At 37.8% G+C, this 144179-nt stretch overlaps 10 protein-coding genes, 2 long non-coding RNA genes, 1 other non-coding gene and 1 pseudogene across 21 annotated transcripts in view; 5 read left to right on the top strand and 9 right to left on the bottom strand.

Moving 5' to 3' along the window:
* Positions 1-8436: 8436 nt before the first annotated feature.
* LOC147491287 (zinc-finger homeodomain protein 2-like) lies at positions 8437-8943 on the bottom strand. Its single transcript, XM_086567221.1, has one exon. It carries the CDS (start codon positions 8941-8943, stop codon positions 8437-8439), a length of 507 nt encoding a protein of 168 aa, XP_086423347.1.
* Positions 8944-27831: 18888 nt separating this feature from the next.
* LOC147491286 (uncharacterized) lies at positions 27832-29382 on the bottom strand. Its single transcript, XM_086567220.1, has 3 exons — positions 28496-29382; positions 28225-28390; positions 27832-28119 (listed from the first exon to the last, which is right to left on the bottom strand). Exons 1-3 carry the CDS (start codon positions 29380-29382, stop codon positions 27832-27834), a joined length of 1341 nt encoding a protein of 446 aa, XP_086423346.1.
* Positions 29383-48299: 18917 nt separating this feature from the next.
* Positions 48300-51310, bottom strand: LOC147491285 (uncharacterized). The gene is made up of 5 exons (XM_086569279.1): positions 51104-51310; positions 50215-50359; positions 49752-49822; positions 49430-49633; positions 48300-48699 (listed from the first exon to the last, which is right to left on the bottom strand). The coding sequence occupies exons 1-5, from the start codon at positions 51308-51310 to the stop codon at positions 48670-48672; spliced, it is 657 nt and encodes a 218-aa protein (XP_086425405.1). The 3' UTR covers positions 48300-48669.
* Positions 51311-51438: 128 nt separating this feature from the next.
* POK (Vps52 / Sac2 family) lies at positions 51439-65468 on the top strand. Its single transcript, XM_086569278.1, has 21 exons — positions 51439-51500; positions 51579-51651; positions 51727-51821; positions 51917-51974; positions 52102-52197; positions 52323-52424; positions 52924-53007; positions 54242-54322; positions 56185-56328; positions 57997-58088; positions 58238-58319; positions 59027-59209; positions 59643-59758; positions 59850-59908; positions 61095-61195; positions 62006-62056; positions 63374-63553; positions 63631-63765; positions 64084-64221; positions 64865-64922; positions 65013-65468. Exons 2-21 carry the CDS (start codon positions 51613-51615, stop codon positions 65315-65317), a joined length of 2199 nt encoding a protein of 732 aa, XP_086425404.1. The 5' UTR covers positions 51439-51500; positions 51579-51612; the 3' UTR covers positions 65318-65468.
* A 454-nt stretch (positions 65469-65922) lies between these two features.
* Positions 65923-65994, bottom strand: TRNAG-UCC (transfer RNA glycine (anticodon UCC)). The gene has a single exon. It is a non-coding gene; the product is annotated as a tRNA-Gly (tRNA).
* A 98-nt stretch (positions 65995-66092) lies between these two features.
* On the top strand, positions 66093-71129 carry LOC147491282 (Pentatricopeptide repeat (PPR) superfamily protein). 6 transcript variants are annotated; one of them, XM_086566494.1, is made up of 4 exons: positions 66106-66679; positions 67004-68608; positions 69289-69515; positions 70467-71129. In XM_086566494.1, exons 1-2 carry the CDS (start codon positions 66108-66110, stop codon positions 68502-68504), a joined length of 2073 nt encoding a protein of 690 aa, XP_086422620.1. In that variant the 5' UTR covers positions 66106-66107; the 3' UTR covers positions 68505-68608; positions 69289-69515; positions 70467-71129. The 6 variants fall into 6 exon arrangements, with proteins under 6 accessions (XP_086422615.1, XP_086422617.1, XP_086422616.1 ...); XM_086566495.1 differs by having other exon boundaries at positions 66533-66674; XM_086566489.1 differs by having other exon boundaries at positions 66093-68608.
* A 345-nt stretch (positions 71130-71474) lies between these two features.
* Positions 71475-72320, bottom strand: LOC147491281 (uncharacterized). The gene is made up of 3 exons (XR_015199194.1): positions 72266-72320; positions 72161-72193; positions 71475-71807 (listed from the first exon to the last, which is right to left on the bottom strand). It is a non-coding gene; the product is annotated as an uncharacterized LOC147491281 (long non-coding RNA).
* A 9391-nt stretch (positions 72321-81711) lies between these two features.
* LOC147491280 (chaperonin CPN60-1, mitochondrial pseudogene) lies at positions 81712-85665 on the bottom strand (annotated as a pseudogene). Its single transcript, XR_015198575.1, has 3 exons — positions 85560-85665; positions 85375-85485; positions 81712-81735 (listed from the first exon to the last, which is right to left on the bottom strand). The product of XR_015198575.1 is annotated as a chaperonin CPN60-1, mitochondrial pseudogene (transcript).
* Positions 85666-85985: 320 nt separating this feature from the next.
* Positions 85986-88485, bottom strand: LOC147491279 (uncharacterized). 2 transcript variants are annotated; one of them, XR_015200236.1, is made up of 3 exons: positions 88203-88485; positions 86115-86214; positions 85986-86026 (listed from the first exon to the last, which is right to left on the bottom strand). It is a non-coding gene; the product is annotated as an uncharacterized LOC147491279 (long non-coding RNA). The 2 variants fall into 2 exon arrangements; XR_015200235.1 differs by lacking the exon at positions 88203-88485 and adding an exon at positions 86547-86698.
* A 9245-nt stretch (positions 88486-97730) lies between these two features.
* LOC147491278 (uncharacterized) lies at positions 97731-98258 on the bottom strand. Its single transcript, XM_086567219.1, has one exon. The coding sequence runs from the start codon at positions 98256-98258 to the stop codon at positions 97731-97733; it is 528 nt and encodes a 175-aa protein (XP_086423345.1).
* A 6619-nt stretch (positions 98259-104877) lies between these two features.
* Positions 104878-112827, top strand: DG1 (Tetratricopeptide repeat (TPR)-like superfamily protein). The gene is made up of 9 exons (XM_086564187.1): positions 104878-105482; positions 105693-105884; positions 106195-106276; positions 106353-106544; positions 106697-106810; positions 108306-108399; positions 110733-110890; positions 111173-111610; positions 111838-112827. The coding sequence occupies exons 1-9, from the start codon at positions 104914-104916 to the stop codon at positions 112639-112641; spliced, it is 2643 nt and encodes an 880-aa protein (XP_086420313.1). The 5' UTR covers positions 104878-104913; the 3' UTR covers positions 112642-112827.
* Positions 112828-113385: 558 nt separating this feature from the next.
* LOC147491276 (uncharacterized) lies at positions 113386-114755 on the bottom strand. Of its 2 annotated transcripts, none has more exons than XM_086564190.1 (4): positions 114615-114755; positions 114087-114192; positions 113821-113850; positions 113386-113712 (listed from the first exon to the last, which is right to left on the bottom strand). In XM_086564190.1, exons 1-3 carry the CDS (start codon positions 114725-114727, stop codon positions 113836-113838), a joined length of 234 nt encoding a protein of 77 aa, XP_086420316.1. In that variant the 5' UTR covers positions 114728-114755; the 3' UTR covers positions 113386-113712; positions 113821-113835. The 2 variants fall into 2 exon arrangements, with proteins under 2 accessions (XP_086420316.1, XP_086420315.1); XM_086564189.1 differs by having other exon boundaries at positions 113386-113611.
* Positions 114756-114866: 111 nt separating this feature from the next.
* LOC147491275 (uncharacterized) lies at positions 114867-116234 on the top strand. The gene is made up of 3 exons (XM_086564188.1): positions 114867-115039; positions 115234-115583; positions 115684-116234. The coding sequence occupies exons 2-3, from the start codon at positions 115236-115238 to the stop codon at positions 116161-116163; spliced, it is 828 nt and encodes a 275-aa protein (XP_086420314.1). The 5' UTR covers positions 114867-115039; positions 115234-115235; the 3' UTR covers positions 116164-116234.
* Positions 116235-142111: 25877 nt separating this feature from the next.
* Positions 142112-144179, top strand: part of LOC147491274 (peroxidase 12-like) — a 2609-nt gene continuing 541 nt past the window's right edge. The window contains exons 1-3 of the mRNA XM_086565152.1: positions 142112-142693; positions 143623-143817; positions 143954-144179. The exon at positions 143954-144179 is cut by the window's right edge and continues 541 nt beyond it. Of these exons, the coding sequence (XP_086421278.1) occupies positions 142388-142693; positions 143623-143817; positions 143954-144179 (727 nt within the window). The 5' untranslated portion in view covers positions 142112-142387. The remainder of the gene's footprint in view (positions 142694-143622; positions 143818-143953) is intronic.

Here is a 144179-nt window from a genome sequence, read left to right as displayed (position 1 = left end):
CTCACAGTATGACTAAGTTAGACCTCATTCGTATCAACCCTTTTCCGGAGGATAATGTTCCTAGTTTGCCATCTGTTGTGTCATCTTCCCCCCATGTGAGTCATTCTCCTTTGCATATTCCTAATGATTTTCCTCTAGTTGATGTTGTTGAGGCTCCACCCCCAATGGATATTGATGCCTTACCCCCTCCTGCGGCCTACCAAGCACCTCCTGCAGATATGGAACCTCCTGCTCTTCGCAATTCAAATCATCCTCGTAAGTCTACACAACTACCTGATTTTATTTATTCTTGTTACTCTGATTCATTTGCTTATTTCTTAGCATCTATCCATAGTCGTTCCGAGCCCACTTCCTATAAGGAAGCAAGTCTTGACCCTCTTTGGCAGCAAGCCATGGCTAAAGAACTCTCGGCATTACAGCACACCGGTACTTGGGAATTGGTACAACTTCCTCCTGGTAAAAGCACAGTTGGTTGTCGTTGGGTTTACAAAATCAAGACTAAGTTTGATGGTTCCATCGAGAGATACAAGGCTCGATTGGTTGCAAAAGGGTTTGCTCAACAATATGGTATGGATTACGATGAAACTTTTGCTCCCGTTGCTAAGATGACTACAGTTCGCACTCTAATTGCAGTTGCTTCAGTTCATCAGTGGTATCTCTCTCAGATGGATGTCAAGAATGCATTTTTGAATGGGGAACTCAACGAAGTAGTTTACATGGCACCCCCTCCCAGTGTTTCCCATAACCCTGGTGAGGTTTGCAGGCTCAAAAAGGCATTATATGGTCTCAAACAGGCTCCTCGGGCCTGGTTTGAGAAATTCTCTAGCGTGGTTGGATCTCTTGGGTTTACCTCCAGTGATCATGACTCGGCATTATTTGTCCGCTCCACTTCTGCTGGTTGTATCTTTTTGCTTCTATATGTTGATGATATGATCATCACCGGTGATAATTTGCCTAGGATTGTAGAATTGAAGTCGCAACTCGCTCATCGATTTGAGATGAAGGATTTGGGCCCGTTGCGTTATTTTCTTGGAATAGAGGTAGCCTCTTCTCTTAAAGGCTATCTCCTCTCACAGTCTAAGTATATTGCTGACATCCTTGAGAGAGCTCGCCTTACAGATACTCGGACTGTTGACACTCCCCTTGAGCTTAATGCTCAGTACACTCCTTCAGATGGTGATTCCTTGCTAGACCTGACCTTGTATCTCACTATTGTCGGTTGCTTAGTCTACCTTACCATCACCCGCCCCGACATTGCATATGTTGTTCATATTGTTAGTCAGTTTGTGGCCTCCCCCACCACTGTACATTGGGCAGCAGTTCTGCGCATCCTTCGATACCCTTCGAGGCACTCTCCATCAAAGTCTTTTGTATCCTTCCACCTCACCTTTGGAGCTTCATGCCTACTCTGATGCTGATTGGGCGGGTGATCTCACTGATCGGAAGTCCACCACTGGTTTATGTGTCTTTTTGGGAGACTCTCTTATCTCGTGGAAGAGTAAAAAGCAAGATATTGTATCTAGGTCTTCGACAGAAGCTGGATATCGTGCTATGGCTTCTACTACCACTGAGATAATATGGATACGTTGGTTACTTGAAGATATGGGTGTATCTCCTATGGTTCCCACACCTATGTATTGTGACAATAAAAGTGCCATTCAAATTGCTCATAACTCCATCTTTCATGAGCAGACTAAACACATTGAGATAGACTGCCATATCACGCGCCATCACCTCCAAAGTGGCACGCTTACATTGCCTTTCCTCGCGTCTTTCTTGCAGCTCGCAGACTTCTTTATGAAGTCCCACACCATTTCGCGCTTCCGTTTTCTGCTTGGCAAACTCTCGATGCTTCTTGGTGCTGCATCATGAGTTTGAGGGGGGTATTAGCGTATGTAGCATGTTTGGCTAATACCATCTAAGGGTAGTCTAGGTATTTTACCTATAAGGCTATATAAGCCACATCTAAACTGTTCTCTGTTTAATTCTGGATTCTGAGAGAAGCCTTAGCTTTCTCCTTCGTAGGTTCACCTTGGTTTATATTGTAAGTTATCAAGTCTAAACCTCTAAATACTTGGGGAAAAAAAATCATTGCTCTAGCATGAGCACCTTGTTCCTAATGGAGAACACTGTGTTTAGGATGTACCAAGGTGGATTGACCCCTCAACACCCCTCACTATCTGAACTGCAAGTGTTGAGTCTTTCCTCTCTGCTGAATTTTTGTAGTTGTATGCGCACCCATGTCTTTTTTTATTTGTAAAGTACCAACATACCTAGTTCTAGTAGCAAACTGGATCTATATAGGTGTAATTCCTAGAAAACATGCATTGCAAAGAAAATCCGCAGACAGGCATAGTTGTAATGTACCTCCATATTGTACCAAGCACGATAGGTGTTTCACCTATTATTCCTTGCTTAATGGTATATCAATACTTGATTTTATTCATTAAGTTTGTCTCTGAAATTGAAGTTAAGACTCGTGCTCTGATTACATAATCATTCTCTTAAGACGCTATTGTGGTTTTGATTGGGTAGAAGTGTTGGAAGTTTACGTTTCATATCCATTTGTTGACATGATTTTAGTCTGACATTGTTGGACTCTATTTTGTGTGACATTGTTTGAATCGCGCTTTAGTATGACATTTTTGAAGTTTTAACTGCACTTCATGCCCACTCACATTAGTACATTACAGTGCACATTTTGCAATTTTCTGAATAATGGGTGTGTCCTGGAAACTTAGTTTCTCGCTTGTACATACACAACTGATTGATGCATTTAAAAACTAAAACTCGTTGTTCTAGACTATCACCATGATCTGGGGCGAGATAGTTTGCTTTTCTTATTGCTTTTTTGGTTGTTTTATACTTTGTTTAGTGTTTGGGTACTTCATCCATGTCATAGAAGAGTAAATGAACTCTTCTAGGTACCTTCCTCTAACAATCTCCAGGTGTTTTGCAAGAGGACACTGTTGTAGTAGTTTTTGAAGTTTCAAATGACCTTTGTCGGAGTATCTGTACTCTGTAGTAAGCTTATATTACGTGAGTAGTTTTCTTCCAAATGGGGACCATCTGTTTCAGGAATTAGGTCGGGTACGTCTCGAGCTGTCTTCATATTTTCTTCTATATGGGTTCTCAATGAGATGTGCATGGCGTATATAGAGTACATGGTGTGTATTGATTTATTTTGCTGTATTAAATGTTTGATTTCTTTTTACTTTTTAAATAGAAAATTTATCAGCATAAGATGGATTGAAATTATTTTGGGGGTGGTAAGTTGGTAATAGTTTATTGATCACATCATCATTGGGCATTGTCGCAGGCTGTTGCGGGTGCTATATTAGGATGTCTGGTAGCTTATCTGTTGGGTAATTCTAGTTACAAAACAGGGTTATCACAATAAATTCTTTGACCACACATTAAATAGTTAAAGAAGTAGGCATATACGTGGGAAGGATAACGGTAAAGAGACACATGTCCTGACTGATTTGGGTCTTATTATAAGCTTGTAAAGTAGTTTAGATTTAAATTTGTGAACATCTTCTTTGGCCTAAGGCTGAAGCATCCACTTAATTGTTCAAGTTTTCCCTATTTGCTTTAGTACAGTAATTTTTCATTGAAGTACACCATAAAAACCACCCCAATTTATTTATTTTTTATTTTATTTTATTTTTTTGTTTGTATGTGTTTGTGTGTGCGTGTTGGGGGTGGGGATTAGGCAGACCCTTGCTCGTATTAATTGAGAAAATCCTTACTTAATTTGCTCTTTTGACTGTTTAATTAATTTTCTTTTTTTTGTTGCAAATCATATTTTTCTTTTCGTATTTGCCAGTTCTTGGGTTGTGTCAGTATCAGATCAACTTAGATTAGTTGGGCTTGACATAGAATTATTGATACAGTAGCCTGGAGACTTTTGGCTAAATTTTCTCATTCTTAAAGGAAGGAGGGTTAGCTAGACCCTACTATATTATGCTAATAAAAGGACTGAAATACATTGTTCTGTTAGCCAGTCAACTAACCTATTGGATTCTATATAGGGTTAACTAGTATTACCCCCATACTAGATGAACCAATTAGGATTTCCCCCTTACTAGATGGGGAAATTAGGGTGGGGTTAATATTCGTTAACCCTTCTATATATGTACACATACGGTTTATCTTGGTTAAGTACTAAAGTTGAGATTTTCAGTGTTCTATTTATGAAGAAAATTAAGCATAGAATTAGTCATTTTTTTAAATGTGGATGGTGCAACCCTGGCCCCCAAGTTATGGTGCTTGTTTCAGTTTGTTTCCGAAATAAGAACTATGAGTTCCGAGCTATTGTGTGCAGACATGTAGGTCATGGGACTAACTTCATAGCTGAATGTCTAGCTATATTGGAAAGTGTGGAGTATACTCTGCATAAAAATTGGAAGAAGTTATGGGTGGGATCGGATTTTACCGTAGCAATTCATGTATGCATTTGGTGGTTCAAATGTGCCAAGGTGAACGAAGCAAAGATGGCATAGATGCACAGAAGGACTAAAGAACTGCAGCTTAACTCCAACATGGAGGGAGGCCAATTTCATTGCGGATCAGGTGGCAAAGCATTCATGCAGTCAATCTTCAAGGCAATGAAGTAGTTTTTTTTTTTTTTTTTATTTAATGTAAAACCACACATGGATCACCAAATGTGAGGTTCCTGGGCATACCTAATTTTAATGCTACTATTGTGCAATGGACTGTAAGTACCTCCTGTACTGCTTAGTTTGTACAACTTTCTTTTTTGTTTAGTACAAAGTTTTGGTAACTTAAATTATTTATGGTGATTATTAGAGGTAAGCTGTTGTTAGGTAAGTGATGTGGAATTGGTTGGAGAAAGAGTTACGTCTTCACAATACAATCAGCGCCCACCAATAATGTTAACATTCTTTTCATATGTTATGATTGAGATCAGTTCTATAAGTTAGGGGCTCTTCATTGGCCACATTTTCCGTTATCCACAACATTCTTTAATTCTCCGGTTGCTTTTCCAAACAATCATTTTCATAGTTTCTTAAAATGTATTGGTCTCTTAAAAGCATTAGAAAAGGAACTGTAAAGAAAGTGCACACTCATCCTTTGTATGGCAGTGACCAAGTCTAAACAGTACCAAGGTGGTTTCTCAAGTTTGTGTATGGCTTCAATTGCCCTCAATGAATCAATCATCTTTTCTACTTCCTTCTTCATCTTCACACCTTCGAAGACCAATTTCAATGGTTTTTAAGCTTTCTTTCACTATGCCCTTACTATTAAGAGCTTTGTCAGTGTTGAGCCTTACTCTATTGTCTTGTGGGCGTAGCTATGAATACTAAGTGCTGACAGGGATCTTGAAGCTAGACTTGAATTGTATTGTGATTGTCTTTTTTGCTGCTGTGGAATCTTGGACCTTGGGATTTAACACTTGCAGAAAAAATTCTCAGATCCCTGACCAACTTATTGTATGCCATTGTGAGGGTTTGGAAATCATCTAAAACCTATGGGCATCTCTCTTTCCATATTGCGTCCACTACTCCAGACCTTATGTACTTCTATGCACTTCTGAGTTTAGTTCCAAATGTACTCGAGTAGAGTTGAGTGATCACTACTTGAAATGAATAGGCCACTCTGATGAGGTGGTGAATCTGAGAAATTGAAGAAGTCTGTCCGTAGGCGTCAAAAGGCTGAAATCGACATTGGTTCTCACACCCTCAATATTCCATTGATGGAGGATAATGGTGGGGGCAGTGGGTTTTCATCTATAATAGGGAAAGGTCTAGCCTTGAGACCCAAGTCCAGCAGTCGAATTGCCCTAGCTTGCAGCAGATGCTGATGCAATCCCAATGGGACTTGGAGACTCTGTAATGACCAGTTTATTTGATGGAGTCAGGAAATTGTCTAGCACATCAAACTTGCAGGACCAAGACTCAATTCAAAAAAACAGAAATCATATATAACATAGTTGTTGCATTCATCAGACACGGTTATTGTTTGATTGTAAACTTGTAAGTACATGTGGGAAGTGTTTCAATTAAAGTAGGAAGGGTTCAATTAGAGATCCACATGGCGTAGCATACTCAAAAGTTTTGATAGTAGAGTGTCACCTAGGAGAGAGATTTCTAAATTTAAATTTAAACACACTCAAGATTTGTAAACACTCTTCTAAATTTAAATTTTCATAGATCAAGTTACTATGTAAATGTAAGTTTTCATAGCTTCAGTGACTTGTAAATATAGTTTTACATATATATGACTATGTAAAATTACATTTACATATATTCTGTCATGTGTAGGGAAATTTCCAATCCCAAAAGTTACTATGTAAATTTAAGTTTTCATAGCTCCAATGAAGCTAGGCTCTCTGACGGACGTCTATAGACTAACCAAGAGAGAAAAATAGAAAGTCACGTATTCTTCCAATATTGTAGAAAAGTGGGACCCCAACACTAGTTAATACTTAATAACTTCACATGTTTTCTCTCTCTCTCTCGTACTATCTCTCCTCTCTCTCTCAATCAAAAAATCAATCATTTATGTTGGATAGCCATAAGCTAATAACTATTGAATTACTTGTGAAGTTGTGATGATAGAATGGGTGAGACATAAAATCATTGGTAAGACGTAAACCCTGTTCTTTCTTTTCTATCTCGTCAATCTCTCTCCATATAAACACACACACAAAAATAGTGGAAAAAACAACTTCACCCATTATTTTATTTTTTCAGCTCAAGAAATCGGCACTTAACATAAAAGAATGGTGTTTGATAAGCTCATGATATTGCTTATACCCATCACCATTCATGTGCACCCAACCTCCTACGTTGCCCTTCCAAGAAACATAATGGTTTTCCATCTGGTCCTAGGGATTGTGAGTTCTTTGATTCTACCAAGTCCAGCACAGAGTTAACTGCCATTACTTTCTTGGTTATAGATTCAATACATATGATGAATGGGTGTTGGATATATGATAGACATGCACAAATATGGAGTAAGATGCAAATCTCCAAAATTCATTCACGAATTTAAGTAGAACATTGACTTCAAATCAGTGGAAATTAAAAAAGGAAAAAACATACGTGAATTTTGATTATTCAAAGAGAAGAGAAAGAGCCCAAGACAGTCCCAAAAAGTGGAAATATTAAAAGTTTTGCTCATCACTTTAATTTTTAATTTTTTTATGTTAGCAATTACTTTTAAAAAGCTTCTGCTTTGATTGTGATTTCGATTGTCATCTTCAAGAAATTCAGTTACGAATGGAGTTTCTTCTTCTGGATTAAGATAGGAGAGATGCATAAAGAGATAGAAAGATGCAGGAGAGAGAATAGGAGAGACCAAGAGAGAGAAAATAGGAGCGAGAATGGAGTTTCTTCTTCTGGATTAAGATGGAAGAGATGCATAAAGAGATAGAAAGATGCAGGAGAGAGAATAGGAGAGACCAAGAGAGAGAAAATAGGATAGGAGCTGGTTTAGTTTTTTTTTTTTTTTTTTCTCACATTAGATCTTTTTTTTTGTCTAAGTCCGCATATATATATATATATATGAAGTAGTCCGCTATAAGAGCTAATATATATATATATATATATATCTGTCATTTAGGTGACGAGAAATTTTCAATCTCAAAAGGGTAAAAAATGAAATAAGATAAAATGGGAAATAAAAGCAGACCAAATTTTATCTCTTTTTTGGAAAACAGAAAAGTTATTTAATGAGACTTAAATAATAGGAAAGTTATGTGGTATGGGCGATGGAAGGGAGTTTATACTCAACCGAGTTAGAACCAAGGGGTTGAGCCTCATTTCTTAGTCCTCTAATTTGTTATTATACTAGGTGTAATCACGGAGTAATATAGTCATTTGAAGTATATCAATTTCAATTGAATAATTTATACTAAATAAGTTAGTGGATATAGTTAATTGATTGTGAAATAGTTAAATTAGTCAAAATTAATTTGTCGTAATATTGTTAGAGACAAACTATACGTTGAAGTTAGTGGATATAAGAGCTTGTTACTTATAAGTTTGTGTAAGTAAAGCCTTGATACTTACTCTTGTCAAACTTATAAAGAGTAAACATATATATTAAAAAAGGGTCTACCACGTACTTATAAGTTGCTGGGGAAAAACACAGAAAAAGTTGTCAACCACTTACAATTAGAATAAGTAATCAGCACTAACAAAAACAAATAATCAAAGATGCCCTAATCTTGCATGACCTAACTTATAGTCTATCAAACTGGAGTTGTTATATTTGATATGAAGATGTTTTAGAACAAATTCAATAATAACTCATAATTTCATCAGCTTACACGGTGAGAAAAATGGGCCAACACAATAGTAACGTCTATTTTAACAATAACAGTAATGTAAGACGCAGGATCAGTTGTCACTTATTTTTCACCTTTTTTTTTTTTTGTTATACATTCACACTTTGAAAACATGTTTCTTAACTCCAATTTCCCAACAAAAAACGACTAAAGAGCAAGAGCATCGATTTATGTGTTCTCCAACCTAATATATCAGCAAACTGTGTCATTCTATTCTGCTGCACCTTGGTGAATTTTGTTCTAAACCGTTTGCTCTTCATGCTATTATAATCACCACCCCCACCGACTTCTTCTAACATTTGATCATCAGGTTCTTGTAATAGGGGTGCTTGATCACTTCCAGCTGGACCAGAGAGCTCTTGACGGTGGAAATTTCTATGGCACCCACATGCGGCACATTTAAGATAAAAATCTCTATTTTCAACAACACGACCACCATGACTTATAGGTATGTACTGACCACATCCATCTTTAGCATGCCCGCCAATTGAAGCAGCATGATTTCTCATGCACTCTTTATAACTCACAACCTTGGGTTCTGATGTAACGAATGATCCACTGTTGTTTGACGCGGTTGTTGTATTCGTGAATGGAACTATGATTAATTCTAAAACCTTTTCTTCCATGATCTTCAAAGATAAATGAAATTTTTTTGCTGGGGAAGAAAAATTTCTATGATAAAATGAAATTTCCTCAATTTATAGGCATAACGTGCTAGGGTTTTGGTAGTTGTTTCCACATTACTTTATTATCGTTTTATACCTAACAACAATTCGATTTTTCTGTATACAGCAACGATATTATTTTTTTAGACAGAAACTTCAATCTGTCAAACAAAAATATTTTATTTTCACGAGGCACATAAAGGGAAACTTGTGTCTATAGCCTTTAAGTGATATGTATCAGTCCCACTTTGTTAATTTGTTGAGAGAAAACCTTTAGTGAGTGCTTTACTTTTTGCCTTATATGGGCCCCATTGTAACTCGAGCTCAACGTAATCCTAACTCTAGTGGAGTGGAATGAAGTTGAAGTTTCTTTCATTGCGTCATCTAACATTGAAACCAAAATTTTAACTAATGAAATATGTATTATTGTTTAAGTAGATTACATTAATTAACTTAACGTTACATGAGAAAAGTAAATAATAATTTATAGTTAATAATGATTAAATAATAACAATATAAAATACCCTCTTCATTATTACATTTTTTTTTTTGGGTTGGGTTTAATGTATAATTTGGACGTAGAGAATTGAATGTGTGCATCCGTGAAAAAATGTAATGGGTCAGAGACTCATGGTTCATTTTTTTGTCAAATATTTTGGTCCCGCGGGGTGATATAGTAGTCATAGGTATTAAATGCACTTTGACGCCGCAACCTTCTTAAATTCCACCAAAGGCAATCAACATTCTGCTTACCTTTAAAACAACTCTTCTACTCTAGCAGCTGTCGAGTTCCATCTATTAGAACAATATTGTATTCTAACTAATCTACATAATTAAGTGTATTTTTTAAATTATTTTGATAAGTTAAAAATTCAGGTGTTACTATATTATGTTTTGAAAGTCTTAATGCAAGAGACGGGATGATACACTATTTTGAAATGCTATTGTGATGTTGGCTAAGTTCAGTCAAACATGGGATATATCAAATTATGGAGAAAATGATATAGATATTCTGAGTGAGCCGCACCAATATCTTGATTATCTTTCTTCACAAACTTTTTTGTGTTCTTGAAAATGTAATTTGGAAAATAGAATGTGATAATTTGTTAGTTAGTTGAAAAATGAATGACATTGACGTAGAAATATGACGTGGTTATATAGTAACTTACGCGTACGATTAAATGAGAGTTTAATTATTTTTGACATGCGTGGCACGAATGGTTGTTAACATGTAACTTTTAAAGATGGGTTTAACATTATTTGCAATAAATTAGTCAGCAAAATGTTTATATCAACAGAATAATATAAGAAAATTATCAATAACAAATAAAAAATTAACTAAATATATTAACATGATACAATAGATTTATTTTTAAAAAATTAAAACAAAACTCAGGTTCCTTGAATGTTCACATACATTTATTTAGGTCTAAACACCTATTGCTACCTTCCATAATAGTAAAACAACACAAATAAATATAGTTAATATGACGACCCTCTTTGCATCTTTGATCTCCTGAGCATAAATATCAACTTCGTAGCACATGGTTGATGTTAACTGTTTATTTAAACAAATAGTTATCAATATAAAATCATCAATGTGTCTATTTGTTCACATTAAAATTTAAAAAAAAAAAAAAAAAACACACACACACACACACACACACACACACACACACAGAGAACAACAAAGAAAGGGACAATACAGTAATCTTGTGTAATAAGCATCCAGGATTGTAATGAAATGAATTACTTTAAACAATTGGGGAAAAAAAATAAAACAACTTATAATTTTTTTTAAGCAACTATTTAGACCTACAATATCAAAATTTGGTATATATATATTGGAGGTCTCTAAAGAGCAATATATACCAGAAATATTGTTTTTTATTGGAAACATCCAAATTTATTGGTGACTAACGCATATATTTTTTTTACCTGACATTTATTAGAAGCTATTTTATATATTACAACATTATATTGTGACAGTCTAAAATTATCATTAAGACTAAAAAAATGAAATTGTGAAAAATAGTGCAAGTTAAAGAGTATATATTGAAAACTCAGTATATATAATAGATTCGAAATGATTTAATACTTGGCTCTGATTTAACTCATTTATTCATATTTGGTAGACGATTTTGCTATATATACTAAGTATATTAATAAGTAGTTAAAGAAATTACATTAAATATTTAGAACAACGTAAGACATACGACCCATTATTAATAATGTTGTTCATTTGTTTGTTTTGGTGTATGTTTTTTTTTTCAGAAATCGTTGTTGTAACTATAGAGGCTTACAATATCAAAGTTGAAATTGGGCCGAAATGGGAAATAAATAAATAAGACGAAAGAGCAAAATAATTATTCATACATTGAGGAAAAGTCAGATCTGGAAGGAGAAATGAACAGTAACCTGATGGGGTTGACGGCTGCTTGTAGTCGAGGAGATGAGATGAATTAACGTAGTTGTTCAGGAGCCTCTGAAGAAAACCCAGAATTGGCGAGAGCTTCTGACCAGAGATCGATGGGAGGGAGAGAACAGGTGTTGAAGACAAAGCAGATAATATACTTTTCTTTCGGTTTTTTTTGGGTCTTCTTATGTGCTTCCTATAATAAACTTAACTATTTTAGAATTAAATTTTGCAATTAGCTTAACCATTTGGAGAGTTTAAGGTAGCTTTTATTTTGAACCAAAATAACAACATTTGTAATTTTTCACTGCTAAATTCAATAAATTTATGAAATGTTAGCTGTGTTTCATTGCATTGAATTTTTATTAACATTAAGTTATTTATAACAACTAATGATATATGAAAATAAGCAAGGTTTATGAACTTGTCTTTATTGGTTTATATTTTGTTGGAGAATAAACTAACTTCTTGAGAGATGTAATGGTCAAATGCACATCAACCCGCCATTGTAATGAATGCTTTGTAGATACCTAATAAACACCATCATGTATTTTCCAATTGTGTAGAATTGAAACAGAGAAATAAACTGTATAAACCTCAACTTACCCTTTATTTAACGGATATAATCAATTGTTTTCAATAAGCTAACAAAATTAGAATTTTGGATAAGTAAAAAAAATGGTGGTGTAATTAAAAAGTGTAAAATAATAACATAATATACAATTTTGTCGATTAACTTATTACTATATTTTTTTTTTGTACATGGAAAAGAACATGCCAAAAAAGAAAAAGAAATTTAACTTATAAACTTAATAGGTTGCACAGGTGTTAATGGGGGGCAAGATTCTTTGAGCAATTACTGGTTAAAAGTGGGTTTTTCTTGAAGAAATGTTTTTCCAACTTTGATGTTCATTACCGTCTTAATGAACAAAGGAACAGAGTCCTTTGTCTGTTTAAAGCTGCTTTTCATGGTGGTCACATTTGAAAGTCCAAAGTCATGATTAAAAAAAATTATAGGTTTTAAAAGCCGAGTGTTCGATGAAGGGGTGGTGGGAATAATTATTGGATTTGGGGGAAGGAGCCAAGGAGACATGTGGGTTGCTGTTAATAGTATTTGATAACTATGCTTCGAAAATTGAGCGTGTAAGTACATATGCAGAAATTGTTTGACCCAAACACTATTTAGTTATATTGTATTTTTAAATAACAACAAAGTTGAGTATACTTTTCATTTGAAACGTTGGTTTACATATTATTTATATGTGTTATGCGTTGGGAAGATTGTTTTATTTCCCAGTTGCCTTGGTAGAGCAAAAATGGATCTTCCAGATGTAGTCAAGTCTGTTTCTCCTTACAACGATGAAATTATGGGTGACGTTGGTGCGTTGTCTAATTGTACTGTTATTGTTCAATCCGAGGCAGTAACATCTGCTATTACGAAGAAAGGTAAGTGTGAAGATATTAAAGAGTCTAAGAGGCGAAAGGTCGTGGAAGAGGTTTTAACACGATTTCAGCATCCATGTGTTGGTAGTAGGTGTGGTGGAAGTAGTGTATCTACTGTGGAATCAAACATCAATCAAGAGAGGATGTTACTTACCGATGGAGTTGTTTTAGGACGTGGAGCAAGCGCTGATAATGTAATTTTGAAATTTGTTGATGCTCTTAGTGGATTAAGCCTTGTAAGTTTAATTTAAATTCCTATTTTTTATAGCAATCTATTTTTTATGAGAAATGGTCTTACTTTCCTTTAATTATCAACTTTATTTAGGTGCAGCTGATTCTTCATGGTGTGGGACGCCTTTATAAAGAATCGGCAAATTTTCAGAGTGACTGCCTTGTTAGTTTGAAGACTGTAAACGAAATGGTGGGTGTGAAAACCAATATTTGTGGCACCATTATGAAAGAAACTGAAGAAACGGCAACGAAAGATACCGAAGAAGCCCCAACACTGAGAGTTGAAGATCTTCATTTGGAGAAGATGATTCGTCGCATGACTAAGTTAGAGGAAGCACTAACTCATTATCACATGCGTATGGAGATGGAAGAAGTTATAACCACTATGAAAGCTGAGACTGAGGCACATGAATATGATCTCAGATGGTATGATGGGTATCCCTCATGGGGTGAAGAGCAGATTCATAAATTGGAGTCTGAGATATCGCAGTTAGAGACTGAGGTAGTCAATCTTAAGGAACAGTATGACCTCTCAGTTGCTCGCCTGGGTAACAAAGATATCGAGGTTGTTAGAGGTCTGAATCAATTGGAAAAAATAAAGGTAAGCAGGAATCGTACCATTGTTACATACAACCAGCTGTTTGAGTTGTACAGGAAAAAATTGGGAATGGATCCAGAAGGTTTTGCCCCAATTATTGTTAAAGGTAAGAATGATTAATGATTATTTGTTGACAATTTACATTATGTTTTTGTACTAAGAGAAGAACTTAACTAATATATATATATATTATATGCTTATTGTTAAGGACATGTTTTTATTATGTTGTAATTTTGGAATTTTATTGTCTAAATCTTGGTTTCCATGTAGATTAAGTTATAACCAATGAAATTTTTATATATTAAGGACCACTTAATATGTCGAGATGTATGCCTTTGATCATTTTTTAGAGCATAATGGCCAAGGTTTGAAGTGGTTTTCGTTTGAAGACATATATTGCATAAGTATGTAACATAATAATGTGTGTTGTTGTTTTAAAGTTGGGTAGCGTAACAGTGTTGTCTTGAAACATAGCTAATAAGGAAGATGCCTACTATCCAAGGAGGAAATAGTTGTTAAACTATTTCATTTAAAAATATATTTTTAATCATTTGTATCACAATACAACTTTGACAACACACTATTCCTTTGGCTGCAAACTATTGTGACGTCGAGTTATGATGTGACATTTGTAATGCTTGTATTATTAAAACTAACATTTACTTTATAGAAAGTGTTTTTTTTATGTTATGAGGACTTTAGTTGTATTATAAATAGGTTGCTATTAAGATAATACTTAAGTATGGGCAGTTGTTTAGATTATAAACAAAATTACATTATGAAGTTTAACAAATTGGAGATAACTTTTATTTTTGAACAACTTATAATAGGACACAATACAATTTAACGGCAATGAAAATACAGTACATTGGAAAGATGATTTATTTTTGTGCAGCCAACAGCTGGCATAATATTATTTGACAGCTTAGAAACACGTTCTACTCGCGCGCAATAGTAGCATTATTGGTTGAGGCCTTGCTTCATTGGTAGATTCTTTTTCGATGCATCCATAATGTCTCGTTTCTGGTTATGGGAAAAATGGTATATTAGGAATTTTGTTACCGCCAAAAATGAAATATGTATTACACATACCAAGTGGCTCAATTGTGTCAGATTAATTTGATTTGCCATCATCAAATGCCGTTGTGCTTTTGGATTCATTTGAGGATGGCTGCACACTTGTCTGAAAGTTTTACATGTATAACTGTTAGGTTACATAAAAGTTTAGAGAATCAGGATTAATTTGGGGCTTACGTTTTCCACCTCGGGCAACACTTTTGAAAGAGTTAGGTATTTGTTTTTTTGTCTTTTGTTGAAGTCTGTGACTTTGATTTGAAATGTAGCTTTATATCCTGCTATTTTGTCAAAAACTTGCAACACTTTTTCTGTACCATTTTCCTGCACAATTATATATACATATATCTAGTTGTTTAATTCATGGGGGAGTATAAAACATGCATAGGGAGCATAAGATAACCTCCAAATCCATATTAATTAGATCTTGTGCGGGTAGTTGTAATAGTAAAGTTGCCTCACGATCCAGTGCAATAACGCGTGCAGAACATGTATCATCTTCTATTTCCATCATTAGTTGATACCTACACACATTATATAATTTGAAATCTGTAACTTAAGTTGTGAAGAAATAATTGGTTTATAACGGATTTAACCTTTTATTAGGGTCAACAGCGCCGTGTTTTGGACATTCGTAGTTGTTCTCCTTGGTTTTTTTTTTTGGCAATGTGGACATGCATCGTAGGACCACCCGTAGTCATGAAGCATGCTGGAAATTGTTGTTTTGCAAGTAAACATCATCACCTGTGAGTATACATAGGTGAAGGTTACATGTAGGGTGTTCTATAATTGAGATGGAAGAACTGGAATTTTTTTTAAAAAAAACATTGTACTTGCGACGAAATTTCGTTTGTTGCCGCAATAATTTCAGCCAAACTTTTCTTGTTTATGTATGAGAATTCTTCAATGCTTTGCAGGTTTATTTCTGTGGCATCTCGTAATCGAATTGCATTTCGAATTGGACTGTTGAAAACAAAATTGTTGTTAACAATGTTAGTTGTTGCACATACTTGGAAGTTTCTTTACAATTTTTTTTTAGTTGAGTGTTACCTGTTTAGAACATTCAACACTTCCGAATTTGAAGATTAACATAAATCCCGTAGCAAAATGTCCGATGAAATTGTGTATTCAACCGCAATTTGTTGTTTTTTTATTATTATATTCAAAATGGTTAAAAAATAAGGAATAATGTCAAATTTCTTTTCTTAAATAATCAGATACCATTAAAACTTTTAACAGTTGAAGCTGTCACTATGACTACTGTTTTGTTGACATGATTGTTGATCGTTTGGTCATCAAATGGGACCGCACAGTTTCCCCATAAGGTTACTTTCAGCACGTATCCCCTACAAAATTTCACAAATCAATTTGCGTATATCAAAAGTAAGGGCATATAAAAATAAATAGTATATTATGACTCACTCTTCATCTTGGAGCTCCATTTCTCTTATCCCAGTCTCTTTTCCGTTTTTCTTTATTACATTTTTGAGTTCACTACATGCGTAGAGGCGCCCGACGACATCTAAAAAACAATATTTACAAAAGACAAACAAACGTATGTATAAGGATTTGAAGTAAGAGTTAATGAATCTTTTGTAAACAATCGCATATGTTGCTACCTGTGAGGTACTTGTTATCTACTCTTGTTGACAATTGGCTGAAATTGGTAAATGAGAATCCAATTCTGGCAATTCTATGCATCCGGATTCAATCATTTTTAGCATTGTGCTCCATTTGAAGTAAATAATATAGGCATGAGATGTTAGGCCATATAATCCTTGAATTTGGATGGAGAAAACCGTTCAATTTGATAAATGTTCATCTCAACTAACTGCCGGTTGAATTTTGATATCAATTGTTTAGGCACTCTTCCATGTATTCGATGTCCCTGTTATACACAATGACCTTGGTAAGTAAAAAATTGTGATGAATTATCTAAAAATTGTAAAAGTATGGTGATATGCGATATATACTTACGTGTTGGTCGATGAGTAACATGTCTAAAGACTTTAATTCATCTGGAGTAATCGCCATTCCCCATATTCTACTAACCCTAACAATAATTTTCTAACTTCCGTCAAGCAAAGCGAATGTCGTTAATACAATGTCGTGGGACCGTTGCCATTTGTGAGATCACTTAAGATTTAGACCAGCTGTATAAGCGTGGGGGAAATATGCTGAAATTGCAGAAATGATAATATGTAATTGTTTGAACAGATAGTGATAGCCATTGGAAGTAGGGGTGGGAATTTGGCCCTAACGACCCTAACCCGGCCCTGACTGACCCGACCCTAAGCCCTATAAAGCCCTCACAACTAAAGCCCTCACAGAGTTTAGGGCAGGGCCGACCCGACCCTAAGGCCTTCTAGGGCAGGGCTAGGGCTAAGGTTCTGAAACATAGGCCCGACCCTAATTCAGCCCTAACCAAGCCCTAGTTATAGTTTCACATTTTCACTATAAATATACGTACCATAATTGTCCAACTCTTTGTTAAATATTTTAAATTAAAATAATATTGTCCTTTGTAATTTATCACTTACACCCAAGGGTACTTTCAATAACTTGTCTTATATAACAAAAACTTGTCAACCTATCTAGCAGCCATGAAGAACAATGAGCACTAGCCTAATAAAAAAAAATAAGACTTTATTCCTTTGATCATCAAATCAAAGTCTAGAACTTATTATTCTCAATTTATTTTCCCACTTACTTCTTATAAATTATATTTTTATTCACATCCAAGCCAAGTCTAGAACTAAAGGTTTCCGTCCACACCATTAAAGCGAAATACAGAGCAGAAATTTGTAACACAGAAACCAAAAAAACAATCTTTGTCTGAAAAATGGCATTTGTAAAACGAAGAAAATATATAGGTTTGGCCCTAAAACCCGACCCTAAAACCCAGCCCTAAAGCCTTTAAAGAGGGCTTAGGTAGGGTCAGGGCTTGAGATTTAGACTTGTGACCCAGCCCGACCCGACCCTATGCTGACTTTAGGGCCGGGCCGACCCGACCTTAATATCTAAAGGACTTTTAAATGTTTAGGGCCGAGCTAGCCCGACCCGGCCCATTGCCCACCCCTAATTGGAAAGCTGAATATTTTCCACAAAAGATTATTTTAAAATTTACCACTTTGACCCTCTTATTTTTTATTCAATATACAACATAAATCACAAATAGACTAAGTTAATTCAACTAAATAGTGGTAAGATAAAATAAAAAAATCTCGCAATTTACTTCTTTAACTATCCCCAGTCAAATATGCAAATAGGCATCTAAAAAACATTTTGTTTTCCAAAGTCAATTTCATTTTTAATTATAAAAAACCACTAACATCAAAGACACACTATTAAATTGTATTTAAGAAATGGATACATAGGTAACACGACTCAAGTGGGTGTCAACATAAAAAGGAGAAAAAGTTATCATCAAAATTTGATTTTTTTTATTATTATTAATATATGTGTGTTAAAAGTTAAAGAAATGAAAAGCAAGTGGACAAAAAATAAACACTTCCTTCAATGTTCTATAATTTTCTTGTTTCTCGAGCTTGTTGCTTCTCACTATGCTCTCAATAGCTACTTTATTTATCTCAGCATCTTTTGCGTTGGATGAAGTGATACTCCATAAATGAAATTTGTTTCAATAATTGCATAAGTGATTAAACCTTAAAAACAAAATTGGGAAGTTCTAAAATGGAGTTTTGCATACCTTAAGTTATTTATAGAATGATAGGAAAATCTTGCTTTTTGAATTATATAGGAAGTTTGGTGGGAGGGATAACACAGTATTTATAGCTAGGAAAAACTGCTGCGAGAAATAGAGTTGGAAAGCGTTGGGTCTATCATGGGAGATGTTCCAAATGACACAGGGCGAATTTTGTCTTCTTTACTGTCAACCACTCTGCAAGTGGGAACAAAGTACTTTAAAAGTATATTTGATCCATATAGAATGTAATATTAGGGAGGCTATGCAGCTTTCTTTTCACAACTGATTATGTTGGCCTACATTCTAGTATGGGCCATGTTCCAAATGAAGTAGAAACTCACTGTCTTATTTATTGTCAACCACTCTTAACTAATATTCAATTTGCTATTTATATAGTTAACCAAGTTTTGGCATACGAAGATTTGAATGATTTTCTTTGTAAATAGTGCATTTGCCTGAAAACGGGTTTTTCTGTAATAGTGTCAATTTTTTTTTCATGTGTATTGGTTTATACTGTTTTTCTTGTCGTATCAAAAGTAGGCTCAACTTTTTCATCAAGTTTGTTTGACTATTAGTGAGTCAATTTTTTTTTTGAATCATCTAAAAACTGTAAAAGTATGGTGATATGTGATATATACTTACGTGTTGGTCGGTGAGTAACATGTCTAAAGACTTTAATTCATATGTGGAGTAATTAGTTATTTCCCATATTCTACTAACCCTAATAATAATGTTCAAACTTTCATCAGTGGCAGTAATGTCGTTAATACAATGTCGTGGAACCGTTTCCTACATGTGCACTAAGTTGAGTAACTTTTGTGATTTGTATACACAATGCATAGTTCCAGGAAAAAAAATTAGTAGAAAAATTATTTGCATAGTCTGGTTGTTAGTGTTTATTGAAAGTTAGTAGCAGAACTATTTATTGTCGTGGGACCGTTACCTACATGTGCACTAAGTTGAGCTACTTTTGTGATTTGTATACACAATGCATAGTTCCAGGACAAAAAGTTAGTAGGAAACTATTTGCATAGTCCGGTTGTTAGTGTTTATTGAAAGTTAGTAGCAGAACTACTTATTTAAATTATGTGCATAGGTTAGTTGCATAGGTGGGTGGTTCACATTGAGGAACCAAAATAATTTTATTGAATCCACAAGGGTCAGTGTGTTGGGATAGCATAAGAAAAATGGGTTGGTGTTAGGCTTTCGGAAGTGTAGATTTGAAAATTGTGGACCTAAAAATAGTTTGGATATTGAAAAAAGCGAAAATGGCATTAGAAGACGTGCCCAGGAAAAATTAAGCATTGTAGTCCTTTCAGGGCATAGTGCAAGCATTGATTAATGCGACAACAACTAATATGTCATAGTTCTTACTTAAAAAACGGAGGTTTAATAAACAAAGTAGGCCTAAAATGACTTTGCAATAGGAAGTCATAATAATTTTAGATGTACAGATACTCATTTCAAAATAAAGCGTTAGCTTGAGGAAGACACATGTACGATCTACCTTATTTTCTTTGGGAGTTAGTACATTTTCTTAAAGCAGGTAGTTCTGTTTTTTCATTATTTTCTAAACAATAATTGCATGTCATAAGCCCACTTCAAAAATTATACGTAGCAGTCCGTACTGCAAGGAAAGCATTATTGATTTGAACATGACCGATCTTAAAATTGTTTGAAAATTGATTAAAGCGATATATGCAAAGCATTATTTTGGTTTCTCAATGTAAACTACCCACCTATGCAACCAACATGTGCAAATAATTTCATTAAATAGTTTTTCTACTAACTTTCAAAAAACACTAACAACCGAACTATGCAAATAGTTTTTCTGCTAACTTTCTTTGCTGGATCTATGTCTTTTTCTAGAACTATGCAATGGAAGACATCATAACAAAACAACGCTGTTCATTATTGAGGTAATCAAATTATTTTAGTTCGTCAATGTGAACCACCCACCTATGCAACTAACATATGCAAATAATTTAAATAAATAGTCATGCTACTAACTTGCACTAAACATTAGCAACCGGACTATGCAAATAGTTTTCTTACTAACTTTTTTTGCGGGAACTATACATTGTGTATAGAACGCACTAAAGTGGCTCAAAACAGAATTCGGTGTATTGAAGAGATATTATTTGTTGCACAGTGAGTAGATATCAACGATACAAAATAGGCCTACTTTGCAAGTAAAAATTAAGAATATTTTTAGATGAATAGATAGTTATTTGGAGAAACAGCGTTAGCTTGAGAAACAATCTGAGTACACATGTAGGAATTAACTTATTTTGTTTGGGAGATTGTACATTATCTTAAAGCAAGTCGTTATTTTTTTTTTTTTTTTGGTCCTTAACAATAATTGGATAGCATAAGGCCACTTGGAAAATTAGGCCTAGCATTCTGTACTGCAAGAAAACCATAATTGTTTAGTTGACTCGTGTAAAAAACAAGTACGGACAGATTAATTTCAACTTTGTAGGATGGAGAACAGTGTTAAAACTTTATCAAAGCTTTAGAAGGCATGCGAAGGAAACTCCAAGTACATTTATTTATGTTTTCAAATGTAAATGTATTTAATTAAGCATATTGATCTGTTTGATTTCTTATAGACGCAATTGTATTTAACAATTATATATGTTTCATCGGAAGATTAATCAGTTGAATCTATTTATGAACGAACAACAAAAGTATAACGCCCACCACATTTCAACGTATAATAGTTCCCAATAAACAAAGTAGGCCTACTTTGCAACAAGAAGTAATAATAATTTTAGATGTACAGGTACTCATTTCGAAATAAAGCATTAGCTTAATCAAGACACATGTAAGATTTGCCTTATTTTCTTTGGGAGTTGGTACATTTTCGTAAAGCAGGTTGTTATGTTTTTCATTTTTTTCTAAACAATAATTGGATGTCGTAAGTCCACTTCAAAAATTATACGTAGCAGTTCATACTGCAAGAAAAACATTATTGATTTGAACATGGTCCACCTTTAAACTGTTTAAAAATTGATTAAAGCGATATATGCAAAGCATTATTTTGGTTTCTCAATATAAACCACCCACCTATGCAACTAACATGTGCAAATAATTTCATTAAATAGTTTTTCTACTAACTTTCAATAAACACTAACAACCGGACTATGCAAATAGTTTTTCTGGTAGCTTTCTTTGCTGGATCTATGAATTTTTCTAGAAGTATGCAATGGAAGACATCATAACAAAACAACACTGATCATTGTTGAGATAATCAAATTATTTTGGTGCATCAATGTGAACCACCCACCTATGCAACTAACCTATGCAAATAATTTAAATAAATAGTTCCGCTACTAACTTGTAATAAACATTAACAAACGGACTATGCAAATAGTTATCCTACTAATTTTTTTTGCGGGAACTATGCATGGTGTATAGAATGCACAAAAGTTGCTCAAAACAGAATCCTATGCATTGAAGAGATATTATTTGTTGTAGAGTGACCAGATGTTGGAGATAGAAAACAGGCCTACTTTGCAAATAATAATTTTAGATGAGTGGATACTCATTTGGAAAAACAGCGTTAGCTTGAGAAACAATCTGAGTACACATGCAGGAATTAACTTATTTTGTTTGGGAGTTTGTATATTTTCTTAAAACAAGTTGCTATGTTTTTTTGTTTTGGTCCTCAACAATAATTGGATATCATAAAGCCACTTGGGAAATTAGGCCTAGCATTCTGTACTGCAAGAAAACCATAATTGTTTAGTTGACCGTTGTAAAAAAAAAGTACGGACATATTTATTTGAACGTTGTAAATTGGAGAACAGTGTAAAAACTTTAACAAAGCTTTAGAAAGCGTGCGAAGGAAACATCAAGTACATTTTTTTAATGTTTTTAAATGTAAATGTATTTAACAGTATGGTAAATTACAAAGACCTAAAGCATTTTAAAAAACATCACGATAAGAAATTAATTAAGCATCTCGAATTGTTTCATTTCTTATACACGCAATTGTATTTAACAATCATGTATGTTTCATTGGAAGATTAATCAGTTAAATCTATTCATGAACGAACAACAAAAGTATAACGCCCACCACATTTCAACGTACAATAGTTCTCTGAAACTGTTACATATACAATATAATTTTCATTTGTAATAAATATGCATGTTCATCCAACGGTTAAAAAATATTTACCGTTGGGGGTTGTAAAAAACAGGTATGGACAGATTAATTTCAACTTTGTAGGCTGGAGAACAGTGTTAAAACTTTATCAAAGCTTTAGAAGGCGTGTGAAGGAAACGCCAAGTACAATTATTTATGTTTTCAAATGTAAATGTATTTAACAGCATGGTATATTACAAAGACCTAAAGCATTTTAAAAAACATCACGATAAAAAATTAATTAAGCATATCGATCTGTTTGATTTCTTATAGACACAATTGTATTTAACAATTATGTATGTTTCATCGGGAAGATTAATCAGTTGAATCTATTCATGAACGAACAACAAAACTATAACGCCTACCACATTTCAACGTACAATAGTTCCCAATAAACAAAGTAGGCCTACTTTGCAACAAGAAGTAATAATAATTTTAGATGTACATGTACTTATTTCGAAATAAAGCGTTAGCTTGAGAAAGACACATGTAGGATTTGCCTTATTTTCTTTGGGAGTTGGTACATTTTCGTAAAGCAAGTTGTTACGTTTTTCATTTTTTTCTAAACAATAATTGGATGTCGTAAGTCCACTTCAAAAATTATACGTAGCAGTCCGTACTGCAAGAAAAGCATTATTGATTTGAACATGGTCCACCTTTAAACTATTTGAAAATTGATTAAAGTGATATATGCGAAGCATTATTTTGGTTTCTCAATGTAAACCACCCACCTATGCAACCAACTTGTGCAAATAATTTCATTAAATAGTTTTTCTACTAACTTTCAATAAACACTAATAACCGGACTATGCAAATAGTTTTTCTGGTAGCTTTCTTTGCTTGATCTATGATTTTTTCTAGAAGTATGCAATGGAAGACATCATAACAAAACAAAACTGATCATTGTTGAGGTAATCAAATTATTTTGATGCGTCAATGTGAACCACCCACCTATGCAACTAACCTATGCAAATAATTTAAATAAATAGTTTTGCTACTAACTTGTAATAAACATTAACAACCGGACTATGCAAATAGTTATCCTACTAATTTTTTTTGCGGGAACTATGCATTGTGTATAGAATGCACAAATGTTGCTCAAAACAGAATTCTATGCATTGAAGAGATATTATTTGTTGCACAGTGACCAGATGTTGGAGATAGAAAATAGGCCTACTTTGTAAGTAAAAACTAATAATACTTTTAGATGAGTAGATACTCATTTGGAAAAACAGCGTCATCTTGAGAAACAATCTGAGTACACATGTAGAAATTAACTTATTTTGTTTGGGAGTTTGTATATTTTCTTAAAGCAAGTTGTTATGTTTTTTTTGTTTTGCCCCTTAACAATAATTGGATATCATAAGGCCACTTGGAAAATTAGGTCTAGCATTCTGTACTGCAAGAAAACCATAATTGTTTAGTTTACCGGTGTAAAAAAAAGGTACGGACAGATTTATTTGAATGTTGTAAACTGGAGAAAAGTGTAAAAACTTTAACAAAGCTTTAGAAGGCGTGCGAAGGAAACGTCAAGTACATTTTTTTAATGTTTTCAAATGTAAATGTATTTAACAGCATGGTAAATTACAAAGACCTAAAGCATTTTAAAAAACATCACGATAAGAAATTAATTAAGCATCTCAAACTGTTCATTTGTTATACACGCAATTGTATTTAACAATCATGTATGTTTCATCGGAAGATTAATCAGTTGAATCTATTCATGAACGAACAACAAAAGTATAACTCCCACCACATTTCAACGCATAATAGTTCCCCAAAGGCTATTATATACAATATAATTTTCATTTGTAATAAATGTGCATGTTCATCCAACGGTCAAAAATGTTTACCGTTGGGGTTGTCTCAGATTGTTGTACTATAAGAGTTCAATCAAAAATTTATTCTTGAGTAATTGTCTTTGTTCATGTACCTACCAATCTTGTTTATTACTTAAGCAGAAATGGGTGGAGCTCCCCGCCGTAACATTTGTACCACCGAAGGTAATAGAAAAACTTAATTCCAAAATCGATCATTGGAAAAAAAAACTTAACCGAATGAAACCCAAATTGACCCATTTAAAGGAAAGGATTAATCCTTAATGATGATATTATGACTGATTTGTAACATTTTTTCAAGGGTTAGTTAGAATCGACCCCCATTAGTGATACCCCCGAAATATGACCGTTGGATCACTCAAATTTGGGGTATCACTAAAATTTTTGAAAATGGGGTAAGTCTAACTAACCCTTTTTTCAATGTTATTTTCTTTTACAGGTTTGTCAGCTTTGTGAGCAAGAAGGACACACATGTCCAACTTGTCCCTACCTTAATCGAAGATAATGTAAGGAGGAAAATTGCAGAGGCATTATGTATTTGGTCAAAGTTTGGGATCGTTCAGGCAAAGTAGTTGAAATGTGGTTGAAATGCGATTGGGTTGGATGTTTTGGTAAGGAAATACAATATACTGATTGCAACCAACCTATGCTTCCTAATGAAAAGAAAATTACACTTGTCTTTGATTGTTATCTGTGTGGTAATGAATGTTGTTGTGTTGTTAACTATCCTAACTGAAGTTTTATGCCTCTTAGGGTTGATGTAAGCGCTAAATGAACTGTTGTAAATGTGAGGGAGGTGCGAAATAAGAGATGTTGGTACTTACATGAAGACCACATAGAATAATTGAAAGTTTGAATTTATGTCATAAAAATATTACACAACTTCCAAATTGCATGACTAACAGTAACTTAACATTAAGAAGTTGTAAACTCTTAACTGGATGCAGAATCAGATGACGAAGGAGCTCGTGGGCATTGACGACGGGTTGTTTGAGGAATCAAAGTAGTCACAATAGCTTGAAGTTCATTGATACATTGTAGAACCTGCTGCTGAAGGTCTCCCTGGTTTTCAAAAATTTGTCTCTGGTTGCCCAAAATCTGTGCCTGGTTTTCTAAAAATTGTGCTTGATTATGCAAGAACTGTAACTGTTCTTCACCATACACCTCCACATGATCTTGCAAATTCATTAATTGTGCATGAATGAATCCCTGACGTTCGTACATTGCCCTCATGAGCTGGAAAAGAAAACGAATACCAACTGTAGGATTAACTATCTCCCTCAATGCATCTTCAGTAAAGTAATCTACTTGGGCTGCAGGTGACTCCTCCTGTTCATGTCGAGTAGTGCACATCTCAACAGGTGTCCAAAAACCCGCAGCGCAAAGTTCTCAGAGGCTGGCGGCGTTACGCCGTTGAAAAATTTTCAACCTAGCAAAACCAGTATAAAAACCCCAGCGTAACATGATTTTTGTGATTAAAGTTGGTAGGAGAGCAGAATTCTTTCGAGCCTGTGTAATTGTGTTCCAAAGAAACTGCACCATACAAAATTTGTCTTTTTTGTTCTGCAAAACCCATAGTAGGTGGAGGATCGTCTTCGTAATGTCACATGCTTTTGATGTACCGACTACATTGTGAGCCAACCACTGTGTCACTGCTAGTTGGTTGCGCCTTAGTGAGTTCTGGTAAACACAACGTGCCCCTCGGTTGTATTCGCTATTAATCACTGTGTCAATCATCAATGTTTTAATAGTATCGTAGGGTGACTTTTGGAGTGTGAGTACATTGTCATTCATTGCAATGTGTGTACTCTTGAAAACCAGTTGCAGAGTGAACTCAAACTCGCGTTCATTTAAACGAACGAAAAAACAGCCATTTTCGAATCTACCATTATTGTAAAACATTAAAACTAATTCCGGGGAATATGCAGCATCGGGGCGATGTAAAAGAGATAACCAACCTCTACGATGTAGTTAAATATCAAAAAAAGGTTGGAACATGCCTTTATTGTAAATCTGTATAAAATTCTGCTCGGGAACAATTCATCTGTTTTGGGCCATTGGTAAGTTAGGTTTCTGATGAGAAAGATAAATAAGCATGGATGTAGGAAAATAAATATTGTTTTAGGGCATAAAACTGCTGGGGATGGAGGGTGTGTGTATAGGTGAGCCGATTTTTTTTAGATGTGGAGAGATAAGAAGGTTGGGTGTTTTTTTATATTGTTAGACTTGTACGTGTGTCACAAGTTTTTTTGTATAAACATATCTGTGTCCCTTATTTTCTTTTTCTTTAACAACTTTTCCTTACAATTTAAGCATGAGGGATGTCGCATGAGGAATTTTAAAAAATTGTTACATTGTTTAGCACAGTTGGAGAATTATTTAACAAAAGATGTACGTAGATATGACTGTAAAAGAATTATTTAATAAAGAAAAATCAATTTGTCAAACAAACTTTTTTTTTTGGCGTTTAATATTAAGTATAATATAAAAAAAATTACTACAACGTCATTAACTTCATAAAATCAGTGCGAACGCATTTGTTTTAATTCTATCAGTGGTTTGATATAATGGAGTCAGTTTTAAATAATGTAAGATCAATTATTGCGAAGGGATAAATACCCACGCGCATGTGTGTCAATGCTATCAATGGTTTGATCTAATGGAGCCACTTTTAAATAATGTCAGATCAATTATGGTCAAGGGATAAAAACCCGCGTGCCACTTTATGACGCATGGTTGATTGCATAATGTAATTTAATATAAAGTTTGGCAAAATTGGAAAAAGTCAAAGGAAAAGGATCCTTATAGGGAGTAAAGCATTGGACTTATTTCTTTCAAATTGACAGCACGCAGTTCATTATTTGAATGATACTTGTGTAATTAGTATATTAACATAAATTGTTTTCCCTTGTACAATATGAAAGCAAAACTTCTGGGTACACTATATTGGTAGTACTGTTAGATGAATCAGGTGGTAAGAGAACACTAATCCTCTTCGAAGATGTGCATCTTGATAGTGCGACATATAGCTGCCTATGACTGAATGTGGGGGTTTGTAGGTCAATGCCAACGTACTTCACCGATTGTCCTTGGGACTTATTTATTGTCATAGCAAATGCAAGTCTTACTGGGAATTGACGTCTTGACATTTGAAATGACATCTCAAGAGCAGATGGGGACAGAGATATTCTAGGAATAAACACAGTTTCTCCAAATTTTGCCCCGCTTAAAATAATTGCTTGAATCACTTTTTTTTTCACAACGAAGCACGATTAGTCTTGTCCCGCCTCGAGTCCATCCCTTGGTGCAATATTCCTAAGCAACATTATAGGGCAGCCGACCTTCAATTGTAGATTAAAAGGTGGCAAGGGGGGATCTAGAGAGTTAAGAAATTCACTTGGATAACGGAGCCATTGTTTTCAAATTGTTAGCATCATCGATGATTTTATCTGCCGCTAAGTAAGAAAGCTTTTCTCCAGGAAACAAATTTAGAGTTGCTTCATTGATTAAACTGACGTCGTCGTTTCGTGCAGAGAGTATAGTTCGTTCATTTAGAAAAGCTGGTGATGTTGTGCCCGCCATATCCAAATTTGGATAAACTGAAGAAATGAGTTCTTCTTGATTTCCACACTGACATATGCCTGTAGGCAAATTAACCATTTCCACAGGAGTCGTTCCAAGCTAAAAGTCAAGAAAAAAACAAAATTAGCTGTCACTCAACTTTGACTAAACATATATCTATAGTATGTAAAGAACCATAACTAAAAGTTTAAATTAACAACTAACCTCAACCAAGTAATTGGCAAAGTTTGCATTATCAGGGTCTGACACATCAAGGCGCATGTTTTGGACCAAGTGCACAACATTAACATGCCGCCATAGCTGAGATCTCCTCAACGATGCACCTACAAATTGCTCCCGAACCCCTTTTGGTATAATAGGGAGGGTTTGTCTAAAATCACCTCCAAGAACAACAATTATTCCACCGAAAGGATTTGAATTATCCCTGATATCTCGAAGCGTCCTTTCAACAGCTTCAACACAGTGTCTATGTTACATCGGCACTTCATCCCAAATTATTAAGCTTGTCTCTTTGAAAAGTTCAGCATGTATTGAGGTTTTGGTAAAATTGCAGAATGTTTCATCCATCACATTTAAAGGAATTTTAAAAGTCGAATAGGCCGTTCTTCCGCCAGATAACAACAACGCTGCAATTCCAGATGAAGCAACCGTTATTACTATATGACCAAGACTGCGGCAAGTTGCAGCAATTGTGTTGTACACAAATGTTTTACCAGTCCCTACTACTCCATCCAAGAAAAAAACTTCTCCCCGGTTGTTTACCACTGAATCTATTACCTTGGTATGGGCGTCACGTTGTTCGTCATTCAGACGCAATACATTCGAAGTGGCCTCTGCGTGGAACCCATCATGTTGGAGCTGTCTTTGTTCCCAAATGAGTCTATTTTCTGTAACTTCATCCCAGTTTCTTCTGGGTTTAGGCATGTCTAGGAAATCAGATAATGTTCTTCCTGCTTTAAAAAGCAATTGGTTTAACAAATATAACCCATAATCAGCTACTTGTTCTTTGGTTGGGTAAGGAATTGTGAATGTGTTACGTATTTTCATTGCAAGGTCATCACAAATACTTGTTGCAAATTCATTCCACAATAGCACAGGACTTGTTGGGGAACATTCCAAAAGCATAATGCTGAACAATCTTCGCAGTTGGTAGCCAGTGTTGATTATGGACGCCTTTTGTAGACATTGCCTCCATTCATCGTCATCTTCTAAAAGACCACGTGCAACACATGCCGCTTTAAATGTACCATATTCAGATCCGTTGACAGTACGAAGATCTGTAAAGGATGTAGGACCTTTGACTACTGTCAAGAGTAAGCGGAGGTAGAAACGTTCTCCAGCATTTGGATTTACAAAGTACATTCTCCCAATAGCGCAACATTGGTCTCTCTTCTTCCAGAATTTTTTGTTTTTTTTCCAAACATAGTGCTGTGGGAATTCCTGATAAGTAAATGCACGGGCCTTTGCATCTCGAGAACACTGTTCAAAAAACCGCCGTGGTTGATTTACGCTTTTCCGCTTCTAGCAAGAACCGCAAAGATCGAGTCTTTTGCATTGAAAACAACATGATGCATTCCTTCAAGATGAACTGCTAATCTTTCAACTTTTGGGTACTCCTTGTGCAAAGGAAATTCAAGCAGACACCATGATGCCTCCGATGGTCCCACATACCTTGCATCAATATACTGTTGAATCTCGTCATCAGTGCCAAGTATCACCATAGTTGCCCTGTCGTGGCCTTTGTAGATGTATTTGTGAATGTATTTAACGGCACGAACTGATGAACATACTTCAACGTTTATATGGCAATTGAACATTTATGATAAGAATGGGTTGTAAGGCACTACATCCCTGTTATCAACTTGATAATCCCGAACTTCGTACTCCTTACCAATATTGCGCCTACGGTAAATAGGATACCCAACTTGATCCATTGTTGTTTCATCGGTGAATGCACGTGGATAATGTTTGGTACACTTTCCATTCTCCATGCATGGGGCCTGCGGATTCTTGGCGCCACAGGGTCCGTGAACCATACACCTCTTGACAATTTCAAAAAGTGTTGGTTGGGAGACAGGGTCAGGAAATTCTGCGCACACTATCTTATCAACCTATTTTGCGTTGCGTACCTTATTAGCCTGTTTGAGAAAGATGAGGGCATGCATGTGTGGGAGACCTCTTTCTGGAATTCTATTGTATATACATGTGCAACGGCTTTGCCGAACACACCATTTCTGAGTATTTCTTCCATGATGGCTTTCCTTTTCAACTCAAATACACGCGTCGCGACACTTACGACGGTCCAAAGCAGTTTGGTGTCTTTGCTTGAGTGCTCTTCTAATCTCCGCCGGTTTGGGTTTGTTGTAGCGAGTAAGAAACACATCCGGATGTTTATTGTAACGCGTTATGGCCATTGAGTCCCGTAAATTTCAGACATTTGTCTTAGGCTCCTCAGATGACTCGACGGAGAATGTAACGCGGCGATCTCTTCTAGAGGCAACCCTTCCATGGAAATGTCCGTCAAACACTTATACAAATCTGCACGAATGTGGTATTGGTTCATCCGAACATAACGCAAACGGTTATGTTCAGTTGCAGCCCAAGCATCCACTAACAACTGTTGAAATAGATAACCTCCCCTCAAAATAGATGAGTATTCTGTGGGGCGATCGAATAAACGATAAGCGTAATATTGCACTTGAGTCAAACGGGTTTCACCTGGACAATTGTTAGCAATATCCCATTGGCGCAGATCTGGTGCCCAACCAAGGTCTCCTCTAGGAAAAAGCAGCACATAATGTAGAGGTGAATATGCTGGGTGACACTCACTTATCCTTTGCAGTCCACCTTCTTTATAATGCAGAATGATGTCTCGTAACATGTCACATTTACTTTCATCCCCAGGCAACACAACGGCAATTTCATAAGTTGATGGAAGATTGTACCGACATCGATCAATACCAGGAGTGTATTGTATGTATGCAGGAATATTAGTTTACAATTGCATTTGACCTTAGAATGTCACTTGCATTTTTGAAAAACTTGGACCATGCATTCGCTTGAATAAGCACCCCCTGAATAATACTTAACACCTCTGTTAACAAATGTGGATTGCGTTGCCTTCTATATTCTAGAGCGGCACTTGCATCATAAATGTACAGTTGTGTGTATTTCGGGTCATTATCACTGTTTGGTAATAGGGAGCCAATTTTATGACACAATTCTCCATGAATAGTGAATGCTTTTGGCCCACGGCCTCTGAGGACACGATCATTTGCTTTGACACCCAGACTTGTAAAGGCATTGCATGCGTTGTACCCTCGAATATTTTACGAAAATCTTTTGCTAGCCAATCACCACCTTCGAATAGTGATTTGAGTGGTTGGGAGTAAAGGTTGAAGCGCAAGGACTTTATTTTTCCTTGTAGGCAACCGACCCAAATAAAGGCTTCTTCTTGGTAGACTCAATCAATTGCTTTCCGTAATGGAGGGCGTAACAAGATTGACATTGGGCGCTCATTTCACCAAGATCATGGCGCATTATCCGGAACAACGGTAAGGGCTCAAATGGAGGCCCAAACTCAAATACATCATAATCTTCTTCGCCGGATGTTTTACTCGTCGCGCCCGGAGGTTTGGTTAAAATCCACCTCCTTTTGAGAATGGGTTAAGTCTATATCGACGTACTCATAAGAGTAGTATCACCGGTCCGAAATTCAAAATAGAACTAATCAGATTTTATTGACTAGAAGACACCAAAAAATAGTTTCCAATAGTAATATATAATAGGCTTATCGGCTATTAGGCAACGACGGAGATCCAAGTTGGAAAGGAGAAGCCGATTACGCCAGAATGCGGAGAATAATAACACATATTGTTAATGGTGCCAAAATGTGATCTGCGGCATAATTGTCCGACAAATTTCCTATCATTTGGACGTTGTAAAATCGTGGCCTCGTCATCAATCGACATTTTTCCTTTGTCGCTCTGGCGAGATCGGTGGCAATATAGAATGTTGGGAATCTCTGGACACATTGTCAGTAGTGGATGAAGAAATAACATTTGCCACTTGTGAAACGCTCTGCAAGCGTGAAGTTCTTTCCCGCTCTCTACGCGCACGTTGAGCTAGTGCATACCGATTGGGTGGTTCAATTATGTTTGAACGATTAACTATCATGACTTGATGAATACTTGATGTTTTTCTTCACAATTCATATCTTTTTGAGAATGTAAATCTATCTCAGACGTACTCACAGGAGTTGTCACACCCCGAATTTCGACAGAATTCGGAAAAACATTATTTGTCCCCGACTCTTCGATCTCCCGGGTGTGGCGACTTCCACTCCCAAAACCCATAAACAGGTTTTAAAATATCGCGGATAATTAAAACCAATAAAAATTTCAATTATACATAAGTCCTCTTCATTACAAAAATTCCCAATTAAGATTAGGTTACAAAATCTCTTTTCAATAACTCTTTAATTAAAATATACAAATGAGAATACAAAACATTGTCTTTGGACCGAAAAGCTATATCACCTCGAGGAAAAACAAAACGTATCCTGAGATGTAACGCTTAATGCAAAACCACAAGCAGCCAACCTTCTTCAACACTAAACCATCAAAACTTATCAACTATGTTCATTTGGATGAACACACCCGATAAAGCAAACATGCAAATCGGTCAAGATTATAAAAATGCCGGTGTGAGTAATACTAAAATACAACATATAATATACATATACATACAAATCCATACACGCTTAGTTCCTCCATCGAGTTTTAACTTTCAACCACTAATACAACATCCTTAAGTTCAATAACTAAAAGTGTAGTTCCTCCAATCGAGGCCTTTAACTTCCCACTAACCACACAACAAACTATACTCATAATAAATAAGGCATGTAGTTCCTCCATCGAGGCCTTTAGGTTCTAACTAAACTATAACCAAATAACCATATACAAATCATCTATCTGTAGATATATCATTTACCAACATATTACCATAATTAGATTATTTCGGGCTTTTCATTTGTGTGTCCACTAAAATCACGTCAGATCTATGTCTTACCTAGTTTCCCCGGCTACCACAATCGCTACCCAACCAACATGTACATCCACATGCCTCCCTTACATAATGAACCACTCCGATGCGTAACTACCACTAAAAGCGGGATGCCGCACACCGTAAAATCCTCACACGAAAGCCAAATCTATGTAAGTAATGCCACTATTCGCATAAAATATTAAGCATCATCATCGCTTATTTTTCGCGAACGGAATAATCAAGCCACTATTCGGCTCGCCGGAGGCCATTCAAATTTTAACTGAACGCCCGGAAGGTCACCGGGGCCATTCGGATTAATCGAAACGCCGGAAGGCCAATCATACGAGTTATTGGTAGTTCTAGGATTTTCGTTACGTGAATTTATTCAAGTGTCATACATTAATGACTCATAATAAAATTCCACTATATCACGGTCAGGTCAATTACCTTATTGCACTCAAATATGATATTTATAAAGATCTCAATATATCTCATAACCACTTTCATTCTTTCACGTGCGAATATATTATTAAGACTACGCCACACTCCCGTGAATATTCACCAAATACTACTACCTCATAAGAAGATCTCACATATATAATAATGGAGTTTATATAAATTTCTCCAAGATATTACATTAATATATATATCCCAACATATGATATCATGTCATAATCTTTCAACGTATCGCATACATTTTATTATAACGTATTAGAATATAATGTCTCCTAACATCTCAATATCGTCGCGGTCAAAAATACACAACATCAATGTCAAATTTTTCTTGATAATGACAACCAAATTTATACTGAGCTTCCACAAAGATTTTATTACTATATGTCCCATATAATATACAACATAAAACGTAATACAATTAGATTAACGTCCCACAATCAAAGTTCCAATATAAATATCTTTCACACTACTCACGCCAAATCTAAATTAGATAATGACCAACCAAGTTATATAATATCGATAATATTTTATTACTATATTTATCCATATAATCAAATATGTGAAAAATTGAAAAGTCAACATTCCCACCAATCAATCGGCCAACATCAAAGTCAAGTCGGCGGTCCGGCCAAAGGTCACCACATCATGGTCAAGTCAAACTCAACATGTCATGGTCAAAGTCAAAGTCAACATCACCATAGTCAAAGGTCAAAGTCAACCGTCAAAGTCAATCGATGGTCAAAGTCAAAAAACGTCTCCGTCAAAGTCAACATGCCATGGTCAAAGTCAAACCTGGTCTAAAAGTCAAAGTATCGTTTTCGTATTCGACAGGTTCAAATGGCCAAATCGAAGGTCGTAGCTCATGGGCTCATGACCAAAGGTAATGGTTCGGACCCAACAAAGTGGAGCCCAAACCTTAACCCTAAGTCTAAAAAAATGAAAGACCCATGTAGATCTATTTTAAGTCCAATGGACTGGTCCCAAGCAATACTAGAAACGGGCCCAAAAACTTATACTGAACTGACCCAAAACATAATTGGAGAAGGCCCAAACAAAACTTAATTAAACTGATCCAAAAATACCAATGGGTTCGGCCCAAAATTAAAATGAAACCGGCCCAATCAAAACCAAAAGAAACTGGCCCAAACAAACACTTAAACATTTCGGCCCAACAACTTAAAATAGATTCCGGGCCCAAACAAAACAATCTAAACCGGCCCAAAACAATCTAAACTAACAAAGGCCCAATAAAAAGGCCCAACTAAGATGAACAGTGTCATCTTCTTCCTCCAGCAGCTCCACCACCAGCAGCTCACGCGCCGCCACCATCTCACCTCTCCATCAAGTCGGTTCGACTCCTTATGAAAAACCAAAGCACTTTCATAAAACCAAAAACTCGATTTACTCACATCACTCACTTCCCCCAACTGGATCTACAATTTCGGACCGCCATTAATGGCTTGTTTGAAGCTCCACTCGACAGCCCCATATACATCCCCACACTCACACTTTAACAAAACAATCAACACAACAATCAACAAAACAGTTCAACACGAAAACAAAAACAAAAATCAATCCTTCAGTAATGGACGTTTTTTCAAGGGGAGGAGGTTTGGGCTCGCGCCTCCCTTTACTGCCTTCCCCAAGCTCCCCACAGCACCACCCACGACCCAAATCACCCTTCCCCCAACCCATTATCACTCAACCAAAAGAAACCAACCCAAAAACAGCCCAACCGCCGGCGCCATTAACGCCTCCAAGCTTCACTGCCCCCACTCGACCCTCATCAGTCCACCACCAAACACCAACAACAAATACAGAAGTTCAACAAGCCAAAAAAGGATTTCGGTACTGGTTTGGGCGACGCCATTGATGCTCTGTCGAAGCTTCGACAGTTTACCCAATTAACAAAGTTTCGACAGTTTATATCAAATCCGAAATTAACAAAATTTAATAAACCAAATGGCACGAAGTCCAATACAACGGATAATTGACAGTATCAATACACAGAAAACCATAAGTTCGGTGAAATAGCAAAATAAAGCTACTCACCAGTATGAATAGCTCCTACAATTTCTCCGAACCGAGTCATTTCCGCCTCCAAAGAAAAAAACTTCAAGCTCTGCCTCCATTTTAATATATTTTATTATCTTCCAAACCCTATTCTCTAAAATGTGTTTATATACTTTGGTCCCAAAACCCAGTAACACCCACTCGGCCCAAAACCGTTTCCCACATATCCCGAAATCCAATCCGAATAATTTTTGAAAATAAATAATTAAATTAATTAATAAATAAATAAAAAATCGATTTAAAAAATCACGAAGCATTAGGAGTAGTATTAAATAATCTGGAAATTCAAAATAGAGGCACCAATGAGGTTTTAATCACAATAAAATTACAATATAAAAAGTTTATAGGAGTAATATTAGACTTCTGGGCTACTTTGCAAGGGAGATGATCCAAGTTGGGTCTTCGAAGGTAAAACTACGTCACCGATTTTGGAGAATCGTGGGACCGATCTTCATAAAGTAGAATGTAATGCTGACAATTGATTGCCAAATTGCATCTCATTTGGACACTATGATATAAGCATGGGATCATGTGTGGAACCTCCTCGAAATGTAGTTTGTAACCCGACGGAAGAATAGAAGTTCCAACCGAGAAGTTAGTTGCAATCGCAAAAGCTCGTTCCCTTTCGACGCCAAGACGCCGTTAGCTAGTTCATAACGATTTGGTCGTTCAATAACGGAAGAACGATTAACGGTGATGACCTCAACTGGTTGTGGATGTTCTGTTGTTAGGCATAATTTTGGAGTTACAATCTTATCTGCTCTTTAACGTCGTATTTGCAAGTGGGGTGTTTTACTATGACAAATTTGGTCGGAAATAGAACCATGACGAATTTGTAGTAGAAGTAACTTTAAAACCAGTCTGATTTTATTTCACATGAGTTAAAATTATAGAAAGGAAAACTAAGTTTTGATAGTGGGTCGACCTCAACTTATACTGCTGTTTGCGTTTGAATGTTCACTTGCATTATTTCTGGATTCACTAGAGCTGGTATTTCACAATCTATGTTTAACTTATGGAGTAAATTTGAATCAGTTTGTGTCCTTGTTTAAATCAGCATACTGAAAATAAATATAAGGTTATATTAGATATACATTGGAAGTACGTTAGACTATATGTTGCGATGAAAACAATCAGAATTAAATAGTGCATGGACATTGAGTCGGAGAATCTTACCACCACGCGACCGACCGTCCTTGTTACCTTATACCTGAAACTAAATAAAGTCGTTATCTTGAAACTTTAAAACCAATCAAGGGAAAACATCATTTACTAAATCCGTCAAAGCCATTCTGTCTGAACTGAAAACTTTTTTAAAAAAGATAAAAACTAACCTTGTATCTTCAATGGAAGACACCATTACCGAACAACACTGACGATCGTTGAGGTAATCAATTTTTCTTGGTGTCTCTATTAATTATTGCGCAAGGAGAAATGACCTGTTATGCTGGAAGTTGAGGCAAATCGTAAGAAAATATAGTTTGGTAAAGTAATGGATGTCAAACCCACTACGATAGAAGCAGTTATAGAAGAGCATCTGGACGCAAAAGTTGACATGTGACTGAGGTAGGGACTGTCAATTTGAATAGAAACACACAAAAAAAAGTCGACCCATACAAATAGTTTTTTCTAATAATTTTCATTCGTGGAACTATGCATTGTGTATAAAATGGATGAAATGTCACTAAAAACAGAATCACGTGCACTGAAGAGCTATTGTTTGTTTTTATTTTAGGTGACTTTATTGGGAGGAACATTGTGTCCGTCGAGTTCATACGGCCGTGAGTCATTTTATGCTTCGCACTGTAAAATAATTTCTTTACACATGACCAACTGTTAGATGATATGACATTTGTTGTATAGTTTTTTCTATATATATATATATATATATATATAAGTAACTGTATCATGATCTGACATTTGTTACACAGTGCAAATCATGCTGTGTTTTATTGTTTAGATATAAACTTCTCCTAGGGCCAGCCTAGGCGGCTAGGCCTATGTTGTCTAAGGCTTTGCATAGGGCCCAATATAAACAAAAAGAAAAGGCCTTGTGAAGCTCTTAAAAGCCCACTATAGTGTTAGAAATCCAGACAAATGCCCAATTTTTCAGATTTGCATTGGGCCTTTTGAAAGACAGGGCCGGCCCGCCTCTTCTCTGAGTAGAAATAGGATTCCTTTTTCTATACGAACTTGTATCGTTCTCTCGGTCTATAAATATGAACGTACAATCTATTAGTTTCTCATTAGGTTTCAAGAGTTACTATTTTAGTTGATGGCTGGTACTTTCGAAGGTGTATTGCGTGTGTTGGTTTAAAGAGGAGATATGTGAGAAAATGTGGAACCTTAAAGTCTGAATAACAAAACTTTATTTATTTGAGATGAAAGTCTAAGAGAAGGAAACTGATTCATACGAGACTCTCTTCTTTCTCTTGGAAGAGATGACCTAATATATAGGACTCAATACTAGTAGTGGGCATTCCCACTATGAACTTCTAAACTGAAATACAGAACTACATGCTCTAAAATAGCTAACAACTAAATACTAAGTCAAACATGACACATGGCAGAAACATCTACCTAGCAGACTAACAAATATACTTGCATCAATTCTCATCACTCTTCCTTGATGCAAATGCCGCAACACCTAGAGAAGATCTGAACTTAACAAACTTTGGATATGATAGTGCCTTGGTAAGTCCATCAGCTACCTGTTCATCCGTTGGAACATACTTCATAGTGATAATTCCTTTTTCAACCATGTCCCGAATAAAATGATGACATATCTCTATGTGTTTTGTCCTCCCATGGAAGACGGGGTTCTTTGTCATACAAATTGCAGACTTGTTGTCGCAATAGATCGTTGTTGCCTCTCTTTGAGTCTGGTGCAAATCTTCCAATATCCTTCTCATCCATTTTGCTTGACCCAACCGCGGATCTTTTTCTTTACATATTCAAATTTTCGATGGCCGATTACTGGCAAATGTGTCTTGCTTTTTTGAACTCCACGAGACAACTCCTGAACCAAGACTAAACACTAGACCACTAGTGCTTTTCCTATCATCTACAAAACCAGCCCAATCACTATCACTGAAACCAATCAAGTCAAACTTAGTAACTGGTTTGTACCAAATTCCATAGTTGCTAGTTGACCTGACATAATGGAGAATCCTCTTTGCTGCTCCAATATGATGTACGGAAGGACTATGCATAAATCTGGAAATTAAACTCACAGAGTACATAATATCTGGGCGAGAGTTTGTCAAGTACATGAGTCCACCAACCAAACTTCTAAAATAACTTTCATCAGCCTTCACAGTCCCATCATTAATAGACAACTTCTCATTGGTGTTCATCGGTGTAGAAGACGTCTTACAGTTCACCATATTGAATTTCTTAAGTAAATCCACTGCATATTTCTCTTGAGAAATAAAAATGTCGTCAGGAGTCTGCTGAATTTGAAGACCCAGAAAATAATGCAACAAACCCAAGTCGGACATATCAAACTCATGCATCATATTATCCTTGAACTCTTTGATAAGACTGCTAGAACTGCTAGTGTATATAATGTCGTCCACATAAACACAAACAATAAGAGTTTCAGCACCTTTGACCTTCACGTATAAGGTTGGCTCACTTTTACTTCGGTTGAAACCATGGCTTTCAAAATAAGAATCGAGTCTGCTGTACCACGCTCTTGGCGCTTGCTTAAGCCCATAAAGTGCCTTTGTAAGTTTGTACACTTTCTCTTCCTTTCCTTTGACAATGAACCCTTGTGGCTGTTGAACATATACCTCTTCATTCAAATAACCATTGAGAAAAGCTGATTTGACATCAAATTGATATACACGCCATGTCATTTGAGCTGCTACTGCGAGAACAAATCTAACAGTTTCAAACCGAGCAACCGGAGAGTAAGTGTCGAAGAAATCTACTCCGTGTTGTTGCACATACCCTTTAGCCACGAGCCTTGCTTTGAATTTTTGCATTGTCCCATCAGCATTGTACTTAACTTTGTAGACCCATTTCACCCCAATTGCATTTTTTTCAGGTGGCAGATCCACAAGAACCCATGTCTTATTTTTTTCAATGGCTGCCATTTCGTCTTGCATAGACTGCTCCCACTCTTCTATTCCTTCCGCTTCTTCATAGCGCGTGGGTTTTGCAGCTATAAGGGCAAAAGTTGTATCATAAATATCCTTGATGCATTTAAACTTACGCGGAGGTGTGTCAGTATCAAGTGTAGGATCATATAGATTGCTGTCTTTTCTACTTGAATTCGTTGAACTCGAGTTAGTTGACAGAGATGAACTTGAAGAAGGAGGACTCATATGCACAGGAGAAGAATGCTGAGGTGAATTCAAAGGAGAAACTCGAAGAGGTGTACTGGAACCACTCGTCTCCTTTAACTGATCCGGCTCGACTTGGTCTTCAACAAATGGAACATTCGGTTTGTCCTTTGCTTCCCAATCCCAGAAACTTTTCTCATCAAATATAACATCTCGACGAATAATAAGTTTCTTAGATTCGGGATTATAAAGTCTATAGCCCTTCGTATTAGCACAATACCCCACAAAAATGCACTTCTCACTTTTCTTGTCAAGTTTGCTACGAGAACTTGAATCAATCAAAGAATAAGCTATACATCCGAATACTTTTAAATAACTCACATTTGGTTTACGATCCCACCATGCTTCATAAGGAGTCATGTCGCGCACTGCCTTTGTCGGAGAAATATTCAAAAGAAACACGGAGGAGGACACGCGCGCCCAAAAATATTAGGCAAAATTTTTTCGGTAACATACTTCGAGCCATCTCTACCACAGTCCTATTCTTCCTTTCCGCGACCCCATTCTGTTATGGAGTTCTCCGTACTGTGAGTTGTCGTCGTATACCATGTTGCTTGCAGAAATTCTCAAACTCATCGGATAGAAATTCTCCTCCTCTGTCGGTTCTAAGAGCTTTGATCACGTGGCCACTTTCTTTCTCCACCAAAGCTTTAAACTCCTTAAACTTGTCAAATGCTTCTGACTTATAAGAAAGAAAATACACCCAGCTCATACGAGTAAAATCATCCGTAAAGAGCAGAAAATATCGACTTTTGCTGAGGGAATGAGTACGTGTCGAGCCACAAATATCTGCATGGAGTAGTTCTAACGGCATGTTTGCTCGCCAAGCTTTACCTACTGGAAATGGAAGACGGTGCTGTTTCCCGTATATACAACCTTCACATACATCGTCAACACAAGTAATAGATGGCAAACCAAACACGAACTTCTTCTGACTTAATAATTTCAGCCCATTAAAATGGAGGTGTCCATACCGTAAGTGCCACAATCTGGAATCATCATTAGCATGAGCAACAAGTGCAAAATCATCAATACAAGATAGCTCAAGAGGAAACATCTTGTTCTTCGTCATGGGGATCGTAAACATAGGTTTTTCAGACTGCTTCTTTCTGATTTCGCATGTATCATCATGAAATAAGACTAAAAAACCTCTTTGAATTAATTGACCAACACTTAGCAAGTTATTAGCTAAACCAGGTATATAATAAACATCGTGAATAAGTTTATCAATACCTGACTTAGTCTTAACTTCTATACTCCCCTTACCTTCAATTTGAACTTGTTTATCATCACCAAGGCAGACCTGTAACTTCACAGATTCATCTATGCTTCTGAAAAAGGTCTTTTCACCTGTCATGTGATTGCTATAGCCACTATCCAAAAACCACACATCGTTCTTACTATCTTTCGGAAGTAAATAAGTAAGAAATAGGTTACCTTCTTGCTTTTCTTCAGTGAAATTGGCTTCTTGTTGTCTAGCCTTTGCAAAGCAATACGGTTCTGTGTGCCCGACCTTGTTGCAAAAATTGCACTGCTTTCCCCTATAGTCCTTATAGTTACTTATAGCCTTCTATCACCATTTTCTGACCTTCCACGACCAAAATTAGACCTGCCTCGGCCTCTTCCACGACCACGATACCCACTATTTCCTCTTCCACGGCTTGAATACTTATGTCCAGAACCAACTTCCCCATTTTTATCTTTATTACTAATCTCTACTTTGGACTGAAATGCCTGCTCAATATTCTTTTCTGCCGACCTATTCATCCGTTCTTCATGTGCTAAAAGGGAACCCATCAATTCATTAAGGGTGTACACCGACAAATCCTTAGGCTGTGTTTGATAGCCCCATTTGTCATGGCAAATGCAAATAAATGGCACTATTCACTTGTTTGGCACTGTTTGATGTGTTTTTTGTGTCATGACAAATTTTTTTTGGATTTGCCACAACTTGTCATTTGCCATGATTTTGGTGGCAAAATTTACTCTGGGGGGAGCTGAGTAAATTTTACCACGACAAATTTGTACACAAATTTGCCACCAAAATAAGTGGATTTGCCACCAAAAAAAAGAGCCCGACCCCAAAAAAAAAAACTCTCACCGGAGCTCAACCGTTTAAGCCTTCTTCCCATTTTCTCTCAATCCCTCTTTCTACTCTCATTAGTTTCTCTCCTATTTGCCATTAACTTCTTCTTCTCTCACACTCTCATTAATTTCTCTCCTCATACAGTTGTGTATTGATTTGGAGAGTTGTGTATTGATTTGGAGACAAGCAACATAATCATCGACTTGCACAACTTGACGGAGGAGGTTTGTTCATCTCTTTCTCTCTCTCAATCTCTCTCATGTGTGTGCATGTTAATTTTCATTCTCTCATTCTTTTATGTTAGGGTTAGGGTTCAAGTATATATAATGATTTCAATTTTTTTTTTTGTTTATTTAGATTGTTAATTCAGTGCATGATTGTTGAGTATTTGGCTCTGTTTTTATTTATTCCGAAAAGGAAATGAAAAATAGATCGTAAAATATGCTGGATTTATTTTGTATACAATGTTACTGTGAACTACTGAACACTATAAATTGTGATTTCTGAAATAAGATGAAGGGTTGCGAACTATGGGAATTAATAACTTTGATAATTAATTCATGTACAAAGTCAAATATTGAATGCCCAAATAATATTTTCTGCCTTTTTGTTCAATTTAATAAGTAATTGGATAATTCATCAGATTTGGATTCATTGTAGTTGCATTTGGTATAAATCTATTTTTTTGTTGCTTGTGTTAGTAATCTAGTTGACATGCTTTTGATTGAGTTATGAATTTGGTTTCTTTACTGGTAAATTAAATTGTTGTCATTCTTTGCTCATTCTATGTTTTTGCTTTGTCTTATTTCGTCTCATGCATGATTGTCCATTTAATTAGGTAGAATGCCAACCGAAAGAGAACGTAAATTAGCTGCGGTTACCATGATGCTAACAATCATGCAGGCTATGATGTGGTACCAATGGTATAGGAGAAATAAGCGAAGGGTTATAGTTCCTAGGGCCCTCATTAGAAATTGGGATGCTCAGAGAAACATTGTTTTCACGCGAATGTTCAGGTGTAGTGACCGTATATGCTACGAACAGTTGAGAATGAGGATATTTACATTTGAACGTCTATGCACTCGATTGCGGGGTTATGGGTTAGTTGATAGTCGGTCCGTTAAGGTTGAAGAACAAGTAGCCATTTTCTTACACACAGTTGGGCACGATTTAAGGAATCGGACTTTTGAGCTTCAATTTTTTAGATCAACAGAAACAATTAACCGGTACTTCCACCGAGTCTTAAATGCACTGCTTAGGCTACATAGAGACGAAGTACGACCTGCCACCATAGAAAACTCTCCAGCCGACTGTGGTGGAACACCTAAATCTTGGCACCATTTTTTCCAGGTTTGTTAGCTATATATCTAATGTACATAATGTTAATTAGTAATTCTTTTACTGATGATGCTATATTAATTAGGATGCTGTGGGTGCAATTGATGGCACCCACTTTGAAGCTTACGTACCACCTCAAGATCAAGTTAGGTATCGTAATCGAAAGGGCCAGGTTACTCAGAATGTCTTAGTGGCATGTACATTTGGTATGAGATTCACCTACGTACTTTCATCGGTTGGGAGGGTTCCTCCCATAATGGTCGATTTCTTTGAGATGTGCGATTGAGTCGGCCAGGGCACAAACTAACTGTACCACATGGTACGTATCCTTAAAACATTTCAAATCCCAACTGTTTTGGAGTATTATTAAAATTCATCAATCATTCTAATTAATTTTTTTCACATAGGTAAGTATTATCTCGCCGATGCTGGGTTCCCGCTAGTTCCACACTTCCTTACACCATATCGTCTGTTGTAAGATATCATCTTAGTGACCAACAACGTAACTCTAGATACAACGGTGCCTTAATGCAAAAGAAATGTGTAACTTCCGTCATTCATCTTTCGAATGTTGTTGAAAGGACAATTGGTGTGTTGAAGAAAAGATTTGCGTATCTTAGGCACGCTCCACACCATGATGTTGAGACACAAGCAAAGATAATTTGTGCATGTTGTGGGTTGCATAACTTTTGCTTTCGATAATAATGATGATATATGGGAAGAAGAAAGAGCTGCTATTGAAGAGGAAGGAAATGGAGAAGTAGGCGATGATGTGGGGATAACCATGACTCAGTGATGGTTGGACAGCGATGGAGAGATGGGTTGATGGCGGACATGTGGGGCCGTCGAGATGAACGAAATGGAGAAGAATAACTAGTGTGTTGTTGGCAATAGTGGTTTAATTTTATGTTTTTTGTTGTCACTGTTTTGGCAATGTTGAATGATGTGTTTTGCCTCTGGGATACTTGTATTATTATGGCTTATGACTTTTGTTAATCTATATGACAATATGGTTTCTTATAGCCTTCCTTATATTAGTAACTCTTTGTTTAGATTTGTGTATGAATATCTAAACCTTGTTTTGGTTTCAAGTCCTACCACTACGAAGTTCACTATCACATTTTGGTTTCGTGTCGATATAGAACACTAATTATTATATTATTCTCTTTTGGTTTATTATATTCAGAACAATGTCACATAACAATGTTAGAAGCCAAGCACCACGTCCTCCACCCCCGCCTCCGCCAATTCCAGAAGTTGTTCAGGGGAAGCGTCAAATACGTTGGAACGATGGAATGGACAAGATCCTTGTCGGAACTTTGTTTGACATCATTACTGTAGTTTCATACGTTCATGACAGATGGCCCAAATAACTGTATTTGTTTGCACAGGAAATGTTCGACTATCCGCGGTGTCTGACAAAGATTCATTGCGCTCAACTTGCCCAAATACATCACTAGCGTCCACTTGTCTCTCTCTCTTTCGCTTAGAGGAATCTTGATTTTGTGCTTATGTGACTTCATATAAATAAAATAAATTTACAAATAAGAGTAGCTATAATTTTTAAATCTTAAATATTTTAAAAACATAAAAAATGAAAAAATGAAATATTTGCCGTGGCAAATTTGGACAATCAAACAGCAGCAAATGGTTGCAAATCAGGACAAATGATATTTACCATAGTATCATCAAACAGTGTCAAATTTAAATTTGCCACGAGTTATTTGCAATTGTCACATAGCAAATTTGCCAGTGGCAAATGGTGACAAAATTTGCATTTGCCACAGCTCCTATCAAACATAGCCTTAGAAGCCTTAGACTCTTCAATAGCTGTGACTACATGATCAAACTTGGAAGGCAGGCTTCTTAGCACCTTCTCTACAACCTTCTGGTCAACAATTTTCTCACCAAAAGTTTTCATTTGATTCACAATCACTGAAAGTCTACAAAGAAAATCTTGTACCGACTCACTAGCTTTCATTAGAAGTGTTTCGAATTCTCTACGAAGAGTCTGCAGTTTTATAGTGGTTACCTTGTCGTCACCATGAAATTCCTGCTTCAGAATTTTCCAAGCTTCTTTCGATTTGGTTGCACTTGCTAGTCGAGGGAAGATGGAATCCGACACAGCCTGCTGTAATACAAGTAAAGCCTTCGCATCCTTCTTGCGAAGCTCCTTCAGGTCAGTTGTTTCCTTCGCATCTACGTAACCACACTCAACAAGATCCCAAAGGTCTTGTGAAATAAAAAAAGTCCTCATCTTTATACTCCAAAACTCATAATTTTCACCATTAAAAATGGGCACAAGGGATTGGGAGAGGTTTAGGGTAGTCGAATTAGACGACGTCATGAATTACCCAAAAACAAATAAAGAAATACCTCTCTGTGAAGATTTTGCTACAGCAATTCAATTCTCCACAAAACACTAGAAAACGCCCAATTGAAAGAACCAAAAGCTCCTTGGTTGCATTGTTGATTATTTTGAAGTAATCAACTATGCGATCAACATGGCTGCCCACAGTCACCCAGACGAGTTAAGGAAGCAAAGAGCAGCCATAGTTGCATTGTTGTATTCAAATGGGACGAGTGGGTGTGATGTGGTTGAGTTCTGTGAAAATCTCTTTGGTGATGAAGATGTTGAGGAGGTCGACAAAAAGAGTCTTCTGAAAAATTTAGATGAGAAGATTATTAACTTGGTCGAGAATGAGTATCACTCTAAAGAAAAGAGGATAAAAAAGAAGAATGGTTCGATGGTTCAAAAGCCAAAGTTTTTGGATACAGAGGAAGCAATGAAATTGAAAGTTGAATCGTCCAAAAGAAAGCTTAGAGAGGGATATGAACAGGAAGCAGCGAAAAAAGTTAAGAGGACTACGATGCTTGTGGTACCAAAGTACGTACCTCGTGAGGAAAAACTTAATCGAAACCACATGCGACGTATTGGACTTGGTTATACGGTGCCTCAGCGAAGTATAAACGTATAATCACTGGTGCTGAGGGTTCAAAGAATCAAGAATTCATTGTTAAGTATTCTTCTATTACAATCACAGTTGTCAAGAAGCTTTCTAAGGCAGGTATTGAAGACACTTCATCGATCAGGAGAAGAAAAGAAGCAGGAGAAGAATGAGATACTAACAATGCAAACACATCACTGCATGCATGCAGGCTCTTGGCCAAGATTTTGGTCGTGATGATGAAGATTATGTGATGTATAACTCTCAATTGAATATGTTTCTTCTTCCTTCGAAGCAAAAAGGAAGAGACGTAGCACGTACATTTCACTGTAAAGTTTGATGATAATAAAGCAGCTGAATTTTTGGCCTTTGTTGTTTAATTATTATTTTCCGTTTTTTCTTTTTCTATGCTAGTGTTGGGCCATTTGTTTCAGTTCTCCTAGAATATGAATCCTTACTGAATTCACTACTATTCCAAACTATGGCTATCCCTATGAACTTAGATCTTTTGACCCTCTCTTGTACTTGGATGATCAGTAACTGTGTCAAATTCTTTAAGCGGCAGTACCTAGGCTGTGATCCCTTTAACGTATGATCATAAAGAGTTCAAGCTAGAATTTCTGTAAATCTTTCAATTGATGCATAGCCACATATTTGTGAGCTCAGGTGCTCTGCACCAGCAGAAATATACTCTTCTTGCTTGACTTGGTGGTAGATTAACTTTGTTTTATAATTTTTTATTGTGAGATTGTTGTTTTGTCAACTGGTTTTCTAATATCGGACATTTTATGATTGAAGGTTCTTTCTCATGATGCTGCTCGGATAGAAACCTCAGCTTTGCGATTTGTCAATCTGAGGTGTATGAAACTCCAAACCTGGCTTTATGGAGATTGCATTCATGCAATAACATGCCTGCTCAACAATTCTCCTAATCTGGAAACTCTTGGTGTTGAAGTATTGTGTGTAAATGACCTATCATTCAGCACAAAATCTTGCCAACAGCTTTGGTTGGCTTCTTCTATATTTACACTAATTTTGCTTTTGTTGTTGACTTGAAGCGCGAGGATTTCGTAAATTGCAGAGAGTACTATGATGTATCCACCTTTCTATTTATGAGCATAAACACCTTGGGAGTCTTCAAAAATGTAGGCTATCATTGTAAATTGTTTCAACTTGTATTTTATATATACACAGGATTGGGTCAGTCCACCAAATGAGTACAAGGATACAGGGCTTCCGTTGCAATGCATGTACCACCTGAAATCCTTTGAGTTTCAAGGTTTCCTAGGGCACACAAATGGACTTAAATTTGTGGAAATTTTGCTGAAGAATGCCTTGGTCTTGGAGAAAATGGTTACCTTCAGTAGCGAATATGAAATGGATTCTCTGGAGAAATTTAAAGAGAAGCTACAACATATTCCGCGAGCATCGTCCAATATTGAAACATGCTTCATCCAATATCCTCGGCAGTACTATTAAACTGGACCTGTCGAGTTTCTGGCAGATATCTATGGTTGGCTATTTTTATCCCTTTTACATAGGCACGCTTGGGTTTCTGTTCATATTTATAGCTTTACATCACAACAGATAACTACAAATCAATGATAAGAAATCTTAACAAATGTTGTCAATGTTGTCTAATATCTAGACTCTATCATGTGATACTTGCAGTTCTGTTCTACAACTTTTAGGAACCTGACTTCTACGTCTTCATCTGAGTTTTCATGAATAGTTTCAAGAAATCTTAGTCAGACACACCATACAATATGTATGTAACTGTCTTATTTCTGAAACACCAGGAGCCTAAAAGTGAAACACCTTGCGTATCCAAGGGTTTTTTTAAACCTGAGTTGTGGCGACTGATGAATGGGAAAGATGTAACCCGGATGAATGCCATAATCAATCTGATACCTGTATACATCATCAACACCCTGTCTTGCTATATCACGTATATATGGTAATCCACTAACCTTAAACCAGCCAGGTAATCCACTAACCTTAAACCAGCCGAGCTTGAAAACAAGGGCATTTCATGTCTTCCTTTATGCCAGATATATAAGTAAAATAATAAGTCGCTTACAACAAGCTTAACACGCTTTAAGCAAAAGACAATATACTGTTTATAATCTCTGTGACGGAGAATAGTTTGAGGTCATATCTTCCCTTGGCTTCAAGTGCAGGCCACTATACTCTTTTTCAAAGAAAACCCGTAAAAATGCTTGCTAAAGAGTACACCAGTCCCCTGAGAATCTCAGGGCCTTGAGTGATAGTCAGGTGACCAATCATCCGTAGCTGCTCAAACTGATCAGATGGTTTCTACCCTTTTGAAACAACATCGTAGTGCATGTTCTGATTAACGGACAGAAGACATTTGTTTCTTTTTCTGTTAAACAAAGACATTTTCAATATCAGAGTGTGCTGCAATAAAGACCCACCATCTACTTCAATCTCCGTAGTACCTACTCTGGTGTGTGCGGAGGTACCCCGGGTTATATTCACATATTGCAGATGCAGATGATCTAATCTGTGTTAAAGCCTATATCTTAGCCAAACAATAAGTATATAGTAGTACTCAAATCAAACAGTTTACTTATCTAAACTATGCCTCATCATTCGTCTAGAAATAAAGAAGTAATCCGATGGCCAGTATAGCTGAACAGATGCAAATCCGTGGGTTGTGTGCAGTACAAGGAAGTAGTCCATCAAATGATGATCTGAGTGAGTGACAAACGGAGATGCACAAAAAATTCTTAGAGGCCCTTGAGGTGCAAAAGCGGATGAGCCAAAACTCCCCAAAGGCTTCAGTCAAAGCATATCAACACTCCACAGGTATACATTTCAGACCTCAAGTCGTATATGATTTTGCATGAGGTGTATGCCTTAGATTGTACTCATACCCTTGCTTCTTTTGGTTGAAAGAAAATTGGTTATTGTCAAATTGAAACTGTACTTAAAATTTTCTTTGCTGATCTGGCGTTGAATAGGAATTGCATTTAGACTTTTGGAATCTGAGATTATCATAATTTCTCTCTCCTTCGAGCACAATCAATTGACTACTCAGCACGTAAACAGAACAAAGATACAAAATTTTACTGAAAGGTTCGCTGAATTACCTGCATTTCTTTAGCAATAGAAGGTAGCCACTTCTCCCCCCTAATCTTTTTCAGCTCTGCCACTCTTTCTTCCTCTTTTTTGGTTGCTGCTTTGGCTGCAGCATCTTTGGCTTGAAATCTAGCCAATGATTTTTGACAAGCGTCTCTTGCTGAAGCCATTATATCCATTCCATCAACAACAATAGACTGGAGCTGACGTCTAAACTGATTTCATTCACCATTACAACCAATAGAATGATATCACGTCATTAATTCTTTTCACTGATAGTGATGATAAATTTTATTTCATGAAAAAATAAAAATTGTGAAATAGAAAGAAAACCTTTTTTGACTTCTCATCAGCCACTTCTCCAGGAAGAATCTTTGGCCTCTTTCTTGGCTGCAGAAGTTCATCTGATAAAAGAAGAATTGTTTCAACAACATGTTTATAGCCAACTACAGTAAACAACAAAATCAATACTGTGGCATGTAGCAAGTAAAATGTAGGCTGGTAAGTGTGAACAGCTATACTGGTTCAGTGGCTAAGCAATGTAGATCCTTCCTCAGTTCATGAGTTCTCTGATGCCAAAAAAAACATCATAGAACTGAATTTTTAAACATTGCTGAATTTTTTTTCAACATTGCTGAAATTCATGTCATGTCGGTTCAGTTCATGTCGGTCTGGTTAGAAATTTTTAAACATTGCTGAAATTCTTTTCAACTGAATTGGAAGACAAATCGATGAGAAGGTATGCATGTTACATGTGTGTCAGTCAGTATCCTTGAACTTGATGAGATGTATTTACCAATAGGATCTACTATCCCTGGGGGTGCTCGTCTAAACAACCGTATTCCATCTTCCTCTACCACCGGCTTATCATTTGATGCTGGAACAGGATCATTAGCAACCACCAAGCTCTTTTCTAAGATTTCGTCCAGCATCTTTTGTGCCTGTCATGAAGTCCAGTAATAATTGTATTAGTTACATTAAAATGGTGTTAAGCATAAAACTGTCAGGCTAGTGAATTAGTGACGTGGGCTCCTTAAACTACAGAACTTTTCAGACAAAAGATGAAAAGGATTTCTGCATCTTACAAATTTATCCTTGTGTGCATAGTTATTTTCCCATCACTGAATAGCAAACCTTCATTGCCTATATAATCTTCAGAATCCCCAGGAAAACATCTTGTCGAATTTATAGAAAGGCTAACTTAAGATAAGTTTGTTTTTATGCACAAACGAAGTTTCATATTATTCAACTCTCAGCGAAAGAAATTCACAAGTTCATCTTTCAAAAACTGAATAGACCATTCTTTTTTCAATTAAAACTCAACATATTCCAGAACATTTGACCCTTGAAATGAGAATTAAGACCTTCACTAAGCAATGTCACTCTTCCCCTCCCACCCCTACACCAACTTCCATTGAAACCATAATTTTCTTCAACCTTAAGTTGTAGATTTCTAAACAATACTACAACAAATCAAAATTAGAAATTCAGTTCCACAATCACGGTTCCAATACTGCTATATACTATATATTTTCAGACAATGCCCACTACCCGAATCATATCACTACCTTAAAGTCTACAAAAAAATCCCAAGTGACCATAGGGGAGCAAACCCAAGGCCGGACCGGCCGTGCCATCCGACTGGTTTTAAATGAAAGAATGTATATTAAATAGATAAAAAGAACCTTTATTTGGTAGTGTTTGAGAGGTCGAGGTTTGTGACTGTTCTCTTCATCTTCTCCATTGGTATGAATTAAAACACCGTTTGATTTCGATAATTTTTCACTTGTACTAGTATTGTAACTATTAGCAGCAACAGAATCAATTGCCGCTTTCCATTCTGCATCTCCATCTTCCTCTCCACTACTACTGCTTCGTTTACTCGCTCCCATTTTTTCACTCTTCCAGTGTTCCCGTGTTGAGTAACACGCGTAGGGTACCCATAGCCCAAGTCCACGTTATTTCCCGGCCCGAACTAAACATTTGACGTGGGCTTTACCATCTACGACATAATAGCCCACTTTAGTTTCCAACTTGTCACATTCAGATCTATATATATATATTGCCATAATTACTCACCAGGTTAGATTTTCACAATTTCTTTTCTCCAATCATTTATTCATAGCACGAAACATGATTTCGTTCGTTTTTTTTTTATAGATTTGTACAAACTAGTGTTCCGTGACTTGTTCTAATGCTAGACATGATGGCTAGTCCACTGACTAACAAATTGGTAATGTCTCATTATCTCGACTAGTAATCTTGTTAAATAAATAAATTTATATAGTGTAATGTTTGTTGGGCGTAGGGAGGATCTTATGGTGAAACAAACGATTCTTCAAAAAATGGATTTGATTTAGGAATGTTTGTTGGGGACTTAGCTTTCGAGGACGATGCCAGCAGGTAACACTATTATTTTGTTAATATTGGACTGCACCATAAATTAGCAATACTTTAAATATGCTTAATACTCAATGTCGTCTCATCTTTTTGTATAGTGATGTTGTATCGTTGGAAGGATTACAACAAGAGTTGGAGGAATGTCAAAACGATGATGTAAGTAATTTCATTTTTTTACTTTCTAGATTTTATTTGTTGATTCTGAATCCATCCTGAAGAGTGGAGTTGACTTAAAATCCACAAACTACTGCTTGTGCTATTTTTAATTATATTTGCTTATTAGGTAGTAGCAAACATACTGTCCAAAGGTACAAAGTTGCGGGAATATACAAAAGGCGTCGAGAATGATGTTCGGCAAGTTGAACTGGACTCGATTCAGGTTGGTGAATATGATTTTTGTAATTTCCTAGTCTTTTCCCAATGCTGTTGTTCTATTTGTCTCCTGCAGAATTTTGATTCAACTTCTCAGATCTCACCTAGTGTTTCTCCTGCTTAAATATGCAGGACTACATAAAAGAAAGTGATAATTTGGTCTCTCTTCATGATCAAATCCGTGATTGCGACAGCATTTTATCGCAAATGGAAAACCTTCTCAGTGGATTTCAGGTATCATAATACTTGATAGTTGATAGACATTTCGATGTATCTTTTACCCGACTCCACCAAATATTTATAATATTTGTTGTTTCAGTTATTGTTTGTATCATTCTACAATAGGCTGTCAGCACAGCTATGTGTTAGTGTTGTATGTTCGTGAAACTTAGTATTGCCACTGTAGTGGACTAGTGGATATAACAGTCCCGATTCTCAGTTCATACTTTTGACATCATGTTAGGGATAACTCCATGTCATTGTAGATTCCTTTAGGTTACTGCATCCCCAAGTTCAAGTACGAGTTTCATATACTCTTGCACCGCCGGACTGTGAATCCTGGTTCCATCTATGTTACCTGTCTCATGTTTTTCATTGGAGTTAAAGCTTTGTTTCTGCATAACTGTTGTTCCTATTCTCTAGGTTTCAACCATATAGATTTGTGGTAAACCCCCCATTACTTTCTTCTTTTTGTAATTGAGCTTAATCAGTATTTGACAAAAATTTGTTTTAGGCTGAGATTGGTTCCATAAGCTCTGAAATCAAGAGTCTTCAAGAGAAGTCAATGGATATGGGTTTGAAGCTGAAGAATCGCAAGGTACGAAACTTCTAGTAATCATTTATCGCTGGTTAGCACATTGTAATGTGGAAATTGGCATTTTAATAATTGTGGCAGAGATAATATAGCTTATATCGTAGAATGCCCAACCATCTTATAAACAGAATAAATATGACGGGAAACGGTTTGCCTTGCTCGATCATATGTGCACTGCACCGTTACTTTCTTCCGCCATTTTCCATTATGGGCAAGACCTCTAGGAAACTGAATCACAGCGTTTTCGGGATTTTGGAAAAAGAGCAAGGGATAAACTTTTGATAGCCACTTTGGGCAAACACAATAAGAACCAGTCACAGCGTTTTGGGGACTTCGGAAAAAGAGTGCTTTTTATATGGAGCCAGTAGATGTTCAATGTTCATGTTCTTTAAGATTAGGGTTGAGCGACCTTTTGGGTGTTTCAGATTGAGATGGGGTTATATTGTTTATTGGGAGGAGCTGTTCCAATATTCTGTTATTGGCATTCTATTTGTTCTTTTCCTTTCTGGTGTCTCTTGACAAATGCATTGACCGCTTTGGTATCTACTTTATACTAGTGTAGGCTTTCACTGTGTTCTAGCTAAAATGCTATATGCACTTAATCTATCTATTCACTGCATTCTTAATTCTTATGTTACATGGGCATGCCATATTTTAAAAAATAATACGTGTTAGATACATATCCACATGTCCCTGTCTGACACACACGGACGCATATTGTGTGTGCTATACCTTACTTTTTTATATTTTCCCGTGTCAGACACTTAGTATCCGTGTCGGATACGGATACATGTATCTGTGAATGTCACTTAGCCTCATTCTAATATTGTGTGTAGCTAAATGCACATATTTTTATTCTCTCTTCATTAAAAGGAGTGGCTTAAACCAAGCATTAGAGAATGCATTTCCATACATTGTCTCATGTATCCTTTATGAATTAGGATTACCCGAGTAAAATTTTCTTAGGTAGAACAATTGAAGAGCAATTCTATCCATGATGATCAGGATACTTTGGACCATTATTCTTGGGACTTGAATTGAGTTTGCATGATAAGTAGAATGCAATTTGATTGGTTTTTAATAAACATCTTCTCCTAGATGCCTATGCTTGCTCCAGCAAGGTTTGTTGACAAGAGATCGGTAGATTTCAGATGGTGCAATTTATAATATGTTTTATGGATCTTCCCTGGTTACCATTTAATGTATATATTTTGTGTATGTTTATGCTCTTATACAGGTAGCAGAGTTGAATTTGGCAACATTTGTTGAAGATATTATTGTTCCTCCGAGGATGGTTGACATAATAGTTGATAGAGAGGTATGTCTATGAATTTTAACTTTAGAATTGGTGTCAATAGTGTTTCCTTGTTGTTCCTCAGTCTTTGGACTGAAGTCAACTGAAACAGTATCTTTGTGCCAATGTTTGATTTATGTGTGTACAGGAATATCAGTAGTATGAGTCCCAGTTTAGAAAATACTTTTTATTTCTTAGGACACACCAACATACAGGAGCTCTATTTGAATTCCATGTACTTGAAAAGCCGTGCCAGCTATATTAGTCTGTGGGAAATTTTACCTCACCATCGACCTGGGATTTAAATCACCAGCATGTTTTCGAAACATTGCATATTGTACGTGTTTAGGACTAACATTCTAAGTTACATGGACACGGATACAGATTATTGAACAGAACGACATATATGAGAACGACATGGGAACTTGTCTAGGAATATATTATCGTCACTATTTTATTTTAATTAGGTGTTTTTGGAAGCCATGAATTATATGTCTACTGAGGAATGCTCTGTTCCGCGGGTATGTCAATTTTGTGCCGTGTCTTGTGGCGGCGTGTCCAGCACAGACACATGACTCAGATACGACACCGACACCTCTAGATAAAGAGGTGGAGGATAAGGTACTTCAAATAAAATATGACCCAAAGAAACATAAAAATATTAGAATTGAAATCCTGTAACTACAAAATTTTATTTATCTTTTCTATAACTTTCTTGTCAAATAGTTTTTGTAATAAACAAATTAAAATTAAAGTAAATATTAGCCGTGCCCATGAATCTGATTTTTTAGACCATGCCGTGTCTGCAGCTTGGTACCGGTGTCTAAATTGAACATTCGTACCCATACCCATGCAACACAGGAGGAATGTTATGCGTTCAAAACTTCAAATTATAAAAGAGAAAGTAATGAGCATTAATAATTATAAAACACTTTAGAGAAAGGGCATAACAGTAATACACATGAGTCTGTGCTTTTAAAATAGATACAATGAGAGATGTAATGGTGCACTTTTAATTTGTTTATTTCCATATGTACATCTGATTTTGGATTTTTTCATGTAGTTCCGATTTTATTGGAATTGTAATATGTTTTTCTTAAAAATTTGCTATTATAGTGGAGACAAATTGTTTTGATTTTATTGGACAGAAAATCATTTCAAGACTCTGTTTCCTATTTTACTGGCTACAAAGTCTCTTTTTCTCTAATCTCTTGAGTCCTTTGTGGTAATAAATCTCTTTAAGAACAATTTTACTGGCGAAGGGGTTTTATTATTCTCTGCTGTGTCCGTGTCGACACAGTGTTGACACATTTTTTCCCCAACATGCTGTGTGCATGTAACTTGGCTAAACATTTGTCAACACAGAGAGCTAAACTAAGTTCTAACAAGCCGAATGAATACAACCTGAGTCTAACCATTTATAAAATGAGGAATATTGCTCTATGGTTTCAGAAAAATGACTCTTTATTTTGTTGCTTTTTGACATTTCAATTCTGAATGACTGATATCATTTCCCTTTTCCATCTTCCTTAAAGTCCAAAATCTTCCATTTCTCTTCACTTTTTTCCAAATATCCCAGTCTAAACCATGAACAACGAGTTTGAGCCTCATTTCTGCTCCTCTACTGGTAGACAGATCTCAGAATGATATCTGTCGGTAATTTCATGCAAGGAAGCTGAGAGGCCCTGCAGCAGGTCCCTTGTTTTCGTCCATTGGATCCCATTGCGGTGGCCAAAGTAGTGCTATCCTTAATTGAAACATTAAATAGTAAGGGAACTGTTTTCGATGTTTGCATTTAGCTATTGTCAAAATGTAAATTGAATGTAATTTAGTTGGTATATTACCTTCTGACCACATAAGACTTGACAATATGATTTCTTATGTAGGTCAATGATGAATATATGAGAACTCTGGAGATGTTAAGTAAAAAGCTGAAGTTTGTTGAGGTGGACGCTATGGTCAGATCATCGAAAGCTCTGAAAGATGTTCAGCCTGAACTGGAAAGACTACGACAGAAGGCTGTCTCAAAGGTTTTCAAGCAAATTAAGAGATGCATGTTTGGATAGTTCTTAGTTACTTGTAGTGCTGAGTATTTGATGTGATTTACTGATTTTAGGATTTTAAAGCCTTAATTTGAGTCACACCTAGTTATGTATGTCTAGGGCTTTATAGAATTAAGTTCAGTTGCTTTTTTAAGATTATCTAGCATAGGATTCTCTTAGGTTTATTTTCATGCATGAGTGTTAGGGGTTATTTTAGTTTCCTTTTCAAATTAGAACTAGTTTCTAAATTGTAAGCCTTCTAAGGCTATAAATAATCGTGTGGGATTTTTGGCATGGTAGAGTTGATTGAATTGAATTTTAATTAGAGAATTCATGGAACCAGTTGAATATAATATATAATCTAATTGGGACCGGAATTAAGGTCTTAGAACCCTAAATCCATGAAATATTATTGAATATATGCTACTTACTCATGCAGTAGATAAATGCTTGAAGTAATCTTTTGCTAAATTGAGGCAGTGAGCTAAGTTGAAGCGCAAAGTAGTTAAACCGATCTTGATATTACCAACACTCTTTGATATAATTAATAGACTTGATCCGAAATATACCTAGATTTTCATGATAATATGCCTTGTTAAACCCGCAATCATGTTGAAGTAGATTGTTATGCCTCGTAACAACTCACTTTGGAGTACGGTGGTGATTAATAGGTAAAAACAATAAAAGATGCTAAGGAAGAAAGGCAAAATCTTTAAAATACTTACCCTACCTAGTCACAAACTCACAATATATCTGTTCTGGTGTGTCTATAGCTGGATTTACATTGTTTGGGATAATAAGGATTTTCAAACGTTACACAAAATGGAGCTAACCTGGCTGAAGATATTATGAATACAGTCAAACTATATTCTTTTGCCTTTCCTTGTGTCTCTGATGGGGTCCCAGTTTTTAACAAAGTCAATTGATTAACTATGAGTGGAAAGGGAAACTTTCTAAGTACTGAGAAGTAACAAGGGCCTTTGAGGAGGGGAATAATAAAGCTTCGAGGAAAAGGCGTGTTACCAATGTACCATCCTTGTTCTTTAAATCTAAAACTTCTTCGTTGAGTGGTACTGATTTTCTGGGGACTGCAGGGGTTTATTATTCGATGAACTTCTATGTCAAGTCTTATTTTGTTCGGTAGGTAGTGGCTTAATCTGTTTCCATGGTAGGTGTTCTATCTTCCACACTTTTGTGTCTTCTCTTTCAACTGAAATTGATACTTACTAAAAGGTGGAAAATTTCCTTCTATTTCTAGAAATTAAATGATCTGTTGTGTATTGGTTGTAAATCATTTAGAAATAGATATTTTGTTATTTTTGATAATTTTAGGCAAGCATGATGCCTACTTTCTAGTTTTAGGGGCCATTAATCAGAAGAGTATACGCCTGTTACATATTTGTTACATATAGCTTTTAGAGCTTCTTCAATTATCTTAAACCCTAGGCCTCAGCCATAGTCAAGTTCGTATCTGGGCCAAGTTTTAAACAGTCTTTTTGGTTTATGGGTTAATCTCTTTTTGTCTATTGAGTTTTCACCTAATTCCGTGTATTTGTATTTTAACGTGCTTTAGTCCATTCACTGTTTTTTACTCATGAACAGCTGTATTTATTGCATATGTAATTCTATTTTACTAACTTGTTTAAGGTTGTGCAGATTTTTGAGTTCATTGTCCAAAAGCTTTATGCTTTGAGGAAGCCCAAGACTAACATACAAATCCTCCAACAAAGTGTTCTCTTAAAATATAAGTGAGTTTCTATGTTAATGTAGTATTCATTTATTTGACTTGATCGCGACGAACATTTTTTTTTCCTGTTTTTTTTTTTTTTTTTTCTTGATCATTTGAAATCTATCATATATCCTACTGTGAAGTCTTGTGTTTGATGTGAAAATGTAGATACGCAATTTTGTTTCTCAAGGAACATGGTAAGGAAGTGTACGTCGAGGTTCGTGGAGCATACATTGACACAATGAACAAGGTGAGTGTTGTTAATTGTACTCCTTTAGTGTTGAATGCAGTATTACATAGAACTGTACATCACTAAACCATCAGGAGTTGTGGAATAGTGCTCACATGTTGCATGTAAATGATTACCAAATAACCTGCTTATTGGAAAACCAAGATCTGTAGCTCAGAAATGATTTTTTCCCCCTTTTTTTAAGGATAGCTCAGAAATGATGACCATGTAGGTACAATGGTATATTACTTGTGATCTATTGAAGAGAGTGTCTTGGTGTCTTAGATGTGTATAAAGTGCCAGATACCCATTGGTGTGTCTCAACGTGTATCACAGTCTGGACTTTGTAATTGCCATTTATCAATATAATCCCAAAAAAATGTGTATCGGAGTTGTGGCCTTGCGGGAGTAATAGAATGTCTAACATGGAAATAACTTGAGGAGAATTTTGTTTCAAATACACTATATCGTTGGTAGATCACCTTGTTATACTCCATAAAGCGTATGTAGACTATGCCATGCTCTTTATGTTACAGTGAAGATGTGCTAGCATGATATGGTAATCTCTAATGTTTTGCTAAGAAACAGAATCATTGTTTGGCTAGAGGAAGTATGGTCAACTTGTGTATGAGAATAGGCATGTTAAGAAACCACAGAAGTAATGACTTTTATATCACTTTTTAAAACACTTACAACAGGTTCCAATAGTTCAGCCATTGTTTTCGCAGGTGCTGAGTGCACATTTTCGTGCTTACATACAAGCACTGGAAAAGTTACAATTGGATATAGCAACATCAAGTGATCTGATTGGAGTTGAGGCCAGGAGTAGTGGCCTTTTCGCCAGAGGAAGAGAACCTTTGAAGAACCGATCAGCTGTTTTTGCTTTGGGGGAGAGGATAAACATTATTGAGGTATTTTGCTTCCACCAATTAGATTGGGATGATCACAATAGCAGATGTTGCATTGTTTTTCAACACATGTTTTGAATGGAAGTATGTATTCGATATATTTAGATTTGTTAAACCTATGAGGTATTGGCCCTTGTATTTGAAGGAGAAGTCTTTGTGGTGAAGAAGAAACCATGTTTCTCTTTTTCAGGAATTATGTTTTATTTTAATTTAGTGGTTCTTTTTAAATGTTTTCAGTGTCTCTTCAAAAGAGAAGTCTTTGAAAATTCGCTTAACGTGATTTGAGAAATTAAAAAATATATTAGGCTACAACCTATCAAATAAAAAGTTATACGTCAACTCTTCCATTTCTATTTATGGAAGTATTAGAATTTGAAAGGAACAATGCCCTATGGAAGATTGAATCAGTTAATCTTTCAGTCTTGCTCTGTTTCAGGAAATCGATCAGCCTGCTTTGATTCCGCATATAGCTGAAGCTAGCTCTCTCAAATATCCTTATGAAGTTCTTTTCAGGAGCTTGCACAAACTACTGATGGATACAGCTACTTCAGAGTATGAAAAAAGAATTTTAAATCTCTTAGCGTCTTATATCAAATGCAATAGTTTCTGAATAGTGCCTTGTAATTTTTTTCTCATTCTGTAGGTATGTGTTCTGTAATGATTTCTTTGGGGAAGAGTCCATATTCTATGACATATTTGCAGGTAATAACAGTACATGTGCATTCATTTCTCCATTGAATTTTTTCCTTAATTCCTTCTCTGTTGAACTTTGCAGTGATAGAAAGGATAATCATGTTGTTTTCCAATCTAAATTAAATTTGGCCTTTTTCCTTTTGGATATTGATATTTATGTTTATTACAGCCTTCTTATAGGGTGGTGATATATAGACCCACTATATTTCTAAGTTCTAACTAAACCCACTTTTAAAATTTTTGACTAAAGTTCCATAAATTGAGATCTACACCCACTTTATTTATTTAATTTTCTTTTATTTGCTATTTTTTGTTCTCATTTGTTTTCCCCCCATCCCAAGTTACCAACATGCTAAATTGGATGACATGATTTCATAGAACTGTAGTGTTGGCAGTGATCAATATGGGTTTTGGTTGTGAGAATCAATATTCTTTGTTTTGTCAATTTGTAGATTTTACTTTGTGAAAGAGTTACTTGTGTGTGTTGATTGACTTTTGAGTATTGTTATGACAAATATGAATTAATGAGGTTCAACCGTATGAACATAAATCGAGTAATTTGTTATTGGAACTAGTGATAATTCTTATATCCTTAAGCTATAACATTCCATTAAGATTAACATTGAAACTTTTTTTTTCTCCGAAAGCTAGATTGAATTAGAAATACAGTACTAGTTAGATTAGTGGTGGTGGGTTTAAATGATGGCGAAAAACTTGGTTGTGGTAATATGTAGGTGGCCCGTGAGATGGGTGAACGAGGGGAATGAAAACATGGAAAAAGAAGATTTGAGAATGAATAAAATGTGGGTGTAGAGTTCAATCTATAGGCATTGCAGTCAAAATATTTTAAAATGGGTTTAGTTATAAATATGGTGGGTTTATATATCACCACCCCTTCTTATATTACTTTGTTTCTTTCAAGAAGGCACACATATCTTATTATTATCTTAGAAGTTTGTACAAAGGAGGTTGTGGGTTGTGAGGGTTTTTTTTTAGTACTGGGTGGGAACCTCTACTGCATGTCTGCATGGACACTTCAAACTGGAGGAGAAGTACCCTTGTTGCACCCCATTTTTAACTGAAAATGCTCATGAGGTCTGGGTCAGGTCCCAGCCGTGTCCTTTGGCTTGGAACATATTAGAAAATAGTAAATTACCCATTTTGGTGATTTTTTAACTTGATGTCATTATTTCAGGTCCCTTTTCAGTTATTGATGAGCACTTCAGTTCTATACTTCCTAATTTTTTTGATGCTATTGGCCTAATGCTTATGATTCGTATCATACACGAACACCAGGTAAGATTGTTTGTAACGTAATTGTTAACCATCATAATTGGTGCATTATTTGTAGTCCCCTTATGTGAAATGTCAGTCAGGATTTTCAAGGATTACATCTGGTGAACGGTTTTGTTTCCTGTGACAATATGTTTCAATTTTTAATTGAATATTTGATTCTCTTTATTGTTGTACAAACAACCTAGTGTACTGAATTACTTTAGTTTATTCACAGATCGTGACAATTTATAATTGAATGATTAAAATCTGGTCATATCTTGTTTGTGTCAAACTTTGTTGTTAATGCTCATCATCACCTAGTTTTGAAGTGCACTATTGTTCAAATACATTATCTGGATACAGGATTGTGTTGCAATCATGCTTTGTCTTTTCCTACATTAATCACGATGGTAAAGAAATCTTGTTTAATTGAGGATGTGAAACTTTCAGCCTTTAGGTGGCCACAAAATTTCAAGAGTGTGTAAATGTGATGCATTGTTTGTCATTTACTACGAAATTTTGACGTAATGTCCAAGTAGTTTGTCATGGCCTTTTGGGTTGAATTGCTTCCCATAGTGCCTTGCTAAGGAAGCGAGAGTGTTGTCTATATAGTCTTTCTATTGGTTGGTTTGTGCTATGCTTTCATCAATGGAATTTAATTTCACCGATGCAAGATCCAAAACAAGAAAAGAAAAACAAAGTTTAACAATATATAAATATGTACTTTTAGGAAATGGACAATTTTGTGAACTTTTCTTGAGTCAGTATTGTTTTTGTGTCGGCATATACATTTTCTAATAGGAAATGGACATTTTCTTTTTGGCATATCAGCTCAGTATGTTTCGGAGGCGGATCCCATGCTTGGATTCATACTTGGATAAGGTATGCATTTTACTTGACCGTGTCTATCTTCCACCATCTGTTGTCTGCATATATGCAATAGTGTTCATATAGACAGGGCTGGTCATCAAGCTTGGTGCTCGTGAGCAACTTGTTTTGGGCTCGGGTCGAACTTGCTCATTTAATGATATGAGTCAAGTTTGAGCACATTTTAAAGCTCGAGCTTGAAGTCACGCGAGCTACTTGAAAGTACTTGTATTTTACATAATTTTGTTAAAACTTAGGATAATGTTTTTTATAGTGTGTTGAATTGTAATAGCATATCACATATTGATTGTAATCATAGTGTGTTTACCTTATAATACTTGCTAGATAGTGGTTCATAGTGAACTGTAATCACTTTTGTATATCATGAGATTGTCTATGCATGTTATTTCCGTTTTTGGTAGGAATTTTATATCTATTTAAAGTTCACTTATCTCTAGATTGTGTTCGAATTCAAACTTATACACAAAATCAGTTGAATCAAGGTTGGAAACCTGTGATCGAGTTCAAACATATAGCTCAAAACAATCTGGTCCAGGCTCGATGAGCTACTCGATGACCTGACTCGACGAACTCGAGAGAATTTGAGCTTGACTTGAACTCGCTAAACCTCGACTCGACTCACTCAACGACCAGCCCTCCATATAGTTTTGTAGTTAGCAGGACAGTTTGTACATTACACCAAGATATATGATCACACAACACATTACAAACCAATTAAAATATCACATAAGTTTGTTTTTTTAACAAGAGTAACTCTAAATTTTTATTGGGAAGGCTTGAAAAGGATTGAAAACACTCGTACGGGAAACACATTATTTGAGTCTGTGCTTAGTAAGTTATCACTGCCTAGTATATATCGGTGCACATATATGACTTACCTGAATCTTTGATATATATCGTCGTATTGGGATATTTTAAACCATGCTTGGTGAACAGAAGCACTGCATAAGGAACTTAGAAACTTAATAAAAAATCACTTGTGAATGAACTAAGGGTATCCTGGTGATCAGTGTGATGGAAAGGTTGAGTTTTATGATTAGTCCATGGCAGTGAAGACAATCAGAAGTACTGGCATGAAGTGGTGAATTGTCCGTATAGCATGTCTTCATACTCTCGAGTCTTGACAGAGAAGCCAAGAAAATTTATGCCCTACTCGTAGTTACTCGAATCTTCTACCGGCTTGCAGCAACAAACTGAATTTTAAAAAAAATATTCCAGTCTTTTCTTTTGTTCCCTTTTAATTGGGTATTATCATTAGAATTGATGCTCATTTCTTTTCAACTGATATTAATCTTCATGTTTGAGTTGCAGATAAATATTTCTTTATGGCCACGTTTCAAGATGGTGTTTGACATGCATCTCAATAGCGTGCGCACTGCTAATGTGAAAACACTATGGGAAGACGATGTTCATCCTCACTATGTTATGAGGCGTTATGCTGAGTTTGCAGCCTCTTTTATTCTCCTAAATGTTCAATATGGTGATGGTCAGGTTAGCTAGAACTGAAAATCCAAACTGCTATAGATGTCAGTTTGTGCGGTGAGACTAACACTTTGGGTCCTTTCCAGCTTGAACTGAACTTGGAACGTTTGCGAATGGCAGTTGATGATTTGCTTAATAGGCTCGCCAAAATGTTCAAAAAGCCAAAGTTGCAGACAGTGTTTCTTATTAACAACTACGATATGACTATTTCTGTTTTGAAGGTAAGGTTTCAGCTGTCACTGGACCAAAGCTGATCTTACTTGTTTTTGGACATTATATACCAACTTGAAGGAGATCAGATTAATTTACTAAAATGGATCTGACTTTCATCTGTTTAGAGATTTATACTGCATAAGGCATTGATTATAAAATTTCAAGGTAGCTCAAAGCACTTAATTTGTCAACTCGTACATTTATGTTTATTTCGTTATTGGAAAAATAAATTCATCATTATAAGTCAGAAGTATATGTTACTTGCTCAGAGTGGAATACATAGTTTTTAGATTTCCTTTATAAACTTCCTACTGTCCGTTCTTCAGGAAGCTGTTAAGGAAGCTGTTAAGGAAGGTCAAGAAAAGGAAGATCAAGAAAAGGAAGCTGTCAAGGAAGGTGGTAAGGCACAACTGACACAACGGCATTTTGAAGAGCTGCTTAAGATTGGCATGAATACTTTCGTGGTAAGTAGGAAATGTTATTTAGTTGAGCAGATATTCTGCATGATCAGATTCTGAGTTATACTCTAGTCATCAGATCACTAGTCAATTGCTTGCAGCGGATGAACTGAACTGAAGCACACCAGTTAGGCTTTCGTGGGTGATTTTATCAAATAACCTTACTGAAATGGGTTGCTATATATGATAAATTTATCTGAGATATGCACAGAAGTTGATAAAATCTGGATTTTGGAGATTCTCTTGCTTTTTTTTTTTTTTTTTTGGTATTATAACCCGAGTCAACAAATTTTATTTGGGGAGTGAGGTAGAAGTGGGGTTGGGGGAACCTTACAACTCTAGATGTATTTTTTTGTTTCTTAGGCTTTGTGTCACTCACGTTTTCTACAATTTGTACTGTGATGCTTTGCATAAACACAGAGCACTCATGCTGGTTATTTTCATATTCAGTGGAAGGAAGCAAATATCGTGAATGTTTTACCGTGTCCTTTTTGAATGATGAAGGATTTGTTTAATTGGTTTGTTTATGTTTGTGGATGTGTTGTTTTTGATATCCAAGTCATATATCACTGCTTTTGTGTTGTTGGTGGTGGTGGTGGTGGTGGTGAAAATGTGGACTATTTTAAGATGGCTACCCTTTTCCCTGCAGGAAGAACTATTGCTAGAGCATTTCAGTGGTATGATCACATTTGTTAAGACTCAAGCTTGTAAGTATTGGAAACAGCTTCATCCTGACATCCATAATGATTAGAAATGTCGGGGAGAAATACTAAATTACCAATTTATGTTTGATTCAGCTGAGGACCCTAGTTCTGGCTCAGAAAAGCTTTTAAGTGCTACTGAGGTGGAGAAGCTTGTCAAGGACTTTGCAAGTAGCTGGAAGAATGCTATTGAGTCAATGCACAAAGATGTCATGACATCTTTTAGTAACTTTCTCATTGGTATGGATATCTTAAGAACTGCATTGACCCAGTTACTGCTTTATTACACTAGGCTTTCAGATTGCATCAGGCGGGTATCTGGTGGATCTGCACTAAACAGAGATTTAGTCTCAATACCTTCGATAATGTTTGAAATCAGGAAGTATTCGAGGATAGTTTGATCTTGTAACCCAACACAGAGAGGACATCCTGTGCAGTTCCGATCAAAGTTATAACTTTCCATGGTGTCCAAAACTCACAAAGCTTGTGTACCAATCATTTGTAAATCAGTCACAGTTGATTTTTAATGAAATAGCATATATAGTTTGTCCATACTCGATAGTAATCTCCAATTGGATTATATAACTTAAATACTTTATATAGCAAGTGTACTAGTTGCAGTCTGCGTTTCCAATAGGTTTAGTACCTGCCCCTGCTGCAATGCACTTCCCCCTTCTACTCTTGAGAATGTTTGAACTGTGGTCTTGACAAGTTAGTTGCAGAACTGGCGTTCAAATGCTTCTGCTTATACGTACTAGTTGTACAATATAAAATTTAAACTGAGACTGTATAAAGACTGTAAAAGGCATGTACGCACAGTCGTCTGGCATTTCCTGAGTAAAAATCTCAATGTGACGTGTGAAAAGAAGGACGATGTGGGAAACTCCATTCTGGATTTAAGTTGGTACATAGAAATGTCCACTGTTCTTATATGAATGAAAAAATAAAAATAGATTTATCCAACGCAGACAAATAATAATTTATTGCAGAAAAATTGCAAAATACCTGCGTCTGCCGGGAGTCGAACCCGGGTCTATTGCTTGGAAGGCAATTATCCTAACCGTTGGACTACAGACGCTTTTGCTTGTTTTAGTAAGATAGATTTATACATTTCCAAACGTTCTTCGGTAGCACCGATATATATCAGCAACACAGTATTTCAGTCCCCTTAATCATCAGCGGCAACAACAAATGCAAAACTGCCACTCTCTAAAAAAAAAATTCTCCGAGAAGTTTCTTCAAACAAAAATGCAAAACCAGAGCAAAATCATAGAAACAATCATCACAATCCTCACAAAATCATCAGCACCACTTCATTTACTAACCCAACACATTCCCACTCTAAACCCATCCTTAATTCCATCCATAATAGATTCCCCATTACTCCAAACCCAACCAACAACACTCCTCTCATTTTTCAAATGGTGTCAATTACATCTTCCTAATTTCACCCACCCTAAAACTACTCTCCCTTCTCTTCTCCACCTCCTCCCTTCACTCATTCATTACAAAAAACATGAAGACATTAAGTCTATACTCATTTGTTACATTTTACAAGATAGTAATAACTGTTTACTTGATTATTTACTTCACCCGCCTCGGCATTTACCTGCCCCGAGTATATCATTACTTGATACTTGTATTACTTGTTATGTTCATGCTAAGAAACCATTACTTGCTGTGCAGATTTTTAAGAAAATGAAGAGGGAAAGTAAGAGAATGAATTTTTTGACTTGTGTTACACTTTTGAATGCTTTGGTAAGGTACCCTTTTTCTAGTTCGGTTTCTTTGTCCAAAGAGATTTTTGAGGATAGTGTTATACTTGGGATAATGCCGAAAACTAATACATTTAATATTATGATATATGGTTGTTGTTTAAAGTATAAGTTTAAGGATGCTATGGAGTTTTTGAATAAGATGAGTGAGTTTGGATGTAGCCCTGATAATATTACTTATAATACGATATTAGACGCGTTTTCTAAAAGGGGTATGTTAAATGAGGCTAGAGATTTACTTGTTGATATGAAGGATAAAGGGTTGAGACCGAATAAGAAAACTTTTAATACATTAGTGTCTGGGTATTGTAGGATAGGGTGGCTGAAGGAAGCGGCACAAACTGTTGATTTGATGACTCAGGCGAATTTGTGTCCGGATATTTGGACTTATAACATGTTGCTAAGTGGATTTTGTAAGGTAGATAGGATGGAAGAGGCATTTAGGTTTCGTGGTGAGATGGAGAGTATGAAGGTTTTACCTGATGTGGTTACGTATAACACATTGATTAACGGATGTTTTTCGCGGAATGATTCTTCTGGCGCATTCATGCTGTTTGAGGAGATGGGTAAAAAGGGTGTTAATCCGAATGCAGTTACTTATAATGTAATGGTAAAGGGATTGTGTAAAGAAGGAAAGATTGAAGAAGCAAGTCAGTCGATCCGAAAGATGGAAGAAAATGGGATTTCTCCAGATTGTGTTACTTATAATACTTTGATGCATGGGTATTGTAAAGAAGGGAACATGGCGGCAGCCTACGAGACAATGCACGAGATGCTTCGAAAAGGCTTGAAGATGGATACTTTTTCCCTCAACACTTTTCTTCATGTTCTTTGTAAAGAGAAAAAGCTTGATGATGCTTATGAGTTGCTTCATAATGCAAAGGGTTATGACCCTGATGAGGTTAGCTACGGTACCTTGATCATGGGATACTTCAAGGATGAGGATGTCGATAGGGCCTTGAAGCTTTGGGGTGAGATGAAGAAGAAGGGGATTCTGCCAAGTGTCGTGACTTACAATTCGGTCATTGGAGGGCTCTGCAAGTCGGGCAAAACTGAGCAAGCCATTGCCAAGTTGAAGGAGCTTTCGGAGAGTGGATTAGTGCCTGACAAAACTACATACAGCACACTGGTTCATGGATACTGCTGGCATGGAGATATGAATAAGGCTCTTGAATTCTACAATGAAATGGTTGCGAACTCATTCAAACCAGATATCATAACTTGCAACATACTTCTTCATGGACTGTGCAGTGGGAAAATGGTTGACAAGGCTCTTAAGCTATACAACATGTGGCTGTCCAAAGGCAAATCTGTTGATGCCACCACTTACAATACACTGATAATGGGTCTGTGCATAGAAGGGAGAATAGAAGCTGCATTGGAGCTTCTAACAGAAATGCAAGAGAAGAAATTAAAGCCTGACTATTTTACTTACAATGCTCTTTTTTGTGGGTTTACAGAAGCTGGTAGGATAGAAGAAGCTCAGCTATTTGTAACAAAGATGGCTGAAATGGGAAAAACACCTGATATGTGTTGCATTGCTGCACTAGAGAAAGACATTTCTGAAGGCATACAAACAGAAAAAAATGTTGAGATGCTAGCTAGGGAATCTCCACAGCAGGACTCTGATTCAAGTTCTATAGCTTATTCAAAGCGCATTGATGAGTTGTGTAATGCAGGGAAGTTCAGAGAAGCAAGTGCCACTTTAGAGGAAATGGTGCAGAAAGGGATTAAGGTTAATAGCTCCACCTATATTTCTTTAATGCACGGACTCATCAAGAGGCGGAAAAGCATATCAAAGATGTTGCGATAGAATCTCCTATTTGTTGGCTGTCTCTCTATCCACCATGTTAATGTGGACAATCTCACTGAAATACTGCAGTACTTTGGTTTTCCCCAAACCAGGAAAGACTTCAGGTAAGGCAAAGATAAGGTAAACTCGATTAATGTCAGTCTCTTTGTGGGTTAGGTTGACTGCTTAGGGATTATCTGAATTTCTGAAAAAAAAACACTTTAAGAAGCATTTTGCCTTAAAAGTTAAAAGTTAAAACATGTTAATATTGCCACACTCCTATTTTAGGATGCATGTTCCTCTGAAATTAGCATACCCTTTTCTTAGATTTCTCAACTTACTTGCTAACGGGAAGGACATGGTCTAGTTTTTAGCACTCCCTACAGAAATTAGATGTAGTAGAAGAATGTACAGTCAAGAAAGAAAGATAAAAGTGGAGAAAGTATAAGTCCTGTCTCATATGACGTGAGAACCACTTCCAGATCAGTTAAGGACTGAATCTGGATGATGATCCTCACAGAATCATTTTATGTCAATGTTAATATGGGCAATACAGCAACAATAATAGTTAAACAATTTAGTCCTTAAGCACAGAATTGGAGAACCGCTTAAACATGGAGGCTTGAACTGTCTGATAATAGAGGGTGGGCATATGGGATTTGAAAGTTGAATAATTTGCTATCCAATTTCTTTTGACGGTATACTAGGTTTTCATAATTAGTCCCAGCAAATGTTTTGTTATATTTTCTAATTATTGAAAGTTAACTTCATCTAGCTTAAGTTATAACTTTTATATATCGGGCAGGCTATGTAGACAGCAGATTTCAAAACAGCATCTAAACAGCAAAATTCAAGCCGTTGGATCATAGCTGATCAGATCAAGATTAAAAAACAAAATTTCGGAATTGAACCCATAAAATACGAAATTTCAGTTCTCACAAAATACGAAATTTTGAAATTTCCCACCAGCAAACAACAAACTCACGATCACGAGGGTTTTGAATTCTCCAAATTCATACAAACTCAACAAAGGTGGGCTTCCTGTTCATTTTGTGATTCTGCTTGGGTTTGTTGTTTTCATTTACTTGCCCTAGATAATCTTCAAATGTTGTTTGTACTTCTAGCTTAATTCAATGAAGATTTTTTTAAAAAAATCTGTTAGCTTCCTTGACTACCTACAAATTAGTTTCTTTGTGGTGAATGGTGCAAAGTTTGCTGATGAATTACATTAAGTAACATACTGCCCCTAGAATTTTTTCTATGGCCAACTCTATTACTGCAACTAATGTATCTCAGTTTTTTTTATCTGTATTAGTAAGAGACTTTGGCTGGTTAGGAAACATGTTGTGTTTGGGGAAGTTGTTTATAATATGGATGTTGTTATGGCAATTAAAAAGGTTGGTTCTCCATCCGGTAGATATGCTAAGCCTGTTGGTTTTACTGATTGTGGCCAGCTTTCTTAAAGTGGTTTTTCAGTAGCAAAAGTAAAAAAAAAAAGGTTTCATGAGATATATGTTCATTGAGTTGGAATGAATTTGGTTGATCTGGTTTTTAGTGATCTAGGTTATCGTTGTCTCCTGTGGTTTTAGTCCTTAACTTTGTGGATTTGGTGGTGTTGTCTTGGTTCTGGTGTGATAAACATGAGATTCTACTACTAAATAAGGTAGGGAAATAGTTTGCAATTGCCTTTATAATTATCTGAATCTTTGTTTTAGTGAACTGAATGCTTACAGTAAACTGAATATTGTTGATATTTTGGTCCTTTTGCAAATACAGAGAAGTTCATATCCTCGAGATTTTAGGAGGTAAAAGAAACTCAAAAACAGAAAAAAGTAGAATTGGGAAAAAGCGTGAACTTGGAACTCATACCTGAACCTGCTCTTGGTCCTCTATGATTAATCAGTGTTAGATAGAATTTATTTTGCATTTAACTTGTCCTAAAATGATGCTTGCTTTGAACATTGAATTCTTTATTTCTTGTAGAAGTTCAATACTGCAGCAGATACATTCTAAGTATGGTGGCTTGCCAGGAGAGATTGAGGCAGTAAGAGTATATAGTGAACTTTGTTAAAGGGAATTCTGACCACTTTGAAGATTTGAAGATACATTCTGACAGCTTTGTTAAAGTGTTTCTGACAATTTCTAGAAGCAAATACATTCTGACAGCTTTGAAGATTTTCGTTTGGCAATCAGCAGGCCTGCAGCAGTTCAGCAAAAGCTGAGGCAAAATCCCGCAGAGAGAAGATCAGCACCAAGAGGCAACCTTGTTTTATGGTCGAGGGAGCCACCCTTGAAACTATTAAAGGTGGTTACTGAAGCATCCCCTATGATGTGGTCAATGACCTTAAAGGTGGTTACTGAAGCATCTTTGTTTGGTAACGTGAAAACATTTTTGGACAAGTTCGGTGTCGCACGCGTCTAACAAAGTACTATTTTTTCACGTTTTCACTGTAAAGATCTTGTTTCTGTTAGTTTTGTGATAGTTTATGTGTAGTTGCTACATTGCATTGTGAAGCCAGTGAACTTGATTTTACATTAGAGAGAAATAGGATAGTGAAATTTGGTTTATATTTCGTAGTTCAGACTTGTCAGAAATGAGACTAGCTTTTCTCGACTATTTATAAACTTAAAGTTGATTGGGTTGTAGACTTGTCAGAAATTAGTTCTTCTTAGGTTGATTGGGTTGTGGACAATAATGAAATATCTGGATACAAATATATAGTTGTTGTTTTAGTAGTTGACAGTTTACCTGTGACAGTTACGGAAATTTTAGCCCTTGTTAATGATTGAAGGTCTAGTCATTTACAGTGAAAAATGAAGTTTGGTAGTTTACAGTTACTTCTTCGTCATATTACAAGTAGGCATTAACAGGCAAAACCAAATGTCTATATATCTAACAGTTGTTAGTTTGGGACTGGATTGGACTTGCTTATTCAAATTCGGGCATGGATAAGATGAGCTAATTTTAATAAGAGGAAAATTCTCAAGAGCTACGACTAAGGTACAGTATATACGAATTTCAGTTCAGAATCTCTACATCTTGGTTTTTAACATATTCAAAACTGAGGACTACCAAAAATGCTAAAAGTGTCATTACATGCAAAATCTATTACAGCTTCTGCTCTACTAGTTTTACAAGCAATAACATTTTGATAACTGCTGCAAGTTCAGCAGTTCAGCTCCCTTAACTGTGTAGACTGCTCTAGACTCCCTTACGTACATTCTCAGCTGCAACAGCACTTCCCTTACATTCTCAGCTGCAACAACACTTCTCAGCTGACAAACTCCCAGTTTGATCAATGTTTCTTGAAAATTCCCAATGAACTGCAAAAGATAGGCCAAGTGAGATCAAAATCTCATAATCCACAAGCTATTTGTACTATTACAGTATCACATTAAAACACTTTTCTTGCAATGCTGAAGTCATAGCAAGTATAGTTTATATTACAACAATACTTCCAAGTTAGGTGAAAGAAGACAGATATCAAGATAGATTGCAATAATTATGTGTATGAGCATATTTAATATCCCAAGGAGGTGTATCAGAAAGTCTCCTAGCTCATGAGAAATGATTGTAGCACCATGGTTTAGTCCCAAATCAGTTAAGAAACTATTATATGTTCATTAATTGAATTATCATTAAAATCCATAAATCAAATTATCATTAAAATCCTCACCAATTCCAAACAGACTCTGGACGCATCGTACACCTGGAAAAAAAAACATAACTCAATCAATCAATATATACAAATAAAACTTAAATATGTTAAAACTTGACCGACCTTTACGTCGGGGGAAAGCTGGTGATCAAGTTTAGCTTTAGTATTCTCGTAGTAAAGCGTAACCACCACCAATTCTTGATTTCGCGTAAATGAAGTAAATAATTATACCGATCATCTGGAAATCCAAATTCTAAGATGAACTCAGAACGACTGCCATACAATGAAGGCAAGCCAGTGCAACAACATTCAAACCAGAAGCTACATCCAAAGCAACTGAAGTCGAGCACTCTTCCACAATTTGCATAATGTCCCATCATTCTGGTAAAGTTCCATCGTTCTTTGCTCTGCAAAGAAGGAAGCAACAGTTCGAATACTACCCACGGCAACATTTGCAACTTGACAGGAAGAGCACAAGCCAGTAGACCACTTCGAGCGTCCAAACACTTTCATGTTGAACTGCAGCTTGTAACAGACTACTACTACTACTACAATCTTGACAAGTTGTCAATGAGAACAACACCATCTGCCTATGGAATCTGTCGAATAGGGAAAACGAAATTGTTGCGAATACCTGTCTTGAGATTGCATGACATTTCCAAGAAGCCAAGTGGTTGCAATGGTTCCAAATCTATTTTGGTGCATTGAAAAATACCAAGCAGGAGGGGTCATGTATCCCAGCCTTGGAAAGATGTGTTCACCACCCAAAACTATCCCCATAACTCCAACTTCAAACACAGGTACGGCCTTGCTAAGTATGCGTTTCGGAAGGGCAGGTGGATAGTTTGCAAGAATAACATCAGCCCCTGGAAAAGCAGTTTTCAACCTCTTCTTTATAGTTTCCGCACCTCCCCTGCCAAACAAAAAAAAACCGCCAATCAATTTTCCAATTCCAAAATGAAATTTCAAGAAAAAGGTTCCTGCTACCAATCTCGTGGTGGCTCACGGTTCCTTCTGTTAGTCCTGGAACGAACCCTCACGACATGTGAGTGAATTGCACAAGAAACACAGTACTGCATCCTAGCATACAGCTTAGGTAGAGTATACCCTTCATTCAAAATTACCCATCATAAAAAATGATACTTAAAAAAAAATCAAAAACATTGAAAATGATAGAGGCTACCTTCATTGACACAAGCTTCTTGAACATCTCTAACAGCGGCTTGTTCAACTATGTTCCTCACCAAAAACCTCTTAATAGCCTTGTCCTATTATTATTACTAGTGAATGCCCGTGTCAGTCTGCACTCTAGACACATTGCTTTTGAACAACACCCCAAGAGAGACCATCTCTATGGTAGCATTGTATCGATGATATAACCATTTCCAACAGTTTTATACTTTATAATCATTTCATACGCATACTCAAGTGAGTTTAATTATTGCAATTCTATGCATTTCATTTCTCACAAACCAACTCATTACACATACTCTTATACATTCATTAATTTAATACATATCAGAATGAGAATGATGAAAATAAAGGGAGAGAGTCTTCAATTAAGAGCATCATCATTTTTTTTTTAAAAAAAAAAAATCAAAGAGAGTCCTTTTGTATTTTCAACATTTCAAAAACCTAAATCCTGTCATAACCTGAAAATCAAACAATACAATTCTCATAGATCAACCATACCAAAATATATAACTTCATATTTATACATAACACAAATTACTTCTAAAACTAAAAGACAACTCATTAAACATTAAAGAAGACTTTGCATAATTTTTCACCTGGGGCTAATTCTAGTAATGAAAGGGAAAAATAAAATAAAATAAATACTCCACGCCCACTTATCGAGTTCCTCATTTCTCTCATTCTCCTCTCTATGCATACTGTTCACACCATTCTGCTACCATATGGATAAATCCGCCATGGAGCAAAGACTACAATCATGTCATTTGAAAAATTATGGCAATTTAACTTGGTACCGCAAAACAAACCACATACACATGATTTTTTAGACTCGATACATTTAGCATATTGTTTACAAAAGAGATGGTTTTCAAAATAAAATAATCTCTATTCTTATTTTTAAGTATCCACGCTTATCATCAACAAAAAAACTATCATAAAACTTACATAGCATATATATGGATACAATATATTATTTATTTTCTAAATCAATAAAAGTAACATTATTTAATTTCTCACTTGCCTTTTCTCATTGGTATCGATGTCCTTAGAGAAGAACTTCGGTATAATGACATTTGTAGTACAATTTCTTGCATTAGGTGGAAGAAAAACGGATATTCTTTTGAAGAAGTACATCCGACATGGCCACATAGAGTTGCCCATGACTGAAAACCGGTGTCCTCAAATCAATGCCAACATATTTCAATCGACCGACCTTTGCGACTTATTAATTGTCATGGCATAAGCTAGTCGAACAGGGAATTGTCGCCTTGATAGTTTGAAAGGCAACTCTGCATTTGAGGGAGCCGAGATATTCTTGGGAGTACCGGATTTCCAGCTTTCTCCCGGTCAAAATTTTGGCTTGAAGGACTTTACTCGCATTACTGAAGCACCATAAGTCGTGGTCCCATTGCAAAGCCCATATTTAGGTGCTATGTTCCCGAAAGCAACATTATAAGGCATCCGTGTTTTAACTTGAGATTGAAAGGTGGTAAGCTAGAAGGGGTCGAGGGAGTTCGAAAACTTCGGTGGGATAGTGAGCCCCACTTGATTATCAATATCATCTTCGATGATTTTATCTGCCGCCAAATACTCAAGCTTTCACCAGAAACAAATTCAGTGCAACCTCATTAATTGCACTCACATCATCATTACGGGCAGCAAGAATAGTGCGATCAGTTAAGAAATTTGGAGACGGTGTGTCCATAACATCCAATTGGGGATAGACAGAGAAGATGAGTTCTTGGATATTGGTACACTTATGCGTTCCATTCGCAATTGTAATGATTCTTTGGGATTCGAACCAATCTAAATGAATCAAAGCAAAAATGAATTCATTAGTTTCTAAAATAGTTCGTTTATATATGGAACTAATGGAGAAAAAAAATATTCTAATTAGAAGGCATTAGTAGCACACCTCCAACAAAAAATCGGCGAATTCGACATTCTCGGACTCTGCCATTTCAAGCCGCATGTTCTGTACCAAGTGCAAAACTTCTAAATAACTCCAAAGGAAAGAGCGCCGTAGTGATGCACCAACAAATTGCTCTCTCTGGCCTAACGGTATAACAGCAAAGGTGTTTGTCGAAAATCACCACCAAGAACTGTAGATCCACCAAATATCTTCTTGTTTCCACAAATATCTTGAAGTGTTCTATCCACGTTGCTATGTTGCATGGGCACCTCGTCCCAAACAATTAGTTTTGTTTCTTTAAATAGGTCAGCAAGGTCAGAATGTTTAGTGAAGCCGCAAAAAGTGGTATCCATCACATCAATTGGAATTTTAAATGTAGAATGAGCAAAGGGGCCCACCGCATAATAACAGATGCAATTCCCCGATGATGCCACCATGATGACAATAAGACCCGTCTTTGCAGGCCTTTTTACAATTGTATTATACAAAAAGTTTTCCCCCTGCACCACCGCTCCATTCAAAAGAAAAAGTTTGCCCTTGTCACCATATAATCAATCGGTCCACAAAGAAGATAAGCATGAAGTTGTTCAAAGATTAAGACGACTCACATCAACTGCAAACTCTTCTCCTATGCCTTCATGAAGTTGGCGTTGCTCCCAAATGAGCCTATTGCCAACAATTTTGCTCCAATCCTCCTTTTGCTTTGGCATGGGCGGAAATCTTCCAATGTCTTCCCGTGATTCTAAAAGGATTTGTTCCACCGGATATAAGCCGTAACTGTTATTTGCTCATCACTTGATCCGATGTCGTGGCTTTGTTCGGCCGTGTCCAAGATCATCACATATACTCGATGCAAATTTGCTCCAAAGTAGATCCGGGTCGTAACGGATGACACTCTAAAAGAATTACACAAAAACAACCTCCGTAGTTGATATCCGCCTTCATTATCGCCGCCTCTTCTAGGCATTGTATCCACTCATCATCAGCTTCCAACAGCCCACGGGCAATACATGCTTCTTTGTATGTGCTGTACATGGTATCACCGACTTTATAAAGATATGCAAAGGAGGTAGGCCCTTTTACAACAGTAAGTAGCAAACGTAGATAAAACCTCTCCCCGACATTGGGGCTTGCAAAATACATCCTACCAATGGAAGGTCCCTGAGTCCTACGAGTCCACTCTTGAGAGTCTGTGGAAAACATAGTGTCGTGGAAACTCTTGATAGGTATATGCACGTGCATCTGGATCTTCAGCACAACGCTTAAAGAAAGCTGTCAGTGTTGAAGTTTGGTCTCTTGCTCGGGCAAGAATTGCATCCATGGGCTCTTTGCTATTGAAAACAACCCTATGCATACCTTCCAAATGAAGCGCCAATCGTTGGACACTTGGAAACTCTTTATGCATTGGATTTTGAAATAGATGTCATGCAGCTTCTGTTGGTCTAATGTACCTTGCATCGATATATTGTCAATCTCATCATTTGTTCCCGCCGCCACCAATCGCTGTTTTGTCATAGCCTTTGTAGATGTACTTGTTAATATATTTAACAGCTTTGACACGATGCACAAACTTCAACATTGATATGGCAAATAAACATTTCGCATGATATGCATTGTAGGGAACAACATCTCCATTATCAACTTTAACCATTTTATTTTTCCTCTTCACAAAATATTTCTTGCCAGTGTCGCGCCTTCGGTAAATGGAGTACCCTTTTTTATCCATAATTGTTTCCTCCACAAACTCTTTTGGATAGATTTTAGTGCATCGACCATTTTCCATACATGAAGCACTCGGATCTCGATCACCACAGGGGCCATGAACCATGCACTTCTTCACTGTTTCAAACAATGCAGGGTGGGGGTGTCGGTCGGGAATTCAAAGACATACAAATTTATCAACTTGCTCACTGTTTCGGATCTTGTCATCATGCGCAAGAAATAAAAGGCAATGCATGTGTGGAAGACCGCGCTCTGAAATTCAATGGTATAGACATATGCAACCACCTGACCGAAGATATCATTCTTCAAGATTTCTTTTATAATTGCTTTTCGCTTCAGCGAATATCCGCAACTATTTTTCAGGCGGGTGTCGGTCCGGGTGTTCCTTGAGCGATCTTTAATTTCCCCGCCAATTAGGGTTTGCAGTCACCGTAAGAAAAATATCCGGGTGCTTATAGTGCGGGTGATAGCCATTGAATCCTGAAAAATCTCGTGACATGTGCCTTGGACTTCCAACATGCGAGGAAGGCAAAATGAACCGCTGGCCAATTTGATCGGGACTTAATCCCTCAAGTGCAACATCTCATCAAGCACTTGTACACATCCGAACGGATGGTGTCTTGATTTAGTCTAATGTATCGCAGACGGTTCTCGTTCATATGCAGCCCAAGCATCAACCAAAAATTCATGCAACAATTTACACCCCAAAGAAGATGGATGAGTACTCGTGGATCGCTCAAACAAACGGTAGGCGTAATACAATAATTGGGTGAGTCTTGCATTGCTTGGAGCATTTCTCTTGACGCCCCACAACTTCAAATCAGGTGACCAACCCAAATCCCCATAAGGAAACAGAAGAACATAATGCAAAGGCAAATAAGCGGGATGACATTCGCTTATTCGTTCCAACTCATGCCCTCCTCTCAAGTGAAGTACAATATCACGCATGGCATCAACCTTACTCCCATCTCCAGGCAATATCACTGCAATCTCATCAGTTGTCGGAAGGTTGTACCTTCGTCTATCCGAACGCGGATCATAGTGTAGATGGACCGGAACATTGTTATTCTCATAAGCATTTTCAGTTAAAACCTCAAATGCTTGCTTATAGATATCACAAAACTTGTGGGTCTGCAGAAGAGTTTCTTGTACAGTTTTCAACACTTCCCTTGACAAATTCGGATTACGATTGTGGCGGTGATCCAAAGCAGCTAGGGGATCATAAATATAAAGTTGTGAAAACTTAGGTTCCATCCCTGGATCAGGCAACAATGAACCGATTTGATGCCGCAACTCTCCATGAACAGTGAATGAGGTAGGACCACGTCCATGTAACACACGATCGTTAAATTTACAACCAAGACTGGTAAAGGCATTACACACATTGTATTGCCGAATCTGCTCACGGAATAATCTTGCACGCTTATTAGATCCTTCAATAAAGATTTAAGTGCCGAGGCAAAAGGGAGAAAGAAGTGGTAGCTTAACTTTTCCTTGTAAACGAAGAAGTTCCAAATAAAGGTCGGTTCATGCCTTTGATTTCGATAATCGCTCATCTTTCCAATGAAGGGCGTAACAAAATGGACAAAGAACATCCATCTTTCCCAAAACGTGATTTGGAACTGGAAGCGCATGGCCTCTATGAGGATTAAGAATTTCTTCTTCACTTTCGTCAAATCCAGTCATATCATGATCACTGCAAAAATAGACCTATGATATATCACGCTTTACGGTATGTTGAAATTTAACATAAGAGTGAGAATTTAAGTACTTGACTTACATAGTGTTATCCTCACAACTTTGCATTGTTACATCTTTTGTGAATGGAGGCTGGTTTTCTCTGTGAGAGATATCATACATTGATGAAGAGGACCCAACTTCGTACGTTGACCTCGTCTTCTTAAAGGAATCTGGCGGTAATCGACATAACATCTTTTTCTCTCTCTCTCGATTTTGTTGTGCTATAGTCATTTGATCGCGGATCTAAAGGCACTTGCATTTCCCTTTCTCTTCAAGACGCCAGTGCAACAGATCTCCGATTAGGAGGTGCAATAGATCTTTGACTGGGAGGCACAACAGATAACATATTGGGAACCGCAATAGAACTTCGATTAGGAGGTATAACAGATAGCCTAGTGGGAACTGCAGTGGATCTTTGATTAGGAAGCACAACAGATAGCCTATTGTGAGCTGCAGTAAATTTTCGATTATGAGGCACAACAAATAGCCTATTAGGAGCTGCATTACATCTTCGATTAGGAGGCACAACAGATGGAGAAGGAGTAGATCTTCGATTATGAGGCACAACAGATGGAGAAGGAGTAGACCTTCGATTATGAAGCACATCAGATGGAGGAGTAGATCTTCGATTAGGAGGCACATATACCAGATTCGGGGGCGTAGCATATCTTCGATGGGGAGGCACATATATCGGATTGGGAGGCGTAATAGGATATCGTGCTATGGAATTGATTGTGTGAATTAACGACTCCTTTCCCCTCTCTTTCATTTCTCCAGTTTGTGGTAATGAAGTCGCGACCTAAGATACTCCCGTTAATATGTTGATATAGTTGTACTCGTAAATAACAAACAATCAATATAATAATAGATATGAAACTGGACAAATATATGTGTGTAGGTGTGTGTAAATCTATGTAAAAAAAAAAACAAATTTCGTTACTCGGGACTATGTTCAAGTGATATTTAAAAGTGGTTATGACACAAAGTGAAATCACATAATAGTATTTCATACTGTTGCAATTTGCTCTTGCACAACCTGAATTCGCTCTTTCACCATGATTGCCTAGAAAAGAAATTATACAGAAAGTTAAATGGTATCATAACTGAAATGATGGTTTAATAAGGAGAGTTTTAAGAACAAAAGCGGGTGAAATATTATACCTGGAATATTGGTTTAGGGGAGCTCTGACCAACTTCTGTGAAACTCAAGAGAAGCTCATGAATATCCTCATGAACAAAAAATGGGATTTGAAATACTACAGTCCTTATTGTAAGCTATTGACTCCAATCCTCTCACTTGGAAGTAAAAAATAAATTTCAAATACTACCTAAAATAACATGAAGTAAAACAGTTTGCCAAATATCTAACGAAAGCAGCACCAATATCATACAATACATCATACAAAATAAAGCAAATAAAATAGGAAAATGGTATATGGAGATTGCAAAGCTGTCGTGAGAAGAAAAGTGATGGAAGGAGTACTCGGTTAAAGCTTTCCTGTTTCGCGCAAGTCTACAGGAATCACATACGTAACTTCCCACCATTCACTTAACTCAAGTCTACCAGAGTTTACATAAAGTAGCATAAATTACTAAAATTCTCGCCTAAAGACATCAAAACTGAACCTAGACAAAAAGTATAAAACCTTCTCCCAATTCAGAATTGTAAACCATGGGAGCGAAGTTATCGATGTTCACCAAGAAATGGTCTACCAGAGACAAAAGTCTACCAGAGTTTACATAAAGTAGCATAAATTACTAAAATTATTCATCAAAAGGTAGCAATACTCTGAAACATAAGTTTAGTATTAGAAGTGACCGATGGAAAAAACTATTACTGCTAAGGCTTTGACTGTTACCAAAAGTGACCGATGAATGTGTATAAACAAATAAAATAGAGGCCAGCCCACATGATACTTGAAGTACATTAACTAAACATAGAGCGATATAACCAAAATTGCATTATACACACCATCTATGATGTATACACTAAGGAAAGAAAAAAGGCATGCACCAAAGGATCATACTGCCTTACTGTTTATGGCTTTCAATCATCAAAGTATAAAAACCAAAATGTATAAGGAGAAAACAGTTTGAAGCAGTCTCGAGACTAATAAAGTCAGTGAAGTTCTTAACTCTAGCCAAAAAATGTTAGTTCTTGACTATGAAAGCTCAATATGTTTCCATCAAAGTATAAAAACCAAAATGTATAAGGAGAAAACAGTCTGAAGCAGTCTCGAGACTATGAAAACTCAATGTTTCCAAAACTAAACTATTTAAACTCCAACCAATAAATTCAAATCAAACAACAGGAGCCATTACACCATTAAATATAACTCTACAATAAAAAACAACAGGCCAATTGATAAAAAACAACTTTACGCCATTATACAATCAAAAGTCAAAACTCTACAACTCTAAATCAAACCAATGGCACTTCGTAGATGGCACTTCGTATACAAAAGTCAAAACTCTACAACTCTAAATCAATGTTAGATATGTAACTCTAAATCAAACCAATGGCACTTCGTATAAATCATAGGACAGAGAATTACCTGTATACTGAGATAATCAAGACAACTCAAACATTCTTTGCTGCCTTCTTTGCTGTTAGGATTTGGGGATTTTGGAGTTCGAGTGCTCGACGTTGAGGTGAGAAGATGGGTAAACCCAGCGACAACGAGGTGAGAAGTTCCCCAGCGATGAGGTGAGAAGTTTTTTTTAGGTAAGAAAAATCGAAACTAATGTTTCTTGGGTTCAAACTCAACAGCCGTTAGATTTTCTCAAAATAGATCTGGACCGTCCTTTGTTTGTAATTTTATCTTTTAGTGCTAAAAAAAACCTTAGCTTATTATATAGATTATTATCCAATTAATAAATAAACACAGATCTCTAATATTACAATAAATAAAAATTGAGGGGATCTAATAACCTTAGGGCAGTATTTTCCTCAGTTGGAACAACGGATGAACTTGACGCGACCACCTACCGCGTTTGTTACGCCACCATTCCTACGCTTGAACGTCTGCAAATATAAAAAAAACGTAATATTAGCAATTGAATTAGTAAATAGTGTTTCATTTGGAAAGTAGGGGAATAGAAAAGAGAATGGCAAATCTAGCTATCGGAGGTGTTTCGGTTTTGATTGCTTAGCCCATGAACTTCGAATTATTTGGGTTTTCAATTTTGGGTTTTTGGGTTTTTGGGTTTGATTTTGTTGTTGATGATTTCGGTGGTTTGATTTCGTAAAAGAAGAATTTCAAAACCCAAACCTTCCGTGAGTTTGTTGTCTGCTGGTGGGAAATTTCAAAATTTCGTATTTTGTGAAAACTGAAATTTCGTATTTTATGGGTTCAATTTCGAAATTTCGTTTTTTAATCTTGATCTGATCAGCTATGATCCAACGGCTTGAATTTTGCTGTTTAGATGCTGTTTTGAAATCTGCCGCTACCTAGCCTTATATATATATATATATATATATATATATATATATATATATATGAAAGTTAGTAAAGTATGTGAATTTGGGTGATGTAAGTATTATTTAGTGAACATGTATGAAATGATAAATAGTTAAATACAATTAAAACCGGATCACTGACGATTGTGAAAGATTATCGTTTTGTGTAGTCGACACGTTTCCTGCTAAATGGGGAAAGATAAAGGGCCACTATTGCCAGGACCATCTAAAATCAAGTTATAAATTTATAACATTGACTTCAGTCCCAAAAGAGTTATGCATTCTATAGAATATACTTTTATTTAGTGGCACTGAAATACTTAATATAGTCCTAATACTCGACTATATAATGGAAGAGTTACGCTAAGGAATGATAGTTAGTTAAACATATTAAAAAAGAGTGAAACTCATCATCTGCGTTATTTAATCCATTTGGCTCTTTAATTGCTCGACCGACAAAGTAGGGAATCCACTCACCTGCAAAAGTCTCATAGTCGGCGTAAATGCATCACACATTTATCACGTATGAAAAAGCAGACATTAGCAAATGCCTGAAAATGTTAGTTGATCAAATCACTCAAAAGACACCATTGCGTAGTTTCCTTTCGGTGCACATTTCTTTCTTATAGAAAATAAAAAACACAGTTATGCTATAGTTCAATGTTGTAGCTGACATGTACACATCATTCATGTGTAAAGTATGTATTCATGTCATCGCTACATGCATGTGATGTTGTACACTCCAAAAATATCATCACTCAAGCCAAGTTACTAAAACTCCAGTCAGTGCCCCAATATACACCCCCAAAGTTTGGGGCTCTCACCGCCCCCATGAGATGTGTGTCATCAAGTGCTAGTAGATATGACAGTCATGCAATAACCAAGTGTTTGGAAATAACAGTTTTAACTGAAATAATTTGATTTACTTACTTGAGGATTCTACAAGGAGAAGTTTGTTTCCATCTCTATTGGGTGGATGACGATGCTAAATCCCCTATATGCCATTAGATGATCCTCAGGCAGCCACTGACACAGCTAATCCTACAGACTCAGAACTATGTATAATGTCCTAGGCCACTATTTTATTTTGTTATTGTGATGTCCAAAGACCACAGTCAAACCAGAAGAAAGAAAATACATATCCAGATACACACAATAAAGAGACCTAACAGATCGAATATATTATACTCAACATGCTTTCATGCACAATCTACAGAGACGTACTTTGACCCCTCAGGCAGCATAGTGGTAGATGACCCCTCAGATTTGACGATAACTTTATTTATGTAGGATGTGCAATAAAAATTGAGGAAAATGAGACCAAAAGAACATAGCAATAAAAATGTTAAGCAAAAGAAATCATAAAAGCGGATTTTTTTTTTTGAAAATAAAAAAGAAAAGAAGAAGTTTTTCAAGCAATAATCTTCAAAGACGTATTGGTGATCCCTCAAGAAGTACAAGGATAGATGATCCTCAGACTCAATAAAAATGTTTTCCAAGTCAATGTATAATGCCCAAAAGAACAAAGTGGAAACAAAATAAAAAGGAATTTGGAAAGAACCCGACATAAATAAAGTAAAAAAAACTTACATACATAAATTCATAAATCCAGCGCAAACTACTTTTGGTACACGCTTTCAAAAATAATCTACAAAGACATGAGATCAACCCTCGGGCAGCATACTTGTAGGTGATACCCCAAGCACAATGATGACTTGCATGTCTAAGTATGATGTGCATGAAAACACACTAAAAAAATTGAGGTATAAAATAAAAAAAACAGCTTACAGAAACGAAATCAGGAGATCTACACAAAGAGGATGTATTCAAGCAGTCTACAAATCCATGATATTATAATCCCTCAAGCCGCACAACTTAGATGATCACTTGGGACTCATTAGCAATGACTTCCAACCAGACAACGATTGAATTTCATCGACTACGTATGATGTGCAAGAAAACACCCTCAAATAAACAAACAAAAACGGGACATGAAAGCAAGTAAAAACTCACATAAACGAATTCATAAAATCCATAGAATGAAAGTATACTTTTTATAACATGGTCTTGAGGACAATCTTAAAAGGCGCAGCACAGTCTAAGTATGAAAATAGCAAAAACAAAACAAAAAAATTGGGACAATAAATCCAGTTAAAACTTAAAACAAACTAAAAGGAATCTATAGAAATCAAAAGAAAATACTTTTACAATAAGCTTTCACGCAAAATTTACAAGGACGTCAGATGAACCCCCAGGCAATCCGATTATTGGTGATCGATCCCAATAGTCATGACTATCATTGTCCCCATAGATGTGCAACAAAACGCGTTCTTAAAAAAAAGACAATTTGCATGAATAATTTCAAATTAAGATTTCTCCTTCGAATACTTCGGGCACAATCTAGAAAAACATGATATGATCCCTCAGACAGGCACATCTGTAAGAGGAACCCTCAACGTCAATAGTAATGACTTTCATCGTCATTATATGAGACACAGACACAAAATTTATGAGACACAAGATCAAGTCATTACTATCATAGAACAATTATGGGCTGTCGAGGAACCACGCTTCCCGATATAACATGGAAGTCCCCCTATACATTATCCCCATCTAATAAAATAACCAAAAGCTGGATGTATTAGGTATACACTCATCCAGGCAATTTAAATATAGAAGATTACTTAAGTATATGTAAACAGGATGCAATTTATTAATTTTATTATTATTATAATCATTATAATTATGAATAATAAAATGTCAAGTGTGAACAATAAAAGGCAATGCCTATCTTTTCAAAGACAAAGATACCTATATATTAAAACCATTTATGATTGATGAACACAACCCTATCCACCGCGATTGGAACACATACAGAGAAGAAACCCCATAATTGCAGCTGAAAGTTAAGCTCGACAGCGAACCTCTACAAAGTGAGGACAAAAATCTACTTCAAAGTTGAAAATCATATTGACCAACAGAAATATTGATGATTACACTCTCATTACATGCAATGAACCTCTAAGTCTCATATAGAAAACATCCTCACCAACGACACATTTATCTTAATAGAATAACGCCAAAGGTTACAAACTTCGTAACACAACCAGATTCTATAAACATAACCCTAGATTCCACTTCAAAGCCTATAAAGGAGCACACAATTTAGTTGGATTTGCAGAGAAAAAGGGGATTACCACTTACCAGCTTGGATGTCAAGACCCTCAACTTTGTCAACTGAAACATCAACCAACGCAGTTCTAATCACTTTCAGTGGGTCAATAATTCCAGTTATCACCATGTCTACATATTCACCTGGTTATACAAATTAAGCAAAGATTAGAGAAACCTATATTAATTTAGTGAATAACATTGTTGTAGCTTCATACCTTTAGCTGCATCATATCCAAGGTCATAGTCATCCTGCTCCAATAGCTTGCCAACAATCACAGCACCATCAACTCTAGCATTAGCAGCAATTATGTGAATTGGCATCTGAAGTTGAAAGAGGGCCCAAAGGCCAAAACAAAATATTAGATTAGTAAATTAGGTATCAAAAGGTCTAAAAAAACAGGATGCAAATGTTGAATTGAACTCCACTTATAAGTACCCACTTGTATACTTAAATAGTGTCAAAAGGAAAAATCATGCGAACAATTTCAATGAGACTTCTATAGAGAATATCATGTTTGTTGAATGTTTGCAATAAATACGTGTTCTAATAATAAACCAGTTGGCAATGAAATATTAACCTTCGTGAGCATTCTAAATAATCTGACTCCAACTTTCTCGGGTCAAAATTTGCGGTTGCAATTTGTCCAACTCCTTTGATGCATAAATAGGGCAACACCACCACCTGCAGAAGAAAGGCTCTTATAAATCACATTTTCAATCCCCTAACAAACCTAAAGAAAGAGTGACAATTTATCAAATATTGAATTTACCTGGTACAATTCCCTCTTCAATAGCCGCTCTGGTTGCATTTAGTGCATCAGTAACTCTATCCTTTTTCTCCCCGACTTCAGTTTCGCTAGCACCTCCAATCTGCAAGAAAACCAACCACTCAATTGAAATATTATAGAAATTTAACCCTAAACATTTAACTTTAATATAAATAAACTACAGAAGGAAAATCATGTCATGCTCTTATTTGTTGTCTTCTTCCCACCGTATCATTTTCGTCATCTGCTGCTTTTCTAATTTTGACTGAGTAGTAAACCACCTTATTATTCACCCTAAGCAGCCCGATCGGGCTAAGTGTCCAACAAAAACTTAATATATTCTTGTAGTACTATTTCCTTCAAAATATATTTCTTGTACCCATCAAAGAAACGTAAGTACTAAATTAGATTCTTTCCCCAGTGACTGTAACACACCTGCCAAGTTAATGCATGTGAACAAAGAATTTGAGCATATACAAGACGATGGAGCTCCTCCATGCTGATTCCTCCCAGGTTATAACGCTCTTCATGTAGGAGAGTTTCAGCTTGAGTGCTCCCTATTGTAAACAACTCAATGGCATGAGCAACCATCCTGCAAAAAAATGTACAACATCTGGTTACCCTTAAGGCATCATAGACGGGGAAAAAACAGAAGCCACATAATAACTTAATAATCAAGATCAAGAATGTAGCTTTTCCACGATTTACAAATCAAGTAAAATAATTGCATGCATGAGAAGTAGAGTAGCTCACCAAAATAAAAGCTCTTGAACATTCAAATTAAAACGACTGAATCATACAGTAAAATAAGCAATTTCGTAAGCAAAAGAGAAAATTAAGTACATGCGTAAAACAAAATAATTCATCATTACCTCAATGTTTTCTCTTAGAATTCCAAGGATAAGCCCCATCAAACTATGCGGGGTTGGATAGTGGTTTTAAATGCATGCATTTCGAGCTAAAGTCAGACATTCCTTCTAAGCCCTGATCCAGATTAAAGCTTATAAGCCGCTGATAAAGACACAAAAACACCAAAAAGAATAAATTCATACCGTATAATATAAACATGACAACACTCACCATTGTAAATGGTCCGACATAAAGAAAGTTTGATATATACAGCTCCATCCAAAGGACATGTCACACTACTAAGAATGTTAGTGTTTCCCAAAGATGACTGTAACAAGTTCTTCAAGCCCTCCCCGGTCCGGGCGATGATCGCACCGAACCCGTAAAGCAATCTGCAGCCTAGCTTAGCTATATGTCCTCAAGACCAACCCAAAAACACTGCAGTCTAGCCTAGCTATCTGTCCTCACCATCTTTCCCATGCCCGGGCATAAACTCAAAATGGTAAGGCAAAGTCAGACGAACTAATAAGAAATACTTTTATCATGGAAAATCCAATTAGTACCTTCATAAACTCAGACTTGGTTTTGAAGCATTCACCTAATTTTGTGTCATCTAACTTAGAACGCATAAGTGGCATTTTCAACACAAGAACAACTACTGCTTCCACGAGTCCATTCTCAGTCTGCTCAATCAAATGCACAACCAAAATTTGCATAAAAAGACCATATCAATTACATGGACATCCAGATCGAAAGGTATCTGACAACTCGGATTTTAGTTTGCCAAATGGATTTATTCGATCATTAGTTTCATTAGTTTCATATAATAAATAACGATACTAAAAAGTGATAGAGCCAGGTTAAATGTGGTCTTTACTTATTTTAAAAGCAAAAAAGGGTTGGTTTAGATAGTATCACGAGTTTATTTATTATTTTGAAATGACTTAATCTGATCAAGTGCTTTTCAAGTTGCTGCAAACTATATGTATGAAATATCTTCAATATTTCACTTCATTATATGAAGTCTCATTGGATTCTGAACTACTTACTGACCCAAATATACATTAGATCGAAATTTAAAACCTCAGAAAGAATTTTGAAAAAATTTCATGCAATTGCTAGTCAAGAAAGCTAGATTGTAGTCATCTGGCTATTTTGGAAATTATTTGCAAATACAAAAAAATCGACACCATTATCACCATTAAGAAAAGAGAAGCAGTTCATTGAAAATTAGGACCAGACCTTTAAAACAGCAACACCACCAAAAGCTTTGCAAGTCTCTCTTGCAACTTCTCCTTTTCATAATCAAAAGTGCTTGATTCCACAACAGACCTTAGCTGTTACAAGAATGAAACATGTTACTATTCCTTAATAATTCACACTATTCAATAGATTCAAGCAATCACTTGTCCCATAAATTGACTAAAGTTGTAAGATGTTTGATTAGAGTGTTGGAACAGAAAAGATTTCATTGTAATGAGGAAAAAAAAAAATGAGAAACAGAAGAGAGGGCAGAGAAGGGAAAAGAATCGCTTCATATTCCTAGAGTTTTCCTTTTCTTAAAGTATTATTAAATAACCCAATTATTAAGGGTGGAATTTGAGCCGAGGGCTCGGAGCTCGCTCGTTTACTATATGAGCCGAGCTCGAGCTCAAATAAAAGCTCGTGTAACAAATGAGCTTGATGAAGCTCGGCTCGTTTAGTTCAAATAGCATATTTATAGTGTAAAATAACCGAGGGCTCGGAACTCAGCTTGGGCTTGGCTCGTTTAAGCTCGGCTCGAGCTCGCTCGTTTACTATATGAGCCGAGCTCGAGCTCAATTTAAAGCTCGTGTAATTAGCGAGCCGAGCTTGAGCATGGTAAAGCTCGGCTTGTTTAGCTCGAATTCCCAATTATTGCTAACTAAATGCTATTTATAGTAATTTATAGTAATGCGTACAATTCAAAATGGCGTGGAATTGGTTTTTTAATATACTACCAAAGGAAAAGACTGATTGCTCTTATAGTCCTATTCAAAGATATCAAACAATATTTTTATTTAAGGACAATATTGGTACTGAAAATTTATAAAAACATAAAAAGACAAAATAGTCATCATTAATAAATATCTAGACATCTGATTTTATTATTCATCCAAGAGTATTATGCGTAAGAAAAAGACCCGGATGAATTTAAGAGACCACGATCATTATAGGATATACTACTAGTAAAAATATTGAAATTATCTTTAGAATGACTTCCCATTAGGACTTTTTAGGTTTGACATCTTTCAGCAGTCTTAGCACAACTAGATCATTTGCGGATGACAGTCATGACACAATGGGTGGGCATGGTGAAAATATGAGGAGGCGGAATTGTGGCTGGAAACCCTAGCTCTAAGAACAATTTTGACCTTTTTGAATATGATGTTTTTACTGTATACCAAACCAATTTGTAACTGATTAATGATGATGGATGCTCAATTGGAAGGGAATGCCATATCATCTATGCAGTATGAGTACTTATTCATTCCGTTTGATTACTGTGCCTCCAGAATCTCAATATTTCAAAATGTCAAATTATATTTTAAAATTCACTAGCATTAAACACATTTTCGTTTTTTATATTTCCTAAAATTATAATAGTAAAAAAAGTAATAATTGGAGGGATAAGTTGTGAAGTATTAAAAAGTACAAATGAGAATGAAGAACTGAGGGTAATCAGCTTTTGAACAACCATTCTAGACTTAAAATTGAATGAGCTTTGCTGATTCCACCAACAAGTCAAGAGTCATGTCATTTAGAGGAAACCAACCGTAATAATGCATGGCCACTAGTAACAAGTTGAGAGAGGGTTGTTTAATAAGTAACACATATTCTCGTCTCATTCCCCATACTCAAACAGGCTCACTTCAATTTCCTCCAATACTTCACCATTCATACATTTTAGTTCACTAATATTCACCATTCAATCATTTCCTAATTATAATGAGACTATGGATTGATTGATTTGAAATGGATTGAACTTGCGTGGGGAATTATAACATTTTCAAGTAAAGTTATATCCATGAAAAACATACAATTTCCATGATAATTGGGATTGAAAATGCAAATGCATGTTACATCATTTAGTTTACATGACGATGCAAAGCTTGTGAGTCTTTAAATCATGCGCTGTCCATTAGTCGAAGTAACTTGCACTTTTCAGTGCTACCGAAATCTCACAAAATTTCAAAAAATCATATGCCTAGAAATGAATCTGTTTATCCACTTCACTTCTTCCTTTTCTTTGTATTAGTTCTCTGATAGTGCTCTTCTCCTTATGTATTAGTTCTCGATTCATTGGTTCTGTTTGTAGTCTCTGTTGTATGTCTTCTAGTTCTTTCTTTGTTTCTAGTAATCTTTCATTTACATTGCCCACCTTTTCTTTGTTCCACTGCATGATTTCTGCCTTGACATGTTTTAACTTCTTCATGAATATGTACATAGGGTTCCCAACAACTGATGTGCGCCACACATTACTTACCACTTCCATGCATGAACCCATCTTCGTATATCCAGAAATTAAAGAATCTGAAGGACTTTTTCCCTTGTCCTTTCTGATGATACGAGTGTACCACCATTGATGAATGATCAGATGTTGCCCCTGGACTTTTAAACTCTACTTCAGATTCTGGGTATTTGTTCAGCCACTCTAAGTTCACCATTACCCTATCAAGCTTCCTCCACTTCCTATTAACTTATTTATTATTCCATGTCAGCACGTCTCCTTTGAATTTTAGATCAACTAATCCAGCTGTGTTAGTACACATGAGTAACTCTTGAAAATGTTGCGGTCTTGTAGGCTCTCCTCCTACTCTCTCTTGTGAGTTCAGAATCGAGTTATAATCCCCTAGTACTATCCAAGGTTCTTGTATAGTACAAGACAAGCCCATGATTTGAGTTCACAATTCCCTTCTAATCCATCCCTCTGTGCTGCCATACACCATAGTTACTATAAACGAATCCCCACTCAGTAGAGTTACATTCATAGTTATACATTGCATCTAAGCCTTTATATTACTCACTGCACATTCCCTACTGTTCCAACACACCCATATCCTTCCTAGATCACTGTGTTCATAGTTATGCACTACTTCCCATCCCGGACATACTCTATTAATCACATAATGCACATTCTTCTTCTTCACTTTCGTTTCTACTAGCCCTACAAGACTTAAGTTATTCTTCCTGATTAGTTCCTTCACTTCAACCTGCTTGAACTTTTGATTCAAACCCCTAATATTCCAACATCCAAGGTTTATCATCATTTGGATCTTCTTTTAGGATTAGAGTGATCGTACTTGGCAACCACTGTGTTAGTTTCCCCATAAATTGGTATCTTAGTACTTATCAGTCTCACCTCTGTACTTTGCTTTTCTTTCCCTTTTGTACTTGTTGCACCTGGTACCTTACTCTGCCCAGTTCTGCTTGTTGCACCTGGTACCTTACTCTGCCCAGTTCTGCTTGTTGCACCTGGTACCTTACTCTGCCCAGTTCTGCTTGTCTCAGTTCTATTATTTTCTTTATCCTGACATTCCTTCTCTCCCTCTTCTTCCTCATCTCTGACTTGTTCCACTTCAACAAGACTTGTCAGATCTTCTACTGTTTTTGGTCTACATGTATGCTTCTTCTTCGGAGTCTGCCATTCTTCCTCTTTGTTGTTGTCATTCACCCCCACTTGTGGTTCTTGTGTACCCTCTTTCCGTTCTGATCCTCCTCCTTGCTGTGTATTTCCTCTTGCTCCTTCTCTTCATTTTTTTTCATCTTTACTCTCTTGTTTCTTTTTTATCCATACCGTAGCATGAGGATCATTCTTCTGTGGTTTCTTTGGGCAAAGGCTGTCATTATGCCCAAACACTTCACAATGTTTACATTTCGGTGGCTTCCAATTGTATTCCACCTTCACCTTGTAAGCTTTCTTCCGATCCAATACACATGTAATGTCTCTCAAATATTCACATTGGGTATCCACTTCCACACACACTCTTGCATACCTAGTTCTAATCATCTCTTCTGTCGGTTTATCAGTGAACAATGGCAGCCCAATAGCACTTGAGACTTTGCTAAACCCCTTCTTATTCCATAATTCCATCAGAAACTTCTTCAATATTACCCATATAGGGATAGTTTTGATCTCATCTGCTTCCACAAACAACTTCCATGGCCTTACCACAAACAGTTGGCTCACTATATGAAACGATCCGATATCTAACACCATGTTTCTGTCTTCCTCAGTTCTGAATTCAAATGAATACATGTTCTCTCCATATCTTCTCATCTCAAATCCATTCTTCACATTCCAAGTTCTTGTCACTATATCCTTCACAAAAGAAAAACCCAGTTTTCGTCCAACAAATGTTCCCACAGTCAAATGCTCAAACTTCTTGTGTACATCTCCATATTCCTTAGAATCGAAAATCTTTGTTCCAGCGAATGATTCAAGCTCCATCCTGTGTTTCTATGTTGGTATTCCTATGATTTACATGTGATTCTGCAGTTGTGCATTTTCAGAGAATACTGTTTACATGGAAGATATCAAGGAAAATATTGTTTTATGTTGATATCCCCTCGCAAAGGACGTTTGATGAACTTCGGTTCTACCACAGGATCAACTAAATATACATTGACAATGTTTGTCACCTTTTCTCAACTGAATGCTGTGTTAAGATATATGAATAGTAGTACATGCTGTACATGGATATTATTTGTTCCTAAATTCTTCTGTACAAATGGAACACACCCACGGAGTCTTATAGACGTTGTAAATTGACTTGGTATTATACTTGCGTATAATTCTCTACACTTCAAAACACACAATGGTCTCAGGTGGTCAGTTGATAATAATAATTGAACGGTGTCGATAGTATACAGACAACCACGCAAGGTACCAATGCCTATACAAGACTATCGTGCGTAAGCTCTGCACGTAATTGAGTACTTAAACTGAAACTCCTCGTTCTCAAAATCAATAGAATTGATCCCAACATTTGTTTTCACCGTATTTAAAAAGAAAACCGAGGGGGCCAATGCATAACAAAAGGTTTTTTTTTTTAAAAAAAATTCTGGTCTTTTTCTGGTGGTAAAAAGCCAGCATTGCCTATGTGACTAACGAGTATGTTTAACTGTCTAAGCTTACCCATGCAAGAAAGTAAGAAACCAAATCCCAATTCACTCGAAGAATTAAGCAATTTAGCACAATTACACAAGTCATTAGATACATGGGGCGTGACACTATTTATCTTTCGTTGAACGGTTATATCAATTATCAATATCGTGATTGTGTTATCAAATAAAATGTCTTCTCTAATTCAATGTCTTCTCTCTAATAAAATGTGTTCTCTCTTTTCTCAAACCTTTTTCCTCCTTTCTCTTCTTCTCCCTCTTTTTTATCCTTCCACCCCTGCTCCCCTCTTCTCATGTCCGTCCTCATGTCCATCCCGTGGATTCTGCTCCCCTCTCATCCTCCATCATGTCCCACTTCTCATCTCTCCTCCATCCAAATTCGCTCTCTTCTCAACTACCTCTTATCCTTCCGTTGATCCCTCCTTGATCCTTGCGTCATTCTCGCTCCCAACTACCTCTTATTTCTTCGTTGATCCCTCCTTGATCCTCGCATCCTCCTCCCATCCATACTTAATACGCCCACTTACCCCTATAACCTTTCTATGTCAAGCAGTTCCCAGATGCCCTCTGCTGTTCGCTTTGCCATCGGTGAACCACCGAACGGTGATCAAAGGACTCCCTCCATCTTAACCTACTTACGCCCACTTACCACCTATAACCTTCTATGTCAAGAATATGACCTCTATTCCCCCCCATTCCTCTTTTGCCATCGGGTCCATCATTGTGTCGGTCCACCCGATTTTGCTCTCCTCAATCCATTTCGAGGCCCCACGGTCCTCTTCCCTTGGTCCCCGCGTCTTCATTACCCTCCATTTCCTTCCTCATTGGCCCTGTGGTCCATCATTGCATCCAAATCCGTCCCCACATGCACGCCAAGATTTGCTCGACCTTTACCATTTTCGAGGCTTCTTCCTTCCCATGGTCCCTGTTTTACCTCTTTTACCCCCACCGCTTTTAGATCTTACTCCAAATCCATCACTTCAACCTTTCTTCTTTCCAAATTCTCTCCAACTTCTTTCTCGTTTTTTTTTGTTTTTCTCACTTTCGTGAGATCTTCTAAGTCCGTCGGGTTTCTTTTGTCTCGCTCCCCATGGTTGTGCTACCTTGCAATTGGTTTGTTTAGGTTTGTCTCCTCTCTTTTCCATTCCCTTCTTGTTATTTTCTTTTCGTGCATTCACTTGCCTCGTCGTTTCACTCTCTACCCTTTTATCACTGCTCCCACCACCATTGTTCCTTCCCCTTCCTTCTTTATTTTAGTCCGACATGTCGGCATCCGAAATCGGCGGATACCTCGGCCACTTCGATCCGAATCGGTTCGATTCCGATCTAGCGGACATCTTGCGAACCAATCTGAATCCTCGAACCCCGATTCTTCTAATTTCGCCATGGCCCTCTACCTCGGGAAAGGAAGACTACTCTTCCACCCCCACCGCCATATACCATCAGACCTAACCTCGATGCCATCAAGGCCGCTTATGGCATTCCGGGTGACTTGGTCCTAGAGCATGTGCCCGGCGTCACCCATTTTCCACATCTAGTAAAACCTCGGCCTGGTTGTCTCATCGCTACTGTAGGTCAGATAACGGCAGGCTTGCGCTTTCCTTTAACCCTTCTAGATGTCGAGGTGTGCAACCAGTTCAATATTCCGCCCTGCCAAGGCATAGGCAATTTTTGGCGTGTCATGTATGCCGCGAACCATTATAATGGAACTCAATCCCCTAAAATCCAACTCCGCGATATCATTACTCATTTTTATATCAAGAAGAGCACCAAGTTTGGTAGTGTAGGGTATCAATCCTTCTGTACTCGTCCACAGAAGAAGCCCTTTATTCTCCACCTTACCACCTCTGACAAAGTATGGCTTTACTATCCGCTATATGTGTCTGGGAATTTTATCTCCGCAGATCTCCCCTCCGACGTTTCTCTAAGGCACCTCAGTTTTCTTTCAAGTGGTACGTACCGCCTTTTACTTCGCCGTGCTCCTTTCTAACTATATTTTTAACTTGTCTTTATTTTGTGATCCAGGTTGGAGACCTGATTTGCGATCTTAAATCTATACCGGCCTTTCCTCCGAAAATTTTCAACACCTTCGCGATTTGGGCAATGCTCAATGCGCCCTTCTCGGCATTGACCCAGAAAAAGGTAACCCTCTTTTACTTGATCCATCCTTGAAAAACATCGGTGACTACTAAGGTCCCCTCTATCGTTTGCCGCCTCCCAAAGAAAGAAAACTCAAATCCTCTCCTGTCCCTAAAAGAAAACCCCACAGATCCTTCAAATATACTACCAAGATCTACCACTCCCAAGCTGTTGACCAAAGAGCTGCCGCTAAACCCCACTCCCCTACTCCCCTTACCGCCCCCTCTTCCTACTCTGCGTTAGCAGATTGGGAAGACGATATTAATCCTCCTCCTACCACTTCGCATCGCATCGATATGGCCGCCCGAGAAACTCAAACTTTGGGATAGCGACTCCGACGGTGATGACTCCGTGAAAGTCGTTCCTAGAAGTCCGCCCCCGAAGAAAGCCAAGTCAGCACATCCTGGAACTTCTGTCTCTCATGTTACCAAGCCGCGGCCCATAGCTCCAGGGCGTCGGCATGGGAAGGAAACCACCGCGTATGGTTCCTTGCCCTCTGGACCTGTTGAAGTCTGGCGACCTCGATTCAAGATTAGGGATCGCGATGTCAATATCCGAGATTCAACACTGGACAACCCAGCTGTTGCAGCCTCTCTCTTCTTCGGTTCCCATCTTCCGAAGGATCAAGCCTATGGCGATTCTGGTTCTTTGGCGTCTCACAAAACGTCTATCTATACTGGTTTGGAAAGGGTAAGTTCTCTTCCTGTATTTCCCATGGCGATTCCCTGGATGCGCACTCTTTACTAAGAGATTTTTTTTTTTTTTATTTAGCTAAGCCTGGATATTGGACATGTGGTCCGTGGTTTGACTAGCACTTTGGACTCCTTGGAGATTATGAAGCAGGAGATTAATGGTCCGGATGGCTGGAAAGTGAAGTATGCACAGCTGGAAAAGGACCGGGATGATCTGCACATCTTGGCAGTGAAATCGCATAAAGCACTTCAGCAAGCCGAAGATCAGCATAAAGATTACGTAGCTGGAGTCGCTTCGAAACTGGAAAGCCAACGGGAGGCGGACAAGCTGTCTACTCAAGCTGCTGTGGACAAAGCGCTGCAGGAAGCCGCTGACCGCTTTCGAGTCCTAGCCGAGAAGAAGATAAATCGTGCACTAAAGCATCAACTTGATGAGCTTACTGCTGCTGGCCACCTTCTGCCTCTTTCTCCTCCGGCTATTTCATCTCCAATCATTGATCTTCCGCCGATAGTGCCCTCTGAGGCTGATATGCCTGCGCAACCCATTTCTACCCCCAGCGCGGTCACTTCCCCCATGGCCGAGGATGATGATCCTATACTTGTCGGGGAGGCGCCTGAAGTTTCCTCCCAGAAGGATGGGGTTGACAGCCAACCTAGAAGTGAAAACCAGCCAACGGGAGAATATGCCTCTGAAGACATGAACATCGCTTGACCATCATCTGTATTATATGATTTTGTTATTTATCACTGACACAATTTGGACTTTTCTCTTTTGACGTCGTGTATGTGAATGTAGCCTGGTTTCTGGGTGAGCCCAGCAGGTTTTTTTTTTTCAAACTCTTTTATATTGGACCGTTACTCTGTTCTTCTTAATTGTTCGATATGAAGGCATAAGTCCATTAAAAAATGTAACATGTCTAATCTCCTTGCTTTTCCTTTTATTTGTCGTTGTGTGGCTGTGAAGCCGTGTGGGGCAACCTCACTTCGGTTTGCCCCATATAATATGGACTCATCGTCCCACGGATGGTTCATCCCCTCCGTTGTCTTTGGCGGCTGTGAAGCCTTGTGGGGGCAGCTCAGTTTGCCCCTAGTTTGATTTGGACAACTGTCTGCGAAGGACTCTTCCCCATTTGTCTTTGGCGGGCGTGGAGCCTTGTGGGGCAACCTTCGGTTTGCCCCCGGTTGATTTGGACTATTGTCCGCGAAGGGCGGCTCTTCCCCCCCGCTGTCTTTGGCGGCTGTGAAGCCTTGTGGGGGCAACTCATTTTGCCCCCAAATTGATTTGGACTATTGTCCGCGAAGGGCTCTCCCCCTCTGCCTTTTGGCGGCCGAAGCCTTGTGGGGCAACTCAGTTTGCCCCCAGTTTGATTTGGACTATTGTCCGCGAAGGGCTCTTCCCCCGTTTGCCTTTGGCGGCCGTGAAACTTTTGGGGGCAGCTCAGTTTGCCCCCAGTTTGATTTGGACTACTGTCCGCGAAGGGCTCTTCCCCCCCCTGTCTTTGGCGGCTGTGAAGCCTTGTGAGGCAACTCATTTTGCCCCCAATTTGATTTGGACTCATCATCCGCGCAAGGGCTCTTCCCCTCTTTGGCGGTTTGGCGAAGCCTCTGGGGGGGCTCGGCTTTGCCCCCCAGTTTGATTTGGACTATCGCCGAAGGGCTCTTCCCCTCGTTGCTATCGTGCCGTTGTTAAGCTTTGTTGAGGGGCGCTTCATTCTTTTATTGTCATTCATAAGACATATAGACGAAGTACGCACTTTAATATATGACAAGTAACAAAAAATCGACAATCTTCGATTCATACATGGAATTTCTTTAACATTCTAATGTTCCACGGCTTCTCAACCCTTTCCCCTGCTAAAGTTTGCAATCGATAAGTTCCAAATGTACCCTTTTCCCTCACAACATAGGGTCCTTCCCAGTTGGGCCCTAGTTTTCCTTCATTTTCCTTTCTCGTGGCTGGTGTAACGCGCCGCAGAACTAAATCCCCCACCTCGAAAGTGCGCGGCCTCACTTTCTTGGCATATTGCCGCTGTAACCTCCGATGATATTCTTCCAATCGTATGCGCGCAATTTCTCTTTTTTCTTCTATCAGACTCAAATCACTGGCTAATATTCTTTCATTCCTTCCCGTTTCTACAACATTGGTTCTGGTGGTGGACACTATCATCTCCACTGGTATGACTGCCTCTACTCCGTAAGTCATTGCGAACGGTGACTCCATAGTCGATGTTCGCGGTGTTGTACGGTACGCCCAGAGCACATGGTTCAGTTCATCGGCCCATGCCCCTTTCCTTGCCTCCAGTTTTCTCTTTATATTATCCATTATGATTTTGTTTGAAGACGCTGCTTGCCCATTTCCTTCTGGATTATATGGTGCTGAGAATCCCTGTTTCACCTTAAATGCCTGAAGGAACTCTCGGACCTTTCTTCCTGTAAACTGTGTTCCATTATCCGCTATGATCGTATGTGGCAAACCGAACCTACATATGATGTTCTCCCATATAAACTTCTTCACATTGTCTTCTTTCACTTGCTGCAATGCCACTCCTTCTACCCATTTGGTAAAATAATCGGTAGCTGCCAACATAAATCGTCTTTTGTCTTTTTGCCGCTTGCAGTGACCCAACAATGTCCAACCCCCACATGGCGAATGGCCACGGGCTGAACACGTTATGTAGCGGCTCCCCTGGAGCATGTATTAGTGGCACAAATCTCTGGCACTTCTCACATTTCTTGGCATACCCTGTGGTGTCTCTCTTCATATGTGGCCAAAAGTACCCCTGTGATATCAATATGTGGGTTGTCGTGCGCCCTGCCGAGTGACTGCCGCAATCCCCTTCGTGTATCTCCGCCAGAATTTCTTGTATCTGCTGCGGCCCTATGCATTTCAGCATCGGTCCGTTGAAATTTCTTTTATACAAATCCCCTTCGAGCAACGTGTATCTTCGACTAGTTTGTTCCATCCTTCGTCTCTCTTGTTTGTCTTCTATTTCCTCACCCATCAGGAAGGTTTTAATGGGCATCATCCAACCCTGCTCATGCTCAGTTGTAAGCCAAACGCTTTTCTCTTCTGATGTGCTGGACATGCTTAGGACTCTCACCTCAATTGTCCGTCCCTCTGTCCCCGGCAGCACTGCCGCCACATAGGCCAAAGCGTCGGCGTGTCTATTTTCACCACGGCCTAGATGTGCAAAGCTAATTTTCTCGAACTTGCTTGCTCTCTGTTGCAGGACCTCCAAGTACCTCGCCATCCTTGGGCAACGGGCCATAAATCCTCCATTCATCTGACAAATTACTAAGTTTGAATCAGAAAAAACAGACAATTCTCTCACCCCCAAATCCTTTGCAAGATCCAAACCTGCTATTACCGCCTCATATTCAGACTCATTGTTTGAAGCCGCAAATCCCAATTTCATCGACAACTCCAGCCTATTGTTCTCAAAGTCCACCAGATAACTCTCAATTCCATTCATCGTAATTCCGTCGCGGATCCATCTCGCGGAATACTCTCCACCCATTCCGCGGATCCCAAGGATCCAATGGATCTTGACTTCGATTCCCTCCTCGGTTCCATGACCATTTCTTCTCCCCATGTTGGGTCCTCGGCGGAAATTCGCCAGAAGTCGCCATGGCTTCGCGCTTTTCAGCGGTTCGAATCGATATTGGATCTCATAACAACCGAAAGCATCACCGCCCACTTCAAAGATTCCGCCCGATTTGTCCCGCCAACGCTTGCTTTAATGGCAAATTAGTTATTACCACCACCGAATGTGACTCGGTAAAGGCTTCCAAATTTCGGTGTTGAAAATATTAATGCCAAAGCGTATTTTCAATTATCTTTGTATCGGGTTTCCGCTGGTCCGGCATGGTTTTACTTTTTGAAGTAAACCGGCTTTTCTACTCTTTCCACCACCCGAACTAGAACCGAGCTCACGGCGATTCTCGACACTCCAAGATACAAGTACGCCTTTTCCCCGCTTCCGCCGCGATAGCAAAGGTGCTTTTCCCAAGTAACTCTTTAATTCTTGAAAGGCCCCTTCACATTCCTCCGCCCATTGAAATCCGGCGTTTTTCTCAACAAACGATATAGCGGTTGGCATTTATCCAAGATTTTGAAATAAATCTATTCAATGCCGCGACTCTTCCGGTAACCTTTGTACTTCTTTTTACATTTTAAAGGGACGACATTTCTATCGGTGACCTTATCCGCTCGGGTTAGCTTCTATTCCGCGATGGGTTACTATGTATCCCAAGAATTTGCCCGAAGTTACTCCAAAGGTGCATTTCTCAGGGTTGAGCTTCAGTTTGTACCTCCGCAGTATGAGGAAAGTCTCTTGGAGACCCTCCAAGTGTTCTCGCTCTGACATGCTCTTTTCCACCATGTCGTCAATATATATTTCCATCCCTTTCCGAATCTTGCCCTCAAACATTTTTTCTCCTAACCTCTGAAACGTGGCCCCAGCATTCTTTAATCCAAATGGCATTCTCGTATAACAGTAAGTCCCACCTTCCACCACGAAGGTTGTCTTTTCCTGATCTGGTCCGTACATCGCGACCTGATTATATCCCATGGAAGCGTCCATAAAAGAAAATAATTTGAACCCCGGCTGCTCGGTCCACCTTTCATCCACCCGTGGCATTGGATAACAATCTTTAGGACATTTTTGTTCACGTCTGTAAAATCCACGCACATCCTAACCTTGCCATTCTTCTTTGAAACCGCGACTACATTTGACAACCATTCCGTGAACTCAATCTCCCTAATTATCCCGGCCCCCTTTAGTTTGGTCACCTCTTCGCATATACCCTCCGCATACTTCACCCTCACGCTTCTCATCTTTTGTCTTACTGGCTTCGCATTTTCATTCATATGCAAGCGATGACATGCAAACTTAGGATCTAACCCCGTAATATCCTCTATTGCCCAAGCAAATATATCTTTATTCTCTGCCAAAAACTGTACTAGCTTACTCTTCCATTCATCTGGCAATTCCGAACCCACCGAAGTAAATTTCTCCTCGTCTCCTGCCCACAGGTTTACTATCTCAATCTCATCTAAGGTTTTCGGTCCAAGTGGTGGCTCGTATATTACCGTCAAAGCCGCCTCCTGTAATTGCTATGCCGCCCCCGGCTCCTGCTCTGCAATCTCTCCTTTCATGCCGCGGACCATATTTCTTACTGTCACCTGTTGAATATTCTATGCGGCTACTTGATCTCCTTTTATTTCATACGTACCTCCATTTGTGGGAAACGGATTACCTGATAATAGGTCGATGGAATTGCCCTCATTTCATGAATCCACCGTCTCCCTAGGATTGCATTGTACTGGGAGTTAGTGTCCACCACCATGAACCTTGTGAATAATACGGTCGTCGGACCAGCAGTTACTGGTAATACTAGTTCGCCCACGGTTCGGTCATACTGCCGTTGAATCCAAACAAATTGGTTCGCGGCGCTTTCATCTGGTCTCTATCGATATTCATTTCTTCCACGGCTCCTTTAAACAGCAGATCCACCGAACTTCCGCAATCTATCAAAACCCTCTTTACCAAATAATTTCCCATTGCAATGGTGATTACCAATGCATCCTCATGTGGTGCAATTACTGATTCCAGGTCCTTTGGAGTGAACGTTATGGTTTCCTCTCCCTTCGCGGTTCCACTAACTAACCGCGGCATGCTCACCACTTCGTTGACCTATCGCAAACTTGCTGTCTTTCTGATCTTATCGCGGTGTACATTTCTCCCAAGTGTTTCCCCGCTAAAAATAATGTTGATAGTTCCTAAGATTCTAGTTGGTGCCGGCAATCTTTCAGCTTGGCGCCCCTTAGTGATAAATTCTCTAAGCATTCCTTTTTCAATCATCCTCTCCACCAACCACTTCAAGGCATAACATTCATTGGTTGCGTGGTTCTGGATCTGATGATAGGCGCAGAATGGCTTCCCCTCTATTTCTCCTGGTGTGTTTCGCGGACCTTCATAGTACTGGAGCCCCTTAATGAATGGCAAGATCTCCTCTAAAGGTCTGTTAAGGGGAGTTTGCTCTATTCCGCGGTACGGCTTCCTTTCCCGAACGTCCCTCCTACCACGATCCCCAGTCCTCTCTGGTCCGCGATTCTGCCCACTGTATGATATCTTATCCCTTTCTTCTCTATCGCCTTACCCTCCGGGTCATCTTTGTCCACCGCCTCAGACGCTTTCCCCGATCTCCTCTGTTCCTTTGTGTTCCTCCTCATTTATGTCCTCATATCGTATGTACTTCTCCACCTTCGGATCTGAGCGTAAGCGTGGTGATTTCAATCTTGGACACCGACTTCGTGGACTCTAGTTCCCCTCGCTCTCAAACCATGATGGAATGCTATTATCACCAGATGTTCTTCCAAATTTTCCACCCTCGCCTCTTCCTTGAACCTACACAAAAAATCCCTTTAACGATTCCGGTGACCTTTGCTTGACATTGAATAGGTGGTCGCGATATCTACCACTCTCCGCTTCGATGTATGAAATGATCGACAAAAAGCGCTTCTAATTCTTCGAACCTGTTGATGCTCCTCGACGCTAATCTGTAATACCACCGATGCTCCCCTTAAAGGCTAGCCGAACATCATGCATCGGAGTCCATCATACTTGCTTTCTGCCATAACGGCATCTCGTTGCGGAAGTGATGTAAATGATGATCCGGGGTCTCCTTTTCCCATCATATCTTTCAAACTGGGGTTGGTTTGAACCTCTTTGGCACTTCAATTCCATACCAAATCTGCGCCACTGGTTCTTATTGAGACTCGCCACCTCTTTTTTCAAGGCCTCGATTCACTTTCTCCACCCCTTTGTTCGCTTCCCTATCTTTTTCAATCATCACCTGCACCACCTCCATCGATTCCCGCTATTTGTTCCTCCCCATGGATGGAAATTCTTCATTCTCTCCCTCCATTCCACTATCTTGTAGTTCCTCCGCTCTGTTTCCACCTGGTGGCCTCCTTTCTTTTCTCGGACCGTCATTCTCATTCGTAACTCGACTATCTCCTCTTTGCGATAGTCCGGTGGTATCCGCCGCCACCTCGGATGTCTCGCTTCCCCACTCCTTCTATCTCTCAAGGCCGCTTTTTCTTCTTCTACCTCTCGAATTGCTTCTTTTCTAGGTCTCCCTACCGCTTTTTTTTAATTATGGTGGCCATTTTCACTCGGTCCCCACAGACGGCGCCAAATGTGTTATCAAATAAAATGTCTTCTCTAATTCAATGTCTTCTCTCTAATAAAATGTGTTCTCTCTTTTCTCAAACCTTTTTCCTCCTTCTTTCTCTTCTTCTCCCTCTTTTTATCCTTCACTCCCCCTCTTCTCAATCAGCCTCATGTCCGCTTGCTCATCTCTCCTCCATCCATCCAAATCCTCGGTCCACTCCATCTGTCAAGGCGGTTTGGCGGTTGAATTCTCGCTCTTCTCAACTCGCCTCTTATCCTTCGTTGATCCCTCCTTGATCCTGCGTCATCCGTCCTCCCACCTTCGCGGTAGTTTCTAGCGGTTCCAGCCAAGTTGCATTCGCTCGGACTGATCAACAAAGATCGAGGTCTCCTCCATCTTAACATACTTACGGCCCACTTACCACCTATATACCTTCTATGTCAAGAATATAGCCTCTAAAGTGATCTAGAGTCCGGACTGAAATGATACGAGTTCAGACCAGAAAAAAGGTTATCCGAGTCAAAGAGGGTGTAGCATAACTCTGAAAGAGCTGTTATTTTGTTAAACAGCATGGTCAATGCCTCATACCAAGTCAGTGAAAAGAAGTGGATGGACGATTGCAAGGTGGATTAGCAAGGACAGCTTGTGGATTTGTCTTTTAGACTTGCACGTACAAGTGATGTATTGACAGAAGCCATCATTACTAACATATTGAAACTATCTTTAGAAAGACTTCCCATTAGGACTTTTTAGGTTTGACATCTTTCAGTTAGCACAACTAGATCATCTGCGGATGACAGTCATGACACAATGGGTGGGCATGGTGAAAATATGAGGAGGCGGAATTGTGACTGAAACCTTAGCTCTAAGAACAATTTTGACCTTTTTGAATATGATGTTTTTACTGTATACCAAACCAATTTGTAACTGATTAATGATGATGGATGCTCAATTGGAAGGGAATGCCATATCATCTATGCAGTATGAGTACTTATTCATTACGTTTGATTACTGTGCCTCCAGAATCTCAATATTTCAAAATGTCAAATTATACTTTAAAATTCACTAGCATTAAACACAATTTCGTTTTTTATCTTTCCTAAAATTATAATAGTAAAAAAAGTAATAATTTGAGGGATAAGTTGTGAAGTATTAAAAAGTACAAATGAGAATGGAGAACTGAGGGTAATCAGCTTTCGAACAACCATTCTAGACTTAAAATTAATGAGCTTTGATGATTCCAAGAACAAGTCATGTCATTTAGAGGAAACCAACCCTAATAATGCATGGACACTAGTAACAAGTTGAGAGAGGGTTGTTTAATAAGTAACACATATTCTCGTCTCATTCCCCATACTCAAACAGGCTCACTTCAATTTCCTCCAATACTTCACCATTCATACATTTTAGTTCACTAATATTCACCATTCAATCATTTCCTAATTATAATGCGACTATGGATTGATTGATTTGAAATGGATTGAACTTGCGTGGGGAATTATAATATTTTCAAGTAAAGTTATATCCATGAAAAACATACAATTTCCATGATAATTGGGATTGAAAATGCAAATGCATGTTACATCATTTAGTTTACATGACGATGCAAAGCTTGTGAGTCTTTAAATCATGCGCTGTCCATTAGTCGAAGACTCGGAAGTAACTTGCACAGTTGCACTTGGGCTTTGAGATCTATAACTTTTCAGTACTACCGAAATTTCACAAAATTTAAAAAAATCATATGTTAGAAATGAATCTGTTTATCCACTTCACTTCTTCCTTTTCTCAAGTTCTCAACCATGGAAGCTTCTTCTTCTTCACCATCAACAAAATTTCCAACTCCAAAAACACTCTCATTCGAACCAAACGCAGAAAAAATAAAACAAAACCTTCTTAAAAAAGGTGTTTTCCCAACACCCAAAATAATCCACACTCTACGCAAGAAAGAAATCCAAAAGTATAACAGAAAGACTAAAAAAACGACCCAACATGAAAAACCACTTACTGAGTCTCAAGAACAAGAAATATCAGAACAAGCCCACTTTCAAACCATTAAGAATGAGTATAGACAAGTTAAGAAGGTGTTAACAAGTGATAAAAATGAGAACTTGATGGTTGGGAAGCCTTGGGAGAGGTTAGAGATAAATGGGTTGAAGGAACTTGGGAATAGGAGTAAGGAGTATGGTGGGGAGAAGCTTAAAGGGGAGTATTTAGTGGAGTTGAGTGAGATTCTTGCTAAGAGGAATAAGCATTGGCTTTTAGATGAGGATATTGAAGCTGGAGAATGGATGGAAAGTCGTGAAGGGAGGAAGCTTTCGAAGAAACGAGAAGTTGGGGAAGCTGAAACTATTCAGTTTCTTGTGAAAAGGTTCACTTCTTTGCATTTGTAGTCTTTGTTCTTTTAGTAATTTGTAGTATATGCCACTTTAGGCTTATGAGATTAGTGGTAATAGTTATTTACATTCATATGAAGTTTTCTTTGTATGTGGGATTGGAAGTCTTTTTAGGATAATGAAGTATGAGCAGTATAGCTTGTGGTTTAAAGTTTTGTATGACAATAGAGGGTTAATGGTTATAGGTTGAGCGGTACGGATCTCAGTATGAGGGACTGGAAGTTTTCTAAGATGATGCAACAATCAGGATTGCCTTTCACTGAACGCCAACTACTTAGTATTGTTGAAGGACTTGGAGCTGTTGGTTGTTGGAAGCATGCGTTATCTGTTGTGGAATGGGTGTACAACCTCGAAGAATTCAAACATCATAAGAGCAGGTAACTTCCATGTATAAAGATTATTTCCGGATTGAAAAATTTTATGTGTTAGTTCTTCAACACCCACCACATATACTTGATACCAAGAAAAGAAAGGAAGACACCCACAACATAATAAAATAACCAAAATATTCTTTTATGCCACAAAATAAGAAAAATGGCAATGATGCCACTCTAGAATAACCAAGGAGTTTTATTCAGAAATGGCCTTGATTGTGCACCTTTTACTTGAAACATTTTGTGGTTTGAAAACATGGTGAGATAGCTGGAAGTCAAGTCTCTTTTACTGATAAGCATTTGTTACTTCTAGGTTTGTTTACACAAAACTCTTAGCAGTTCTCGGGAAGGCAAGGAAGCATGCTGAAGCTCTCCAAATTTTCAATCTAATGCGTGTAATGAGCATGTTTTTTTAATCAATTTTTTTCCACAGATTTTGTTTATTAAGTTCTAACCATCAAAATGATTCAGGAAGACTGCCGGATATATCCTGATATGCCTGCATATCACAGCATTTCTGTTACGCTCGGTCAAGCTGGTCTTGTGAAAGAATTGACCGATGTTATTGAGTGCATGAGGCAGAAGCCTACCAAAAGAATTAGGAACACCCGCAGTAAGGACTGGGATCCATGCCTTGAACCTGATGTGGTTGTATATAATGCTGTAAGAAACCTTTTTGTTTGTTCTCATTTGGTTTGTTTTGTTTTACTTAGCTTATTTTCCGTTTTTTGTTCTTGAAACACTTGATTGCACTTTAATTGATATCATTTTTTTGATTTATTTTTTTGATGTGATCTGTTTAAAATGATTGTCAGGTACTGAATGCTTGTGTTCCATCCCGTCAATGGAAAGGAGTATCTTGGGTGATGGAGCAGATGAGAAAGTCTGGTCTGCAACCTAATGGAGCAACTTATGGACTTGCAATGGAGGTATTCCTTGATTCGTAGACTTGGCACAATGGCACCCAATTCTTAAAGCCTGAAATCCATCTAATGCATTGTATTCTGTTTCATGGAAGTTATCGGATGAGTATTGAGTATCTATGATCTAATTTTATCCTTGGGCCTCTAATTTAATTAGTTGGCAAGCTGAAAAAAAAATTAGAAGTGTTATTTCACATGTTGGAAATCTCTAAATCCACCAATGTTAACTAGCATTTGACCAAAAACATTTGAGTTCCTCATTGTTCTCTAACTTAATTGCTGAATTGACACCCCCCTTTGGGATCTCTCTCTCCTTTGATTTGAATTCTCAGTATATACTTTTGAGTTTTGATTGAGTGACTTATATTGAAAGTCGAATGACTGTGACTGCTTGCTTGAGCCTTTAGCTTCAGTAGTTGACTTATCATGAGTTGTTTATACTTCAAGTATGAGATATGTAAGTCTACTCCTGGTTGCTCAAAGGGGAGTTACATATTTACCACCTTATCTTTTACTTTAATTTGACCCATTTCTAGGTTGATTTATAGAATGTACATGAGAAGGTTCTAGATGTGTAACTCCTCTTTCAGCAAGCAGGACTTGAACAATACATTCTTGGGTAAAAACATTAAATATGGGCATCCAACTTAAAACCAATTGGTGATAAGTGGAGAAGCTCCGGGATTTATATATTTGAATGCGAGGCGTTAGACACCCGATATGGGATTATAAATCTCAACAAGAAAGTATTTTAAGGCTATCCCGTTGTGTTTGCCATATTTTCTTTTACATGTGATACTGAATCTCAAATCTACTTATGTTGAAAGTTTTTCTTCCAAAGGAGAATCACACTTTTGCTTAAGATCTTTCATGAACTTCTGTCATTCGATAGTATGATCCATTACAGAAAGATGTGCATTTAAACTTCTGTCAAAACATCTTAAGCGAAATGAGAGTGTCTTTACCTGATTGCTCAATTATATATGTATTTGAGTATGAGAGTTTACACATCGTTTCATCTGTGAAATAAGTATGGGTAACAGACAACCTGTCTATACCCCTAAACACGGTTGTTGTATGCTGAACTGAGTTAGTGAGGTTATCCTTCTTCCGGTGGTAACTGATATTTTTTTTCTCACGTATAGTTTTAGCACTCATGTAGATTTAGGTGGAAGATTTTGTTTTCCCATAATCGTCATATTATTATTGTTATCATTGTTGTTAATATTATTGTTTTTATACTACAATAGTATTTCTATTACTATTTAATTATTTATCTATAATATTAATCATAGTATATTTAAAGATTAAGCAACATTAATGTGATGTTGTATTTGAGGCTGGTAGTGTGATCTTCTCTTTTACTCCAGTACTTTTCTAATTAAGTTCTTGCTTCCGAGGAAAAAAGTATATGGTTTGTATTCTAAGTGGCATGAGATAGGTATAATATACCCTCAAATTATGCTTGTATTCAAGTCTTACAGGTAGTGCTTGTTAAAAGGTAATGCTGCGATCGGGGAAGTATGAACTTGTCCACAAGTTCTTTGAGAAAATGAGAAAAAGCGGGGAAGTTCCAAAAGCCCTCACATACAAAGGTACATCTATTTCTATTTACTGGTAGGGTAATTTCTCAATTAGACACCAATAATGTCAATCTATTCCCAATTAGACACCGCCTTTGTAATTTTGACTTTTTCAATTGTATTTGGACATTTTTGCCCATGCTCAGATTTGGAGACAACACCCACGTGGACCTGCAATAGTCACTTATATTTGCAACACCCAACCTCTCCTATCGCCACCACGTGATTTTGATGGGGTTAGGATTGTGAACCACACGATTAAGTTGAGATCCAAGATTTGCAAATGAACGATCAAGATCGTTTTAAAGGTTTTCAGTATTATTTTTTAATTTTTTTTATTATTTTTTTTTTTTTTACTTTTAATTTTTCAAAAAAAAATTAGCATCTAGATCGTGAGAAAAATATGGACAAACCAAATTACCTAACAACCAAAAATGAAATTAAACCCAAAACTCTTCTTCTTCGCAAACGCAAAGATAACCCACAAAAAAAAAGTCAGCTAATTTGAAAAAATAAAATAGAGTAGTAAATAGTTAAAAAGATCACTACTTTAATTAACTAAAGTGAAGATAAACCAACATATTTTGATTCACAAATTGTCATCTTCTCCAACGAAACAAAACAAAACAAACTAACACATACACATGACACAAACAAACTAAAACAGAACACATAACAATCTAAGAAACTAAAAGAAATCATTCTTCTACTTTTCGTCCTCGTCCTCCTCGCTGTCATCACTGCCACCATCAGTTGAACTTCCACTACAACTCACATCATTGTCTTTCCACATTCCCTGGTATGTACCCATTGTGAGTTGTAGACTTGTAGTGGAAGTTCAACTGAATCACTATGATCAGTGGTAGGGCAGTCGGAGAAGTTAAGGAACTCAGGATGCACCATAAAACGATAAAACATAAGAGAAAAAGGTGACTAGAGACATTTTTCTCAGAGATGTAGTTTGTTAACGGAAAGAAAATGAGAATGTGATAGATGGTGTGTTGAGATCAATGTAATTTCTAGAGTCTTTTCAAAGAGGTAAAATGTGATACAAATGAGATAATTTATTGGGAGGTTGTAAAAATGAATTCATATTATTCCACACACTGTACTGTTAATGTATTAATAGTATAATTTCAATTCATTTTGGTAATTTAGTTCAAAGACCAAAGTAATGCATTGAGGTAAAAGAATGTCTGATACAAAATGCAATGCTAAATTCAGTTCATTAATGCAGTATTTTTGGCCTCGTTTATTTTTAACTCAGGAGGTTGTAAAACACATGAATAGTATAATAATGTGGATAAATATATTTTTCCAAATTACCTCATTTGTATCACATTTTATTTTACCTCTTTAAAAGGACTCTGGAAACTATATTGATCTCAACACACTATCTATCACATTTTGATTTTCTTTATGTTAGCAACTACATCTCTGATAAAAATGTCTCTGGTCTTATTTTTTTCTCCTATGTTTTATTATTTTTATGGTGTATCCTGAGTTTCCTAACTTCACAGATTGTCCTACCAACGATTATTCAGAAGACGATGAAAACCGCCATTGAGATAATGATTCAGAGAACGATTTGACTGAATAATAAAAAGATGAATTGTTGTGGGACCCATACTACGATGGGTCCATACCGATGGGAATGTGGGAGGACGATGGGAGTTCTAGTGGAAGTTTAACTGATGATGAGGATGATGAAGAAGGATTTCTTTCAGATTGTTTGTGTTATGTTTTAGTTTGTTTGTGTATTATGCTTATGCTAGTTTTTTTCTGTTTTGTTTTGTTGGAGCAAATGATAGTTTGTGAATCAGAATATGACAGTTTATTTTAATTTTAGTTAATTAAAGTAGTGATTTTTTTTATTATTTTTTTCCTGTTGGTTATCTTTGCGAAGAAAACGAGCTTTGGGTTTGATTAGATTTTTGGTTGTTTGTTAATCTGGCCCGTCCATCTTTTTCTCACGATTTAGATGATAATTTTATTTGAAAAATCAAAGTCAAAATAAATAAAAAAATATTAAAAACCCTTAAACGATCTGCATCGTTCATTTGTAAATCTTGGATCTCGACTTAATCGTGTGGTTTACAGTCCTAAACCCATCAAAATTGGTGGCGATAGGAGAGAGGTTGTTGAGTGTTGTAGATAGGAGAGAGACTATTGCAGGTCCACGTGGGCTTTTTCCGCAAATCTGAGCATGGGCAAAAATGTCCCAATACAGTTGAAAAAGTCAAAATTACAAGGCAGAGTCTAATTGGGAACAGATTGACGTTATGGTGTAAAAAAAAAAGTTTATGAGAATTTTTATTTTACATCATTCTATTTAAACTGTGCAGTTCTAGTGAGAGCCTTTTGGGAGGAGGGGAAAGTGAATGAAGCTGTTGAAGCAGTCAGGGATATGGAACGGAGAGGAGTTGTTGGAACTGCCAGTGTTTATTACGAATTAGCATGCTGCCTTTGCAGGAATGGGAGATGGAAGGATGCTATGCTGGAGGTATATTCTTATCTATGTAGTTTGCTATCTTTAGAACTTTCATTGCTTGGAGGTCATATATTTGAACCCATAATTTGTGGCTACCCTACCTTCAATCCCTGTTCCCCAGATGCTTTACAGTTTCTTTTTCTCAACAAAGTTACATAGTTTGATCCTCTTTTAATGTCTAATATGTTACAACTGTGAAACCGTGTAGTTCTATTTGTGTCAATTTCTCCTGTTAATGATTTTAGGCAAGTTCAGTCAAGTAATAATGCTTGTGGAAATGTGATCTGCTTGCAGGTTGAAAAGCTGAAAAAGCTTCGTCTCACTAAACCTTTGGAGGTAGCTTTTACTGGTATGATTATGTCTTGTATGGATGGTGGACATGTGGGTGATTGCATCTCAGTTTTTGAACAAATGGACAACCATTGTTCCCCTAACATTGGAACCATAAATGCTATGTTAAAAGTCTATGGTCGCAATGACATGTTTGCTAAAGCTCAGGAAATGTTTGAGAGGACAAAGCGGATGGAATCTGGTTTTAGTACTGTTACCTGTAGTGGTGGTTCTTTTCTTACCCCGGATGCATTTACATATAGCTCAATACTTGAGGCATCTGCTAGTGCACAACAATGGGAATACTTCGAGTATGTTTACAAGGAGATGGCTCTCGGTGGTTACCAGCTTGATCAAAACAAACATGCATGGCTGCTTGTGGAAGCATCCAAAGCTGGGAAGGTAATTTATGCCGTAATAGTTTACTTTAGAATTTAGATGGTGAAATATTAGGCTTTCCAAAAAATAACTTTGGGAGTGTTGGGTAATTTGATTGTTGTCCATAGGGTATCCAAGGTCCACATTTTATGCAGCATTGCTTGCATTAAAACTTTAGCCCTTGTTCATCTGCTTTTTCTGTTATTGAGGGAGGTGTTTCTAATGTTCTTTTTTGGGGTACATATTTGCAGATTCATCTGCTGGAGCATGCCTTCGACATGATTTTGGAAGAAGGAGAAATACCGCATCCTACATTCTTCACCGAAATGGTGTGTCAAGCCTCAGCTGAGCATAACTATGAAAGAGCTGTAATTCTTCTGAACAGCATGGCCCATGCTTCATACCAAGTCAGTGAAAAGCAGTGGACAGACATTTTCATGGAGAGTCGAGATAGGATCGGTAAGGATGGCTTGAGGCATTTATTTGACAAACTCTGCAGAAGTAATGTAGTGACAGAAGCTACCATAACTAATTTGTTGAAGTCGTTACAGTCAATCTGTGGATTAAGTTCCCCTAAAGATTTAACTGCTTTCAGCAGTCTGACCGTTATTAGATCACCCGGTGATGATAGTCATGACATAATAATGGATGGTGAAAGTTTTGAGCAGATGAAGGCTTCTCCCACTGAAAAGGTGGATGGAAACCTCAACTCTAAGAACAATGGTGGCGTTGTCAAATCTGATGTTTTTCCTGTATACCAAACTAATAGTAATGCAGAGGATTGTGTTGCTATGGCAGAAAGAAGCAGTAGTATCTGTGGAATATCAGACAATTCCATTGATTTTGGGTCAACTGTACCATCTGGATGTGTTGACTGTAGCAGCGCAAGTCCTGTACTAGGCGTAAATTCGCAAGATAGTATCGAGGAGACCCTTGACTTGCTAACAAGTCATGTTGATGGTTCTAGTGGGCCTGACCTGCCTTCAGCTTCTGAGATACTTAAAAGGTGGAGAGAGAGTCGTAATAAGGATGGTGTATTCTTGCCCTTCAAGTGAAGTCCAAGTGAGGATAAGTCTTCTGGTCTCCAGTACTTCTGCTGTCTGTATCATTTACTGTGTACTTTCCTGCTGATATCTGTCACAGTCAATTCGGTCTCCATTGATGTGTATATTGTAAACTTTTGATTGTAAAATAGGTATTATATGTCTATACAACGCCTAGATTATTTCTGTTTTCGGTTCTATCCGTGTGTACGAGGGATAATGCCAACTTCCAATTTAAATTATCAGGTTTGTTGAGTAAAGCTTCATCAACAAAGAAGTTAAATAAAAAGAAATGAAAGGGGTATAAAGTATAAACCAAATGGAGGAATGGAGCATATAAAGCTAAGCAAGAAGATACACTAAATTAATTGTACTGCAGTGCAGTCTTTATGTGTTCTCTAGGTGTCAAGCTGTCCATCTAACGCATCCAGAATCTCAATCGTTGCTGAAATTTTGGTAAGCATATCTGGTGATTTATTTCTGATATTTTAGTAGATTTATTACTTTCTTTTTATCATTCTGAATTGGTTGCGCTGTTAAGGGCTGGTTGTTGCATTGGACTCGTTGAAAAACTATCGAAGGGTAATGCACATTCCTGTGTTCCACCACCTAATACTTGAATGACAGTACGAACTTTTTCCATGCTATTGTGTTTGGTAATATGACATTGTTGAATAACAGATATGGTATTTATAACTGCATTTTAAAATCCTTAAACTGATATCTAGATGGTGTGTAAATGTAATACGAAAAGACTCCCAGTGAAAGCACCAAATAAATTTAAAGAAAGTGATGTCCCTCCTTAAATTACAGCATCGGTGTTTATTGAGAATAATAAGATTACACTTCTTTAACATCTGATATAAAATTGAATATTGGGGGATTATAACGTGATATAGGTAGAGAGAACGTAGTAACCATTTCATGATTCTGTCTCAGAAGGATGCATTTGCTCCAACAAACCAGAACCTCTTCATATATACTGAGCAAAGTTGAACAGAGAGATAGAGCAAATCAAGCCAGACGGCCACAACAAACAATCTTCAAAGCCAGTAATTTCTATATATTTTTTCTACTCAACAACTACATTAGAAAATTAAATACGATTATAAGAAATCATGTGACGCATCAAACCCTCAAATGCACAGAGAATTTAACTGAAATGTACAAAAGAGACTCAATGCAACTTACATTGAAAGATAAATGTCATCCCATCTGCCACTGCAACCATAAACAAAAACCATTGAAGGAACTCAACTCCATTCTTCAGTGTCATAATTTAGAAAAAGAATATACTGTTTAATTGGGTTTATGTTACAATGTACTGTATGACGTCGCCATCCAACATACTACTAAACCATGGGCATTCTCGAAAAACCAAAAGACCTAAGATCACAGCCTCCTAATCCAAAACCAGTGTCTTGCATGCATCTAAACCAAGCAAGAAAATATGTTACCTTGAGAACTGGTTCGCCAGTGTTAGATGCAGCAGATTGCTTTGCCATTGCAGCCATCTGAGCACGTGCAGCTCTTCCTGCAGCAGACTTGTCAAACTGCTCTTGCCTGTTATTAGCATATCATTATACTCATTATGCTTCTATTGTCACTCGATCGATTAGTATCATAACTCATATATCAGTTCAATACTTCTTGTAATTAAGGCAAGGCACAATTAATTTCTTAGCTCGCAGCACTATGTTGACACTTTAAACCCATAGCATTAAAAATGTCACCAAATCTAAATCGACAGATACAAAAGTTCCACGGACAAGGTGTTGCTTATCTGAAATAAATGATTGCCTGGAAATTTTTTCATAAGATTATCTAGAAAGCAATTGCAAAATAAAGTTCCAATACAAAAACCGAAATTTCGGCTAAATTTCAAAACCCACCATTTCATATAAACCATTTAAATACACCAATAAACACTTTGATCACACCCAAAAATAAATACTAATTAATTGACAATAAAAAAAAAAATGAACCTCTTTTGAGCAGCTTCGGCGGCTCGAGATCGAGCTTCTTCAGAAGCCAAACGATCTTCTTCTCTTCTTTGCTCTTTATCTCCGCCAAAGCACGCCAAACAAAACCCCCCCATCTTTCTCTTCTCTCTTTATTATTTTTCTCTCTATCCTGTTTTTTAAAACTTCATTTTATAGATTCCGGAATCTTTCATTTTCTCTCTCTCTCTCTCCTTATCAACGGTCTTAACTGTTTTCTTATAAACATGATGACGTGGAGAAATTAATAGACCGTTTAGATTAAAAAATAAATAAAGTTATCCAGGGACCCACTTGATTAGTAAAACACAAGTTGAGTAAGTAGCTGAAATTACTAGTCTCTCTCTCTCTTAGGGTTACTCACTATTGGCGGGAGTGGAAGAGGGAAAGCTTCTGATTTGAAGAAACAGGTACAAATCATATCAGTTTTGGTTGTTAGCATCAATTTTTTTGTTTTCTTACTTTGTGAAATGCATGATCACCATAATTTTGAGCTGTTTCCACACAATTTATATGTTTGGTTATTTTTTTTTCTTGTTATAGTAGCTGCACTTAATTCTCTTTCTTTTGACATTCTACTTATGCTTTGATATTATAACATTAGACATGGACGGAAATGATTTATTATCTGACGTGGAAAGCATGGGAAAAACTAAACAACTAAGATGGGACTTTGCAATGGATTCTGCTCTGATAGATACATTAGTAGAAGCAGCTAAACAAGGTCACAAACAGGGTAATACATGGCATAAGCATGTATGGGATGCAGTAAGTGATGCTGTTTACCAGAAGACCCATCAAGTAGTGGAGAAAAAACATATAGAGAACCGGATTCGTTCAATGAGGGTCGAATATAAGATATTTGCTGAACTAAAAGAGAAGCCTGGATTTGTATGGGATCCTGTGAAGCAAGTTATAACTGCACCGTATGGTAGATGGGAAGAGCTTATCAAGGTATGATCCTTTGCCTTCCATCGGTAATCTATCTTGCACTATACCTTTTATTCTAGATAATTGTTAGTCTGACGTTGTTGTTGGTCTGTTGTTGCTTCAGCACAAGAGCAAATATAAAAGCTATCGTGACAGGGGGCCCAAATGGGATTTTGAGAAATTGTCGATCATGGTTGGGAATGACCACGATATTGATGATTTGGATGTAGGAAAGAGCCGAAAGAGGGATGATGATCAAGAGAGTGTGAGTGTGTCTACTACAGGTATTGGTAAAAGACTATTACTTTCCACGCAGAAAAGGCAACATTGCAAGAAGACACGTATCGTCAAATCTGTGAAGGATATGATCGAAGGGATGACTGTTAGGATTGAACAAATTGCAAAGTCAGTGGATCCCATGTCTTTTGCTAATACATTATACGCAGAGGTGATGAAGACAAAGGGATTTAGCCCCGAGTATTTGGATTGTGCATTTGCTTTGCTTAGGAGAGAGCCCTTAGAGGCAGAAATCTTTCTTGTAAGGAGTGTGGAGTCTAGGAAGAAGATGTTAGAGGGATTACTTGAAAAGATAGGTGATGTCTAGGAAAAATGTATTGGACACATTAATTTGCTCATACCTACTGGTTTGAATAAGAGAAATAACTTTGTGTTTCATATTTAATTTGCGATGGAATTTCTGAAAGCTTTCATAGTTCCAAACATTTGATTTTTTTTTTTTTTTAGCCTAGATAAATATGAGGACTCAGTTCTGAAGTCATTTTGTGGTGGGTTTATAAACTATAGGCTGTTGATTAGATCTCGAAGGTATTATAAAAAAATTACCTGTTGCTTTGTACAATGATGTCCCCTATGATTAAATTCAAATATGTTTTCATTGGCCAGATTGCTAACATTTGCGCAGGAGAGCTCTCCTTCAATGAAATAGATACTGTGCCTTCATCCCCCGGGAAACTGCCAGTTGTAGTAGAACACTGTGTCTTCGACTGACAAACACGTGCAGCTAACCTTTCTCTAGAGGAGGTGAATCTGTTTGTTCAGTTTGCTTCGGACCAATTATGCATTGTCACTTCAAATCCTACAGTAAATATGCATTCTCAACTTTTTTATTTTTGTCAGGTACTCCCTATGAAACACGACTTTTGCTAATGGAATTTGATAATTATTGTCAAAGTCTTGACAATGAATTGTTTTTTATTTACGTAGTTTCCTTTCTTGCGCATTTTTGTTGCATTAGCGCCATTCAGTAACAAACTTCAGTTTGACTGACGTAGATAATTGCTCAAAAATATTATCGTTTCTGGATGGAAACTGAACTTTGTGGAGTCTGTGGATACATTTTGTGCCACTGATTGTTTTTCACTTACAAGATTGCATCAGTTTGCTCTTACATAGGAAACTTTTAAGTCTAAAGATGTTGGAGATATTCAGAATACTATATGGGCTTTGGTTGAGTTATGACTAGTGAGTTGTGAGAGACGAGCTAGAAACTTGAGATGAATCAGAACTTGTTTACTTTAGTTCCCTTTACCATAGTATAAAATATTCGGATATAGGTATTTATCGATATTCAATTTTTTTGATATGTATAGTGGATATATATTTTCTTTGGAGATATTTTATATTGTTTCATATGCAAATATCGTAGATATATTCAAAATATCGATAAATATTGTAGATATTTTTTTCATTTTTTTTTTGATATCATAGTGGATATATATTTTCATTTTTTATATTTATTTGAAATATAAAATGATAAATATTAAATAAAATTATTTATAAAAAAAAAATATCAAATAAAATATCTAAACAAAATATCACTAAATATCGCCATGTCTCCAAATATCGCAATATTGTAAATATCGTTAAAATATTGCCAATATTTACAGTCTTATTTATTTCTAAACATATCACAATATTTATATATTTCTTGTTGAAATCTTGAAATCTCGATAAATATATTGTGATATTTTGTACTATACCCTCTACAACTTGACAAAATACCTAGCATATCCGCTCTTTTTTGATCAAGATATATAATAAAACTCGATTCAACACAAAGTAAGTAGGATAATGATACAATCATGGACCAAAATATCGCGATATATATATATGATATATTGCCGATATATATTGGTATTTTGGTACACCGGTATCGATATTTCCGATATATATCCACCGAATATAGAACATTTTTTTTCGATATATATCGAAATTTCCGATATAAAACTTTATATTGCTGAGATAATCGATATATCTGATATTTACGATATATATTGTTTGACTTTTTGACAATTTTTTAATATAAATCCAATATTTCCAATATATTTTCGATATATTTTTGATGTTATATTTTCGATATATCTGATATTTTTGATATTTTAAATAGTTTTGACTGGTCAAAAAAAAAATTGATATATATCGGTTTTTGGGTACACCGATATATTAATATATTAACTGATATCGATATTTTGGTCCTTGGACACAATTACTATTTGTATTGTTGGCATAATGTATTTATGAATAAAAACAAAAGAAAAGGTGACATACCTTCATTTTATGAAGGGCCTCTATATGGGCCTTTATTTTCAAATTTGACGGACCTTCAAAAATAAAACAACCTCCAACGCAGCCCCTAAATGGATCTCCAATCTTATCATCATGGATATAGAGTTTCTACGCCGTTTTATTGGACCTCATTCATTCTACGAGGCCCTCCAAAAAAGAGATGGGCCTGGATTTTAGTGGCCCGCATTGGTGATGCCCTTAGTAAATCAATAATATATCCCAACAATTGCAATATGGGTTGTTCTTGTGTACTTTATTTACTTTTTTCTTTTCTTTCCCAGAAGAAGTTATCTTTAAATTTCTATTTTGATTCGATTCGCATAGTTCAGTAGACAAATTCAAGCTTGTTTTGGTTGCATCTTCTCATATTTACTATTTTATTTAGTTCATTTTCTCAATAACTTTTTTTCTTAGGCTAAGTCCAATGGTTTGGCGCACCCTAACACTAAACCACAATAGCATAGTGTATATAGGTAACGGGATAGTGTTTATGGACCTAATGGTTTTTGGTGTAATTTGAAACAGTAACCTATCCTAGCCGCCATTGGTAATGGTGGGTATGAAAAACAATTTTTTTTTTTGGTGGCTTCCACTTACAAAGGCGTGTGGAGTTTTAGCATTAAATGTCCTACCTATACCTATTTGTCCTTCTCCCAATTCTCTTTCCTTATCACCAAAAATATATTAAAAATATAAAATATTATGGATAAAAAAGTAATTGGACAAACTAGTATTACCTCCCACTAAAAATTATGGGTCTCTCCTAATTTTTTTGTGTGCAAAAAAAAAAAAAAAAATCCCATCTAATGGGAGAAAATTTTTTTTCTACAGGGGTAATACTTAGTTCCCTAATTTTAAAATCAAATTTGGTCATCACATTTTTAGGATAGGGTGGTTGTGTGAAATGTTTTCTCTTCTACTTCACCTTTATATCATGCATAACATACGCTATTTCGTTAAAATTGGCAATATAAATAGATAAAATAATAGCGATAGCGTTGGCGGCATACTGTATTGACTCACCATTAGATCTCAATTTTCCTCTCATGCGATGGAGCACCATTGGACTTAGCCTTAGTACAACTGTGCAAGGGCCAAAGTTGGGTTAAAGTAGATCATCAGCACATACCCTATCAAAGTTTCACAAAAATAAAGAAAATCCTAATACTGTAATTTATGCATAATGCGATGGGGATAGATGATACTTTGTATAATCTTTCAAACACCTGTTTGAGTCTTCTTTATATTTAGGATAGAACTAAAATGAATGGCACAGTACAAAAACAAACGTCCGAAATTGACTGTGATTGGTTGGTAGAAATAAAAAAACAAGTCAAACTCTCTCCTGTTTCTCCTCTCCTGTTTTCTCTCTCTACACCAGCCGATCTTTTGGGCTGGCCATGTGGCGTAGTCGCCCCTTTATATTTAAGGGTAAGTTGGTTTCAGCAGCGGACTCTTACGCAAACCTGATGGTGAATTGCTTGTTTGATGTACAATTTAAGGGTAAGTTGGTTTCAGCAGCGGGACTCTTACGCAAACCTGATGGTGAATTGCTTGTTTGATGTACAATTATTGAAAGATACTCTGGAATTCAAAGATGTACTTTTTTCGTCCCCATCCCCAAAACCCGGTGTTTAAAACCATGGTCGCTAATTAATTGAACATTTGTACTGACAGCGATTTAGAATAAGTCATTTTCATAATTTTGCAGACTTTGTTGTCATTTTCTACTCAATAGTGTGTAAAAATATGCGGAAATTGGGCAAACGGCAAATTATAACGTGGAAAGGATAAGGTTTTCTGTCTTGTTTTTTTTCGTTGAAAAAATTTAACATAAAATATGGACATGTAACTGTGCACCTAGACTCTTATTTTTCAACGAGGAACTGAATGTTTAATTGAAAATTGATTTCTAATTTTCAACACAAATTAAAGATTGTAGTGAGATTTTGTTTCTCAAGTCCAAAATCCGAAGTAATTTTCGTTCATCACTGAACACTGCGTTGTAAATTGGCTCCTATATTTTCAATGAGACTGTGTAAGTACATATATCCAGCAACCAATCATAAAATATAGATGTTGATTATTTTGGGACTAAGATTTGATGATTTGTTGGATAGGGAATGACTGCACTCTTTTTGGGATAAGAGTTGCATACGTATTAAGTTTCTCAGGATAAACTTGAATAAAGCCTTACGTAGTTCATCTCTATCTATTTATAGATATATGTTTGAACCGTTATGGATTGCAGATCCACCTTGTGTGCTATCTTGGTGATTCGCCATTAATGTGATGTTACAAAGTTAATATTTCCTTGATTGTGGCATTGATTGAGCTCCAAGATTGTGCTAGTAGTTGATATCTTTCCATGAATGGTTGTAACTGCTGCTGGTGATGACCTGGGTGCTAGGTCGTGTGCTGGGTTGTTGGTATGATCTGATGTTGTGGGACGAGTTAAAGTAAGACGTCCTGCCATGTGGACACGTGCTCTGTAGTGTAGAATGGAGGGTACTTACACGACCCTATTTATTTTTTATTCGTTCATTGGACAACTATTGCGTGGAAGTAGAATGGTTAAAAAGTAAAGTTTGAAAGCACGTGTCTGACAGCTGTTTTGTTTTGAATTTAGGTTTTGGAGAATGTGCGGGAACTGTTGGGCTAGATTCGTGGGCCCGGAGTTACAGGGATTTGTGGGCGAGTAATGATTTAAGTTTTGGGAACACGAAACGCTTTGATTGTCTCGAGGTGTCTGGGCAGTTAAAGGGTTTTTTGACTTGTAAAAACTTTTTGCTTGTTCACTTTTCAACCAAAAGAAAAAAAGGTAAAAATCCGGAGCGAAAGAAAAGGAAAGAAAGCAAAGAAAAAAAAACTTCTCATCCCTTGCCATCAGGTTCGTGTTTTCACCTTTAGAAATTTGAGCTTTCCTTCTTTCTTTGATTGTGCAATGTCTATGACTAATAATAGTTTTAGTGGTGAGGTTGAAGTTGGTAAATGGAGAGAGAGAACGGTAAGTGATGAAGAAGTTGAGGATAGGGTTCGTAGTGGTGATGACGCTTCGTCGTCTTCTTCGTTGGAGACGGTGGATAAAAGGAAGCCTAAGTCGGTGGATTGTTATGCCGCTTTGAGGAAGGAGTTTGGTTGGGTGAAATCCGATCTGTCTGTGTACGATCTGGCTGGAGAGAAGAATTTGTATACTAACGACTACGTTCCTTGGGGTGGAGGAGTAGTTGTTTGTTATGGGCAGTTAAAGGCTGGGATGATTCTGCCCTTTTCCCGTCTTACTGTGGAGGTTTTGAACTTTTTGGGGAAAGCCCCCTATTAACTCGTGGGGAACAGTTAGGAGGATTCTCCATGTGTTGAATTTGTTGAATGACAGGGGCTACAACATCTGTTTAAACGATGTGACGGAGCACTTTGTTGTGAGGAAGTCGGGTGCTGTGAACTTTAGTTATCATGTTTATAAGGGGAAGTCTCCTATTATTATGGGGGTGAGTAAAGAAGAATGAGGGCATAAGCCGTTGTTGGCTGTAGGTAGATATTGCCCGCCTGGTTTGGAGATTGATAAACGTGTTGTACAATCTCGTGGTAGGTCGTTGGTTGTAGGTCATAATGTGTGTATTTTAAATTATAATTTGGACGTTTTGATCTTGTTGGTTTGTTTCTTTTGCAGAGGTTACAATCTATTTTCGTACGAAGAACGGTGTTATTGAAATGTTTGCTTGTTTGAGTTTGGAGGATAAGTAGGTTTTGTTAGGGGAGGTTGCACATTACTTTAAAAGGCGTGGAGGAAAGAAAATCAACCGTAAGAGGCTAGAGTAAAAAGCTAGGGCTCGCAAGGTAGTGGTTGAACTTTCTGATTCTAGCTCGAAATCTGCCATGGAGAGGGAGAGTCACAAGAAAGTACTTGTTTCTAGAGTGAAAAGGAGTGGAGGTGCCGCGACGATACTCGCGGAGCTAGACGCCCGGGGGTTCGTTTGGTGGGTGCGGTGAGGGCGGTTAGAGGGTTGATGCCTTCCAGACGTCCTGAGTTGGGTGACGCAAATCGTTTGTTATCCCAACGTTCTGAGTTGGGTGATGCAAATCGTTTGGCACCCCAACGCTTAGAAGTCAGGTGGAGGCGCTCTGCGTCCAACCGCTTCTCCTCTGGTGATGCAGATTGTTCTGCATCCAACTGCTTCTCCTCTGGAGATGCGGTGCTTTGGAAGTATCGTGGTCTTGCAGTGGCGCGTCTTTGGTGGGGAGGGTGATGCTCCCATTTCGCCCGTAAGCCTAATATGAAAAGGCGTTCTGAAGTGGTTGAGTTGGAGGGGGCTAAGAAGGCCCGAACTGAGTCTGAAGACCGACCTGGCTCTGTTGAAGGTCATTCGTCTTTAGGTCGGGTTCCTCCGAAGAGGATGAACATGATTGATTTGGCTGATGATGTTGGGTTGGTCAAGCCCGTGGAAAGAAGAAAGTTGGTGAGGTGAAGCCCGGCCGAAAGCAGCAAGGGGTCGAAAGTATGGACCCAAGTAAGAAGAGTGAAAGTGTTGTCCCTTGATAGAATGGACCCATGTAACCCCTATAGTTTGTTACCGGTTGTTTGTCCTTGAATGGCGATGGTGTCCCTTTGGTGGAGATGGAACGGTTGTTGATAAAGCAAGTTGGATAATAAGGGCCCGGAGGTGAACTGAGATGGAACGGGGCCCGAGTGAGTATTTTTCCGCTCGAGCTTGCTCCTTTTGGGTCTTGTTGATTTTGATCCACTCTAATATCTATATTTGTTATCTTGTTTGCTAGGTTCTGGCAATGTATATGAAGTTGAAGGATATGGCGTCTATCTCCGACTGTTACAAGAAGGAGCTGGATGTCAGCAAGCAAACTTGTAGCAGACTGGTGGCTGAACAACAAGTAGAGAGAACGGAGGTTGCAGGGCTAAGGGATCAAGTGCAATAGCTGGGTGGTAAAGTGGCTCTGTTTCAACCCGCTATGGATTCTACTAAAGTCGAGGTTTCAAAGATCGGGGATGATGAGTGCAAAGAGGTCAGCGCTCCATTGTTGAACGAGCTGAGACTGCATATAACGACTTGGTGGACACGGTGGAGAGTGGCGATATTTATGTGCTGATGGATGATTATATTGAGGCATTGGATAAGTATGATCGCCTTAAGATGTCTGTTGAAAGTGGGGCTGCAACAGTGTCTGCTGCAGATGTTGGTGTAGATGCTAGTAGACCATCTAATTTGCCATCTGACCAAGTCGTTGTGTCACCGGTTACTTCAACTATTCATTTTGTTGTTTCTAGGTCAGATGTTTTTGAAGTTGTTGTTGATCAGGCTACTAGTTCCTCCGTCTTTGTAGAGGGTGGTGATCTGGACCCTTTGAATGTGGAGAATCTTCCTTGTGTGAATTGACTTTGAACGTCTTGTGTTTGCTCTTGGGTTGGGAGGTCGTTGAACAATATTTAAACAGCTCTTTGCTCTTTATACTGATATAATATTATTTTTGATAGGGATACTGAGGTCGTTTTCCCCGGATAACTTGGGGGCCTCGGTATCTAACCGATTTTGTATTGAAGTAGAAATATTTAAATAATTACTTACTTGTTGAAGTTGGTTTAAAGTATGCATGTGATTGCTTTTGTTTTGACTAATTTGTTGTTTGACGACCTATGCTGCGTAGTACTAGTCCTGATGAACTACTTGACTTTGCTAGGTCGTCTTTTGTCATAAGTCGTAGAGCGTTTGAGTACGACCTGATGCATTTGCGTAGTTCGCACCTAGGCTTCGTCTTGTCCCTAGGTGTACGCCCTGATTCGTTCCTTTTGGGTGAACTTCTTATTGATATAATTAACCTTTGAGTGGCCATTATATTTGAGTCTGTCTTAAACCCTTTGTGAGGTCGTAAGTTGACTTGGGGTCCTTTTGGGGGTCCCCTAGATTGAATTTTGTCTGATAATTGGCCTTTGAGTGGCAATTACAGTTGAACCATACTTAACCCTGGTGTTGGTGTTAAGTTGGTTTAGGGTCCTTTTGGGGGACCTTGGTTTGAATTGATTGAAAATAAACCACTACGCGGGCGCTTGTTCTTGAGTCGCTCGATTCCGTTTGATATCCGACCTGACATTGTGATGTCTTAGGTCGGACTGCGTAGTGTGAAATGCAAGGTGTTCATGTAATGCAAAAATGATAGCTGCACTCAAAGTATTGATGAAATTTCATTCATTTTGACTTATGTACTTGAAGAAAAACTTATTGATAAAAGTGCTTGAGGAGAGCTGTATTCCATGGTCGGAGAAGCCTATCACCGAGCTGGATTTTGATCCAGTATGCGCCATTTCCAACGACTTTGTTAACAATGTAGGGGCCCTCCCATGTTGGGTCGAGCTTGGTTGGTGCTAAAGTCTTTTTGAGGACTATGTCGCCAGCTTGGAAAGATCTTGGGACGACCTTCTTGTTGTAAGAACACTGGATTGTTTGGTGGTACCGAGCTAGAGATATTATGGCAGTTTCTCTACGTTCTTTTAGGAGATCAACTTCTTTTGCCAAGAAGTTGTCATTGACTCCTGATTCCACAATGTTAGAACGTGTAGTTGTGATAGTGAGTTCTGATGATATCACTGCTTCTGTTCCGAAGCAAAGTGTGAAAGGAGGCTCATTTGTGCTAGCTCTAGCTGTTGTTCTGTATGCCCATAGAATGCTTTCGAGTTGCTATGGCCATTGGTTTTTCTTACTTTCCAGCTTCTTTTGGAGGTTTTCTTTGATGGCCTTGTTGGTGGCCTTTGGTTGACCGTTGCTTTGTGCATATCTAGGTGTAGAAAATGCTTGAGTGATGCACCATTTTTGTAGAAAATCCTTGACTTGTGTGCCGACAAATTGTGTTCCGTTGTCCATTACTAGGGTGTGGGGTAAACCAAATCTAGTGATGATATTAGTCCAGATGAAGTTGATTACGTTGACTTCCTTGACTTGGAGTAGTGGGATTGCTTCAACCTACTTGGTGAAGTAATTTGTGACTGCTAGGACGTATTTGAGCCCTGATTTCTTTTGCAGGATGAACGGTCCTATGATGTCTAGCCCCCACATGTGTTACGGCCATGGGCTGGCTATGTTGATCAATTCCCTTGCTGGACTTAGGTGATTGTGGCCAAAAGTTTGACATTGGAGGCATTTAAGAACGTACCTTTTTGCCTCGATATGCATGCCTGGCCAATAATACCCTTGGGGGATTGTTTTGTGTGCCAGTGATCTTGCTCCTGCATAGTTGCCACATTCACCTTTGTGGATTTCGTCGAAAATGAGTTGTCCCTCCCTTGGAGTTATGCACTTTAGGAGGGGTCCTCTTGTTGATTTTCGGAACAGTCTTCCTTTGATCACTGTGTATCTTGGGGCTCAGAATTATATTGCACGAGCATGCTTTGTTTCTGATGGGATCTCACCATGTAAGATGAACTTGAGGAATGGGCCCATCCAAGATTGATTGATCTCTTCTTCGGATGAGGGCTGGAAATCTGTGAGGCTGTTGATATTTTCTTTCTGGTAAGCAGGTCGTTCCAGAATGTTAATGTAGACTGTGGTCGGACATGCCTCTTGTGTTTTAAAGGCTAGAAAGCCAAGTTGTCTGCATGTCTATTGTCCTTTCGAGGAATATAGTCTAAGGAAAATGTTTTGAACGAGCTGATTATGTCATAAACGACTTGAGCATACTTTGCCAAGTTTGCTCCGTTCATGACATATTCTTTGGTGATCTGCTTGACGATTAGCTGGGAATCGCTGTAAGCTTTAAGCTTTGAGACTTGTAGTTGCTGTGCCATTCGGAGGCCTGTGAGAATGCTTCATTATTCTCGTTGTTGGTCGCGCGAAATCGATTTTGATTGATTTCTATAATGGCTCCCTCGGTAAAATTAATACAGCCCCATCCACTACCATCGTTATTGCATGCGCCATCTACGGAGGTGCCATGTGTCCGGGTGGCTTGTTGATGGAGTGAAGTGATTGGCTTGGGTTCCCAGTTGATGTCTTCGACGGGGAAATCTGCCAAGAAATTAGCAATGACCTGGCCTTTGTGAGATGTTCTGGGAACGAACTCGATGTGATGTTCTTCGAGTTCTTCAGCCCATTTGGCCATGCGGGCTGTTTTGTTGTTAGAACTCAATACCTGTTTAATGGGTACGTCAGTGATGACCTTGATGCTGTGAGATTGGAAGTAAGGTTGGAACTTCTGAGCTGAGTAGAGTAAAAAAAGCATTGCTTTCTCCATCGAAGAGTAGTGCTCTTCTGCATCTGCCAACGTCTTGCTGGTGAAGTAGATCGGCTTTTCGACTCCATCATGCTCATGAAAGATAACTGAGTTGATTGCGAAGTCGGTAGTTGCAAGGTATAGCCCTAGTGTTTCTTCTTCTTCTGGTTTGGACAGGACGGGTGGAGTTGATAAATAGGCTTTCACGTCGGTGAAGGCTTTATGGCACTCGTCTGTCTTAGTGAATGTTGCTCCCTTTTTAAGTATTTGCAGGAATGGTCTGCATTTGTTAGATGCTCTTGAGATGAACCTGTTGAGGGCTGAAACCATGCTAGATAACTTGTGGATTTGTTGCTTCGTGGTTGGTTCTGGCATTTCAAAGAGAGCTCATATCTGTTCTGGGTTTGCTTCAATGCGTCTTTGTGAGACGAGATAACCTAAGAATTTCCCTGAGGCTACTCCAAATATGCATTTGGCTGGGTTGAGCTTCATCTTGTTTTGGCGAAGTCGTTCAAAGGCCTCTTGTAGGTGGGAGATGTGATCACCTGCCTTTTCGCTTTTGACCACCATGTTGTCTATGTAGACCTCCATAGTGTCTCCTAGCAAGTCTTTAAACATTTTGGTGACAAGTCTTTGGTAGGTCGCTCCTACGTTCTTCAAGCCGAAAGGTAGGACGTTATAGCGAACGCATCCTTGCCTTGCTATGAAATGACGCGTTTTCCCTCGATCTTCTTCTGCGAGTGGTATTTGGTTGTACCCGCTGTATGTGTCCATGAATGACAAAAGCTCATGGCCGCAAGTTTGGTCTACCAGTATGTTGATTTTTGGTAGGGGGAAGCTGTCTTTTGGGCAGTGCTTGTTGACGTTGGTGAAATCCATGCAGAAGTCGTGCACGAATCGCTCTTCTTTAGAACGGCTACTATGTTGGCAAGCTAGGTCGGTATTTGACTTCTCTGATGAATCCAATATTTTTGAGCTTTTCTATCTCTTCGTTGATGGCTTTTTGAAACTTGAGTGCTAACTTCCTAGGTCATTGTTTGATAGGCTTGATGGTTGGATCTACATTTAACTTGTGGCAAGCGACCTGAGGGTCGATTCCTGGCATATCGATATACAACCAAACAAAAACATCTTTATTGAGAGATAGAAATTTGACAAGCTGCTCCTTGAGCTTGGAGTCTAAGTCAGCCCCTACATAAACAAATTTTGGGTCATCAGTTGTGCCCAAATTGACTTTTTCTCTTGGTTCTATCTGAGCTTGTTTTCCTTTGAGCTTTTCTGATGCCATTGCTGGAGGGTTGGATGTTTGAGGATCCTGCCTTTTTGGGACGTCCTTGGCCTCGACGACCTGAGGCTTGGGTGAGGTCGTAGTGCTGACCTGATTGCATCGGTGAGCTTCTAGTTGGTTGCTTCTGAGCCCCATGATGCCTCTGGGACCGGGATATCGTAGGACTTGGTGTAGGGTTGATGGAATTACTTGGATTTTGTGAATCCAATGGCGTCCTAGAATGGCAGTGTAGGACGACCTGACATCGATCACACTGAAGCGTGTTGAAGTTTTGACAATGTCCTCTTTTTCGCCAATGGAGACTGGTAGGATTACGTCTTCGATGACATCTGTACGATCTCCGTTGAACCCATAGAGCGGTGCATTGGACTCTATCATCACCAAGTCTGGTAGGTGCATGTCCTTGTATGTTTGATAGAATAGTATGTCGCATGAGCTCCCTGGGTCGATGAGGACTCTTTGACTGTCCACCCGTTGATTTTGACATGCACTACCAAGGCATCATTGTGAGGTAGGCACACCTTGTGTAGATCCTCTTCTGTGAATGAAATTGTTGTTGTCCTTTATGGTCGGTGGGGTTGATCATCTCTGCTTTGTGTGAGAGGTGGTAGATTTCTTGGATTGCTCCCACTCTTCTGCGCTTCTCCCGACCTGAGGTTTCATCGTTTGAGGTGTCTGTAATCGTGTTGATTACTTTGTCCTCATCCTGGTCGGAGGAGTGCTGTCTCCTGTTGTGCCTTGACTGACCTGGAGACCTAGATCCTCGGGTTGATCTGCTCATGCTTCTGTTTCTGTTGTTGGCAAGTCGTTCATTGCTGCTGCTCCTGCTTCTGTGGCGTTTGGCATCCAACTTGTGCCTCAGATCGCTTTCTAGCAAGAACTCTTTTAATTTGCCTTCCTCCACTAGGTCTTGGAGGTAGTGCTTGAGGCTCCAGCAATCATTGGTATCGTGGTGATGGAGTTTGTGGAAATGGCAGTATGGACGCTCTGGTATGGCTATCACCTTGTTGATGTTTGGTTTGAAGTATGGTGCTGTGTATATTTTCTTCAGGATTTGACTTGGCGTCCTGGAGAAGTTGGAGAATTCCCTCTTTGTGTATGAGGGTTTGCTGGCATTGGATCTCTTGTTGTTGTTGTTGCTGTTTGAATATTGCTTGCTTTCCTAGGGGTCTGGCTCGTTGCTAACTATGCCAGGACCTCTTTGCCTTTGCGCTTGGCATCCACTCTTCGTACTTGATGTATTTGTCGACTCTGTGGTACAGGTCGGCTGAGGTATCTGGCTTGTTGCGCAAAACCTGCTAGGTCGGAGTCGTCCAAGAGGGTGTTTGTGAATGCAGAAATTGCAAAGCCGTCACTGAGTCCTGACTCCAGCGAGAGGAGGTCCTTCTTAAAATGTCTTAAGAAGGCTCGGATCGTTTCGCCATGAGCTTGCTTGAGCTGAAACAAGGAGTCCAGTCGGCGCTTTTTTCATTGTGGGATCGAACTCGCTATTTAACGTCTCAAAAGGCTGTCGAAGTTGTTGATCGAATCTGGAGGGAGTGTGTAAAACCAGTCTATTGCTCAGTCCTTTAAACTGGCTGGAAAAAGTTTGCACTTCAGGTAGTTGTAGTCGGTATGGTCAGCTGTAGTGCTAGGATTTGGTTTTAAGCTCGAGCTACGTGCTTTCGCTGGTGAGGTACCGTCGTCTGTGCGAACTTTGGTTGGATGAACTCTGAAGGAGGCTGTTTGTCTCTGATATCTTGGATGAATGGTGATGCTTTGTACGTCTCTAGCATCTTCTGAGCGATCTGGATCGCATTGGCTCTTTCATTTGACTTCTCTAGTTTTTGCGCGAAGTCTTCTAAACGCTGATTGGTGGTGTTGGTTAGGGCTGCAACAGTGTTGTGCTCCCCGGCTTCTGTGGTGCCATTGTTGGCGTTGAAGTTTGCCTGCTCTCGCATTGTCTGGTTTTCTTGTTGCAAAGTGATGAAGGCTTTTTGGAGTGTCTTCATCTGGTCTGCCAATGCTTGTAGGTTGGGTTCCATTGTGGTTTTTCTAACCAGCTTCGTGGGCTTGAGAAAAGAGTGGTTGTTCTTTTCTTAAGGAAACGAACCAGCAGACGGTGCCAATGTAGATGTTGGTTATTTTGGGACTATGACCTGATGATTTGTTGGATAGAGAATGGCTGCACTCTTCTTGGGATAAGAGTTGCCTACGTATCAAGTTTCTCAGGGTAAACTTGAATCAAGCCTTACGTAGTTCATCTCTCTCTATTTATAGATATGTGCTTGAACCGTTATGGATTGCAGATCCACCTTGTGTGCTATCTTGGTGATTCGCCATTAATGTGCTGTTACAAAGTTAATGTTTCCTTGATTGTGGCGTTGATTGAGCTCCAAGATTGTGCTAGTTGATATCTTTCCATGAATGGTTGTAACTGCTGCTAGTGATGACACGGAGGGTCTTTGGGTACGTTGATGTCGATGCGATCGATGTTGTGGGACGAGCTGAAGTAAGATGTCCTGCCATGTGGACACGTGCTCTGTAGTGTAGAACGGAGGGTACTTACTGATAAGAGCCCAAAACTGTAGTTTTAACCCCTTAATAATCATACTGTTAGACCAATTATGTGAATAATAAGTAAGAGTTAATCTTGATTACATGTTTTTATGCATTTCGGGCTTCAAAGTCCATTATGTGCGCAAATGTGCCACTTTAGCGAGATAAAGGAGCAAAAGTCGTGAGAACTTCGAAATGCCATATCTTTGGACCCAGACCTCGGAATTGGGCCTACCTTATGTCAAAACGACCGGCTCGGAAAGAGCTTTACAATGGTCTAAGCCTTGATCCAATCAGAGGAGCAGAAGTGGACGAAAAGTCTGTTGAAGCCGAATCTAGCTAAAGAGGCCTTTTTGGACTGAAAGAATTGGGTTTTGGGCCTGATTCTCTGGCCCAAAACATGGCTCCAAGCCCATGCACGATTTTTGGATCTGGATGTATAAAAACAAAAGCTTAGCTCTTTGTTAATGGTAGAAAATTAGGTATAGAAGGGGGTTGTTAATGGTAGATGGATGATGGTAGATAGTGAGACCTAGATTAGTTAGCCTCCATTAATTGTTTTAGATCTAGTTTTATTTTGAATTCAATTAGTTTTATTTAATTAGTTTCAAATCCTTGTTTAGATTAACCCTTTGAATCTTTGTTCTTCATTTCATTAGATAAATAAATAGTTATTATTATTCAATTTCGTTTTTGTCATTTACAATTTATTAGATCTAATTTCAATTCTTGTTATCATTCAATTCTTAGTTATTAATTAGATTCCATTATTGTTTAATTAAGTAAATTTCAATTCTTTATATCATGTTTAGTTTAAATGTAATCGGAAATGATTGCGTAATGATTCTCGGCTAAACCACCATTAGAGGGGGTTGAGAAGCCTTGATGAAAGCTTGATTCCGAATAACGTAGAATCGTCGTAATTTCCTTTCCACTCTAGAAACGATTAGTTCACCATGAGAATGGGTTTAATCGTTCACATGCTAGTTATGAATTGGTAGAAATGCCATGTGTAATTAGGGATTAGGAAGAACCAATTGTTTCAGCTCAGCCGGATTACTTAACGATTCGCCGTTAATAGGATTAAGTCGAAGTTAAGGTGGAATCAATCCCCTCTAACTCCTTATCATCGAATCAACGTAAGCATTCCCTTAGTTATTCCCATCGCCCGACTAGTTGCATTTAGGGTAGTTACATTGTAGTCTAGTTGCCTTTTAAGTAAATCTCTCATTAGACTTTAAGTAGAGAGAATTACACGTAAACAAGCATGCGGAAGGACTAGGAGTGGAACGAATCACTCTACTCCACTATATCTCATAGGATTGAGAGTAGAATCTTTGATAAATATAGATCATAAGAAAAGTTTTAGTTTACTTACGTTTTGAATTCATCGTTCATTTCGTAGGTAAACTATTCATTTTATAATTTATCACTTACATAGGACGATATGCAGAAGACAAGTCAGCAGCATATCAAGTCAAGCCATAAACACAAGTACAAGGCGCTACGCCCTATCTTCAACACCACTCTAATTACAGAAGATATCTCACTCAATCAGTTGGGCTACGACTCGCGTACTATGCTCTATACTCCGAACTGTTGGAGCTATCACTCACATGAGGAGAAAAGGAGTTCATTTTGCGTGGAAAAGCTTGAGCGCACACACACTCCTATTAGTTTTGCTCCAGACGCGCCCGCACTTGACTTTGGCCTTGCCCAAGGCGCCCCCGCTACTATGCCTATTTTGGTCAGGATTTCATTTTTGTGAAACCGCGAGTTTGCAATATAAGGTTTGGGTTTTTGGCAAAACCTAACACATGCAAGACACGAAAAAGACACAGAACACAGAGAGAAACCCAATCTTGAAAGCAATCAAGATTGAGAGATAACCTTTACAGATAGACAAGCCTGTAAAGATAGAGGAGTGATCTAGTAAGGTGAGAGACTGAAAAGAGTGATTGTAATTTTTTTTCCCACTTTATAAAAGGATTACCTCTTTGTGGAAGTAGGCACAATTGGCGAACCACGGTATATCTTTGTGTTGTGGTATGTGTTTTACTTCTTTATATTATTATTTGTTGTTAATAGTTGTTTAGAGAGTTGGGCATGTTAGCTAGGTTATAGTTGATATTTAGAATTTGTCTGGAGTTAAAGTGAGTTCAAATACAAGTTATTTGTGTAGTGGGGATCGACTGGTATCGGTATTAACCCCAACAAGTGGTATCAGAGCCTTGGTTAGATTAACCTAGGGTGTTGTCTAAATCTTGGTCGGAAGGTGTTTGACAAAACTCCTGAGAGAAGATTTGAGTTTAAATAAGTTGTAAAAATGGACAATTCCGTGAACACTCACATGACGAGTCTGAATAGGAAGAACTACAGCATTTGGAAAGCCAAGATAGAAGACTTGCTTTACTAGAAGGACTTGACACAACCCACTGAGAATGGAGGAGAAAGACCGGAATCGGTTGCTGCGGTTGAGTAGAGCAAGCTTGACAGAAAAGCAATTGGATACATTCGACAGTGAATTGACGACAGTGTCTTTCACCATGTATCCCAAGAGACTACAGCTTTTGGCTTGTGGAAGAAACTCGAAGACCTCTATGAGAGGAAGTCGGGCGGAAACAAAGTGCTGCTCGTTAAGAAGTTTGCCAACACGAAGTACCAAGAAGGTTCTTCAATGTCTGAGCATCTTAATGAAGTAGAGAATACCATCAATCAGATGCATTTGATGAAGATTGATTTGGGAGACGAAGTTGAGGCTTTGTTTCTATTAGGCACTCTACCCCGAAAGTTCGGAGACGTTAGCAGTCTCTCTACACGGATTAGCCAAGGATGGAATCGTTTCCATGTAGATGGCTACCGCGTCTTTGTTGAATGAGGAGACTAGAAGGAGTTCAAGAAGCAGCTCCTCTCACACAGAGATCCTTGTCACAGAGAAATGGGGAAGAGGTAGAAGCAGAAAACCATCTCATTCTAGAGGTGATGACAGAAGCAAATCTAGGGGTGAAGCTAGAACTCCTAAGGCAGAGAGGCAATGTTACTACTGTGCCACCAAGGGTCACTTCAGATATGAGTGCAAAACACTGAAGAGGGATGAGAAGAATAACTGTGTACATGAAGACATGGTAAAGAGAAATGGAAACTCAGGCAGAGATACTACCGCACTAGTCGATAATGGTCTAGTGGGAATTGTGTCAGATTGTGGTGAGTGTTGTCTTAGTACCTCATGACAGGATACAGAGTGGGTGATAGATACAGGAGCATCCTATCACGTCACACCGCATAGGGGATTCTTCACTACCTACAGCTGTGGTGAAGATGGGCAACAGTGGAGTCTTGAAGATTGTAGGGATTGGGGATGTTCACATAGAAACCAATGTCGGATACACCTTGACAGTCAAGGATGTAAGACATGTCCCTGACATTCGGCTAAGCCTAATTTCCGCTGGGAAGTTAGATGATGATGGTTTTGTAAACTCGTTTGATAACGGGGTATGGAAACTGAGCAGAGGTTCCATTATAGTAGCCAAAGGGAAGAAAACTTGCTCTCTTTACAAAACACATGCTAGTTTGTGTAAAGCAGAAGTGAATGCGGTAGAAGAAGAAGCTTCCTTCGAACTGTGGCACAAGAGGCTGTGTCATATGGGCGAAAAAGGGATGGAAGTTCTTGTTGAGCAAAAGGCTTTGCCAGACATCAAAGATATACATTTAAATAGATGTACTCACTGTTTGGTAGGAAAGCAACACAGGGTGTCTTTCCAAAGATTCCTGTGACGGGGGAGCTTTATACTTCGTGATCTTCATTGATGATGCGTCAAGAAAGGTATGGGCATACAGTCTGAAGACCATGGATGAAGTACTTGGTGTATTTGAGAAATTCCATAGCATGGTGGAAAGAGAGACAGGGAAGCTTTTGAAGTGTGTTCGCTCAGATAATGGGGGTGAGTACATTAGGCCGTTTGAAGAGTATTGCCAGAGTCATGGGATTCGTCATGAGCAGACCGTTCCCAAGACACCGCAATAGAATATAATAGCATAGAGAATGAACCGTACCATTGTAAAGAGGATGAGATGCATGTTGTCTCACTTTAAGCTACCTAGAAGCTACTGGGTAGAAACAATGCGTACAGCCGTGCATGTGATCAACCTATCGCCATCAAAGCCTCTGAATAGTGATTATCCAGAGAGAGTATGGTCAGGCATAGATGTTGATTATGGATACTTGAGGGTATTTGGGTGCATGGTATTTGTGCATATTACGAAGAATGAGAGATCCAAGCTTGATGACAAAGCCAAGCAGTGCATTTTTCTGGGTTATGGAGATGAAAAGTTTGGTTACAAACTCTATGATCCGATTAACAAGAAGGTAATCCGAAGTCGAGATGCTGTGTTCTTGGAAGACCAAACCATAGCAGACTTTGAGGAGGGTGAGAAGCTACATGCTTTCACTAATGATCTTGTTGATTCGAACCGTAAGTTCCCTACCGTGGAACGCGTCGTAACAAGACATTGAGAATGCAGAGAACCATAAGCCTGAAGCTCATGATGAGAATCCTATTGCTCATGATGGGATATAACCTATTGATATAGAAGATACAGATGAAGTGCATGAACCACCACCAGAGCAAGCAGAAGTGCATCCTCTTGAGGCACCAACAGATGGGGCAAGGAGGTTAGACAGAGAGAGACAAGCTTCAACCAGGTATCCACCACATACGTATGTTCTACTATCGGATGGTGGAGAACCTATGTACTATCAAGATGCTCTTGAAGGTACAGACAAAGAGAAGTGGTTGAAGGTCATGCATGATGAGATGCATTCTTTGCATAAGAATCACACTTATGAGTTAGTTGAGAAATCGAAAGTAGGAAAAATTCTCAAGAATAAGTGGATCTACAAAGTCAAGTATGAGGAGAACAATCCATACCTAAGGCACAAAGCTCGCCTTGTTGTGAAGGGATTCGGTCAAAGGAAAGGGATTGACTTTGATGAGATTTTCTCTCCTGTAGTGAAGATGACTTCTATTCGGATGGTATTGGGTATGACCGCAAGTATGAACCTAGAGGTTGAGCAGCTAGATGTTAAGACAACTTTTCTTCATGGAGACCTTGAAGAAGATGTATACATAGACCAGCTAGAGAGATTTAAGGTTAAAGGCAAGGAACACCTAGTATGCAAGCTGATAAAGAGCTTGTATGGATTGAAGCAAGCACCAAGATAGTGGTACATAAAGTTTGATTCCTTTAAGGCGAAGCAAGGATACAAGAAGTCTGCTTTCGATCATTGTGTGTTTGTTCAGAAATTTTCAGGCGGAGATTTCATAGTGCTCTTGTTGTATGTGGATGATTGATAAGTGCTCAAAAGTAATGATTTATAACCCCAATTATGTGTATGTTAGTCTCCATTTTATATTTAAATATTCTAATATGATGCAATTTGAGTTTTTGCAGGTCAAAGAACCTAAATGTGAAATATGGAGGGAAAAGAAGTCAAACAAGTCAAAAAAGAGTCACTGGGAATTACAGCTAAAGGCTTAGGGCAAAAACGTCATATTTGTCTCCATAAGTGCCAAGCGTAATGGGACTCTAAAAGAGGATAATAATTGAGTTAGAAGAGTCTTCAATCTGATCTTAAAGCCTTAATTTCGACTTCATAGGAAAATGAGATCAACATGGAAAAGAAGTCAGAGTTTCACAAGAATTAGGAAATTGAAAGTTGTTGTCGGAAGGCTTGGAAAAAAATAGCCTACAGGGGCAAAGTGGGCCACGCCTAACTTTGGTCCAACCGAATTTAACTTTTCCAGATTGCTTCTAGAAAGATTACGAGAGAGTTTGACACCAAATAAACATAGGATTCGGATCTCTATCCGCGAAAGCATATAAGCCAATATATAAGGCACAAAACCTCGGTTTACATCATCTAGAAAATTTAGTGTTTGCATATTAGATCTAGAATTAAGATAGAAGAAAGTTCAAACCTTTTCACCATTAATAGCTATAAAGATTATTCCTTTTCATATTGTATTCATAGCATAGTATGAGGGGCTAATCTCCTTCTCTTGGGAGGGAGATGAAGCCTTTTTGTATGTTTTAGTTTAGTTCTTCTTCTATCATGTTTTAGTTTAAATCCCTCATTGAGTTTCTTCTTATTCGTCCATTGATCTAACGCCCCCCGTGGAGGTTAGGAGGTCTTAGGGTAATTCAAGATTGTGTAGAGCCAAATACCACAAACCCTAGATTCTTTTCTTCTAGTTTTAGTGTTCTAGTGTGATGATTGGATTCTTTATGACACCTCAATTAGTTGTATGGTTAATGCCACATGTGGATTTTCCATGACACCTAGAGTTGTATATTGAATGCCACTTAAAGCACAATTTGGTTAGATAGAAGATATCATTGGAGATTGAAGAAGAATTTGATGGAAAGATAGAAAGCACGTTGAAAGCCACATATTATCATCATGGTTATGAGCATAAAGTTTGTAGGTATGGTGAGTTTTTATTGGTGATTTATATTAAGCATGATAGATAGATCTATTAGACTAGTTCTATGATTTTGGTGGATTCATCTCTCCCAAGATATTCTTTCTCTTGATTCATATTCATATATTTAATTTAGTTTAGTTTATGCATAGTTTAAATATCAAATCAAATCAACCATATATTAATTATTACTTAGCCACATCTTTTACTTGCATCCATTAGAGTAATTTAGATTAGAAATTTCTATTATCATCGCTTAGTTATTTAGAGTAGGATTGATACCTTGCTAGCCACTATACTAATCAATATTTAATAGGCTAAGTAAGATTTGCAAAAGATACGTAACACAAACAACGATACAAAATAAATACGTGTTGCGTGCTTTTTCAATGATATGTTGATAGTTGGCCCAAATATCAACAAGATATCCAAGCTGAAGAAAGAGTTGAGTAAGTCTTTTGAGATGAAAGATTTGGGTCAAGCAAAATAGATACTTGGGATGCGGATCACTCGTGATAGAAAGAGTGGGAAGTTGTGGCTTTCTCAAGAAAGCTACATTGAGAAGGTGTTGAAGAGATTCAACATGGATCAAGCGAAACCAGTCAGTTGTCCGCTTGGTGGCCAGTTCCGCATGACCAAATAGATGTGTCCAAAGGGTGAGCATGAGCAGAGTCAGATGAAAAAGATTCCTTATGCATCCGCAGTGGGTAGCTTGATGTATGCAATGATGTGTACAAGACCGGATATTGCTTTCGCCGTTGGTGTTGTAAGCCGATTTCTATCAAATCCGGGGAAGGAGCATTGGGAAGGTGTTAAGTGGATATTGAGATATCTCAATGGCACTTCCAAATCGTGTTTGTGTTTTGGTGGAAGTAAGCCCTTACTTGAAGGCTACACTGATGCAGACATGGCAGGTGATGTTGACTCGATGAAGTCCACCTCCGGTTATCTGGTTACTTTTACAGGGGGAGCAGTTTCTTGGCAATCTAAGTTGCAAAAGTGTGTTGCCCTCTCCACTACAAAAGCCGAGAATATTGCAGCCACTTAATGTTGCAAAGAGATGCTATGGATGAAGAGGTTCTTCGACGAACTAGGGCTAAAGCAAAAATAGTTTGTAGTTCTATGTGACAGTCAGAGAGCCATCCATTTGAGCAAGAATCCGAGTTTTCATTCTAGATCCAAGCACATACATGTGCATTATAATTGGATTAGAGAAGTACTCAAAGACAAACATTTGTGCATTGAGAAGATCCATACCGACAAGAACGGGACGGATATGATGACCAAAGTCTTACTGAAAGGTAAGTTTGATGTTTGTTGTGCTACCGTCGGAATGGTAGCAGACTCCTCCTGTTAATTTGGAAATTGCATGGAGGTATCCCCCCTCACTGTTCAGGAGGGGGAGGTTGTTGGAGTTATCCCTCACATGAGGAGAAAAGGAGTTCAGTTTGTGTGGAAAAGCTTGAGCACGCATGCGCCCATGCCATGAACAACCTCCAATGTTTTTAGGGCGCGTACGCTCTACTTTGGCCTTGCCCAAGGTGTGCCTGCGCCCATGCCTATTTTGGTCAGGATTTCTATTTTTGCGAAACAGCGAGTTTGCAATATAAGGTTTGAGTTTTTGGCAAAACCTAACACATGCAAGACACGAAAAAGACACAGAACACAGAGAGAAACCCAATCTTGAAAGCAATCAAGATTGAGAGATAACCTTTATAGAGAGACAAGCCTATAAAGAGAGATGAGTGATCTAGTAAGGTGAGAGACTGAAAGGAGTGATTGTAATCTTCCTTCCCACTTTATAAAAGGATTAGCTGTTGTAGAAGTAGGCACCATTGGCCGAACCAGTGTTGTGGTATGTGTTTTACTTTTTTACATTATTATCTATTGTTAATAGTTGTTTAGAGAGTTGGGAATGTTAGCTAGGTTGTAGTAGATATTTAGAATTTGTCTAGAGTTGAAGTGAGTTCAAATACAAGTTATCTATGTAGTGGAGATTGATTGGTATCGGTATTAACCCCAACACGAACCATCTCATCTATCAGCACTGCATTCATCTAACCAACTCATAGACCTCAACACATATACAGAACACCCTAAATGAGGTCTAGAGTGTTCCCTCCCTCAACATACATATAGTATGCATAAAATACGGATCATCATCCACCATCCCTGCATCGCAATGCCATTGCCTCACCAACTACAATCATCATCATTTCTACCAACTAGAGTAATCATGTCTTTACACCAACTATATTGTTTAGCCATTCTCGGCCATGATCCATCTTTTGTCATTATGACTCGCACTTTATCATTGTATCTTTTAATTAATTAATTAATTAATTATTATTATTATTATTTTATTTGCAAGCCTGTTTTAAATGAGATCAGTAAACTCTTTGATGCTGGCGGGGTTCGATCCCCAGACCTCTAGTATCATCACCCAAAGGTTTTACCGACTTTGCTAGTCGGCACTGTATCTATTTGGTTTGATTCCAGATCCATTATTTTAACCATATACGTAGGCATCTTCCACTAAGAAGAACAACTATTACCAAGCACTCAAAACCTCTCTCGTTCATCACAGATTAGTCTAGTCTTAATCTCATAGTATAATATTATAATGAGTCCTAAATAGACTCATTTTGATATTTACAGATAGTAACTCTGACTGCACAAATATGTGTTTGTTGTTCTATAGAATGGAAGCTAAAGTTTTTACATTCCAAAACGTCCAATAGGTTGCTCTCACTTTCTCAAGGCAAATGTGCATTATGAAGTTGTAAAGGACCTCCTATTCCAAGTCGATCATATCGACTCCACCAACTCATAATGATCTCAAACATACGGATACTCGTCACACTCGAAGCTGACTCAGTTCCACACACTCGTCAAGCCTAATAACTCGCACACTCGTCAAGCTCAATGACTTGCACACTTATCAAACTACACACTCATCAGCTCAATGACCAGTACATTCGTCAAAATATCAACGGCTCGATCGACATCAGATCAGCATCGATGACTCGTTACTCGATTTCATCTCATGACATCATCACCTGCCACTCTCATTATTGTTATCATTAGTATCGAGTCTTTACCCATCGTAACATTCAGAACAATACCATCATTACACTCTCACCATCATTGCACCCTTAATCCTACTCTTCCCCTATGCCAGCTCAAACAGTCTAGTACTTGGAGTTACCACGCACATGCAACTAATGATGAGGATGTGTCACTCATTCTAGCAGCACACCTGTCCGTACCATTACACGTGTCCAACCAACTGCTTGTTCACAACATATATAAAAGCCAACTCCATAACTACGTTGGCTTGATTCTAGTCTCACTTATGCAGTGATGGATACGTAAACATCTTTTTACTCATGAAGAACAACCATTTCTATCAACCAAAATTATCCTCTTTTTTCATCTAAATTAGAGCTAAGTCATAAACACTTGGTGTAATGTCATGTTGATCTCTTAGATAAAAATAGACATTTACAGAAGTCAATAAACCATAGTTAAATCCAAACTCTTGCATGAGTCTATCCGCGTTGAATCCATATTGTTCAAGCAATGCAAACATGAAGCTTGATGTGCCAACAATAAAATGAACACGGGTCTCCCCTACACGACAGACCTACCCATACACGGAGGTTACACTTGACAACAATTTTTGCCCTGATGGACTCATGGTCATAGCTAATTAACATCCTCGAGCTTTCGTTGTACAATAGTCAACATACGATTTATTTGATTTCAATCTAGAAGTTGGCATTTAAAGCGATAAATCTATCTAACAAAACCGAACGGTGTGGGGCTCGAAGGGCCCCATCCGGCAGCTGCAAATCTTCCTCAAAAATTATGACATGGCAGATCCAATGTATTCCAAGCATTTAATTGTTTACTCTCATTGTGTGTGATCTACTCAATCACACTTGATAATAAAGTCAATTGTAGTGGGTCAGTATTGTTTAGTCAACAATAGTTGCTGGACTATGGGTTGGGCTTTTAATTATTTAGGACCTTATGTCATAACAAACAATGGACCAAATGCGGCACCTACTAGGCTCTTGGTGCATACTGCATAGTGGTGTTATGTCGCGTTTACGGTAGCGCCGAAGGAGCGATGAGTTGATTAGTGTCGCTTCGGCGTGAGGAGTTGATCAGTGTCGTACGTTAAAATATCGAGTGTCGTCGCAGTCGCATCGAGACCTCGCGGGCCGTAGGCATGGGCATACCATAGTATCTCTACAAATTGGCTACTTTTCGAAACGATGGCCGTAGACTATCGAACCGGGGCTGTCCCCCACTCCCCCTTTCTTTTTCTGAAAAACAAAATTAATAAAGAACCTTTGTCAGTTTGTCCTTCTTGGAAATTCGTAACCCTTGTTTTAGGGGACATTAATTTAGCTGAATTGTGCAAATGAGATATGGTCATAGGGATGATATCAGTGGAGACCCATTAGTACGTACTACTACGTAGAAGCTTCATTATATATTTATATATGTGATGTGATAACATGGGCGGCTTGACACTTGATACCTTTGCACCAGTAAAGACATAAAAACCTCCAATTTTGTGCATCTGGATTCATAATAAAGAACACCATCAACATTGATGGGCAAAACAGAAGTTGTTTGAAAAGCTGTCACCAGATTGGGTTGATTACTAACTTACAGTTAACATAATAACATAAGGTATTAAGGTCCATAAGTTGCAAATCAAAATCAATGCCAGCTTAGCCTGAATCTGATCAATGTTGATTTACATCACAGGTTTTCCCTTTTATTAGTCTGTAATCCACCGTCTTCTTAAATATTTGCTTTTGCTCACCATCTCATCACTCTCAGGCCTCTACACTTTCTGTTATTTTTACCTTGATTCCATTGTAGCTTGGCTATTTGAGTTAGGCCCTTAGTTTTGATGAATTAGTGACCATTTGCAAACTTTTAAAAAAATGTGGGGATCAACTGTAAAATGGCACCTAAAAAGTAGGGACTAGACTTGAAAATTAACAAATTTTTTGCCACTACACATTGAAAATTCGATCTGAGTTGAAAGAACAATAGTTGGACCCAAATTATTTGAACATGTGCACAATTAGGGATAGTATTTGTGGCTTTATTTTTTTTCGAAGGAGCGCGTGGTGACTGGTGACTAGGGACAACCCGGAAAAGGAAAATGTATAGGACATATAATAGTTTTGTTGGCGCCACTTGTTTGCCGAATCTAAAACTTTGAAAAGGCAAAGTGGGAATGTGCCCACCACATGCCCCTTTCTGATCGTCTTATTTTTATTTTGCCAATTGCTCTATTTTCTAACCTACTCTGCTGTCTGCTCTACTATACTATTTTTAATTAATTATCGTCTGTCTTATCGATAGCTCTTACTATGTCGGTCATATGGGCAATTTTTTCTGTTTTTTTTTGTGGTAACTTGCAAATTTTTCTTCAGTCCACGAGTTTGGCAATTCAGATTAAAGACCTGAAAACCGTATTCAACACATTTCGGAGTTGAGGGTTGAAGAGCTAAATGAGAAGCTGCTCGATCGGCTAATTGCAATTTTGCAAGGTCTGAACTTGAAAATATTACAAAAATGAATTTGGTAGAAAGGGTTGGGTCAAACCCGTACCATTTCCACACCGTGGAGGCGTGGACCGTTAAAGTCCTATTCATAATCCATAAACACATGCATTTAATAATGTATGTATGAAAATGCCTATAAATTTGTCTCACCTGTTAAACAGAGCAAAGTACACAGCAGTAAACATGACTTCCTCTGCTTCATTCATCTCCCTTATCTTGGTCTCTTCACTTCTTCTTGCTTCTCATTTGTCTCTAACAGGTGCACAAGCCACACCGCCTTTGGTAAGGGGACTTTCTTATAGTTTTTATAGTGCAAACTGTCCTAGTCTTGAAACCACCATTAGAGACTACCTTAGGGAGATTATCAGCAGTGATTTCCGTGCTGCTCCAGGCTTGCTTCGTGTCCATTTCCATGATTGCTTTGTTCAGGTACTTGCTTAAAACCATTCCTTTTGCTATCAATATTGTTTTTCCATTTTTTGGTAAGTTATCCAATTATGTTATTTTGGTGATCATTTTATTCGTTTATACCAATTTTGGGAAATGATTTACATTACACGTGTGAAATATTTCTGCAATCTAGGTACAAATACAGCGTAAATATTTCACACGTGTAACAAAATTTGAATTCAGCTTTTTTTTCCCGCAAGCTACTATCGAGTATTGGTTACCAAATACACTATTATTGGGTGTTAGCGAGCGCACTGTTTACCGTTTAGTCTATTAGTTTTTGTAAGTGTAGTAGTGTACTATAGTTGAGACTTGAGAGATGACATGATGTTTTTCTCATCCTATTTATTCTCTTTATTTTAATCAAAGTTAATGAACCAAAATTGTTTTTTCAGAATAACTTTGTGGACTCTCTTTTCAGAATAACTTTGTGGACAGGCTACTATTTGCTGTCCACAAGCAATTGACTTATTTAAAGTCCACATTTCTTGAATCAACCCGTGAGATGTGATCAAAATCTGGTCTTGGCTGCAAATGCGAAATGTTGACATTGACGTTGCCGTATGTTCTCAGATGATATTGACTTGTGTCATGTATTTCACATTTTCACCACACAAAGTATTTTAGAACTTAATTCTGATAGAACTAATAGAACCAAATTAGACAAAATGATTATGTAAGTTTCCTAATAATTCTAGTTATGATTGCAAGAGTAAGCCTCACTGTAAGTCTGGAAGTATTACATGCCTACCCAATTATATAAGAAGAGGGAGCGGGGTATCGAGTACAGGTCCGCATATCCATATCGTTGTATGCTGTGCTGCGATGGGAGTCGGGACAACGTGGTAACAGGATTATAATTGGGGGATTATACTGATGTTGGCCGATGTTGGTGCTGATGTGTGTAGGGATGTGATGCCTCAGTGCTGCTCGAAGGGTCAACAGGTAATCCGAGTGAAAGAGATGCACCACCAAATTTGACACTACAAGCCCGAGCATTTGTTCTCATCAACGAACTTCGTAACCGCATCCATAGAGCTTGCGGTCCAATAGTCTCTTGTGCTGATATTACTGCTATTGCTGCTCGTGATGCTGTTTTCCTTGTAAGCCTCACAACTTGTCTTTTCATTCTTTTTATGTTGGCTCTACTGAATTTTTCTATTGAATTGCATAACCATAAAGAGAATCGCATTGAAGATTTCTGAATGCGCTCGAAACTAAATTATGAATCTTATGCAGTCTGGAGGTCCAGATTACCGAGTTCCTCTTGGAAGGCGTGATGGTCTCAACTTTGCAACTAGAGATGCAACACTTGCCAACCTTCCGTTTTTCGGTTCAAATGCACAGCAGCTCATAACTGATTTAGCTGCAAAGGGTATGGATGCCACCGATCTTGTGGCAATCTCTGGTGGACATACCATTGGCCAGAGCAACTGTGCATCATTTAGCGCACGCTTGTTCCCCC

Source organism: Coptis chinensis, chromosome 6, assembly GCF_015680905.1.
Source record: "Coptis chinensis isolate HL-2020 chromosome 6, ASM1568090v1, whole genome shotgun sequence".
Lineage (NCBI taxonomy): Eukaryota > Viridiplantae > Streptophyta > Magnoliopsida > Ranunculales > Ranunculaceae > Coptis > Coptis chinensis.
Note: the sequence above shows the minus strand (reverse complement) of the source record. Positions and strands in the feature narration are given on the sequence as shown.

Bases quoted from the DNA above. Each gene is read 5' to 3' on its own strand.
- LOC147491287 (XM_086567221.1), bottom strand. From the start codon at position 8,943: ATGGAAGAAAAGGTTTTAGAATTAATCATAGTTCCATTCACGAATACA.
- LOC147491278 (XM_086567219.1), bottom strand. From the start codon at position 98,258: ATGGATAATATAAAGAGAAAACTGGAGGCAAGGAAAGGGGCATGGGCC.
- LOC147491286 (XM_086567220.1), bottom strand. From the start codon at position 29,382: ATGTACTTTGTAAATCCAAATGCTGGAGAACGTTTCTACCTCCGCTTA. The intron at 28,391-28,495 runs GTAACATAGACA...AGGTGATTTTAG, and splicing joins ATTTGGGATGAAGTGCCGAT to ACAAACCCTCCCTATTATAC. The intron at 28,120-28,224 runs GTTAGTTGTTAA...CTTGACTTTTAG, and splicing joins TTGCCAATTACTTGGTTGAG to CTTGGAACGACTCCTGTGGA.
- LOC147491282 (XM_086566490.1), top strand. From the start codon at position 66,108: ATGCAAAACTGCCACTCTCTAAAAAAAAAATTCTCCGAGAAGTTTCTT.
- LOC147491275 (XM_086564188.1), top strand. From the start codon at position 115,236: ATGGACGGAAATGATTTATTATCTGACGTGGAAAGCATGGGAAAAACT. The intron at 115,584-115,683 runs GTATGATCCTTT...TTGTTGCTTCAG, and splicing joins GATGGGAAGAGCTTATCAAG to CACAAGAGCAAATATAAAAG.
- DG1 (XM_086564187.1), top strand. From the start codon at position 104,914: ATGGAAGCTTCTTCTTCTTCACCATCAACAAAATTTCCAACTCCAAAA. The intron at 106,811-108,305 runs GTATTCCTTGAT...GCTTGTTAAAAG, and splicing joins CTTATGGACTTGCAATGGAG to GTAATGCTGCGATCGGGGAA. The intron at 110,891-111,172 runs GTATATTCTTAT...ATCTGCTTGCAG, and splicing joins GGAAGGATGCTATGCTGGAG to GTTGAAAAGCTGAAAAAGCT.
- POK (XM_086569278.1), top strand. From the start codon at position 51,613: ATGCTAGACATGATGGCTAGTCCACTGACTAACAAATTG. The intron at 52,198-52,322 runs GTTGGTGAATAT...TTAAATATGCAG, and splicing joins TTGAACTGGACTCGATTCAG to GACTACATAAAAGAAAGTGA. The intron at 53,008-54,241 runs GTACGAAACTTC...GCTCTTATACAG, and splicing joins TGAAGCTGAAGAATCGCAAG to GTAGCAGAGTTGAATTTGGC.
- LOC147491276 (XM_086564190.1), bottom strand. From the start codon at position 114,727: ATGGGGGGGTTTTGTTTGGCGTGCTTTGGCGGAGATAAAGAGCAAAGA. The intron at 114,193-114,614 runs GTTCATTTTTTT...TGCTAATAACAG, and splicing joins GCCGAAGCTGCTCAAAAGAG to GCAAGAGCAGTTTGACAAGT.
- LOC147491285 (XM_086569279.1), bottom strand. From the start codon at position 51,310: ATGGGAGCGAGTAAACGAAGCAGTAGTAGTGGAGAGGAAGATGGAGAT. The intron at 50,360-51,103 runs GTTCTTTTTATC...ACTTCATGACAG, and splicing joins TCAAACACTACCAAATAAAG to GCACAAAAGATGCTGGACGA. The intron at 49,634-49,751 runs GTTTTCTTTCTA...GAATGAAATCAG, and splicing joins CTGATGAGAAGTCAAAAAAG to TTTAGACGTCAGCTCCAGTC.